The sequence below is a fragment of the Nycticebus coucang genome, chromosome 15 (genome assembly GCF_027406575.1).
Source record: "Nycticebus coucang isolate mNycCou1 chromosome 15, mNycCou1.pri, whole genome shotgun sequence".
NCBI classification, from domain to species: domain Eukaryota; kingdom Metazoa; phylum Chordata; class Mammalia; order Primates; family Lorisidae; genus Nycticebus; species Nycticebus coucang.
In genome coordinates this window covers 75,299,110-75,443,288 of record NC_069794.1, presented here as the reverse complement: position 1 = coordinate 75,443,288, position 144,179 = coordinate 75,299,110, and the positions used below count along the sequence as shown (strand labels likewise).

Genomic DNA, 144,179 nt, shown 5'->3' with positions numbered 1-144,179 from the left:
TTGTTAGGATTAACCCATAGGTATATTGTAGCCTCTTCCCCCTTTTATGATAGAAGCGAGAGAAATATTTTTTTATTAGCAATTTCACTACCTTCTTCGAATAGTTCAGTGACCTTTGATTTCTCTCATACACACAACTCATAAAGGGCTACGAGTTCTATGTATTTGAATAGTCCATTGGATGTACATGAAATTTTACGTGTTTACTGAAACAGCAGAGGAACTGCTTTGCATTTACCTGTGACTAAACTGCGAACTGAATATTAAACTCCCAGTTTTCATCTACCTAGTAATTGCTCATACTTGCAGCTTAGAAATGCCTTATCTTGGACTTAAATTGTGAAGTGTGGTTGTACTTGTGGATAAGACACATTTATGTGCTATACGATTGAGTCAGTAGATGCTGTAAAGGCCTGTGTTAATTGACTCCCATGTCAGTAAGAGGCACTTTCAGAAGGAACAAGCACAGTGTTGTTACAGGGATCCTTGATCAGCTCTGCCCCTCAGGGGAAGCACATCTGAATGCTCAGGTAGTGTGTGTAGTGTTGGAACTTTCAGGCCAGTCCTCAGGGGTGGTGAGGCTGGTCAGGGCAATCTTTGGTTAGCTTGCGTGCAGGCTGGGACGATAAGCATCCACCACAATGCCTGGCTAGTTTTTTCTATTTAGTAGAGATGAGGTCCCACTCTTGCTCAGGCTGGTCTCAAACTTCTGAGCTCAGGCAACCCTTCCGCCTTGGCAGGAGGCTCTACAACAGCTTGTAAGGAATCTTTTATAGCTGGCGTCCAATGTGTGCTCCTAGTTTCTAGGAGAAACCGCCATGGAGAAGGTCTGGAAGGCCTCCAGCTCAAGAGCTTGCTGTTGGTGGGTGAGAACTGGGCATCTGTGATTCACAATGTGGCTGTCAAGAGAGCATTTGGGTCTTCCCCAACCCCACTCCCCTGTATCCCTCCAGTGTCTCTCAAAATACCTCCAAAGTGGCCTGAATGTTAAATAAATTGAACGGCCAAAGAAAGGCTCTATAATGATAACTGTTATGCCTAACTCCCTTCCTCCTTCCTCCTTCCTCAACTTTCCACTCATCACACAAACATGTGCACAGCCCAGTCTCCCTCAGAAGTCTCTATGCCAAAACTGTTCCTTTAATTCCCAACACAATTCCTCATAATTTAACTTTTTGTGTCACCAAAGGATGTCAAGAAGAGCATCCTGATTGCCTTCCAAAATATCTGAGCTTATTTCCATACATATATTTTACTCTTTTATAGACTTGGAGAGGTCGTCGTCACGTCTCCAGTGACTCATGAAAATAATAATAGGTGAGTTGAATTGACTGAAATAATTGGTAAAAGGTTTTATGAGTATCCATGGCAATACCAGGTTTCTATCACAGTTAGAAGTTTCTCTCTGTAAATTTCATTTTTTTGGAGCAAAAGGAAAATAATAAGAACAGGTCAGTAGTTTATCCATAAACTGTTTATTCATAAACTGTTTGTAACCCTTGTACTAGTGGCCAAAATCCTGAGACGACTATCAGAATGAGTGCCTATGTATGAGCCAAAAGCCTTAAGAGCCTATCGAAATGCGTATGTGGGAGGCAAGAGAGGAGAAAATCCTATTGGGAAGATGGGATGTGGTGGCATAGACTGAAAGCAGAGAAGCCCTCGGCACAAATAAAGGGGCTGAGAGACAGTACATCTGTGGCTCACGACCTGGAGTTCTATGTAATCATATGAGGTATTTTAATCCAAACCTGCCATCATTTTGGATGCAGCTCCTACCTCACTCTTGTAGTAACTTGATCCTATATGAGTGACAGGAGGATATCTATGACTTATCAAGAGCTGAAGAGTAAAGGAGGGACCGGAAATTAGGAAATTAAATGGGAAACAGAAATGATTATCTACAAACTGAACTTGAATTTGGACAACAATGAAGCTCAAAATTCCCTTATATGTGATGATTAGGTTGAGAAATTTTTAAAATAGTATTGAAATCTTGATCCATTCAACTTTTTTTATAGGACTGACAATTTTCATTACATATATAATAAGACTTAATTCTGGGGAAAAATGAAATATCAGGCTCTAAAAAACTGGTTTACTTCAGATGTTTTTTTCAGGGATGACAAATGTGTAATTTGTAGAGTAATGTTAGGCAGTTTGATTCAAAATAATTAAGCGTATGACTTACCATTATTCCTACTTATGTACAGATTAAAACTTTACCACATATCCAAATTAATTAGCTTCAGAAGTATCTGGAGTCAACAATGAAAAGTGATGTATATATAAATATGTATGAAAGGACCAAAGGGGTGGCAAGCCTGAGATTTATGGTACTAAGTCTCAGAATTATTCTTGCGAAAACAGATTCTTGGACACTGATTCTAATATTCATCTAAAATGGTAGACCTTCCAATGAGGTAAATCATGGTTACTGTCTCTTGTAGTCTCCATGCAAGTTACTGTCAAATACATTGTTCAGAATATGCCTTCCCGTGGAAAGTCTCTAAGGATATACTTTTGTATTTCTTCATGTTTATAGTGAAACAGAACAAGTCTCCACTTTTCAGAATCTTGATGAAGATATTCAACAACTTGCTTCCAATGAGTAAGTCAGTTTGAGGTTTTGGGGAAGAAGCTATTGATGTATCCTTCAACTTTGCAAAGACAGAGTTTGTGCTGAGGCAAGAAGAAACAAGGAGAACTGTAGGAAAATATCACAACTCACGGCAGGGAGAGTACACGATAATGACTCTAACTGAATTTGCACACAGGTGACATGTTTGCAAAAAGTGTCTCCATTTGTTACCCAGCAGTGGGTTCACTGTACAATTAGCACAGTTACCAATATTATAACCCCTCTTTCGGGAAAAGAAAAAAAACTTTTCTATTGACCAACTGGCAGAAAGAGGGCATCACTCAAATCTGTCTGTCCATGGAGGTGGGAGGTCAGGTTTATTAGGGATAGAGCAGCAATGAGGAAGAGAAGAAAATGCAAGGAGGCATGATGTGAATGGGTGGTGCCAAAGTGCACCCAGGAATCCATGGCTTTTACACCCATACTGCAACACAACAGTGTACTCTGTTCCTCTTATTTTTGCCCTGTTCCCTGATCAACCACTGAGATTACACCTGTGACTTTTTCTTACCTGCTTGCTCTGGAGTCACTCGTCCAGCACACACATTGTTGATGTGTGCACTGATTGAACCTAACTTGAACTTTGCGGATGTGTTGTACTGAGAAACAACTCATCATTTCCCTACATTTTTTTTTTTTTTTTTTTACTGACAAAGTTGAACCAGACTGAACTATTGAACTGGTTCTGTGGTAACAAATGTCCACATTTTGTTCTTCATTCCCCAGTCTGGAGTGAAGTGCTGCAAAGACACTCTAACTACTCCCTAGTGATTAGGGTCATGGATATCTGGAATGTAGGAATTAAACGGTTCAGTGTTCAGATACAGGACGTTTCTACTAATACAAGGTATTTAGCTCTGATTAGTTGACACAACTGACTTCTGATAGATGACGTAGCTGAACGCACCCTGGCTGAGGTAGGTGAGCTCTGTTTCTTGGTTCAGCACACTCTTTGCAGACATGTGTTAAAATAGGCCTGAGCAATTATACTTTTTGGTGAAATATATAATAAAGTTTATTAATTAGAATATCTGCCAGTAAAGACTCATAAATGTTTTAAATTCATATTCAGAATTTACTTTCAAATATATTTGTTTGTTTTTTTGTGTCTTACCTTTAATATTTTGAAAAAAATTTTTTTTCAAAAAGTGTTATGTGGGTACAAATATGATGGGTTACATGGATCATTGTTATAATGCCTGAATCACCAGTTATCAGTGTGCCTGGCACCCCAATAGTCTTCCTTGCACCTTTCAGGTCTCTGTTACAAGAACATTTTAAATCCTGTCTGATGGTCAACAGAAAAATAACTGTTAGCATGTTTTTTATGTACTGGAAACTTTTTCATTTGTTAGGTTAACTTATAGCTATATTGTAGTCTCTTCCCCCTTTTATGATAGAAGCGAAGAGAAATATTTTTTTATTAGCAATTTCACTACCTTCTCCGAATAGTTCAGTGACCTTTGATTTCTCTCATACATACATCTCATAAAGGGCTACGAGTTCTATGTATTTGAATAGTCCATTGGATGTACATGAAATTTTATGTGTTTACTGAAACAGCAGAGGAACTGCTTTGTATTTACCTGTGACTAAACGACGAACTGAATATTAAACTTCCAGTTTTCATCTGCCTAGTAATTGCTCATACTTGCCGCTTAGAAATGCCTTATCTTGGACTTAAATTGTGAAGTGTGGTTGTACTTGTGGATAAGACACATTTATGTGGTACACGATTGAGTCAGTAGATGCTGTAAAGGCCTGTGTTAATTCACTCCCATGTCAGTAAGAGGCACTTTCAGAAGGAACAAGCACAGTGTTGTTACAGGGATCCTTGGTCAGCTCTGCCCCTCAGGGGAAGCACATCTGAATGCCCAGGTAGTGTGTGTGGTGCTGGAACTTTCAGGCCAGTCCTCATTCTCTGTCCTAGCAGAAGTGAATGGGGTGGTGAGGCTAGGCAGAGCAATCTTTGGTGAGCTTGCCCGCAGGTTGGGACTATAAGCATCCTCCACAATGCCTGGCTAGTTTTTTCTGTTTAGTAGAGATGAGGTCTCACTCTTGCTCAGGCTGGTCTCAAACTTCTGAGCTCAGGCAACCCTTCTGCCTTGGCAGGAGGCTCTACAACAGCTTGTAAGGAATCTTTTTTAGCTGGTGTCAAATGTGTGCTCCTAGTTTCTAGGAAAAACCACCATGGAGAAGGTCTGGAAGGCTTCCAGCTCAAGAGCTTGCTGGTGGGGGGTGAGAACTGGGCATCTGTGATTCACAATGTGGCTGTCAAGAGAGCATCTGGGTCGTCGCCAACCCCACTCCCCTGTATCCCTCCAGTGTCTCTCAAAATACCTCCAGAGTGGCCTGAATGTTAAATAAATTGAAAGGCCAAAGAAAGGCTCTATAATCATAACTGTTATGCCTAACTCCCTTCCTCCTTCCTCGTTCCTCACTTTTCCACTCATCACCAAACACGTGCACAGCCCAGTCTCCCTCAGAATTCTCTAAACCAAAACTGTTCCTTTAATTCCTAACACAATTCCTCATAATTTAATTTTTTGTGTCACCAAATGATGTCAAGAAGAGCATCCTGATTGCCTTCCAAAATATCTGAGCTTATTTCCATACATATATTTTACTCTTTTATAGACTTGCAGAGGTCGTCGTCACGTCTCCAGTGACTCATGAAAATAATAATAGGTGAGTTGAATTGACTGAAATAATTGGTAAAAGGTTTTATGAGTATCCATGGCAATACCAGGTTTCTATCACAGTTAGAAGTTTCTCTCTGTAAATTTCATTTTTTGGAGCAAAAGGAAAATAATAAGAACAGGTCAGTAGTTTATCCATAAACTGCTTATTCATAAACTGGTCAGAAGCTTATTATAAACTGTTTGTAACCCTTGTACTAGTGGCCAAAATCCTGAGACGACTATCAGAATGAGTGCCTGTGTATGAGCCAAAACCCTTAAGAGCCTATCCAAATGCGTATGTGGGAGGCAAGAGAGGAGAAAATCCTATTGGGAAGATGGGATGTGGTGGCATAGACTGAAAGCAGAGAAGCCCTCAGCACAAATAAAGGGACTGAGAGACAGTACGTCTGTGGCTCACGACCTAGAGTTCTATGTAATCATATGAGGTATCTTAATCCAAACCCGCCATCCCTTTGGATGGAGCTCCTACCTCACGCTTGTAGTAACTTGATCCTATATGAGTGACAGGAGGATATCTATGACTTATTAAGAGCTCAAGAGTAATGGAGGGACCAGAAATTAGGAAATTAAATGAGAAACAGAAATGATTATCTACAAACTGAACTTGAATTTGGACAATGAAGCTCAAAATTCTCTTATACGTGATGATTAGGTTGAGAAATTTTTAAAATAGTATTGAAATCTTGATCCATTCAACTTTTTTAATAGGACTGACAATTTTCATTAGATACATAATAAGACTTAATTCCAGGGAAAAATGAAATATCAGGCTCTAAAAAACTGGTTTACATCAGATGTTTTTTTCAGGGATGACAAATGTGTAATTTGTAGAGTAATGTTAGGCAGTTTGATTCAAAATAATTAAGCGTATGAATTACCATTATTCCTAATTATGTACAGATTAAAACTTTACCACATATCCAAATAAATTGGTTTCAGAAGTATCTGGAGTCAACAATGAAAAGTGATGTATATATAAATATGTATGAAAGGACCAAAGGGGTGGCAAGCCTGAGATTTATGGTACTAAGTCTCAGAATTATTCTTGCGAAAACAGATTCTTGGACACTGATTCTAATATTCATCTAAAATGGTAGACCTTCCAATGAGGTAAATCATGGTTACTGTCTCTTGTAGTCTCCAAGCAAGTTACTGTTCAAATACATTGTTCAGAATATGCCTTCCCGTGGAAAGTCTCTAAGGATATACTTTTGTATTTCTTCATGTTTATAGTGAAACAGAACAAGTCTCCACTTTTCAGAATCTTGATGAAGATATTCAACATCTTGCTTCCAAGGAGTAAGTCAGTTTGACATTTGAGGGGAGGGAGCCATTGATTTATCCTTCAACTTTGCAAAGACAGAGTTTGTGCTGAGGCAAAAAGGAACAAAGAGAATTGTAGGAAAATATCACAACACACGGCAGGGAGAGTACACGATAATGACACTAACTGAATTTGCACACAGGTGACATGTTTGCAAAAAGGGTCTCCATCTATTTGTTACCCAGAAATAGGCTCAGTGTACGATTACCACAGACAGCAATATTATGGCACCTGTTCGGTGGTGGGGGGAGCTTTTTTGCTGGCCACGTGTTTGCTCTGAAATCACTTGTCCAGCCGGCATTGTTTGTATGGGTGCACTGATTTAACCTGATTTATACTTTGAGGGTGTGTTGTATTAAAAAACAACTCATCATTTCACTACATTTTTTTACTGACAAAGTTGAACCAGACTGAACTATTGAACTGGTTCTGTGGTAACAAATGTCCACATTTTGTTCTTCATTCTCCAGTCTGGAGGGAAGTGCCCCGAAGACCACTCTACTCCCTGCTGATTAGGATCATGAATATCTAGGATATAGGAATTAAACTGTTCAGTATTCAGGTACAGGACTTTCCTACTAATACAAGATATTTAGCTCTGATTAATTACACAACTGAGTTCTGATAGGTGATATAGCTGAAAACTGATTGGCTGAGGTAGATGATCTCTGATTCTTGTTTCTGCACAATCTTTGAAGACATGGGTTAAAATAGGCCTGAGCAATTTTACTTTTTTGGGCCAGGTACAATAAGGTTTATTGATAAGTAATCCCTCCTAGTAAAGAGACCATAAAATCTTTTAAATTCACATTTTAGTTTTCCTTTCTTTCTTTCTTTCTTTTCTTTTTGCAGTTTTTGGCTGGGGCTGCATGCCACCACCGGCATATGGGGCCAGCGTCCTACTCCTTTGAGCCACAAGAGCCACCCTTTATTTTCTAATATATTTATACTGAACATTAAACCTCCAGTATATACCTGCCTAATAATTGCTTATGCTTGCAGCTTAGAAATGGCTAATCTTGGGCTTAAATTGTGAAATGTTTTCTTCTTAATATTTGACACTAGTACTTAACAATTTGATCAAAACACAAATGATGACAATCTTGTAAGGTCAAGGAAAACATAGCATTTAAAAGTACCGACTGTTTTAAATTCCAGTTCAGCAAAGTCCACAACGTGACCTTGGGCATGGCACTTAACCTGCCTGAGCTTCCATGTCCTCATCTAAAATGGGGAATTAGTAATAGTAGCTATGTCAAAGGTTATAATAAGGACAAACTGAGGTCATATGTGTGAAGCATTTGGACAATGACTGGCATTAAATAAATACCATTTAAACATTATAGGAAATATCACTTCTGTGAAATAATTTAATTTTGAGAAATTAATTTTTATATTTTAAAACAGTCTCTCTTCTCCATTTTCATTTTTCACTTCTTAGAGTTCCATAATCCAGATGTTGGATTTCTTTTTCTATCGTTCACATCACTTAGTTTTTCTTTAATAGCTTCTCTCGTTATTCTGTTCAATTAGTTTGAAAGCACCATTTTTTGATAGCCAATTTGCATTATAGGAATCTGTGGAAAATTAGTCAGCTATAGTTGTGTGATGTTATTTCTTGGCTGTCTATTATTTTCTATTGATCTATGCACCTGCTTTTATGCTAGTACTATGCTGTTTTGAATACTGTAGCTTTGTAATATATTTAGAAATAAGGTAGTGTGATGTCTCTAGCTTTGCTCTCTCTGCTGAGGATTGCCTTGGCTCTTTGAGGTATTTTGTGCTTCCATGTGAAATTCAGAATTGTTTTTTCAATTAATGTGAAAGGTGTCATTGGCTTTTGATAGGGATTGCAGTGAATTTATAGATCACTTTGGGTAGTATGGCCATTTTAATAATATTATCCTGTTTCCCCGAAAATAAGAGATCCTCCGAAAATAAGACCTACTTACAGGAAAGATAAGACGTCCCCTGAAAATAAGACCTAGCGTATCTTTGGGAGTACACCTTAAAATAAGACACTGTCTTATTTTTGGGGAAACAGGGTAATTCTTCTAACTCATGAACACTGCTACCCAAATTTTACTCTTGAACAAAACCTGGATAGTTGCTACTAATTTAAACTGAGAAAGACAATTATAAACTCTAATCCACTCCAAAGAAAAAGAAGAACAGAACTTGAAAGTATTCCTTCAGGAGATACTGGCTTGGGTCACAAGAAGTCTTGATTTTGCATACTGTACCCAGATACATTTCTAAAAGTGCATATAGATAAAAGGAAAAAAAATCATCTTAACATACAGTCTACTTTGAGTTTACAAAGTCTTTGAAACATAATTCAGATGACCTTTGCTTACCTACTTGTTTCTTTACTACTGGGTGATGACCAGGAACTAGCCCTTAATATTAAAATATTCATTGTTTCAACATTTCAACATTTTCTTTCTATTTTTTGTACCCTTTCAGAAGATACTGCCTGGACCAGCTCCCCATATTTGTACTCTCTGGTCTCACTTGTTTTCTAAAAATTGATTCCTGAGTGGCCAGAGAGTAAATAAAATAAGAAAAAAGAAAGGCATTGTAATCATGAGTGTTATGTCTAACTTCCTTCCTCCTTCCTCACCTTTCCACTCATCTCCCCTAGCACATGCACTACCAGTCTGCCTCAGAAGTCATAATGCTGAACCTGTTTCTTTCATTTCATTCCCATCACAAATCCTCCTAATTTTACTTTTTGTATCATCAAATATTACCAAGAAAATCCTGATTGCTTTCTAAAATATCTGACCTTATTTCCTGTGTATATCTCTTACTCTTTTGTAGGCTTACGAAAGTAGTTGTCACCCCTCCTGTGACTCATGAAAGTAATGATAATAGGTGAGTTGACGTGACTGAAGTAAGTGGTAAAAGGTTTTATGAGTGCCCATGGCAATACCAGGTTTCTATCATATTTATAAGTTTATCTGCGCAAATTTCTTTCTTCTTGGACCAAAGCGGAAAATAAGACCAGATCAGGTGAGGGACACATCTTACTCATATACTGTTTGTCACTAGTGAACCAAACCCTGATAAAATCAGAATGATTGCCTGTGTAGGAGCCAAAACCCTTAGGAACCTAACTAAACACCTATGTGGGACGCAAGAGAGGAGAAAATCCTACTAGGAAGACAGGATGTGGCAGCAGTAGACAGGGAGCAAAGAAGCCCTCAGAGCAAAGATAGGAGCTAAGAGACCCTATGTCTCTGGCTCACTACCCAGAGTTATTTCTCTGTGATCATATGAGTCTGGTATCCTAAACCCAAACCCACCATCACTTTAGATGGAACTCCTACCTCAAGCTTGCAATAACTTGATTCTATTTGAGTGGGAGGAAAGATATCTATGACTCATGAAGACCTTGAAGGTGAAAGAGGGACATGAGAATTAGGAAATTAAATGGAAAACAAATGATTATCTAAAAACTGAACTTGAATTTGGAGAACAATGAAGCTCAAAATGCTCTTATATGTTATAATTAGACATAATTAGGTTCAGAAATTTTTAAGTAATATTAAAATCATGATCTATTCAACTTTTTTACAGGACTGATATTTTTCATTACACATGTATAAAGACTTCTTTCGGGGGAAATATGAAATATCAGCTTCCAAATAACTGATTTATATAAGATGTTTTAAGGGAAAATAAATGTGTTATTTATAGATTAATGTTAGGCAGTTAGGCAGTCCAAAATAATTAAGTGTATGAATTTACATTATTCCTAATTATGTATGTATTAAAACTTTAGCATGTATCCAAATAAATTGTTATCAGAAGTATCTGATGGAATCCACAATGAAAGATGATGTATATATACACATGAATGAAAGGAGAGAAGGGGTGGCAAGACTGAGATTTATGATATTGAATCTCAGAATTATTCTTAGGAAAACAGATTCTTGGACACTGATTCTAACATTCATTTTAAAGAGGTAGAACTTCCAATGAGCTAAGTCGTACTTACTGTCTCTTTTAGCCTCCAAACAAGTTACTGTTCAAATACATTGGTCAGAATATGCCTTCCTGTGGAAAATCTCTAAGGATATACTTTGTATTTCCTCATGTTTATAGTGAAACAGAACAAGTCTCCACTTTTGAGAATCTTGATGAAGATGTTCAACATCTTGCTTCAAATGAGTAAGTCAGTTTGAAGTTTGGGGGGAGGGAGCCATTGATGCATCCTTTAACTTTGCAAAGACAGAGTTTGTACTGAGGCAAGAAGGAACAAGGAAAACTGTAGGAAAATATCACAACACATGTCAGGGAGAGTACACAATAATGACTCTAACTGAATTTGCACACAGGTGACATGTTTGCAAAAAGTGTCTCCACCTATTTGTTACCCAGCAATGGGCTCACTGTACAATTGGCACAGATGCCAATATTATGACTCCTATTTGGGGAAAAGAAAAAGCTTTATTGCTAGCTAAGTGGCAAGGAGGCAGAAAACCATGCTCAAATCTGTCTGTCCAGGCAGGTGTGAGGTCAGTTTTTGTAGGGATAGGGCAGCAATGAGAGAGAGAAGAAAATGCAAGGAGGCATGATGTGAATGGGTAATGCCAAGATGCACCCGGGGATCTTTGGCTCTTACACCCATATTGCAACTCAACAGTGTACTCTGCACATCTTAATTTTTCCCCTGTTCCCTGATCCAACCATTAACATCCACCTGTGATTCACTTTCTCTTACCTGCGTGCTCTGGAGTCACTTGTTCAGCAGGCATTGTTTATGTGTGTGTACGGATTTAACCTAACTTGTGTTTTGAGGGTGTGTAATACTTGAAAATAACTCATCATTTCCCTACATTTTTTTACTGACAAAATTGAACCAGACTGAACTATTGAACTGGTTCTGTGGTAACAAATGTCCACTTTTTGTTCTTCATTCTCTATTCTGGAGGGAAAACGCAGCAGAGACCACTGCAACTACTCCCTACTTATTAGGATCATGGATATCTGGAATGTAGGAATTAAATTGTTCAGTGTTCATGTACAGGACTTTCCTGTTAATACAAGGTATTAGCTCTGATTGATTACACAACTGACTTCTGAATGCTGATTGGCTGAGGTAGATGAGCTCTGATTCTTGGTTCAGCACAATCTTTGGAGACATGCGTTAAAACAGGCCTGAGCAATTTTACCTTTTTGGGCCAGGTACAATAAAGTTTATTAATAAGTAATCCCTCCTTGTAAAGAGCCATAAAATATTTTCGATTCATATTCTACTATTCATTTATGAATTTTTTATTTCCCTCTTCATTTAAATGCTTTTAAATTTCTATTTCTAAGTAATTATGGGGGTACAAGTATTTTGTGTTACATGGATCATTTATGTGTTGACTAAATCATTGTGTCATAAGTGTGCCTGGCACCCAGACAAGCTTCATTATATTTTTCTTGTCTTTCTGTCACAAGGACATTTTATTTATTTATTTTTCTATTTTTTTTTAATTAAATCGTAGCTGTGTACATTAATGCAATCATGGAACACCATACACTGGTGTACATTTCATATACTATTTGAAATATTTTCATCAATCTGTTTAACCTCAGGTGCTTAATGGAGGCTGGGGCGGTTCACTCAATTCCAGCCCTGCCCCGATTGATGTTGCTGACAGAACGGAACAATTTTGCAGAATTTGTATCTGTCCCAGCTATATTTCCCTGTGGTTCAGATGCTGTTTGAGTTCACAGAAACTGTGACTCAGCCCCGGTCTGTGCTGTTGCCTGGAACTGGCATGTCTGTCTCGGCTGCAGTCTGTGTTGGGGTGGAGGTGGTTAGAGCTCCCACTCAGCTTTTGGTTTCCCACCTGCCTTTGTCTCAGCTATCATCCCCTGAGGGCTAGGTGCATCTTAGGCTCACTAAAGCAGTCCTTCTGCTTATCCCCACCCTGGGAGTATGCCATCTCTGTGCACACGTCTTGTATTCTCTGTTCCCACTGCACCTCACCCAGGTACCACCTCAGGCATACCCTTTACTCATGGGGCATGTTTCCATCCCAGATATGTTCCACCAGGGGCTGCCATCAGAGAAGATGCCCATCTTCCTCTGGGTACCCAGAGAGTCAGGGGAGTATCTCTTCAAAATATCCCCAGGGGTGTGAGCCCTATTGTTCCTTCTGCTGCTGCTGTTACTTTGTGCTGCAGGGCACTGCCTCTCCTTTTCCCATAGGGTTCCCTCAGCCTCAGTTCACCATCTTCTCCTTACTCCTGTGCCGTAGAATCAGCACAGACCAGCTACAGCCCATGCTCTGTACACACCTCTTGAGAAAATGCCCAAGAATTTGGACTCCATGGGGGCAGGCTTCCAGACCTCGGGGTGAGAGTGGAGGGGATTGCTGGGAGTTCAGAATTGCAGGTAGAGAATATATACAGTTTTACACAGTGTTATACCTGGCAGAAGAGTGCCATGGCACATTTGTGAGTCCTCCCTAGGGAAGGAGTTCCAGTTTTTAGAGGGTCTCTCCCATGGGATAAAATAAGAGGGGATCTGAACTCTGCTCACTTATTTGTATAGAATACACTGTGAGCCATTCTCATGGGGGAGGGGACTCCTATCCCCTTGGCCTTGGATTTTTTACCTATTGTATGTTTCCTTGGGGTCACAGCTTGCCTCAGCAGGGTTGATGTGCATTCTTCAACCTTCTCTCTTGGCTCAGCTCCAAACTTCTGTCCTTTAAGTCTCCTTCTGGATGGGAGTCTCTTTGGAAAGCTGACTTCCATCAGCCAACTTGCCTCCATGCGCGCGTGCGTGCGCGCGCGTGTACACACACACACACACACACACACACCCCGAATCAGTTTTCATATACTTTGCAGTCTGTATTAGCTTCCTTGGGCTGCATAGCAAAACTGGGTGGCTTAAAATAGAAACTTCTTGTCTCTTTGGGTTGGAAATCTGAAATTAAGGGGTTGGCAGAGCCATGCTCCCTCAGAAACCTGCAAGGAAATTTTTCCTTGGCACTTCCTCACTTTAGCTCGTGGCTTACAATCCTTGGCCTTCCACAACTTGTAGCTACATCACTCCTGTCTCTGTTTCCCTCATCACAGGTGTTCTCTCTGTGTCTCTGTGCACTGTGTGTCACACATGTCCGTCTGCTCTCCCTAATATTTTTCTTTAGTCTTCTCACTAGCATCTTCAACTGGTTGAGTGGTCTTTGATTTGTCTCATGCAAACATCTTTATAAACTGCTAAGAGTTTTAAGTATTTTGAACAGTCTTTTAGGTGCACATGTAATTTTATATTTTTACTAAAATCACTGAGGAGCTGTTTTTCACCTACCTATGAGAACCTAAAGACTGAATATTAAACTTCCAGTATATACCTGCCTAATAATTCCTTATACTTGTAGCTTAGAAATAGCCAGTCTTGGATGTGAATTGAGAAATGTTTTCTTCTTTAGCATTTTGCAGTAGTATTTAACAATTTGATTGAAGAGGAAATGAAGACATTTCCATAAGGTCAAGGAACAGCATAGTGGTTAAGAGTGCAGGCTGCTTCAAATTCCACTTTAGAATCAATGCAGTGTGACTTTGAACCAGGCACTTAACCTGCGTGTGCTTCAAAGTCCTCATCGTAACACAAGGAATTAATAACAGTGACTACCTCAAGGGTTGTAATGAGGACCAACTAAAGTCATATATGCGAAGTATTGCGATGTTTACTGGCACTAAGTAAATCTCATTTAAATGTTACAAGAAATATCAGTTCTATGAAATTCTTTAATTCTGAGAAATTAATCTTTATACATTAAAACAGATTTTGTCTTCCCCATTTTCACTTTTCATTTCTTATATTTTCATAACCTAGATGTTAGAGTTCTATTTCTAACCTTTGTATCACTAGGTATTTCTTTTTTTTTTCATTTTTTCTGCTTTTATTGATATGAAAGATGTTTTTATGCACATTCCTATACATGTCTTCTGATGCACACAAATTTAATAGTATACACATAAGAGTATCAGGTTCACAGAATATATGCATATATAAATTTACTGTGTAATGTCAAAGTATTTTCCAAAGCGATTATACCAACATAATTTCTCCACTTTTTAAAATTTATTTATTATTAAATCATAGTTGTGTACATTAATGCAATCACTAGGTATTTCTTTGATATGTACTCACTCTTTACAAATTTCAAGTATTTGGGGGGGTACAATTTATTGAAGACCCTGTCATTTCCCAATGTGTGTTTTTGACATCTCTGTGGATAATCAGTTGACTATAGGTATGCAACTTTATTTCGTGGTTGTGTATTGTTTTCCATTGATCTATGTGCCTCTTCTATGCTGGTACTATGCTGTTTTGATTACTATAGATTTGCAGTATATTGAGAAATCAGGTAGTGTTGTGTCTCCAGCTTTGCTCTCTCTGCTGATGACTGCCTTGGCTATTTAAGGTCTTTTGTGTTTCCATGTGAAATTTAAAATTGTTTTTTCTATTTCTGTGAAGGATGTCATTGGCTTTTGATAGGCATGGCAATGAATCTGTAGATTCACCCTGGGTATTATGGTCATTTTAATATTAATTCTTCTTGAAAACTGCTACTCCAATTTTACTCTAACAACACCTGACTAATTGCCACTAATTTAAACTGAGAGATGCAGTGATGGGCCCCAGTCCACTCCAGAGAAAAGGAATAACAGAACTCCTATCCCCCAGGAGATAGTGGTTTGGGTCACAGGAAGTCTTGATTTTGCACACTATACACAGATATCTTTCTAAAAGTAAATACAAATAAAACAAAAAAATTTTTCTTAATATATCATTTACTTTGAGTTTACAGAATCTTTGAAACTTCATTCAGACCACCCTTGCTTACCTACTTGTTTCTTTTCTACTGGTGATGACCAGAAACTAGCCCTTAATATTAAAATATTTATTGTTTTGACATTTCTTTATATTTTTTATACCCTTTCAGAAGCTACTACCTGGACCAACTCCCATACTTCTACTCTCAGGCCTTGCTTGTTTTCTCCAAATTGATTCCAGAGTGGCCAGAGAATAAATAAAAAGAGAAAAAAGAAAGGTGTTGTAATCATGAGTGTTATGCCTAACTTCCCTCTTCCTTCCTCACCTTTTCACTGATCACACAAACACATGCACAGCCAAGTCTCCCTCAGAAGTCTCTATGCCGAAACTGTTTCTTTAATTTCTTTAATTCCCAACACAATTCCTCATAATTTAACTTTTTGTGTCACCAAATGATGTCAAGAGGAGGATCCTTATTGCCTTCCAAAATATCTGAGCTTATTTCCATACATATTGTTTACTCTTTTGTAGACCTGCACAAGTCCTTATCACGTCTCCAGTGACTCATGAAAATAATGACAATAGGTGAGTTGACTGAAATAAGTGGTAAAAGGTTTTATGAGAATCCATGGCAATACCAGGTTTCTATCACAGTTATAAGTTTGTCTCTGTAAATTTCATTTTTTATGGAGCAAAAGGGAAATAATAAGAACAGATCAGAAGAACAATATGTCTTATTCATAAATTGTTTATAACCCTAAGACAGCTGTCAGAATGATTGCTGCTGCAGGAACCAAAACTCTTAGGAACCTGTCCGAATGCCTATGTGAGTGGCAAGAGAGGAAAACATCCTACTGGGCAGACAGGATTTAGTGGCACTGGACAGGGAGCAGAGAAACCCTCAGAGCAAAGACAGGAGCTGAGAGAACCTATATCTGTGGCTCAAAACCCAGAGTTCTGTGCGATCATATGAGGCTGGTACCCTAAACGCAAACCCACCATCACTTTGGATGGAGCCCCTATCTCAAGCTTGCAGTAACTTGATCCTTTATGAGTGGGAGGAAACATACCCATAACTCGTGGAGAGCTGGAAGGTAAAAGAGAGGCTTGAGATTTAGGAAATTAAATGGGAAACAGAAATGATTATCTACAAACTGAACTTGAATTTGGAGAACAATTAAGCTCAAAATTCTCTTATATGTGATGATTAGGTTCAGAAATTTTTAAAATAGTATTGAAATCTTGATCCATTCAACTTTTTTACGGGACTGACAATTTTCATTACACACATAATAAGACTTAATTCCGGGGAAAAATGAAATATCAGGCTCTAAAAAACTGGTTTACATCAGATTTTTTTTCAGGGATGACAAATGTGTAATTTGTAGAGTAATGTTAGGCAGTTTGATTCAAAATAATTAAGCGTATGAATTACCATTATTCCTAATTATGTACAGATTAAAACTTTACCACATATCCAAATTAATTGGCTTCAGAAGTATCTGAAGGAGTCAACAATGAAAAGTGATGTATATATAAATATGTATGAAAGGACCAAAGGGGTGGCAAGCCTGAGATTTATGGTACTAAGTCTCAGAATTATTCTTGCGAAAACAGATTCTTGGACACTGATTCTAATATTCATCTAAAATGGTAGACCTTCCAATGAGGTAAATCATGGTTACTGTCTCTTGTAGTCTCCAAGCAAGTTACTGTTCAAATACATTGGTCAGAATATGCCTTCCCGTGGAAAGTCTCTAAGGATGTACTTTTGTATTTCTTCATGTTTATAGTGAAACAGAACAAGTCTCCACTATTCAGAATCTTGATGAAAACATTCAACATCTTGCTTCAAATGAGTAAGTCAGTTTGAAATTTAAGGGGAGGGAGTCATTGATGTATCCTTCAACTTTGCAAAGACAGAGTTTGTGCTGAGGCAAGAAGGAACAAGGAGAACTGTAGGAAAATATCACAACGCACGGCAGGGAGAGTACACGATAATGACTCTAACTGAATTTGCACACAGGTGACATGTTTGCAAAAAGTGTCTCCATTTGTTACCCAGCAGTGGGTTCACTGTACAATTAGCACAGTTACCAATATTATCACCCCTCTTTGGGGAAAAGTAAAAACTTTTCCACTGACCAACTGGCAGAAAGAGGGCATCACTCAAATCTGTCTGTGCATGGAGGTGGGAAGTCAGGTTTATTAGGGATAGAGCAGCAATGGGGAAGAGAAGAAAATGCAAGGAGGCATGATGTGAATGGGTGCTGCCAAAGTGCACCGAGGAATCCTTGGCCTTTAGACCCATACTGCAACACAACAGTGTACTCTGCGCATCTTATTTTTGCCCTGTTCCCTGATCAACCACTGAGATTACACCTGTGACTGACTTTTTCTTACCTACTTGCTCTGGAGTCACTCGTCCAGCACACACATTGCTGATGTTTGTGCACTGATTGAACCTAACTTGAACTTTGCGGATGTGTTGTACTGAGAAACAACTCATCGTTTCACTACATTTTTCCTTACTGACAAAGTTGAACCAGACTGAACTATTGAACTGGTTCTGTGGTAACAAATGTCCACATTTTGTTCTTCATTCCCCAGTCTGGAGGTAAGTGCTGCAAAGACCACTCTAACTACTCCCTAGTGATTAGGGTCATGGATATCTGGAATGTAGGAATTAAACTGTTCAGTGTTCAGGTACAGGACTTTCCTAGTAATACAAGGTATTTAGCTCTGATTAGTTGACACAACTGACTTCTGATAGATGACGTAGCTGAACGCACCCCGGCTGAGGTAGGGGAGCTCTGTTTCTTGGTTCAGCACACTCTTTGCAGACATGTGTTAAAATAGGCCTGAGCAATTTTACTTTTTGGTGAAATGTACAATAAAGTTTATTAATTAGAATACCTGCCTGTAAAGACTGGTAAATCTTTTAAATTCATATTCAACTTTTAATTTCTCATATATTTGTTTCTTTTGTGTGTCTTACCATCAATATTTTAAAAAATAATTTTCAAAAAGTGTTGTGCGGGTACAAAAATGTTGGGTTACATAGATCGTTGTTATCATACCTGAATCACAGTTATCAGTGTGCCTGGCACCCCAATAGTCTTCCTTGCACCTTTCAGGTGTCTGTTACAAGAACATTTTAAATCCTGTCTGATGGTCAACAGAAAAATAACTGTTAGAGTGCTTTTTTATGTACTGGAAACTTTTTCATTTGTTAGTATTAACCCATAGCTATATTGTAGCCTCTTCCCCCTTTTATGATAGAAGCGAGAGAAATATTTTTTTATTAGCAATTTCACTACCTTCTTTGAATAGTTCAGTGACCTTTGATTTCTCTCATGCATACATCTCATAAAGGGCTACGAGTTCTATGTATTTGAATAGTCCATTGGATGTACATGAAATTTTATCTGTTTACTTAAACAGCTGAGGAACTGCTTTGTATTTACCTGTGACTAAACTACGAACTGAATATTAAACTTCCAGTTTTCATCTACCTAGTAATTGCTCATACTTGCAGCTTAGAAATGCCTTATCTTGGACTTAAATTGTGAAGTGTGGTTGTACTTGTGGATAAGACACATTTATGTGCTACAGGATTGAGTCAATAGATGCTGTAAAGGCCTGTGTTAATTGACTCCCACGTCAGTAAGAGGCACTTTCAGAAGGAACAAGCACAATGTTGTTACAGGGATCCTTGGTCAGCTCTGCCCCTCAGGGGAAGCACATCTGAATGCCCAGGTAGTGTGTGTGGTGCTGGAACTTTCAGGCCAGTCCTCATTCTCTGTCCTAGCAGAGGTGAATGGGGTGGTGAGGCTGGGCAGGGCAATCTTTGGTGAGCTTGCCTGCAGGCTGGGACTATAAGCATCCACCACAATGCCTGGCTAGTTTTTTCTATTTTTAGTAGAGATGAGGTCTCACTCTTGCTCAGGCTGGTTTCAAACTTCTGAGCTCAGGCAACCCTTCTGCCTTGGCAGGAAGCTCTACAACAGCTTGTAAGGAATCTTTTTTAGCTGGTGTCAAATGTGTGCTCCTAGTTTCTAGGAAAAACCGCCATGGAGAAGGTCTGGAAGGCTTCCAGCTCAAGAGCTTGCTGTTGGTGGGTGAGAACTGGGCATCTGTGATTCACAATGTGGCTGTCAAGAGAGCATCTGGGTTTTCCCAACCCCATTCCCCTGTCTCTGTCCAGTGTCTCTCAGCAGGCAGGACCTCAAATAGACTGAGCTCCCCCACAATGGTCTTGTGGGATGAGTGTTTTCCTGTCCAAGTTCCCTTCCTGACTACGCATGGCCTTCCTGTGGAGGGAGAAGTGCTGTACGAGTGTCTTGTGGCCAGAAATCACACTGCACTCTTTTCCATTCAACACATGTGTGTTCCTTCATTTCCTGAGAGCAGTTCACCATTCTCACCTCAGTGCCCCGAAGCAACACTATCCAGTACCCGAGTGATGGGGTCTGGCCTGTGGGCCTGTCCCCAGGTCCCTGAAAATCAGTTCCTGACCTTGCCTGGGAGAAACATGCTGGTCCCACATGGGCCATGGGCTGGTCCCAAGCAGGCGTAAGGTTCCTCCACTCAGGGTGTGTCCTGCTCTGAATGAGCAGCTGGATAACAGTGCTGGGAGGGCTGGTGAACAGGGAGCTCACACTCCAAGCACCCCTGACTTCTCTACAGAACTTTAGGAGGAAGGTTTGAGCCCCCCCACCCCGGAAGTCCTAGAGTGGGGTGTGCCCCAGCAGAGGAGAAGCTGCCGCTCCGAGGGCTCTGGCTCAGTTGCCTCTCTTGGCAGCCCTGGGAAGGATAGACAGAGGAAAGAGAAAGAGTCTGAATAGGGGAAATCTAGCACTCTGGTCATCTCTGTCCTTTTCTTCAGAAGGCAGCCTGCCCAGAAGTCCAGGCTCTTGGGTCATGCAGATCCCCCCAAGCTTATGAGCCCCCTGTGGCTCCCACAGTCTGGGCTGGAGTCAGGAAATAATTATGTGAGAATGAGCAAGATGAAGACTGAAAACTGAGCTGAGGAAGCCTGTGGAGGGTGGAGACAAAGGTACACAGTGGGTGGACAGCCAATGGTGTCTGTCATCTAAACCAGAGTCTGTGGGAAGGAGGAGCATCCTGAGGGGAGCTGGCAGGCTGGTACTTTGTCCTCAAGCATCTCTCAGGTCACTCATCGCAGCAGCTGTTTGGTCATGAGGGTAGAAAGAATGGCAGAGAACACTGGAGGGAAGGACCTTCATCATCGTTACTGCTTCTCCCTTGCTTCCTTCCTTTTATTTCTAGGGAACACATTCAACCACACTCACATACACATGCACATGTGCTCACACACACACACAAACACATGCACACACACACAGAGACACATGCATTCCCCAGACGCTGGCTTACAAGTGTCACTACACTAACCTGCAGCTGTTCTTTAGCTCCCGTCATATCCTCTCAGGATTTGACATTTGTGACTTACATTTTGTGCCTTGAAATTCCTATCGGGAAAGATGATTTTGTCTACATTGTCTGACCGTATTCTTTGTGTATATTTTGTTTGTTGACAGAAATAAAAATGATTCATTAAACTTACCATCATCCTAGGAGGTCAACAATAGGGGAGTTGATTTTCTATCAACCGAGTTGAGAAACCATTTTGGCGTGATCATGACAATACAGACTAACACAACAGCCTGGAATCCTCTGTATGTCTCCTATTTCAGCTTTGGATGCAGATGGGAAAAGGAGAAACAGGTCAAAAAACACTTATTCCTCATGGTCTGTTTGTGTACGTTAGAGACCAGCAGCAACTGCCTGTAGGAAATTATCAAAGTACATGTGCATGAGACTCAGAGTGGGCCAAGGAGGGAGAGAGTCCTATGTGGAAGTAAACAGGTCATGACAGTGAGCAGGGAGTAGATGAGCCCTCAGCAGAAAGAAAGGAGTATCTGTATCTGTCCTGTATCTGTCCCTCACTCCGCAGAGCTCATGTGAGCCTTGTGCCCCAAAGCGAAACCCACCATCACACTGGAAGGAGCACTCACTTGTAGCCTTCAGCTGCTTCAAGCTGTCTGGAAGGCAAGAAGGACAACCATGATGTGTGAATGTAAAGAGGTGACGGAGGGACTTATAAAGCAGGAAACCAGATGGGAAAACAGGGCTGGTCTGGCAAAAACATACTCAAATTCAACATGCTTTTTCTATTCTCTCAACAACAATCATGTCAGGAGACTTGTGTAAGCAAATCCATAGATGTTTCTCCCCACAAACCAAGCTAATAGTCACTTCTGCAGTGGACACCAGTACACATTCTCCAGTTCAATTCTGACACTACCTGGACATGGTGTCCAGATCTCACAGGGTGAGGGCTCAATTCCACAAGACTGTCTTCCAACCAGCTATAAGTTGGGTCTCCAGAAGTTCTGACTCAGCAGCTTCAAGTTGGGATTGCCATGATTCCAGTTTAGGTTTGGTAATTTACTAGAGTAGCTCACAGAACTCAGGTAACCACTTATTGTGCTTATCAATTTATTTTAAAGATATTCTTACAAAGGATACAGATGAAGAGATGTATAGGATGAGGTATGAGGAAAGGGACAGGATCTTGCATGAGTGCCATGCAGATGCCTCCCTGCAGGAACCTGCACAGCTTCAGCTACCCAGAAGCTCTCCAAACCACGTGCTCTGATGCCTTTTATAGAGATTTCATGGGATCGGCAATAGTGAAGCATAGACAACCACGCCAAAATGTGATTGGATAAAAAAGACATCTCCTAATGTACTGAGTGGGAAACCAGTAGGGCCTGTCCATTCAGATTCTTCCTGGTCTCTCTGTGCTGCATTCTTTTGTCCAGGGTGTGGAGCAGGACCCTCTATGCAATGAGCCTCCTGTGACCCACAATCAGATTAGAGTCCTGGATTGGGCAGGTGAAAGGAGGGCAGGAGAAGATCAGAAAGTGAGAGAGAGGTATTCTGATTGCCAAGGCCTGATTCTGAGACCTGAAGGACCCCAGTATAACAGAAGCTTATAAGAAGGGCAGTGGGACTTATGTTTATGTGAACACATATGTCATATATATGTACTTATGGTATATATACACATGTATTTATATGTCATAATATCACAGATGGGTACCTACAAACTGAGGTGAATTAGAAATAAACTTCACCACAAAAGGCTGTTACACATTCAGGTTAGATTTAGTGGCAGAAATGTTCTTAAATCACGATTCATTTAGATTTTCTTTATAGGCCTGAGAAATTCATTTTTACAAAGAAGGTCATTTTGACAAAGTCTCATTTCTTTCTTTTTTCTTTTTTTTATTATTAAATCTTAGCTGTGTACATTAATGCGATCATCGGGGACCATACACTGGTTTTATAGACCATTTGACACATTTTCATCACACTGGTGAACATAGCCTTCCTGGCATTTTCTTACTTATTGTGTTAAGACATATACATTCTACATTTACTAAGTTTCACATATACCCTTGTAAGATGCACTGCAGGTGTAATCCCACCAATCACCCTCCATACACCCACCTCCCCCCACTCTCCCTCCCTTTCCCCCTTCCTCCTATTCTTAGGTTATAACTGGGTTATAGCTTTCATGTGAAAGCCATAAATTAGTTTCATACTAAGGGTGAGTACATTGGATACTTTTTCTTCCATTCTTGAGATACTTTACTAAGAAGAATATGTTCCAACTCCATCCATGTAAACATGAAAGAGGTAAAGTCTCCATCTTTCCTTAAGGCTGCATAATATTCCATGGTGTACGTATACCGCAGTTCATTAATCCATTCGTGGATCGATGGGCACTTGGGCTTTTTCCATGACTTAGCAATTATGAATTGGGCTGCAATAAACATTCTGGTACAAATATCTTTGTTATGATGTGACTTTTGGTCTTCTGGGTATATGCCTAGTAGAGGAATTATAGGATTCAATGGCAGATTTATTTTTAGATCTCTAAGTGTTCTCCAAACATCTTTCCAAAAAAAAAAAGTATTAATTTGCATTCCCACTAGCAGTGTAGAAGTGTTCTCTTTTCCATGCCAACATCTCTGGTCTTGGGATTTTGTGATATGGGCTAATCTTACTGGAGTTAGATGATATCTCAAAGTAGTTTTGATTTGCATTTCTCTGATGATTAAAGATGATGAGCATTTTTTCATATGTCTGAAGGCCGTGCGCCTGTCTTCTTCAGAGAAGTTTCTCTTCAAGTCCCTTGCCCATGCGATGGGATCCCTTGTTCTTTTCTTGCTTATATGTTTGAGTTCTCTATGGATTCTGGTTATAAAACCTTTGTCAGAGACATAACCTGCAAATATCTTCTCCCATTCTGAGGGCTGTCTGCTTGATTTACTTACTGTGTTCTTGGCTATGCAGAAGATTTCTAGTTTGATCAGGTCCCAGTAGTGTATTTTTGAAACTCCTTCAATTGCCCAGGGGGTCCGCCTCATAAAATACTTGCCCAGACTGATTTCTTCAGGGTTTTCAATGCACTCTCTTCTAGTATTTTATGGTTTCATGTCTTACATTTAAATCTTTAATCCAGTGAGAGTCTATCTTAGTTAATGGTGAAAGGTATGGGTCCAGTTTCACTCTTCTACAGGTTGCCAGCCAGTTCACCCAGCACCATTTGTTAAATAGGGAATCTTTTCCCCATAAATGTTTTTAGTTGACTTGTCAAAGATCAAATAATGGTAAGTACCTGGGTTCATCTCTTGGTTCTCTATTCTGTTCCAGACATCTACTTCTCTGTTTTTGTGCCAGTACCATGCTGTTTTGATCACTATCAATTTATAGTATACTCTGAGGTCTGGTACCATGATTCCTCCTGCTTTGTTTTTATTTCTGAGTAATGTCTTGGCTATTCGAGGTTTTCTCTGATTCCATATAAAACGAAGTATTAATTTTTCAAGATCTTTAAAGTATGACAGTGGAGCTTTAATAGGGATTGCATTAAAATTGTACATTGCTTTGGGTAGTATGGACATTTTAACAATGTTGATTCTTCCCAGCCATGAGCATGGTATGTTTTTCCACTTGTTAACATTTTCAGCTATTTCTTTTCTCAGAGTTTCATAGTTCTCTTTATAGAGATCTTTCACATCCTTTGTTAGATAAACTCCCAAATATTTCACGTTCTTTGGCACTACTGTGAATGGAATGGAGTCCTTAACTTTTTTTTCAGCTTGACTATTGTTGGTATATATAAAGGCTACCGATTTATGAATGTTGATTTTGTAACCTGAGACACTGCTATATTCCTTGATCACTTCTAAGAGTTTTGTAGTAGAAACCCTGGTGTTTTCCAGATATACAATCATATCATCTGTGAAGAGCGAAAGTTTGATCTCTTCTGACCCTATATGGATACCCTTGATCGTCTTTTCTTCCCTAATTGTGGTGGCTAAAATTTCCATTACAATGTTAAAGAGCAATGGAGACAATGGGCAGCCCTGTCTGGTTCCTGATCTGAGTGGAAATGATTTCAATTTAATTCCATTCAACATGATATTGGCTGTGGGTTTGCTATAGATGGCCTCTATCAGTTTAAGAACTGTCCCTTCTATACCAATTTTCTTAAGTGTTCTGATCATGAAGGGATGCTGGATATTATCAAAAGTGTTTTCTGCATCAATTGAGAGAATCATATCGTCTCTGGTTTCTAATTTGTTTATGTGCTGAATTATACTTATAGATTTACATATATTGAACCAGCCTTGAGACCTTGGGATAAAATGAACTTGGTCATGATGTACGGTGGTATGGCCTGAGAAACTGGGGGCCAGTTTGGTGTGGTGAGGCTAAGTGGTTCTGTCTTGTTTTCAGCTGGTCTCTGTTGGACCCTAGTGAAACTGTTACTCTTGATTGAAGTCTCAGCTATGGAGAAATACCAGCAATTAAGTCACCCAGCCCACCACAGGCAACAATTGGAAAAGGAAAATCAAACCTTCCTACAACCACACACCAGGGCACCACCTGAATAGTCCTTGGGCGATTGGCACAGTTAAAAAGGTCCAAATCAATTCTCAGTCAGCACCTGTCTCAGGTGGGAGAGTTTTAAAGGTCTGGCAACTGGATCACAGGGGTCTGGTGACTACTCAGATATGGCTTGCTCTGGTGCTCCGTGGAGTCAGGAGGACCCACCCAGCAAATAGATCAGTCTGGGAAGGTTGATGCCTTTTTCCCCACCTTGCACCTCTGTCACACCCAGTTGCTGATAGCCCCGCAGGGCTGTGACCCTGTTGCCTGTAGTGAATAGATACTCCAGGGGTTTGCACCTGCCTGATTCACAAGGAAATCTATTCCTGCTCAGCCAGGCCATGGCACTCTGCCTCTATCTAGCAGGAGGAGGTGAGGCCTGACAACCTCGGGTGCTTGATGGAGGCTGGGGGGTGTTCACTCAGTTCCAGCCCCACCCCTGATTGATGTTACTGACAGGACAGGACAGAACAGAACAATTTTGCAGGAATTTGTTTCTGTCCCTGCTAAATTCCCCTGCAGAAGAGAAGCTGTTTTGAGTTCCCAGAGCCTGCACCTCAGGCCCTGTCTTTGCTCCTGCAGGTTTGTATTCGGTTACCTGTCAGTTCTAGCCTCCTGAATTCCTTTTCTATAGACTGACAATCCCCTGAGGGCCGGATGTATCTTAGGCTCAGTAAAGCAGTCCTCAGGGTCAGCCCCACCCTGGGAACTTCCTGGCTCTGCACGTGTGTTTCTAGTCCCCACACTCCACCCAGGCCAGTACCGCCTCAGGGAAACCCTTTACTCACGGGGCCTGCGTTTTCATCCCAGGTCTGTTCCGTGGTGGTTGCCACCTGAGTTGATGCCCGGCCTCCTCTGGTTGCCAAGGAGACAGGGGGTGTGTCTTCGGAATATCCGGGTGTGAGCCCTATTGTTGCCAAAAGACAGCTGCTGATCTGCACCTCGGGGCACCGCCGCTCTGGTGTGGTTCCCTCTCAGCCGATGTCCTCTCTTCACTCCCGTCCTGCAGAGTGAGAACTGACCAGTTGCAGTTTAGGCCCTGTCCACACCCCTCGAGAAATCACTCAAGAATCTGGACTCCAGGGGGACAGGCCTCCATACCTCAGAGTGCAAGTGAAGGGGAGTGCTGGGAGCTCAGAGTTGCAGGTAGAGAATATATACAGTTTTATGCCTGGCAGGAGAATGCCGTGGCACGATAGTAGGGGAGGTAGGTCCAGTTTTTAGAGGGTCTCTCCCATGGAGTGTAGTGGGAGGAACTTTGAACTCTGCTCATTTGTTTGTGTGGCACTTTGAGCCGTTCTCATTGGGGAGGGGACTCCTCTCCGCTTGGTGATGGATTTTGTACCTTTTGTTTGTATCCTTGGGGCCACAGCTCGCCTCAGCAGAGTTGATGTGCATTCTTCAACCTTCTCTCTTGTTGCAGCTCTAATCCACCAGGTTACTTGCTAAATTTCTGTCCTTTAACTCTCCTTCTGGATGGGAGCCTCTGTGGAAAGCTGGCTTCAGTCAGCCATCTTGTCCAAAGTCTCATTTCTAAGCAAAAAGTGAACTACCTGTTTTCAAATATCTAAATTACATGTGAAAGTTTTTTAGGATTCATCTACTCTATAAATTTCAGGGGTAATGTAGCTAATTTGAATGAAAAAGTCTGTGAATCAGAAAGTGTTTGACTATATACAATTTACTTCTTCAGGGATGAACAAATTAATATCACCCACCTATGATGGAAATACAGGCTTTAAATCCACCAGTTAATGCCTAGAGTAACTAACTATGTATCCAAAAGAAGTAAATTTAGAATATTTAGAATTATGTCTCTTTTCTGACTGTATTCTTTTAGAATCTCTTGGTGAACATTACAATGATTTATAGAAAGTAATATCAGAAACATCCACAAAGGAAAGGTGAGATATATAGATCAATATGTACACATACACACACACTTATATAAATACAGTATATAAATATCTATACACCTTTATAAATATAAGTATATATGTAAATATATAATGATATGTACATATTAGAATAGCCTTTCTTGGGGACTCTTTCTAAAGTATTGGCAACATAAACTTCTGAATGTGACATCCTTTCCTTTGTGGATCTAATTGATTAAAAGAGGTACAACAGTTCTGATGAAGCAGACCATTTTGTCCTATGCAAGTGACAAGTAGCCAAAACTTTTAGAAAACTGTCAGATTTCCTCTTCATGTGGCTCACCTTGACGGGGCTGTAATGATTTCTAGGGCTGCTGTAACAAAGTGTCTCAAAGTGAGTGGCTTTAACACCAGAAATTTATGATCTCACAGCCCTCAAAGCAGGAAGCCTGAAATCAAAGTATCATCAGGGCTGGCTTTTTATGAGGGCTGTAGGGAAGAGCTGGTCCATGCTAGCTTTCACTGGTTGCTGGCAATCTTTGGTATTCCGTGGCATGTTGACATATAACTCTGCCTCCTTCTTACCATGACATTTTCCTAGGTGTGCCTCTGTGTTTACATTTTCCCTTTCTATGAGAATACTAATCATATTGGATTAGAGGCGCACACTTGACCAGTGTGACCTCAATCTCAACTACACATTTACACTTACTCTATTTCAGAATAAGGTCACATCATGAGTAACTGGGATTAGAACTTCAATAATTGAATTTGGGGGAACTGTATTCAATCTTTAATAAGGACTAAGTGAGGAGAAATCCTATTTGGAATTAAGAAAGCCTCAGATGGCTGAAGCAACATGAACATTGTAATCAACTTGCCCAAAGTCCAAATGAAGGCAAAAATTCACAAGCATTAATCATAAGCAGAAGCTCTCCTATGAGGATTTTCGGGTGACAATGGAGCTTTCAGTGAAGACACTACAAGCCAGAAGAGAATGGGCATCCATATTTAATCTCAAACAAAACAACTGCTAGTGGAGGATTCTGTATCTATCACTTTCATTGATTTAAGACAATTTTGGGCTTCTTTTACCACTTTTTCCTCAATTCTATTCTTCTTATTTGCCATCCATATTCTGAATTCCATTTCTGACATTTCAGTAACTTAATGGGTGGAACTTTCTTCTGTAGCTTCACCTTGGGGGAGTTGATCTGCACTGATTTTTTATGTTGCCATGGTTTTCTTTTTTGCTGGTTCCACCTCATGTGTATTTTCTATTTATTTTCTTACTCTAAACTATAGTGTTAGGGTATCCCTAAATTGTTGTCAAGAGATATTCTGGTTGGGTTTGATTAGCCATTTCCCAAGAGGCAATGGAGGGCAGAGTCTGGGCCAAGCAAATGACACTCTGTTCTGTTTGATTTGGTGACATTCAGCAGGGTCTAGGGCCATTTGGATGCTCCATCAAGTGGGACGGGATGCTGTGGCACCAGCTTCTCCAGAATGCAGAGCTCTTTACACCCTTTCTAGGAGCTGCCAAAGTGAAGTGTCACCTTCTTGTTCCACCTGCTGCCCAGCAGAAGTTCAGGCTTCTTAACAGCCAGATCCATTAGGTTGATGTTGGTTTCAGAGGCCCCAGAGACACCAGAGTCCACCATGCCCCTTCCCCACCTGAAAATGCAAAGTAGAAGTTCCCTGTTCTCTCGGCCCATCCAATGGGCTTTAGGACCAGCCAGATGCCAGTCCCATGGGCCAGTGTTAGTTGTACAGGTCCTGAGGACACAGAGTTCACCAGCCCCTTTCTAGACCTGCCAAGAACAAAGCAGTACTTCACTGCTCTGCCAGCTGCCAGTGGTCTTCAGGATCCTTCTGCTGCCAAGGCTGGTGGGCTGGTGTCAGTTTCAGAGGTCCACTTCATCTTTGGCAGTGTTTCTAGTCTGCTCACTGTAGCAGCTGTAGTTGACTTTTCACCTTTTACATTCTGTTGGATGTAAGAGAAATAGATTATAGATGAATGCTTCCTCTTATTAGTGTGCTTCCACCCTTAGTTACTAGCAGAAAATACTTAGCAAACACAGATTTTCTGTGTGCAAGACTCTACTATCATGGAACAGGAAAGACAGAATCCTATTTGGAGCAATGAAGAGGCAGCAGTAGAGTCCTCAGCAGGGAAAAATGGAGCCAATAGCCCTGAAAGTGCCCCTAACCCCCAGAGTTCTGCCACCATGAGAGGCTGGTGCCCTAAACCCAAACTCTTATCACTTTTGATGGAGCCCCTGCCTCAGGCCTGCTGTTACTTGACTATACGTAAAAGCAGGGAAGACATTTACAATTATGAAAGTAAGGAGTTGATGGAGAGACTTGAGAATCCAGAAACTAGATTGAGTAAAAGGAAATTGTGCCCAGAAACTGCAGTTGAATTTAAAATAAATCCCAAATTGTGTTCACATTGTGGTTACCTTCAATAGTAAAAACCTGATATTAAATATTTAGTCATTAAATGTTTTCACAGGCTTAAGACATTCATTACAAACATGCAAAGATGCATTGCTATGGAGAAGGACATGTAAGTTTCCAGATAACTGATTGCATGTGAATTAAGGATAAACCATTTTATAAGTTGCATGGTAATTTAAGCTACTATGAACAGTAAAGTTATGTCTAGGGAGTAATATGTTGTCTTCCTGTGGCCCTTTTAATTCTTTAGAGCTATTCAAAGTAAATTGAAAGGCATATCCACTAAAACAAGGTAAGATATTTGAAAATAAGCATATAATGTATATACACATCTATAAACCCATGCATTCATTCACACATGAATGCATACACATATACACCACAGAGAAATTTTGATGGGGTGATATTCCCTCTGAGCAGTATTCATGGGAATACAGAGTTCCCTCAGTGAGTGTTTCTTACGTTCTCTCATGGTAAGCTTCTGTATGGAGTATTATTTGTCTTTTAAATAGAGGTAGGAAAAGGAAGTCAAGGAAAAGGAAAACAAGTCATAGAGGAGGAAGTCTTTTATACCTAGTGTGTGTCACCCTAGGTTACTGTGTATGAGACTATACCAATGTGGGCCGCAGAAAGAGAATCCTATCTGAAGGAAAGAAGAGCCAGCAGTGGACAATGAGCAAAGGGGCTTTCAGCAGACAAGAAAGGAGCTAGCAGACCCTAGAATTGTCCCTCGCACTCCAGAGCTCTGCAGCCATGTGAGGCTGGTGCCCTAAAATCACACCCGCATCACCTTGGATGGAACTCTGTGTCAGGCCTGCAGTTACCTGACCATATGTGAAAGCAGGGAACGCCTTTACATTGTGACACTGAGGAGTTGATGAGGGACTAGAGCAGGGGTTCTCAACCTGTGGGTCGCCACCCACAGGAACTGTATTAAAGGGTTGTGGCATTAGGAAGGTTGAGAACCCCTAGACTAGAGAATCAGGTAAAAAAGGATTTGTACCTACAAAATGCAGCTGAATTTGAAATAAATTAAAACGCAAATGTGTTGGCATTGTGTTAGCTTCAATAGTCAAAACCTGAACTTACATCATGAGTACTTAAACACTTTTTTTACAGACTTAAGATATTCATTACAAACATGTAAAGATACATTTCTTGGGCAAAGACATACCAGTTTCTTAATAACAGATTCCATGTAAATTAAGGGTTAACTACTTTGTAACTTACACGGAAGTTTTAGCTGATTTGAGCCAAAAACTTAAGTGTGGGGAGTAACATGCTATCTTATTCTGTATCATTTTCATTCTTTAGTACTGTCTCAAATGAATTAAAAACAATATCCTGGGGTGGATTCACCAATGTAACACAGGATATGGATAAACATACAAAATATATAACAAGTAAGGAGTTGATGGAAGGACTTGAGAATCAGGAATTTATTTAGATATACTTGTTAATACTTGTACTGTATAATATTTAATATATAACAAGTAAGGAGTTGATGGAAGGACTTGAGAATCAGGAATTTATTTAGATATACTTGTTAATACTTGTACTGTATAATATTTAATATATAACAAGTAAGGAGATGATGGAAGGACTTGAGAATCAGGAGTTTATTTAGATAAGCTAAAAAGGGTCTGTACCTATCAATTACATTTGAATTTGAAATTCATTTACCAAATCCTTTCATATGTGATTAGGTTAAATAAAAACTGAATTTAAATCTTCAGTCTTTAAATCAATCACAGGCCCAGGATTTTCATTACAAACATAGAATCATTTCTGTGGATAAATTTTATAAAAGTTTCCCAAAAGCTTTGAGCGCCTGTGGCTCAAAGGAGTAGGGTGCCGGCCCCATATACTGGAGGTGGTGGGTTCAAACCCAGCCCCGGCCAAAAACTGCAAAAAAAAAAAAAAAGAAAAAGTTCCCCAAAACTAACTTACATATTATTAAAGATCAACCAGTTTAGAAGATGTTAAATAATTATACGTAATTTGAGGCAGAAAGTTAAATCTAGAAAGTAACATGTTGCTGATCTTTATTCTTAATTCCTATAGCTCTGCCTCCCATGAATACACACCAGCACCCCTTGAGGAATCTATTTTGTCAGAGAACTATGAGATACTATTAAACCAATATAGATATATTAGTAGATTATATAGGCATCTATATCAATAGGTATACTATTTTATAGATGTGTTCACACTCATATGTGAATCAACTTGTGCACACACACAATTAAACACAGAGAAAGAAAAAGATTGAGATTTAGAAGTTCATCATCAGGAGTATCCATGGCAATGCAGACTGTCTTTAACGCTCTTTCTTTGGTGTGACACTGTAGAATGTATAACTGCCTTTCTATTTTTCATGGATCTCTTTTGTAAAAGAGAACCAGATAATTAGAGGAATGCTTCCTCCTCTTAGTATGTGTTGGACACCCTGAGTAACCAGCAGCCAAAATCCTTGGGAAATTTTCAGAATACCTGTATATGAGACTTTACTAGAGTGAGCGGAGGCAGGAGATAATTCTATCTGAAGCAAGGAGGAGGAAGCAGGAGGCAGAGAATAGGTGAGACGTCAGCAGAATTTAACATAGCTAACAGAGATTGGATATGTCCCACACCTCGCAGATCTCTGCCACCATGGAAGTTGTTGCCCCAAACCCAAAAGCAACATCGTATTGGAGGGAGCACTGATGTAGACCTACAGCTACTTGACCCTATCTGAGGGACAGGAAAGACAACCATGTTGGACAAAAGAAAAGAGAATATGGAGAGACTTAATAAAGAAGAAGCTGGATGGAATAAGAGGAATGGGTTCCTATGAGCTGAAGTTAGATTTAAAATAAATTTCACCATAAAAGCCTTTCGTGCATTGGTTCAGGTTCATTACTAAGAAACTATTTCAAATCTTGAGTCATTAACTCCTTGGAGAGGTATAAAATAGTTTGTACAAACATATGAATTATCATTTCTTGGGACTATGACATAGACTGACTTACATGTGAAACTTTTAAGAGTCAGTATACAAGATGAACAATAACTAAAACTAATTTGAATTAAAACAGGAAGTCATGTGATGTCTCATTATATATCTTCTTAATCCTTTAGTAACCTCTCTTATGAAATAACGTCAGAGAGCTCGAGTGAAATCACCACTATAAGGTAAGATATAAATGAACTAATACATGTGTATGTCTTCTTTTTTTTTTTTGACAATTTAGCTCAATTTTAATAAAAATGTTTCCCAAGCATTATTTTGACCAGATACCCAGGTTTAAGTTAACATTGACAGTGTCCATTTATATAACCACACTTGAAGTTGTTAAGTACTTAACCATTTTCTAATATTAGCCTATTTTCTATACTGCTTATTCACATACATGCCCATTGACAAGTGGAATGTCTGTTTACATTTATTGGTTTGTGAGTGTTTCTGGAAAACTGCAGTATGTGTGAAGACCAATTTCCATGCTGGCATTGCATGCGTCCAAATATTAATAATGCACAGAGGCACAGAATTAGAGCAACAAGAGGGCATATTCAAACACTAGCACTCCCCATTCCCCTTTTTATTGCTTGTTTTGCTTAGTACTTTTTAAAACAAAAGAATCCCAAATTCAACGTTCAACTGCCAAAGGAAGAGTAACAGCAGGGCACATACTTAGGGCTGGAATGAAATTGTAAGCACTAGCTGGCGCAAAACAGTAGACATTGGTTTATATATATATTTATATATGTATGTATATTATGATCTTAACTCTTCTCAACCAGGGACTTTCAAACAAATTGATAACTCACATCAACATGATTTAGATTGAAATACACACAAGAAAAACAATGTGTTCTTTGGGAATTTAAGAACTCAAGAATACCCAAATTTGAATTCAGGTCTTTAAGTGAGAAGCTTATACTAAGCAACTATGCTACATTTCTGCTGCAGTAATTTATTTTAAACGATTATACCTGGACTATTCTTGGTTTCTTCCAGCAAAATGTATAGGGTACAAACCGGAAGCATGCCAGCCAGTTAAGGGTATTATTAATAATGCATGACTTTTATACTCTGAGTGCATGTATTAAAAAAATCGAACCAAGGAAAATAAGATATTAAGGGCTTCTTGTGCTTTTAAATTAAAGAAAAAAAGGTACCCACTAATTTCCTGAGATATAGCAGGCTTAGTGGTCCTCTATTATGTAAGATTTTTAACACTGGAGAGAGAAGGGAAAAATTATCCACTACTCCTTTCCAGAATTTAAATAGATGGCAGCAGACATTCTTTAACCCCAAAACTATGGCAGCAGTTCAAATGTGACCAAGGTGAGTGTAGAATGAAGATGTTCTAAACACAGCTAGGGCTCAGCAATTCTAACACACTAAAATCATGATTACATTTTGGAAGAAAATGCACAAAAACCAAATAGGAATTTTGAGATTTTCATTTGATGGTAATCTTAACGCTATTAAATTCACAAATACGCTAATTTAAATACCCAATCCTATTTATCTAAAACACACATTGCAAACATACAAATATCTGTTCTCTCCACATGTCAGCGCCCATTCATATGGTTTGGAAACGGGGAGAATAGGTTCCCCTTAAGTTGCAAGTCAGCAGGTGTTTCTTTACAGTTAACTTTAGCAAAATTCATACAAAATAGTAATTAACAATGATCTTCTTAACTCACAAGGAAACACCTTCAAAACTGCATTTTGTTAAAGTTTCTGTACTAAAATGTAGAAAAACTGAACTACACAAATATTGAAAAGTTAAAAATTCCTTAATTTTTTATTCCTGGTACCACTACCACAATTTACAGGGCAATATACCTGATGTAATGAAAAGAAAAAGAAAAAGACAAAGCTACAACAGATAAAAGACCTCAGGAATGTATCTAATTGACACTACATTGCATTAATCAATAGCTGCACTTTTTGCAAACTGTGGCTATGACAGTCCTGAACAAGAAGGGTTTCCTGTTTAAGCTGCAGTAATTTTTCTGACTATGGATCATCGTTCCTTCTGTGGCAGATTTTTACAGTTCCTCTAATGCATTTGGGACGACTGTCTCAAAGTAACCTGCAGCTTTCCTGACAACTCCTTGCTCTCTCTGCTGCTAAGAACTGTAGCCCTTTTATGTTGTTTTTAGAACCTTCTGCTACCATAGCCACCACTTCCACCACCAGATCCATAACCACCACCATATGGACTGCCCGAGCTTCTTCCACCAAAACTGCCCCCTTTCATGGGTCCATATTTGATTGCTGTTGTCCACTATAATTTCCAAAATCATTATAGTTCCCACCACCACCATAGTTACCACCTCCAAAATCTCCTCCTTCATTGTAACCATCATATCCTCCTCTACCACCATATCCACCACCTTGGTTTCCATATCCTGGTCCACCACCACCATAGCCCCCTCTCCTATTGTAACCAGGACCACCGCCATAGTTCGCACCGTCACCTCCAAATCCATTGTATCCACCATCACCTCCTCCATAACTACCTCTGCTGCCACCACCTCCACCACCATATCTTCCTCTTCCACCAAGTTTCCACCACGGCCAAAATTACCTCCACCACCTCCAAAGTTTCCTCCCCGACCCATAAAGTTGCCAGATCCACCTCCACGACCTCTTTGCCATCCAGCAGACTGCATCTCTTGTTTAGAAAGGGCCTTTTGCACTTCACAATTATGCCCATTAATAGTGTGGTATTTCTGAACAACAATTTTATCGACAGTATCATGATCATCAAAAGTTACAAAAGCAAATCCTCTCTTTTTTCCACTCTGCCTGTCTTCCATAACTTCTATGGTTTCAATCTTGCCATACTTTTCAAAGTAGTCTCTCAAATTATATTCTTCTGTATCTTCTTTAATACCACCAACAAAAATTTTCTTCACTGTGAGATGGGCACCAGGCTTTACAGAATCCTCTCTAGAAACAGGTGTCTTTGGTTCCACAACAGCCCATCAACCTTGTGTGGTCGAGCACGCATTGCTGCATCCACCTCTTCCACACAAGAGTAAGTCACAAAACCAAGGCCCCCGGGACGTTTTGTTTGGGGATCTCTCATTACCACACAATCTGTGAGTCTGCCCCATTTCTCAAAATGTTCACTTAAACGATCGTCTGTAGTTTCAAAGCTCAGACCACCAATAAACAGTTTTCTCAACTGCTCTGGTTCCTTTGGATCATGGCCCTCCTCCCCGGCGGCGGCGGCGACGGCCGGAGTCGGGCTGGGCGCGACCGGGCGGCGGTTTTACCTTCATTTTGAGACCGGACTCGCCTCTTCCAACTCGAGTTCAATATGGGACGGAGAGGAAGAGCACATGTGTATGTCTTCTATATGCCCATATATCCTTGCGTTCATACACACACAACCTACAAGAGATTGAGATTTGGGATGTTCACTGTTAGAAACATTGAAATACAGTGTTTCTTGCTAGCTGTTTCTAGTGTCCTGTCACGGTAAACTTCTGTGTCTTTCAAATCTTGATATGAAGATTCTCTGTCTTTTGAATCTTGGTCTAAAGAAGAATAAGCAGTCAAAGAGGGAGCCTTCTTACTCCTAGTCTTCATCCTCAGTTACCAGCAACCAAAACCCTTAGAAAAGTATCAGAATGTCAGTGTATGACACCCTAGGAGAGCTAAGGGTGGGGAGAAATCCATTTGGAGAAGAGAAGAAGGTTCAAGTACATAGGGGACAGGGAGAGTCCTAAGAAGCAAAGATTGAAGCTAATAGACCCTGGATGCATCCACCACTCAGTAAAGCTCTTGCTGGTGACCCCAACCCAAGCCCACTAGCACACTGGATGGAACCCTTATCTCAGGTGTGTAGTTACTTCGCCCTCCCTGAAGGGTAGGAAAGACATCCATGGTTTGTGAAGATGTAGATATGGTGGATCCCCTGGAGACATGAAATGAGATGGCTCAGGAGAAATGAGTATCTACAGACTGAAGTTCAGTTGTGAAATACTGTTACACATTGAGATTAGATTAGATTGTGTCGTAAAGGAGTGTACCTGAAGTATGAGTCATTAACTTTTAGATAAGTCTAAATTTTTCAGTGAATTCTTAAAAATTTAGTTAGTCCACTAGTTTATTAGTTAAAGAGTAATCGTAGTTGATTTGAACCAAGAATTATATCTGGGAAATCATGTGACGTGTATATACCATTTAATTATGTTAGCATTGCCTTCAATGAAATGACCCCAATAACTTAACAAAACCATTTGGGAAAGAGGACATGTAAATAAACAAATACAGATACAGTGAAACATCCCTAGTTGAGCACTTACCTACATTGACCACCTCCTTAAGGTGACCTAATTTTCATAGACCAGACATGCACCACATGTACATATCAGTACAGAAGGCCACGTTTCTTATGTTGGCCGCATCCATGTATTGAAGAGTTGGTTATAGTCCCTGGGGTAGTCAACTTACAGAGGTTCTACTGTATGTATAAACACATGTATCCATGTAAATGCACATATAGACACACACGAAGTCTTCATGAAGAAAAAAGAGATTCATATTTGTGAAATTCATTGCCAGGAACATCCATAACAATACACAGTGTCTTAGAAAATGTTTCCTAACATCAACTTACATCAGAGAATAGTATAAACATAATTTTTATATATACAGGGACCAAAACAATTGTGTGACTTGCTTTATTGTGATGTTAGCTTCACTGTGGTGGTCTGGATCCAAACCCACAACATCTATAAGGGTTTCCAATATTTTCTCATAGCAGCCGAATTAACTGAAGAGAAATCACCTTTCTTTTTCTTTTCCTTTTCAAGTATAGTGTAAATACAATTATTTCAAGGTCTGCCTCCTGATTTATACATTATTTTTAAATTTTAATTCATTGTTTAGGCAAAGCGCCATCCGTAACCTATAACAATTCTATGTCTTAAAAGATTTAGAAATTTTCTAATAACTCATTTATATATAAATTTAGGATCACCAGTTAGAAATGGTAGAATAATTTGAACCTGAAAGTTAAGCCTAGGAAGCCACATTGTGTGTGATTGCATTTATTCCCAAGTCCTGTAGCACTGTCATGTATGAAAGTCACATTGTGTTTAACTATATTTTTTTGATTTAAATCCTATAGCACTTTCACATATGACACCATATCAACAATGTATGATGGAACAACCAGTGAAACGTGAGCTATATTTTATTAAATAATTATAGATGTATGAATAAATAGATTATATAGGTAGATAACTCAATAGATGTACTAGGTATAAACATATTTACACTCTTATCAACACATGCACATGTACATTTAAACACAGACAAAGAGGAACATTGAGATGAAACAGTTGTCTGGAGCCTCCATGGCAATACAGAGTGTCTTTGACACTGTTTCTTAGGTGTCACCCTGTAGAATGTATAACTGCCTTTCTATATTCCACGGATGGATTTGGTAAAAGAGGACCCAATAACAAAAGGAGTGCTTCTTCCTAGTGTGTGCTTGATAAACTGAGTAACCACCAGCCAAAATCCTTGGGAAATTTTCAGAATGGTTGTATACGAGACTTTACTAGATTGGGTCAAGGGCAGAGATAATCCTATTTGGGGCTTAGTGGAAGTAGCAGAAGACAGAGTATAGTTGAGACTTCAGCAGAACTTAACATAGCTTATAGAGCCTGGATGTGTCCCACAACCCCCAGATCTCTGCCACGAGGGAAGCTGTTGCCCCAAACCCAAAATGAAAATCATTTTGGAGAGTACCCAGACACCCTACAGCTTCTTGACTATAGCTGAGTGGCAGGAAAGACAACTGTGGTAGGAAAAGAAAAGAGATGACGGAGGGAGTTAGGAAAAAAGAAACTGGATGGAAGAAGAGTTATGGGGTCCTATGAGCTGAAGTTAAATTTAAAATGAATTTCACCATAAAATCCTTTCATACTTTGGCTCAGGTTCCTTACTAAAAACTATATTTAAATCTTTAGTCATTAAATTAACACTTTGGAGAGGTTATTACTTATTATAAACATGTGAAGTATCATTTCTGGGGAATACGACATAGTAGATTCCAAATACCTGACTTACATATGAAGCTTTTAAGGATTGTGGAAATCAGGAAATCATGGGATGTCTTACTGTATACCTTTTTAATTCTTCAGCACTGGTGATTGTCAGTGGAAATCAGATCCAAGCAAATTCATCGAAGCAAGGTAAGATATCAGTGAATTAATACATGTATATTTGTTCTATATACCCACACACACATGCATTCATACACCCAATTTAAGAGATTGACATTTGGGATGTTGACTTGGATGAAGCATTGAGGATACAAAGTGTTTTTATCTGTTTCTAATGGTAGCTTTTTTTGGTGTAATATTCTTTGTCTTTTGAACCTTGGTATAAAGAAAAAGAAGAGGTCAAAGAGGAAGTCTGCTTACTCCTGGTCTTCATCTTTTAGTTGCCAGCAACCAAAACCCTTTGGAAAGTGTCAGAATGTCTGTTTATGACACTCTAGCAGAGCAAGCCACGGGCAGTGGAGAAAATCCATTAGGTTGAGTAAGAAACAACTATACTGACATCGGAAAACTTTGATAAGTTTTTTGATAACTCTAAAGTTTTAGATTAAATTCCTTTTTTGTTAAAGCCTCTTTCTCTTGCCCAGACTGGAGCTCAGTGGTACAATCATAGCTCATAGTAACCTCAAACTCCTGGGCTTAAGCAAATGCTCCTGTTTCAGTCTCTCAGGTAGCTGGGGCTAGAGGTACATGCTACCACATCTAGCCATTTCCTTTTTTAAAATTTTTTAGAGCCAGGGTCTTGCTATAAAAGCCAGAATGGTCTTGAACTCCTGGTCTCAAGTCATCCTTCTATTGTAGCCTTCCAAGAAGCTAGGATTCCAGCCAAGAGCCACTGTGCCCTACTTTTATACATTGAATTTTTAAAGGCCAGTTTATAAGTTAAAGAGTGATTGTAGCTGGTTTGAACCAAAATCTAATGTAGGAAATCATGCAATACACACACACACACACATATATATATATTTTACTTCATTAGCACTGCCTTCAGTGAAATGACATTAGCAAATCAAAGGAAACACCTATGAAATGTGAGATCTAAATAAAAAAGTATAAACAGATATATCCATGTAAATAAACACACACACAAAGCATACATATACACACAGAAAAGAGAGATCAAGATTTGGGGAATTCATTGTCAGGAGCAGCCACAACAACACAGAGTATCTTAGACCCTGTTTTTTAAAGTCTTCTTTTGTGCTATACTATCTATAAATATCTTTCTATCTTTTTTGGATATAGTCGGATAAAAAAGATACAGGTTATAAGAAGGATGCTTCTCATTCATAATTTGTTGGTCACCATTAGTCACCAGTAGCCAGGAACCTTGGGAAAGTATGAGAATGATGCCCTGAGAGAGGGGGGCCAAGACAGAGGAGAGTCCTGTGTGTAGCAAGGAGAAACAAGCAGTAGACAGGGAGCATAGGAGACCTCTGCAGAAAGGAAAGGGAATAGTAGACCCTGGAACTGTCTCTCTGCCACCATGTGAGGCTGCTGCCCCAAAGGCAAAACCACCGTTACATTCTATGGAGCCCCTGTCTCAGGTCTGCAGTTACTGGGCTCTGTCGGAGGGACAGGGAAGATGCCCACCACAGGTGAGGGACTGATTAATGGTAGGTGGTGTTGGGATTTGGGAAGGCACAGGGCAGGCAAGATGTGTTCCCACAAACTGAAGTTGAATTAGGTATAAATATTATCACAAATGGTGTTACAATTGGGGTTAGGGTAAAGAGTAAAGACATGTATGTCAACTTGAATCACAAAGATTTTCACAAGCCTGAGATTTTATCAGTCATATAAAGCTTCATTTCTGGAAAAAAAAAATACCAAGTTTCAAAAACTAATATTAATTTTAAGGCAACTAAATTATAAATTATATGATGGTTATAGCTACTTTGTATTAGAAAAATAAGTCTAAGAAGACATGTGGAAGTCATTTTGTAACCTGTTAGCTATGACCCAATTGAATTATAAAAGAGTAATCTGCGGTAGAGTCATCAGTGATGGGTGAATATCAATATATTTATAGAGGGAGAGGAAGGGAAGATAATGAGATTTATAAAATTTATTTACAAATGACATACTAATTAACCACAGTAATAAAGAATTGAAATTCAATTTTTATTTTTATTCACTAGGCTCTTTTGCAAGTCCTGAGATAATCTTTGCATAATACATATGAGGGTTAATGTTAATTTGGAAACCAGTATATCATAAAAATTATGTAATTAATTGACATACATATTTAGAATTCAGCCACTTTTTAGAGAAGTAGGTCTTTGAAAGTGCTTGGCTCTGACATGTTTTTAAGTTTGTTTTGGGTTTGTTTGTTTTTGTTTGTTTGTTTGTTTGTTTGAGACGGAGTCTTGCTCTGTTGCCTGGGCTAGAGTGCACTGGTGTCACCATAGGTCATAGCAACCTCAAACTCCTGGTTGCCTGGGCTAGAATGCACTGGTGTCACCATAGGTCATAGCAACCTCAAACTCCTGGTTCAAGCAATCCTTCTGCCTCAGCTTCCTGAGTTGGTATAAGCATGGACCACCATGCTCAGCTAATTTTATTCTTCCTTTTTTTGTTTAGAGACTGGGTCTCACTATGTTATTCGAGCTGGTATGGAACTCTTGCCCTCAGGTGACCTTTCTGTGTTGGCTTCGCAATGTGCTAGGATTACAGTCCATGAGCCACCATGCCCAGCCTCACATGTACCTTTCTTTTTTTTTTTTCATTTCCTTCTCAAGGGAGGTGATGACATGTATATTTTTGAATCTGTATAAACAAATAAGGCATTTCAAAAGAACACAAAATTATTAAAGCTGTAAGTAGAGCAATAAAACTATATTTTAATTGGTTGAAGCACAGTAAAATATAAAGAAAATGAAAGAAATAAAAAACAGACTCTAAGTGATCTTTGGTCACTCAGCAATCAACCTGTCTCATATTTGTGCACTTGGGAGTTCTTATGCAAAAGGAGTGTATGGAAATAGAAAAAAGTAATGAAATAATGGGCTGAAAATATTCGTCATTTGATTAAAGTTATAAATGTATGAGTGAAAATAAGGGGTTCGCTCAGTGCCCACAGCACAGCGGTTACAGCGCCAGCCATATGCACAGAGGCTGGAGGGTTCGAGCTGGGCACCTAGGCCAGATAACCAACAATGACAACTGCAACCAAAAAAATAGCTGGGCATTGTGGTGGATGCCTGTAGTCCCAGCTAATTTGGAGGCTGAAGCAAGAGAGTCACTTAAGTCCAAGAGTTTGAGGTTGCTGTGAGCTGTGACACTACAGCACTCTATTGAGGGCAACATAGTGAGACTCTGTCTCAAAAAAATAAATAAATAAGGGGTTGATAAACCCCAAGCTGCATAAGTCAAACATCAAACAAATAAAAACACATCAGGGTATAGTATACTCAAATTACTTAAAACAGCTCATAAAGAGAAACTTAAAAGCAACCAGAGTGGGAAAAGGCATATGACATAAAAATATAAGCAGGCATGAGATTTCCCTTTAGAATCTATGAAATGCAGAAGATAGTGATGAAACACCTTTAAGGTGCTGAAAGAAAAAAAGGGTTAACCTAGAAATCTTTTATACATGAAGCTCAAATGAAACTTTATTTTTTAGATGAAGCAAAGAGAAAATTTGTCACTGGGAAGCCTGCATTGTAAAAAATATATATAAAAGGAAAGTTTTATTTTTAAGTTCACATTGATATGAGAGTACAAATAATAGGTGCCTAATTTGTATTTCTTAGGTCAAGTTCACGTTGTATTTGAGCTCTTCACCCAGGGGGTGTGCTGTAATACCATTACATTGTGCACCGTAGGTGACAGCCTACCAATCCACCTCTCTCCTCCCCTTTCACTTTACTATTGAATACACTGGAAACCTGCTTTTCCCTTCTTGTGATACCTTACTAAGACAAATGTACTTCAACTCCACGTAGATAATTACAAAAGATGTAAAATCTCCATCTTTTTATGACTAAATAATATTTCATGGTATACATATACCAGTTTATCAATCTGTTCATGGGTTGATGGGCAGTTGGCTTGATTCCACATCTTAGTGATTATGAATTGAGCTGCAATAGACATTCTAAATGTTTATCTATAAATGTCCTTTTGATTAAATGATTTTTTTTCTTCTGGGTGGTTACCAGTAATGGATTGATCCTGCAATCCCATTACTAAGGATCAGGCGTCCTCAGACTTTTTAAACAGGGGGTCAATTCACTGTCCCTCAGACCGTTGGAGGGCCGGACTACAGTTTAAAAAAAAAAAAAAAAAACCATGAACAAATTCCTACGCACACTGCACATATCTTATTTTGAAGTAAAAAACAAAATGGGAACAAATACAATTCACACCGCTTCATGTGGCCCACGGGCCACAGTTTGAGAACCCCTGATCTAGATATACTTTTAGCTCTTTGAGGATTCTACATACTTCTTTCCATGCAGGTATATTAGTTTGCAATCCTACCAGCAGGGTAAAAGTGTTCCATTCTCTCCACACCAGCATCTGCAGCTTTTGGATTTGTGTCATGGGCTATTTTCACTGGAGTTAGGTGATATTTCAGAGTGGCATTGATTTGCATTTCTCTAATGATTAGGGGCAATGTTTTTCATGTGTTTTATTGTGCTGGTTAGCCACATATAGAAGACTGAAACTGGACCTGGACCTCTCACCACTTACACAAATTGACTCTCACTGGATAAAAGATTTAAATGTAATACATGAAACAATAAAAATTCTAGAAGAAAGTGTGGGACAAACTCTTGACAAAATAAGCCTGGAAAAAGATTTTGTGAAGACCCCCTTGGCAATTGCAGCAATACCAAAAATAAATAAATAGGATATGATTAAGCTAAAAAGCTTCTACACAGCCAATGGTACAAGAAGTAAAGCAAACAGACAGCCTTCAGAATGGGAGAATATATTTTCATGCTAGTAATCTGACAAAGATCTAATAACCAGAATCTACAGAAAACTCAAACTAATCAACAAGAAAAAAGCAAACAATCCCATTTAGAAGTTGGCAAGAGACATGTACATTTTTAATCCTACCACTGACTTGAATAAAATGACATCAGTGGTGCAACTACTTTGATATATCTTTGATCTATCTCACCTTTAAGTGATAGTGTTATAAAGGACTAGTGATGTCATTTACTTGGGTCAGTGCTAAAGGATGACTATTCATGATATATAAAAAGATAGATAGATAATAGACAGATAACAATATACAGAGTATATGTACAGGCAATCCTTGCTTTGTTTGCTCTTTCACTTTGCAGATCTTATGTTTTCTATAGATAGGCTTTTTGGCAATCCTGTATTGAACAAATCCCTTAGTGCCATTTTTCCAACAGCGTGTACTCACTTGGGGTCCCTGTGTCACTTTCTGGTAATTCTCATACTATTTTAATCTTTATCATTTTTATGTCTATTATGGTGATCTGTGTTAAGTGATTTTTATAATTGTTTCTATTGTAATTGTTTTGGAGCACCGTGAACCATGCCAGGATAAGATGGTGAACTTAATCGATCCATGTTGTGTGGGTTCTGACTGTTCCACTGACCAGCTGTCCCCTTGTATCTCCAATTCTCCTTGGAACTCTGTATTTGAACATTGTAATTAGGCCATGTAATAAGCCTATGATGTCCTGTAGGTTTTCAAGGGAAAACAGTCACACGTCTCTGACTTTAAGCCAAAAGCAATAAGTGATTGTGACGAAGGCATGTCAAAAGCCAAGATAGGCCAAAATCTAGACCTCTTGTGCCAGTCAGCTAATTTGTGTATACAAAAGAAAAGTCCTTTAAGGAAATTAAAAGTGTTACTCCAGTGAATATATAAATGATAATAAAGCAAAATGGCCTTATTGCTGATATGAGGAAAGTTTTAGCAGTGTGGAGAGATGATCCAATGAGCCATAAGGTTTCCTGAAGCCAAAGCTTGATCCAGGACAAAATCCTAACTCTAATTTTATTAAGGCTGAAAGTGGTGAGGAAACTTCAGAAGAAAAGCTTGGAGCTAGCAAAGGTTGGTTCATGAGGTTTAAGGGGAGAAGCTCTCTCCCATAGCATAAAAGTATGAAGTGAAGTGAAACAACTAGCACTGGTGGAGAGGTAGCAGTAAGTAATCCAGAAAATATAGTGAAGATAATTGATGAAGGTGGCTACATAAAACAACAGATTTTCAATGTAACTGAAATGACCTTCTACTGAAAGAGGACTACATCTTTCCTGGCCAGAGAGGAGACGTTAATGTCAGGCTTCAAAACTTCAAAAAATATGCTGACACTTTTTGTTAGGGTCTAATGTAGCTGGTGACATTAAGTGGAAGCCAATGCTTTTTGACCATTCAGAAAACCCTAGTACCCTTAAGAATTATGCCCAAACTCTTCTGTTTCAGCTCTTTAATGGAAAATCAAATACTTAAAATGGTTTACTGAACATTTTAAGCCCACTATTGAAACTTACTGCTCACAAAAAAAGTTTCCTTTCAAAATGTCAAAATATCACTGTTCATTGCATCTTGTCCCCAGCGGCCCTCAGGGAGATGTACAAGGAGATTAATGTTGATTTCGTGGCTATTAATACAATATCCACTGTGTAGCCTATGGATCAAAAAGTGGTTTTGACTTTTGTGAAATACATTTTCTAAGGCTGTAACTGTCAAGGTAATGATTCCTCTGATTGATCAGGGCAAAATTTAAAAATTTACTATGAAGATTTTATTTAAAAATTTACTGTGAAGATTTTCAAATTTATTCTATTTGAATATTGAAAATCTGTTGTACAGTTTACCATGGTAGATGCCATTAAGAACATTGGTGATCCATAGGAGGAGGTCAAAATATCAACATTAAGAGGAGTTCAGAAGAAATTGATTGCAGTCCTCATGTAGAACTCCAGAGGATTCGAGATTTCAGTAGGGGAAATCACTGCAAATGTGGTAGAAGTAACAGAACATGATTAGAAGTGGAGCCTGAAGATGTGACTTAATGGCTGCATTGTCCTGATAAAACTTGAGCAGAGGCAGAGAAATGAAACCAGTGCTGGTGGAGAGGTAGCAGTTGCTCTTGCTGCTTCTGGATGAGCAAAGAAAGTGTTTTCTTGAGATGGAATCTACTCTTGGTGAAGATGCTGTGAACGGTTTTGAAATGACAACAAAGACTGTAGGATATTTCATAAACTGTGCTGATAACGCAGCAGCAGGGCTTGAGAGGACTAACTCCAATTTGGATAGAGGTTCTACTGTGGACAAAATGCTACCAAACAGCATCACATCACATACTACAGAGAAATCTTTTATGATGTGAAGAGTCAATCAGTGAAGCATACTTTATTGTTTGTCTTCAGCAAATACCACCCTGATCAGTTAATAACCAACCAGTAACATCAAATCAGTGCTCTCCACCAGCTAAAAGATTATGGCTCACTAAATTGTCAAATGATCCTTAGCCGTTTTTTAGCAATAAATTACTTTTTGTTGTTGCAGTTCCACTGGGGCCGAGTTTGAACCCACCACCCTCGGTATATGGGGCCAGCGCCCTGCTCACGGAGCCACAGGTGCTGCCCTGAATTCCTTTTTTTTGAGACAGAGTCTCACTCTGTTGCCCCAGGATAGAGTGCTGTGGTATCATAACTCACAGCAACCTCAAACTCTTGGCCTCAAGCAATCCTCTTGCCTCAGCCTCTCTGGGTAGGTGGGACTGAAGGGGTGTGCCACCACATCCAGCTACTTTTTCTATTTTTAGTAGAGACAGGGTCTTGCTCTTGCTCAGACTGGTATCAAACTCCTGAGCTCAAGCAATACACCCTCCTTGGCCTCCCAGAGTGCTAGGATTACAGGCATGAGCCACTGTGCCCAGCCTATAAAATCCTTTAAATTAAAGTATATACATTATTTCCTTAGACGTAATCCTGTTGTACTCTTAATAAACTGTTGTATTGCTTAAATTTAACTTTTGTATGCACGGGTAAAAAAAAATTTTGTGGGACTCTCTTAATGTGATATTTATCTGTGTTCTGTAATTGAACCTCCAGTATCTTGAGATATGCCCGCATATGCATTCTTTATATATTCCTTATATATAATTTTACATTATATTCTCTCTCTCTCACACACACAGAAGGAGAGATTAAGAAGAAGAGAGAAATATAAAAATTCAGTGTTGAAATTATCCATGAGGAAAGAGTTTTCTGGTTAATAATTCTAAAATTCTCTCTTAAAAAAATAGATTTTCTAGGGAGCTAAGTTATGTATTTTATATTTTTTAGATTCAGGGAGTTCCTGTTGCTCAAATAAATTGATCACATCACTATTTCAGGTAGCAAACATCTAATGATATATTTTTGCATTTGTTTGTGGTTAAAGTATATCAGAGGGACTCACCGGACCCGATGAGAATGAAGCTGATAGCCAAGACAAGGCAGATGAGTAAGTCAATTTGAAATTTGCAAACAGAGAACCTTTGATAGATCTCTTTGGGATGCCAGGACTCATATTAAGACAAGAAGGAAAAAAGACTATGGAAAGATATCAAAATTTATGGGAGGGTGGGCACACAATATTTACTTCAATTGAATTTTCAGACAATTGCTATGTTGAAAAAAATGTTCCATCATTTCAGAAGTCAATGTTCTACTTGAAAATTTGAAAAAGGTCCATAAAATAGAGTAATTTTATTGAACGTTTCTTTCTTAACAGATGAATGTAGAATGCTACTTACTCTTAATTCATACTGGTCTTTTCTCATTTTCCCTGGATAGCCTCTGATTCCCTGTAGATTTGTAGATTTTGCTATGAGCACATGAGACTCAGAGAAAAGGTGAAAATGTTTAGCTAACTAAAAGCCTCTTCATGCTCATTGGGAATTTGTTAATGTTGATTGGTTTCTAAGTATTCTTACCTGAAGTAATTCCTGCTGCACTGTTCTGAAGGCATTTTAGCATAGATTCATTATAGTGAAACAATTCATTCTTAAAATCACTTGCATCTGAACTGCACAAATATTCAGGAGATTTTTCTTCTCCCTCTCTCTTGTCCCATTCCATAACCATTCATCAGCTTTGCCAATGTTGGAGAGAGAGAGCACTACCAAAGGGGAAATTAACTGGAACACTGTTGCAATTTGTTGGTGTCTACACAAAGATGACATAGGAAACAAAGGGGGGCAACTTAGTGAATACAAACAGTTCTTCAAATGACCCTGAATTTCCATTTTCTAGAACATTTTCATCATGAATAATCAATGAATAGTTCATTCTGCTACTTAATTAAATTTTATGACTGAATATTAGCTGAATAGTTCTGTAACAGAGCTGCCCGGGGATAGGACAAAATTTAGACAGATTGAGAAAGGGAACAATTACTTTCCTCTTCCTCTACTCCAAAAAAAAAATAAAATAGGTTTTCTTATGTTTTATTTCCTATTCAAATTACAAAACTTCATTGCATGGATCTAGGACACATTTGCAGTAGTCCCCATGAGAAATGTTGGTGTTTCAGCCCAGGGGGATGATCTTGGCTTTGGCATCTGATCGTCTCTTGACACTCCGCAAGTCAAGTTTAAACCTCTTTAAACTTCAGATGATTCAACTGTAAACTGGCGATAATTCTAGCTATGATGTCCGTTTGCTGGGTGTTGTTTTGTAACAAATTCATAAGACAAGTAAAATTAACATCTGTATAAAATATAATAACAAAGCATAAAGTGCTTTGAAAATCATCTAAAACTTAGTGTTTTATTCACATATATTCTAGATAGAAAAGTGAAAAGAACCTTATGAAACAAAAAGGTAAAAATAATAGTTATTGGTGAAAAGTATTTTTAAATACACTTTTGAAGAATTTTTTGTTAAAATTATATTGACGAAGACCTTAGTGTTCTGTATTCCTATATGTGTTAGAGGAAATCTGTGATGAATTTTATTTTTATTTCTTTTTGCAGGGGGAAGATGAAGAAACTCTTGCGATTAATTATGTCATCTTACGCATTTGGGTATGTGAGACTCTAGAAAAGGACATATGTTAAACACATAGGGCATTTAATGTCAGTATTATTAGTGAGAAAGGATTTGAAAACAATAAAGCCGAAAGCATTTCCTCTGGTAGTATGTTGCCAAATGACCCATGTGCCCCGTTTAAGGTAATTTCATTTATCTTGGAATTTTGTTTTAAGTGGGACATTAAGACTTGCAAAGATATGGCATTTGCCTAAGACTAATAGTCACATATTAATGTGGGGTTTTTTTGCCTCTTAAAGTAAAACTAATGAAGCAATCGGGGTTCAAATTCTGTAAGTGTTTTATTAAATATTCACCTGGAATCACTTAAATTCTAGAAACATTGTATTCAAACTTCTTCTCAACATGAGAGTAAGATTTCATGCCACGCTGCAGATTTGCACAGTATAATCACTTTCTTTTGAATTCATAATATTTTTTATTAAATCATAGCTGTGTACAATAATGCAATCATGAGGTACAATGTGATAATTTTATATACAGTTTGAAATATTTTTATCGACTGGTTAACATAGCCTTCATGGCTTTTTCTTAAATATTGTGTTCAGACTTTTATATTCTACATTTAGTAAATTTCACCTTTACCCTTCTGAGATTCACCATAGGTGTGGACCCATTAATTACCCTTCATCCACCCATCCTCCCCTCTCCCCTCGCCTCCCTTGCCCCTTTCCCCATATTCTTGTGCTGAGATTGGGTTATAGTTTTCATATGAAAGCCATAAATTAGTTTCATATTAAGGCTGAGTACATTGGGTACTTTTTCTTCCATTCTTGAGATACCTTGCTAAGAAGAATATTTTCCAGCTCCATCCATGTAAACATGAAAGTGGTATAGTCCCCATCTTTCTTTACGGCTACGTAATATTCCATGGTGTACATATACCACAGTTTATTAATCCATTCATGAATAGATGGGCACTTGGGCTTTTTCCATGACTTAGCAATTATGAATTGGGCTGCAATAAAACATTCTAATACAAATATCTTTGTTATACTTTGATTTTTGGTCTTCTGGATATATACCTAGTAGAGGAATTATAGGATCAAATGGCAGGTCTATTTTTAGATCTCTAAGTATTCTCCAAATCTCTTTCCAAAAGGAACGTATGAGTTTGTATTCCCACCAGCAATGTAGAAGTGTTCCCTTTTCTCCACATCTATGCTAACATCTCTGGTTTGGGGATTTTGTGATATGGGCTAATCTTACTGCAGTTAGATGATATCTCAAAGTAGTTTTGATTTGCATTTCTCTGATGATTAAGGATGATGAGCATTTTTTCATATGTCTGTAGGCCCTGCGCCTGTCTTCAGAGAAGTTTCTCTTCAAGTTCCTTGCCCAGCCTGAGATGGGATCACTTGCTCTATTCTTGCTAATACGTTTGAGTTCTCTGTGGATTCTGTTTATTAAAGCTTTGTCGGAGACATATCCTGCAAATATCGTCTCCCATTCTGAGGCCTGTCTGCTTGCTTTACTTACTGTGTTCTTGGCTGTGCAGAAGCTTTTTAGTTTGATCAGGTCCCAGTAGTATATTTTTGATGCTGCTTCAATTGCATGGGGGTCCTCCTCATGAAATATTTGGCAGATCACTTCAAGATTTTTCCCTGAACTTTATTCTGGTATTTTGAGAGTTTCATGTCTTAAGTTGAAATCTTTGATCCAGTGAGAGTCTATCACAGTTAATGATGGAAGGTGTGGGTCCAGTGTCAGTCTTCTACAGGTTGCCCGCCAGTTCACCCAACACCATTTGTTAAATAGGGAATCTTTTCCCCATTGAATGTTTTTAACTGGCTTGTCAAAGATCAGATAACGGTAAGTAGCTGGGTTTATTTCTTGGTTCTCTATTCTGTTCCATACGTCTACCTCTCTGTTTTTGTGCCAATACCATGCTGTTTTGATCACTATCAAATTATAGTATACTGTGAGGTCTGGTAGCGTGATTCCTCCTGCTTTGTTTTTATTTCTGAGTAATGTCCTGGCTATTCGAGGTTTTTTTCTGACTCCATATAAAACAATGTATTATTTTTTTGAGATCTTTAAAGTATGACAAAGGATATTCCATAGGGATTGCATTAAAGTTGTATATTGCTTTGGGTAGTATAGACATTTTGATAATGTAGATTGTTCCCTGCTATGAGCATGGTATGTTTTCCCATTTCTTAACATCTTCAGCTATCTCTTTTCTTTGATTTTCATAGTTGTCTTTATAGAGATCTTTCACGTCCTTTGTCAGGTAAACTTCCAAATATTTCATCTTTGGTGCTACTGTGAATGGAATAGAGTCCTTGACTGTTTTTTTTGTTTGTTCGTTTTTGTTTTTGTAGAGACAGAGTCTCACTTTATGGCCCTCGGTAGAATGCCGTGGCCTCACACAGCTCACAGCAACCTCCAACTCCTGGGCTTAAGCGATTCTCTTGCCTCAGCCTCCCGAGTAGCTGGGACTACAGGCGCTCGCCACAATGCCCGGCTATTTTTTGGTTACAGTTTGACCAGGGCCGGGCTTGAACCTGCAACCTTCAGTATATGGGGCCGGCGCCCTACCGACCGAGCCACAGGCGCTGCCCCCTTGACTGTTTTTTCAGGTTGGCTATTGTTGCTATATATAAAGGCTACAGATTTTTGAGTGTTGATTTTGTAACCTGAGACATTGCTGTATTCCTTGATCACTTCTAAGAGTTTTGTAGTAGAATCCCTGGTATATTCCAGATATACAATCATATCATCTGCGAAGAGTGAAAGTTTGATCTCTTCTGACCCTATATGGATACCCTTGATTGCCTTTTCTTCCCTAATTGCAATGGCTAAAACTTCCATCATAATGTTAAAGAGCAGTGAAGACAATGGACAACATTGCCTGGGTCCTGATCTGAATGGAAATTATTTCAGTTTAACTCCATTCAATACCATATTAGCTGTGGGTTTGCTGTAGATGGCCTCTATCAACTTAAGAAATGTCCCTTCTATACCAATTTTCTTAAGAGTTCTGATCATGAAGGGATGCTGGATATTATCAAAAGCTTTTTCTGCATCAATTGAGAGAATCGTATGGTCATTGCTTTTTGTTTATGTGCTGAATTATATTTATAGATTTACGTATATTGAACCAGCCTTGAGACTGTGGGATAAAACCCACTTGGTCATGGTGTATTATTTGTTTCACTCTGGATTCTGTTTGCTAGGATCTTGTTGAATATTTTGCATCAATATTCATTAGTGATATTGGTCTATAATTTTCTTTTCTTGTTGGGTCTTTTCCTGGTTTAGGGATCAAGGTGATGTTTGCTTCATAGAATGTGTTGGGTAGTATTCCTTCTTTTTCTGTATTTTGGAAAAGTTTGAGCAATATAGGTACTAGTTCCTCTTTAAAGGTTTGGTAGAATTCTGATGTGAAGCCATCTGGTCCCGGGCTCCTCTTTATAGGGAGATTTTGTATGGTTGATGCTATTTCAGAACTTGATATAGATCTGTTCAACATTTCCACTTTATTCTGGCTAAGTGTTGGGAGGTGGCATGCTTCCAGTTATTCATTGATTTCCTTTAGATTTTCTTATTTCTGAGAACAAAATTTCTTGTAGTATTCATTAGGGATTTTTTGAATTTCTGAGGAGTCTGTTGTTATTTTGTCTTTACCATTTGTGATTGATGAAATTAGAGATTTTACTCTTTTTTTTTTTCCTGGTTAGGTTAGCCAAAGGTTTATCTATTTTATTGACCTTTTCAAAAAACCAACTTTTTGATTTATTGATCTGTTGTATAATTCTTATGTTTTCAATTTTATTTAATTCTGCTCTGATTTTGGTCATTTCTTTTCTTGTACTGGGTTTGGGATTGGCATGTTCTTCCTTTTCATTTGCTTGAGATGTCCCATTAAGTTGTTAACTTCCTCTCTTTCCATTCTCTTAAGGAAGGCTTGCAGTACTATAAATTTCCCTCTTAGGACTGCCTTTGTGGTATCCCAGAGGTTCTGATAATTCATGTCTTCATTGTCGTTTTCTTCCAAAAATTTGTTAATTTCATTCTTAATCTCATCTATGACCTAGCTATCATTCAGCATGAGGTTATTTAGTTTCCATGTTTTTGTATGAGTATACAGATTCTTCTTGTTTCTGAGTTCCACTTTTATTCCATGATGGTCCAAGAAGATGTAAGGAATAATTTCTACTCTTTTAAATTTGCTGAGGTTAGATTTGTGACCTAAAATGTGATTGATTTTGGAGTATGTTCCATAGGCTGATGAGAAGAATGTGTATTCAGTTTTGTTAGGATGAATTATTCTGTAGATGTCTGTTAAATCCAAACATTGAATAGTTAAATTTAGATCTAAAATTTCTTTGCTTAGCTTCTTATTGGAGGATCTATCCAAAACCACTAAAGGGGTTTTAAAATCTCTGACTACTATGGAGCTTATAGGGATGGAGCTGGATGGAAATCAACTTGCTCATGTCCGTTAGAGTTTCTCTTATAAATTGAGGTGCATTTTGGTCGGGTGGATAAATATTAATAATTGAAATCTCATCATATTGAGTATTGCCCTTAACAAATATGTAGTGACTCTCCTTATCTTTCCTTACTTTTGTTGGTTTAAAGACTATTGTATCTGCAAATACAATTGCAACACCTGCCTTTTTCTGTTTTCCATCTGCCTGGAATATAGATGACCATCCCTTCACCCTGAGTCTATATTTATCTTTTAAGATAAGAGGAGATTCTTGTATGCAGCAGATATCTGGTCTGAGTTAATGTATCCAGTCAGCCAACCTGTGCCTCTTTAGAGGACAATTTAAGCCATTCACATTAATTGAGAGTATCGATAGGCCTGGTAGAATTTTGGGTATCAAGTTTTTCGAAAGACCAGTGGACATTTTTAATCCTTTTGCCACTGTGCAAGTTGGAATTTGATCAGAAGTTTCAGAGTGAGTTTACTTTTATGGTGGAGAATGGTGCTGGTCATTATGGAGGATATGTCTGAAGATATCCTGGAGAGCTGGTTTAGTTATGGCAAATTGCTTCAACATGTGAATGTCACTAAAATATTTAATTTCTCCATCGTAAATGAAACTCAGTTTAGCTGGATTCAGGATCCTGAGTTTGTTTTAGGAGATTAAAATTTGATGACCACCCTCTTCTAGCTTGAAAGGTTTCAGCAGAGAGATCTGCAGTCATTCTAATATTCTTCCCCTTGTAGGTTATTGTACTTTTATGTCTGGCTGCCTTCAGGATTTTCTCCTTCCTATTAACTTTAGTGAAGTTAATTATGCTGTGCCTGGGGGATGTCTTATTCGGGTAGAGTCATGCTGGGTTCTGAAACTGCCTGCTATCTGGATTTCAGGATCTCTTGGCATGTCTGGAAAGTTCTCTTTCATAATCTCCTGAGGAAGAGCCTCTGTGCTTTGTGAAGCTACTTCATCACCTTCAGGGATCCCTATAAGGCAAATATTAGTTGTCTTTGAATTATCCCAGAGCTCTCTGAGAGAATGATCTGTTTTTGCTGTCCACTTCTCTTCCTCTTTGAGCATTTGGGATTGTTCAAAAGCTTTGTGTTCAATGTTGGAAATCCTTTCTTCTGCCTGTTCCATTCTGTTCCTGAGGGATTCTACCATATTTCTCATATCATGTAAGGCTGCAACTTCTTTTCTCAATGTGTCTAAATCTTTGATAATTTTGTCTTTGAATTCATTGAATTCTTGAGACATCTTCTGAATTAATCCTACAATTTCTAAATCCATATTTACTTCCATTCTGTTGATCTTATTTGCAATCCAAATTCTAAATTTGATTTTGGACATCTCAGCCATTTGTTTGTGAGTGGGATCCTCTGGTTTGGCTGGTTTGTCATTCCTAGGGGGAGTTGAACTGTTCTGGTTATTCATGTTGCCAGAGGTTTTTTGCTGATTCTGCCGCATGATTGTTTTTCAGTGTTTACCTAGATAAGCAGGTAAGGTGAAATTGGATTGGAGACTTCTGGGGTGGTGGTTGACCAGCCCTTCACCAAGGAACTGGGACTGTTCACTGCAGCTTTTCCTCTATAACTTTGCAAAAGGCTTGTACAGTACTACAGTCTGTGACTTTAGAGGCCTGCTTTGTGTGGTGGGGGTAGGTGGTTCTGTCTTGTATTCAGCCGATCTCTGTCCAGTCCTAGTGAATAAATGACTCTGGATTGCAGTCTCAGATTTGGAGAAACACAAGCAACTAGGTCATCACTTCCCCCACCAGTAATACCTGGAAGAGGACAATAAAACCTTCCCACTACAGAAAAACTGGGTACCACCTTGGCGGGTCCTCAGGTGATTTGTCCAGTTCAAGAATTCCAAACCAATTGTCCCAAACAGCACCCACTCTCTAGCTGGAGAGTTCAAAGATCTCCAGCAACTAGACATTAGGTGAGTACTGGTAGCTCAAGTGTGGTTTGAGTGCCTCTGGTGCTCCAAGGAGTCAGAAAGGTCCGTCCAGTAGGAGATTTGGAGCAAGGGGGTTGATGCCTCTTTCCCCACCTTGCTCACCCTTCACCACCAGACTCTGGTCACCCCAGTCTCTGGTAGCCCCACCAGTAGTCTCTGTTAACCCAGTTTTGATGGCCCAGTTTTGTCCAAAAAGCAAATGTGCCAAGGCTATGTGCCTGCCAGAGTCAAAATAAGGACACTGCCTCCTCCTTCTCATGGATACCACAGTCTGTCACCATACAGCAGGGGAAACTGAGGTCTGCCTGCCTCAGATGCTCAATGGCAGCTGAAGAAAGTTCCACCTGAGCTCAATCTAAACTTGAGGATATCCAGACAGCAAAAGAATTTCTCCCTCAGCAAGTGCATCTTTGTTGCCACTGTTCTGCAGCTCTGGTATCCCTACAGGGTGAAGTCTGGTTCCCTCTGGCAGGCAATAGAGTTGGGGAGATGACTTTCCAGAATTATACCCCAGCAGGATCACTCTATTAATGCTGATGTTGGGTGGGAGGTGTCTACTCTTGGGTTCATGCACCTCAGGAGTTTCCGAGCCTCCACCGGCAGTGCAGAAACCCAAGCCTCTGTCTGCTGCTGAGATACACTTTACCTGGGCCAAGTCAGTCACCTTTCCCTCTATGTCTTTCTGTACAGTTACTGGATTCACAGATGCAGCACAGCTGTACTGCTTCTGTCTATGCAATGCCCGATCCTAGCCAAGAAGTGCAGACAATCTGTTTTCTGCAGGGGTTGGACTTCTAGACTGCCAGGCCAGTGGGGAGGGGTAGGCAGGAAGTTCAAGGTGGCAGGGAAAATATTTGTTCAAACTTCCTACCAGACAAGGGAATTTCTGGGCTTACAGCAGGGGCTCGCTGGACAAGGAGTCCCAACTTCCAGCAATTCCCTCCTGTGGGGTGAGGAAGTAGAGCCTCAGTTCATCGCTCATTAGCAGAAATCACACAGCAAGCAAGCAACTCTCTTAGGTGACGGGATAGCCACACAACCTCTTTGGGATAAGATCTGTACCCGAAATTAGTTTCTTTGGAGTTGAGACTTGCCCCAGCAGGGAAGATGAGCAATTATCTATCTCATCTCTCAGCTTGGCTCCCTTCCTTCAGCTTTGTTGGGTTCTTTCTGGCAGTTATCTCTCCCTCTGGACTGGAGCTTCTGTTGAGAGATGGCTCCAGCCAGCCATCACCCCCATTCTCCCTTGTTCTTATTGAATGTGAAAATTGGAGTTAGGGAAAGTAGCTGACCTGAAGATTTAGCAAAACCCAAAACACACTGAAACCAAATGAGCAAATAAACAGATAAAAAGGCTACCATACACACAAGCCCACAGATGCATGAACAATCAGAAACACAAACATACAGACAAAAACTACAACAAAAATAATGATATAAAATAATTGGAAAAAAACTCTAAAAATCTGATCTAGCACTCTAAGCAACTATTAGAAGATAAGAATAGGAAGAGAGAAAGGAAAGAAATAGTATTAATAAAAAATTTTAAAAAGAGGAAAAAAATTAACAATAATTCCTCCAATAAAAGGATGAAAAAAAGAGAGAAAAAAAAAGAAATAAAAAGGCACCAACTAAAAAAATATTATTCTTGTGTGTATATATATGTATGGTGTAGGGGTCAAGTTTAGTAGGAATGTATTTATATTGCAATATATTTTCTGGACATCAGGTAGTGCGGTGAGTGGTTCCCAGGCTTATACCTGATTCATAGTTTACATTGTTACCACGGTAACCACCATACCTGGCCTGTAGCCATTTTTTAAGTTTCAATATATGTCTGTTTCCTAACTGTTGCCTAACTTCAGCTGTTCTGTTCCAGATGGCCCCCCATCTGACCTCAAAACTCTGTGCAGGATTCCATGCTTCACAAATCTTTCCACTCAGCTCCCAGATTCTCCAGGAACTGGGAACTGGTATTGTCTGTGTGGGAGGGGCTGTTTGCTTCAGTGGCGCTAGTGCTGAGACCTTTCAGTATGTTTCCGTGGCTCAGAATCTCATTTTTGAGTCCAGCAACCCGCCAGTTCACTGCACACCCCGAACTGCTAATCCACACCAATATTCCCTGCCTGGAATGGTCCGGTCTATTCAATCACACCTGTTGTTCCTAGAAAAGGTGTCCGCCATTTCTGACATTCAAAATGTATGTTTCCTGTGGGATCCTTTCCCCTTAATTTTCTATCAGGCTCCCTAGCCCCTGCAGCTCTGAACGGCTCCCCTTTCTGGTCACCAAACTCCGCTCAGAAATCCACACTGCATTGAAATTTTCATCAAATACCTAGGTTTCCCCACGAAATGGGAACTGCAGACCTCTGTGGGAGAGGGGCTGGCTGCCACCACCAGCCGCTGGCACAGTAGGGGAAATTTCTACAGCAGAGTCCATGGCCTTGGATTAGACCTCAAAAACAGCAATCCACCAATTCGCTGCACAACTCTAGCTGCCTATCCGCATGAATATTCCACAAGGGTAAAATATCTAGAGCCGCCTCGCTCTCACCTGATGATTTGAGAGAGATAGGCTAAGCATCCATCCTGTCTGCCATCATGCTCTGTCTCCGATTCACAATATTTTAATTTCAGTTGCAATTATAAAAAAGTACTTGGAAGACTGATACATCTTTATAGATTATGCAAAGAGATAAGCAATTTATGAAGAATGTGTTTAGACTATGTAAGAGAAAGCCTCAGGAGGCACTTTAGAGTTTAATAATGTAACTATTTAAGACACTGAGGTCTTTCTCATGTGCCCATGACTTTGCCAGACACACCTATGAATTTGCTCACATACTTGTTGAAAATCTCACTCATGAAAAGATCTTACTGATCAAAGTGGTCTTTTAAGGGCTTATGTTAGTCATGCCCTCTTTTCTTTCTTATTATTAAATTGTTAAGAATTATCCAGATTAATGAGGTTTTCTTTGTTATGAGAAATTGGTATAAACTCCTCCTGAAATTCTCAAATCTTAAGAAGCATTTACAAACAGGCATATGAAATTCTAATTCAGATTTCCTGTTCTATCTTGGAGTGTTAGTCAGATGTGACTACTATTAAAGAGTATGATAACGTATTTGGAAGTGGTTTGATGGGACTTTGATTTGCTAACAACTGCTGCTTCTGTTGGGTGAAAACTGAATGATTTTTCTGTGATTCTAAGGCAATACAGTTTTTTCCAGCCACTGAAAAGTTTAATGCTAAATGACATTTTGGTAGCTGCTCATTGGCCTAAATATATTCTAACAATAGGGGCAAAAGCACCTTTATCTTTATTCTCACTCTTTATTTATTGCAGACTATTTGGAGCTCTGCTTATCTTATTGGATGTGGCTCTCGTACTTACAGACCTAATGTTTAAGAATCAAGTTTCCATCCCTATGGAATGTCGCTTTGTTTCTATGGGCATTGCTGTATTTTTTTTTGTCGACTTATTAGCTCGAACATTCGTAGAAGGGTAAGTTTGAATACTTTCCAACACACAAAGACATTTTGTACTGTTATAAAAAGCATCTCAAAATGACCTGCTAATTGCAGGTCAACCCAGCCAAATGTGTCCCTCTATCAAAATAATTTTCTGTGGTTGGGCACAGTGGCTCATGCCTGTAATCCCAGCACTCTGGGAGGCCGAGGCAGGTGAATTGCCTGAGCTTATGAGCTTGAGACCAGATCTAAGCTAGAGCAAGACCTTGTCTCTAAAAGTAGCTGGGCCTTGTGGTGGGCACCTGTAGTCCCAGTTACTCGGGTGGCTGAAGCAAGAGAATCACTTGAGCCCAAGAGTCTGAGGTTGCTGTGAACTATGACACCATGACACTCGACCAGGGGCAACAAAGTGAAACTCTGTCTCAAAATAAATAAATGTTCCTCAAAAGTGTGGTCCACGGTAAGCAATAATTCAAATCCCAATTTTTCCTAGACTGGGCTTTCATAGTATAATTGTTGCAAATGTCCCTCAAGTCTCTAACAGTGTATGTGTATTCTTGGTGGTTCCTCTGATACATAAAGTTTCAAGATTTCACAAAGAGGCCAGGATGCCGATGTGTCTACATGCACATCATGATGAGGAACATGCATGAATTAATTACTTGATGAATTAATACGTTCACTAAGAATAATCATCCCCTCCTCAGTGCAAATTGAAACTTGCATTAAGGAGCAGACATCTGAGGCAAGCTCACACCATCAGTGAGACTTGACAAGGAGGCAGCAGCTGATTTCCTCTGCTTGCCAACTTTCTGAGAAAGTGGGGGGTGGCAAACCCTGGGGCTGGACAGCTGTGGGAGTCAGGAGCTAGGTTCCCCAGCCTCACTTCCTCCAAGGCACCTCAGAAGGCAGTTTGTTTCCTTTCCTACTGATTTTCTGTCCTCTTGCCATGAGCCAAGGACAGTTACCCACTGTCAGCTCACAGCCTGAAAGGGGTTGCTCTAGACTTGGAAGCAGCATTTCCTGAAGGCCTAGTGCCTATATCTAAAGGAGCCAGTGTTGGAGGAGGGCATGGTGGATAAAAGTCCACCTCTGCCCAGGGAAGGCTATATCAAACTATCAGAATTCCATTATGGGTACAAAGCCAAACCGTGAATTTGCTGGCCAAAATAGTGGTCCTTTCTCCCTCTCATAAACTCCCTTAAACAATGCTCTGCTCCAGCTGCTGTAGGGCTGTGACATAGTTGGCTTCCATTACCCAGTAGTACTGCCCAACATCCCATCTACATGAGGACAAGATCTGCCTCTTGCTCAGTGGTTTGGCTGTATGTCTTACTATAATTTCTAGATGGATGCTTTTGTCATTAACTATATGTATCAAATGATGAATACAAATTTACTATTTGAAAACTTTCTGTTAATGTTACATTATTTCTTTTAGCTTAATCTGGAAAATGCATTTTTAATTATTCATTAAAGTAGAATTCTTACTGGAGATGAGTCGAGTAATTAATGGTCTTAAAAATATTTCTATTTCTTCTTGGGGGGGATGAACTTATATTTACTTTTTATGTTACAGAAAACAGCGTTATTTTACTGACCTCTTTAAAATCTTGGATGGTTTCATTATAGTCACGATTCTCGTAATTGACATCTTTTACATTGCTCAGGACACCAAATCCATCAGATACATCCCCAGGTATGAAACATGTAACTTAACTCTCCACGTTTTTCTCTTTTTTGCATTTGCCATGGCTTTTATTCTACAGAATATTTTTAATCGAATATTCTCATTCTGATTCTATACCAGATAGGCTACTTTTTCATGGCTTTTATTCTATAGAATCTTTTTGGTTGAATATTCCAATTATGTACCAAATAGGCTACTTAAAAACAAAATGTTTGGATCAATTTCCACATACTTTGAAACTAAAAGACTGTGGTGTTTAAGGGGCAGTGGGGAATTTATATAAAAGTTATGGTTAGTTGGATAGAAAATGAAGTATACAAAGAAGTATACAAAGGGGCACTTCACCTCTTCTACTAACTTATACAAAATTTCCATTGGTGATTCAATCACAAATTCCTTACACATGAAGTTCTATCTGAGTGTTTCCTGTAGCCAAGAGAGTATTAATTTGAGCATATACAAAATTTCAGTGATTCAATCATGATTTTCAAAAACATACCAAATAGAAAACCAGGTGGTGACATGGATATCAATGTAGCAGTAGAGTTTTACAGTCTACTTGTGGTAAAATTGAAGAAAGTCAAGGCAAAGTTAGAACTCTTAGGGATCAGGAAACTAAAAGGTGTAGGAGAGAGTGATGGCATTCTCTCCCTCTCTTATTCTTTTTTACTATGAAAATGAGGAAAACTGAAGACAAAACCAAAACTGGGATATAAATGTTGGGTGGCTCATTGACCTTATTCATGAGTCAAATAGCTGGATTCTCTGTACCTTCATTTCCCAGGACCACAATTCAGGTCCTCAACTAAACATTTTAGGTAATAAGTTTGGGGGGTTGTTTGAAAATAACTTAAGCCAATATAGTATGCTGACCAGCAACCTCAGCATTACTTGAAAGTTTTCTAAAAATGTAACAAGAAAAATACCCCAGGTTCAACCCCAGACCCACTGAATCAATATCTCTGAGACCTAGCAATCTAGAGTGTATTAACCTTTTCCAGATGACTCTTATTTTGGCATGCTGAAGTTAGAGAAGCACTAGTCCAGTCCATCAGTTCTCTGCTGTGGAATATCTGATGGTAGGACAGACACCAGCTAGCCCACTTGGGAAGTATCTCAATCTGCTGCCTACCTGAAATGCATTAGCAGCTGTAGTGACCCTGTTACTAATCATTGTAAAGCTGAACAAGGACCTTCCATTTATTTTGATGGGGACAAATTACAAATGCTGGTCTTACACCAGAAAAGGCAGATTTATACATTCCAAGTGTCTATTGTATTACTATTTCTCTAGACTAGAACTTTTCAATTTTAGCATTATTGACATTTTAGGCCAGATAATTCTTTCTTATGAAGTTGTGTGGAAGAGGACTATTCATTGTATGTTGTTTAGCAGCATTCCTGGCTACTGTCCTCTAGATGTAAATAGCACCACCCTCCTCATACACCCAGACAGCAGTTGTGATAACCAACATGCCTCTGGATGTTGCCATATATCCCCTAGTCAGAAGAAGCAGGGATCATTGCCCCTGGTTAGCAACCACTGCTTTAGATTTAGTCCATATTGAAAAAAATCTCATTTCTCAAGCAAAAACAGATCTCTTAAATTTTCTGTTAGGTGGCCAGTTCTATTACGACCACTGTGGATTGTAGTTATGATACGAGCATTTTATCAAACTTGGAAAAAGAAACGTGAAGAGAAGGTGGTCAAAAGGACAGTAAGTAGTCAAAATATGTTTATAGTTCAGAAAAATGTTTTATGTTTTGTAACATACTGTCAAGTGTTGATATATATGCCAAATATTTTTTTTTATTTTTATCTTGATTTATGTTTTACAAATAAATGTTTTTAACTGTCAGATATCAGGAAACAAAACTCAACATACAAAAGAAGAATTCGACCTCGATCTGACTTATATTACTGGTATGTGAAGCTAAATACTCATTTACTTATATCAACTTCATTTTTTACTTGTAATTATATTTTGACTTCATTTTTTAACTTGTATAAGCAATGTTCTTTCAAGGTATGTTTTATGCCAGAAGATATATATATGTATAGATATATAGATATAGATATAGATATAGAAATATACCACTATGGCAGTGAGACATATTTTAGCTTAACTGTTGCAATGGAAAATCTTCATGTCATCTCAAATCAGGGGTACTTGGTCTTAGCACCGGAAGTAGAATGGATTTTTGGCTGATCATTTGAGTTCAGAAAGTATTACCTTCTTCCAGTACTGATCCTGCATCACAAGGATATCGGAGAGATCTCTTCTCTTATTACAAGCCCAGAGAATGAGGTTACTACTTTGCAGATTGCAGATTCCCTGAGTCAGGGGTCCTGTGTTGAGTCAGAGTGCTGAGAAGCACCCTGGATGTGCCCACCATCATTTGTGCTTAAAACTCTCAGATGCTCTTTGGCATTTAAGATATGAAATAAAGGGCGGCGCTTGTGGCTGAAAGGAGTAGGGTGCTGGCCCCATATGCTAGAGGTGGTGGGTTCAAACCCAACACTGGCCAAAAATTGTAAAAAAAAAAAAAAAAGAAAAGAAAAAGATATGAAATAAATTACAACCACAGGAGATATTTATACTGATGCCAACCTTATACTGATGCCAACCCAATTATGTGGCACATGGCTGCAAACAATTGAGTCTTTAAAACATCATAATGAGGGTGGGCAGAGGCAAGATGGCCAACTAGAGCCAGTTTTCCACAGAGGCTCCCATCCAGAAAGAGAATTAAAGGACAGATGTTTAGCAAGTAAGCTGATGGTTTGGAGCTGAGCCAAGAGAGAAGGTTGAAGAATGCACATCGACCCTGCTGAGGCAAGCTGCAACCCCAAGGATACAACCAATACAAAATCTATCTCCAAGTGACGGGTGTCCCTTCCCCTGAGAACAGCTCACAGTATACTTTCTACAAACAAACAAGCAGCAAACATCCTCCCATTTTATCCCATGGGAGAGACCCTCTAAAAACTGGACCTCCCTCTCCGACTAGGGTGCCATGGCCCTCTCCTTCCAGGCATAAAACTATATAAAACCGTACATATTCTCTATCTGCAATTCTGAACTCTCAGTACTCCCCTCCACTCTCACCCGGAGGTCTGGAAGCCTGTCCCCAATGGAGTCTGGAATTTTGGGAATTTTCTCCAGAGGTGTGGACAGGGCATAGGCTGTTGCAGGTGTGTGCTGATTCTGTGGGATGGGTTGAGGAGAAGATGGTGGACTGAAGGAACTGTGTGGGACAGGAAGAGGTGGTGCCCCATGGCACAGAGCAGCAGCAGCAGGAACAATAGGGCTCACAACCCTGGTGATATTTTGGAGAAACACTCCCTGTCTCTCTGGGCAACCAGAGAAAGCCAAGCATCTTCTTTGGTGGCAGACACTGGTGAAATAGATCTAGTATGGTAATGCAGGCCCCATGAGTAAAGGGTATGCCTGAGGCAGTACCGGCCTGGGTGGGGTATGGTGGGGACAGAGAATAGAAGATGTGTGCGCAGAGATGGCATACTCCCAGGTTGGGGCTGAGCCAAGACTGTTTAAGTGAGCCTAAGAAGGACCTGGCCCTCAGGGGATCAGAGATGAGACAAAGGGAGGTGGGCAGAAGCTGGAACTCAGAGCTGAGTGTGAGCTCTAACTGCACCAGCCCCAACACAGACTGAAGCAGAGACAGACACACCAGCTCCAGGGACTGGCACACACTGGGGCTAAGTTGCAGTTTCAGTGAACTCAAACAGCACCTGGTCCACAGGGGAATATAGCCAGGACAGAATCATAAATTTGGCAAAAATATAAGTTTCAGCAACATCATTCAGAAGTGGGGCTGGAACTGAGTGAAGTGCCCCAGCTTCCATTAACCACCTGAGGTCGTCAGGCCTCCGTTCCCCCTGTCAGATGGTGGCAGAGTGTGGAGGCCTGGCCAAGAAGACATAGATCTCCCTGTAACTCAGCGGGTGTAAACGCCTGGAGCATCTGCTCTTTGGAAGGAACTGGGTCACAGCCATGCAGGGCTACCAGTGACTGGGTGTGACAGAGCTGCAAGGTGGGAAAAGAGGCATTAAACTTCCCAGACTAATACACTTGCCATGGGTCCTTCTGACTCCATGGAGCACCATAATGAATCATGCTTGAGCTGCCAGCAGATGCCTGCTATCTAGCTGCCGGAGACATTTTGAACTCTCCCACTTGAGACAGAGTGCTGACTGGACCAATCACCCAAGAACTATGCAAAGTTGTACCCTGGGTGTGTGGTTGTGGGAAGGTTTGATTTTCCTTTTCCAGTTGTTGCCCATGGGAGGCAGGATGACTTAATTGCTGATATTTCTCCACAGTTGAGACTTCAACCCAGAGTAACTGATTCACTAGGGTAGTACAGAGACCAGCTGAAAAAAAGACAGAGCCACTTAGCCCCACCATACCAAATTATGTCCCCAGTGTCTCAGGCCATAGCACTGTATGGGTCTTTTGCAAAGTTCTAGGGAAAGATGTACAGACACCAGTCCTAGCTCTGGGGAAAATGGCTGGTTAATCACTACTCCAGGAGCCCATCAACCCAACATCACCTTATCTGCTCATCTAGCCAAATGGTGTAAAATAATCATGGGGTGGAATCAGCAGAAAAACTCCAGTAACATGAATAGCCAGGGTAGATCAACACCCCCAAGAAATTATACAACTGAAGATCCCATTCATAAACAAATGGCTGAGATGTCAGAAATCAAATTCAGAATCTGGGTTGCAAATAAGATTACTAGAATGGAGGTAAAGTTGGAATTAGAAATTCAAGGAACATTTCAAAAGTTGTCTCAAGAATTCAATGAATTCAAGGACAAAATCACCAAAGATTTTGCACATTGAGACAAGAATTTGCAGCATGGAAGAAAAAATACCCAATGTACACTGCTCTACTATGAAACTAATTTGGAACTCTCACATGAAAGCTATAACCCAGCTACAACTTAACAATAGGGGGAAGTGGGAAAGGGGGTGGGTGGATAGAGGGAGGGGAATCGGTGGGATCACACCTGTGGTGCATGTTACAGGGGTATTTACGAAACTTGGTAAATGTAGAATGTAAATGTTTTGGCACAGTAACTGAGATAATGCTGGAAAGGCTATGTTAACCACTGTGATAAAAATGTGTCAAATGGTTTATGAAGTGAGTGTATGATGCCCCATAATCATATCATTGTATACAGTTATGATTTAATAAAAAAAAAAGAAATTAATAAAAAAAAAAAAGAATTTGCAGCCCTCAAAGATCTGAGAAATACAGTGGAATCCCTCAGAAACAGAATGGAGCAAGCAAAAGAAAGGATTTCTGACACTGAAGACAAAGCTTCTGAACACTCCGGATCATCCTCTCAGAGAGCTCTGGGATGATTTGAAGAAAACTAATATTCACCTTATAGAAATCCCCGAAGGTGACTAAGTTGCTTCATAAGGCACAGAGGCTCTTCTTTATGAGATTATGAAGGAGAACTTTCCAGATAGGCCAAGAGATTCTGAAATTCAGATAGCAGACTGTTTCAGAATACTGGCACAATTCAACTGAAATAAGACACCATCCAGGCACATCATAATTAACTTCACTAAAGTTAACATGAAGGAGAAAATTCTGAAAACAGCAAGATGTAAGAAGACCATTAACTACAAGGGGAAGAATACTAGAATGACTGCAGATCTCTCTGCTGAAACCTTTTCAAGCTAGAAGAGGGTGGTCATCAACTTTTAATCTCCCTAAAACAAAAAAACACTTTCAACCCAGGATCCTGTACCCTGAAAAACTGAGTCATTTATGATGGAGAAATTACTTTAATGAAATTCACATGTTGAAGAAATTTGACATGACTAAACCAGCTCTCCAGGATATTCTCAGACCTATACTCCATAATAACCAGCACAATCTTCCACCACAAAAGTAAACTCACTCAGAAATTTTTGATCAAATTTCAACTTCCACAATGGCAAAAGGATTAAAAATGTCCACTGGACTTTCAAAAAACTCGATACCCCAAATTCTACCAGGCTTATCAATATTCTCAATTAATATGAATGGCTTAAATTGCCTTCTAAGAGGCACAGGTTGGCTGACTGAATACACAAATAGGCCAGATATCTGCTGCATACAAGAATCTCCTCTTATCTTAAAAGATAAATATAGACTTAGGGTGAAGGGATGGTCATCTATATTTCAGGCAAATGTAAAGCAGGAAAAAGCAGTGTTGCAATTTTCTTTGCAGATACAAGAGGCTTTAAACCAACAAAAGTAAGGAAAGATAAGGATGGTCACTTCCTATTTGATAAGGGTAGAACTTAACATGATGAGACTTCAATTATTAACATTTATGCACCCAAACAAGATGTGTCTCAATTTATAAGACTCTAACAAACATGAACAACTTGATTTTCCCCATCATCATAATAGTCAGAGATTTTAACAATTCCTTGGCAGTGTTGGAAAGAGCCTCCAAAACGAAGCTAAGCAAAGAAATTTTGTACTTAAACTTAACCGTTCAAAATTTGGATTTAACAGACATCTACAGAACATTTCATCCTAATAAAACTGAGTACACATTCTTCTAATCAGCCCACAGAATGTACTCCAAAATTGATCACATCTTAGGTCACAAATCTAACCTCAGCAAATTTAAAGGAATACAAATTATTCCTAGTATCATTTCAGACCATCATGGAACAAAAGTTGAACTAAATAACAAAAGGAATCAGCATACTCATACAAAAATATGGAAGCTAAATAACCTTATGCTGAATGATAGCTTGGTTGTAGATGAGAATAAGAAGGAAATTACCAAAATTTTGGAAGAAAAACGATAATGAATACATAAATTATCAGAACCTCACGGGTACTGCAAAGGCAGTCCTAAGAGGGAAATTTATATTACTGCAAGCCTTCCTCAAGAGAATGGACAGAGAGGAGGTTAACAACTTAATGGGACATCTCAGGCAACTGGAAAAGGAAGAATATTCCAATCCCAAACACAGCAGAAGAAAAGAAATCACCAAAATTAGAGGAGAATTAAATGAAATTGAAAACAAAAGGATTATACAACAGATCAATAAATTGAAAAGTTGGTTTTTTGAAAAGGTCAATAAAATAGATAAACCTTTGGCTAACCTCACCAGGAAAAAAGTGTAAAATCTCTAATTTCATCAATCACAAATGGTAAAGACGAAATAACAACAGACTCCTGAGAAATTCAAAAAATCCTTAATATTACAAAAAGCTCTATTTTCAGAAATACAAAAATCTGAATGAAAGAGACAAATACTTGGAAGCATGCCTAGACTTAGCCAGAATGAAGTGGAAATGTTGAACAGGCCTATATCAAGTTCTGAAATAGCATCGACCATACAAAATCTCCCTAAAAAGAGGAGCCCGGGACCACATGGCTTCACATCAGAATTCTACCAAACCTTTAAAGAGGAATTAGTACCTATATTACACAACCTTTTCCAAAATATGGAAAAATAAGGAATATTACCCAACACATTCTATGAAGCAAACATCACCTTGATCCCCAAACCAGGAAAAGACCCAACAAGAAAAGAAAATCACAAACCAATATCACTAAAGAATATTGATGCGAAAATATTCAACAAGATCCTAGCAAACAGAATCCAGAGTGAAACAAATAATGCACCATGACCAAGTGAGTTTTATTTCACAGTCTCAAGGCTGGTTCAATATACGTAAATCTATAAATATAATTCAGCACATAAACAAAAAGCAATGACCATATGATTCTCTCAATTGATGCAGAAAAAGCTTTTGATAACATCCAGCATCCTTTCATGATCAGAACACTTGAGAAAATTGGTATAGAAGGGACATTTCTTAAACTGATAGAGGCCATCTACAGCAAACCCATAGCCAATATCATATTGAATTGAGTTAAATTGAAATAATTTCCACTCAGATCAGGAACCAGGCAAGGTTGCCCATTGTCTCCACTGCTTTTTAACATATATGGAATATATATGGTATATATTTTAACATATAATGGAAGTCTTAGCCATCACAATTAGGCGAGAAAATGTGATCAAGGGTATTCATATAGGGTCACTCTTTGCAGATGATATGATTGTATATCTGGAAAACACCAGGAATTCTACTATAAAACTCGTAGAAGTGATTAACGAATATAGCAGTGTCTCAAGTTACAAAATCAACACTCATAAATATGTAGCCTTTATTATATGCCAACAATAGTCAAGCTGAAAAAACAGTCAAAGACTCTATTCCATTCACAGAAGTGCCAAAGAAGATGAAATATTTGGGAGTTTCTATAACGAAGAATGTGAAAGATTTTTATAAGGAGAACTATGAAACTCTATGAAATGAAATAGCTAAAGATGTTAACAAATGGGAAAACATACCATGCCCATGACTGGGAAGAATTAACATTGTTAAAATGTTCATATTACTCAAAGCAATATACAATTTTAATGCAATCCCTATTAAGGGTCCACTGTCATACTTTAAAGATATTGAAAAAATAATACTTCATTTTATATGAAATCAGAAAAAAAAACCTCAAATAACCAAGATAGTACTCAGAAACAAAAACAAAGCAAGAGGAATTATGGTACCAGAATTCAGACTATACTATAAATCGATAGTGATCGAAACAGCATGGTATTGGCACAAAAACAGAAAGGGAGATGTATGAAATAGAATAGAGAACCAAGAGATGAACCCAGCTGCTTACCATTATTTGATCTTTGACAAGCCAATTAAAAACATTCAGTGGAGAAAAGATTCCCTATTTAACAAATGGTGCTGGGTGAACTGGCTGGCAACCTGTAGAAGACTGAAACTGGACCCACACATTTCACCATTGACTAAGATAGACTCTGACTGGATTAAAGATTTAAACTTAAGACATAAAACTATAAAAATACTAGAAGAAAGTGCAGGGGAAACCCTTGAAGAAATCAGTCTGGGCAAATATTTTCTGAGGAGGACTCTACCCCCCACCCCCGCCAACCCGGCAATTGAAGCAGCATTAAAAATGCACTACTGGGATCTGATCAAACTAAAATGCTTATGCACAGCCAAGAACACAGTAAGTAAAGCAGGCAGACAGCTCTCAGAATGGGAGAAGATATTTGTAGGTTATGTCTCTGACAAAGGTTTAATAACCAGAATCCACAGAGAACTCAAACATATTATCAAAAAAAGAACAAGTGATCCCATCTCAGGCTGGGCAAGGGACTTGAAGGGAAACTTCTCTGAAGACAGGCGCAGGGCCTACAGACATGAAAAAATGCTCATCATCCTTAATCATCAGACAAATGCAAATCAAAACTACTTTGAGATATCTTCTCACTCCACTAAGGTTAGCCCACATCACAAAATCCCAAAACCAGAGATGTAGGCATGGATTTGGAGAAAAGGGAACACTTCTGCATTGCTGGTGGAAATGCAAACTAATCTGTTCCTTTTGGAAAGATGTTTGGAAAACACTTAGGGATCTTAAAATAACCTGCCATTCAACCCTACAATTCCTCTACTAGGTATATATCCAGAAGACCAGAAATCATATTATAACAAAGATATTTGTACCAGAATGTTTATTATAGCCCAGTTCATAATTGCTAAGTCATGGAAGAAGCCCAAGTGCCTATCAACTCATGAATGGATTAATAAATTTTGGTATATGTACACCATGGAATATTATGCCACCTTAAAGAAAGATGGAGACTTTACCTCTTATATGTTTACATGGATGGAGCTGGAACCTAGTCTTCTTAGCAAAGTGTCTCAAGAATGGAAGAAAAAGTATCCAATGTATTCCACCCTACTATGAATCTAATTTATAAGCACCCATACTTCCATATGAAAGCTATAACCCAACTACAGCCCAAGATGAAGGGGAAAGAGGAAGAGCAATGAAGGGGAGGAGTGAGGATGGGTGGAGACAGGGTAATTGGTGAGACCACATCTACGATGCATCTTACAGTGGTACATGTGCAATTTACTAGGTGTAGAATATAAATGTCTTAATACAATAACTAAGAAAATGCCGTGAAGGCTATGTTTAACCAGTTTGATGAAAATATTTCAAATTGTATATAAAAACCAGCACATTCTACCCCATGATTGCATTAATGTACACAGCTATAATTTAATATAATTAATTCATTAAATATTTTTAAAAACAACATGCAAGGTTTCTGGTCAAATATTAAACAACTTAATATTTGATCTTGATTATCCTGAATGTGTATTAACTGTGTTTCTGTCAACTTCAATTTTTAAAGTTCTTTTCTATGAAAAAAGAGATTGATTATATATCAATTTTATGTTTCTATATTGTTTTACCTCTAATGACATTTGTGACAGTGTTAGCTTTGACTTTCAGATCATATTATTGCCATGTCGTACCCAGCCGCAGGAAAGCATTCTTTATACAGGAATAAAATGACGGTAAGGATATTTATTTCTAAGTGAATGCACACTATTTAGTTTAAGGTGTTTTTTGTTTTAGCCAGAATCTTGTTCTGTTGACCAGGTTTGAGGGTACTGAGGTTGTTATAGCTCACTGCAACCTCAAACTCCTGAGCTCAGGTGATTATCTTGCATAAGCACTGAAGGCCAGACTGCCTGGCACCCACTTCTGCCTTTGATCCCATACATTAACCAGCAAAGTTGCCACTTGCCACACATACTTCTGCGGATCTGAAGACCAGCCTACCTGGTTCTCACTTAGCCAGTGACGCTACCCCCATGACTAGTGGAGACACCACACTCAGTATATGACCCCAGCCTGAAATCCAGCTGACATGGTATCTGTGGCCCTCAGCTAAGCCACACCACTGCCTCCATGAACATCCACAGTTTAGGACACTGATACTTATAGAAACTGATAATGTTAATTACAACTGAAGAAATCACATGAACACTGTACGCACCTACAGCCAAGGCAAAGGCACCCTACCCATATAGGACAAAACTGAAGGCAAAAAAATCCTCATCTATGAAAACTAATTGATAAAATTGGAGGAGGCAACTGTTTCACCAGATGTGCGAAATTAATGGGGATACAGGGAACATGAAATGCAATGAAATATTACACCTCCAAAGAAACACAATACTTCCCCTATAATAGATTCATAGTAACAAACTAAATTGCCTGAGAAGGAATTTTTAAAAGTGACTTTAAGGAAACTCACTGACATACAGGAGAATACAGATAGATAATATATTACAAAATTAGGGAAACAATTCATGATCTGAATAACAAATTCAACAAAGATATAGATATTATTGAAAAAGAACCAAACAAATGTTGGCACTGAATAATTCAAGGAATTAAATAAAAAAAACAAAATTAACATCAAGAGCTTCAAAATCAGCTATACCAAGCAGCAGGAAGAAGTTCAAAACATCAAGACATGTCTTTAAAATAACCTAGGTATCACAAAAACAGAAAAGAATAAGAAAGAATGAAGAAAGCCAATGGGAATTATGGTACACTATTAGTCAAACAAATATTTGCCTTTGGGGGAATTCAGAAGGACAAGAAATGAGAAAAGAGATAGAAAATTCTCTCCAATAAAATAATAACCAAAATATCCCAAGTCTTGGGAGACATATTGACATCCAGATTCAGGAAGCACAAAGTTTCCCAAATAGATGCAACCCCACAAGTTCCTTTCTGAGGCACACAATAGTCAAATAGTCAAAATCAAAGACAAAGATTTCTAAAAAAAAAAAAAAAGCAAGACAAAAGCTTCAAGTTGGGCGGCACCTGTGGCTCAGTGAGTACGGTGCCGGCCCCATATGCCGAAGGTGGCGGGTTCAAACCCAGCCCCAGTCAAACTGCAGCAAAAAAATAGCCGGTTGTTGTGGCAGGCGCCTGTAGTCCCAGCTGCTCGGGAGGCTGAGGCAAGAGAATCGCGTAAGCCCAAGAGTTAGAGGTTGCTGTGAGCCATGTGACGCCACGGCACTCTACCAAGGGCGGTACAGTGAGACTCTGTCTCTACAAAAAAAAAAGAAAAAAGAAAAAAAAAAGCGTCAAGTCATATATAAGGGAATATCTATTGGACCAACAGTAGATGAATCACAGGAAACCTTACAGGCCAGGAGAAAATAGAATAATGCAAAGTACTGACAGAAAAAAACATCTAGCCATAATCCAGAAAATACTATTTCCAGGAAAGCCATCCTTCAGTAATGAAGAAAGAAAGTATTTTCCAGAGAAGGAAAAACTGAGGGAACTTATCACCATTGGACTATTTAATGGTGTCCTACATCTGGAAACAAAAGAATGATTACCATCATGAAAACATGTAAAAGTATAAAACTCACTGAGCAGATATACAAATGAGAAAAAGAAAGGAATCAAACTTTATCACTACAGAAACCCACTAAACTGCAAAGATAAATGATAGTAATTGAAGAAAGAAATAAAGGATATACAATACAACCACAAAGCCACGGAATGACAGGAGTAAGTCTTTACCTATCAGTAATAACTGTTTTTTTTTTTTTATTGTTGGGGATTCATTGAGGGTACAATAAGCCAGGTTACACTGAGTGCAATTGTTAGGTAAAGTCCCTCTTGCAATCATGTCTTGCCTCCATAAAGTGTGACACACACCAAGGCCCCACCCCCCATCCCTCTTTCTGCTTCCCCCCCATAAACTTAATTGTTATTAATTGTCCTCACATCAAAATTGAGTACATAGGATTCATGCTTCTCCATTCTCGTGATGCTTTACTAAGAATAATGTCTTCCACTTCCATCCAGGTTAATACGAAGGATGTAAAGTCTCCATTTTTTTTTAATGGCTGAATAGTATTCCATGGTATACATATACCACAGCTTGTTAATCCATTCCTGGGTTGGTGGGCATTTAGGCTGTTTCCACATTTTGGCGATTGTAAATTGAGCTGCAATAAACAGTCTAGTACAAGTGTCCTTAAGATAAAAGGATTTTTTTCCTTCTGGGTAGATCCCCAGTAATGGGATTGCAGGATCAAATGGGAGGTCTAGCTTGAGTGCTTTGAGGTTTCTCCATACTTCCTTCCAGAAAGGTTGTACTAGTTTGCAGTCCCACCAGCAGTGTAAAAGTGTACCCTTCTCTCCACATCCACGCCAGCATCTGCAGTTTTGAGATTTTGTGATGTGGGCCATTCTCACTGGGGTTAGATGATATCTCAGGGTTGTTTTGATTTGCATTTCTCTAATATATAGAGATGATGAACATTTTTTCATGTGTTTGTTAGCCATTCGTCTGTCATCTTTAGAGAAAGTTCTATTCATGTCTCTTGCCCATTTATATATGGGATTGTTGGCTTTTTTCATGTGGATTAATTTGAGTTCTCTATAGATCCTAGTTATCAAGCTTTTGTCTGATTGAAAATATGCAAATATCCTTTCCCATTGTGTAGGTTGTCTCTTTGCTTTGGTTATTGTCTCCTTAGCTGTACAGAAGCTTTTCAGTTTAATGAAGTCCCATTTGTTTATTTTTGTTGTTGTTGCAATTGCCATGGCAGTCTTCTTCATAAAGTTTTCCCCAGGCCAATATCTTCCAGTATTTTTCCTATGCTTTCTTTGAGGACTTTTATTGTTTCACACCTTAAATTTAAGTCATTTATCCATCTTGGATCAATTTTTGTGAGTGGGGAAAGATGTGGGTCCAGTTTCAGTCTTTTACATGTAGACATCCAGTTCTCCCAACACCATTTGTTGAATAGGGAGTCTTTCCCCCAAGGTATGTTCTTGTTTGGTTTATCGAAGATTAGGTGGTTATAAGATGTTAGTTTCATTTCTTGGTATTCAATTCGATTCTAAGTGTCTATGTCTCTGTTTTTGTGCCTGTACCATGCTGTCTTGACCACAATGGCTGTGTAGTACAGACTAAAATCTGGTATGCTGATGCCTCCAGCTTTATTTTTATTCCTATGAACTGCCTTAGCTAACCGGTTTTTTCCGGTTCCATACAAAACGCAGAATCATTTTTTCCAAATCTTGAAAGTGCAATGTTGGTATTTTGATAGGAATGGCATTGAATAGGTAGATTGCTTTGGGAAGTATAGACATTTTAACAATGATGATTCTTCCCATCCATGAGCATGGTATGCTCTTCCATTTGTTAATATCCTCTGCTATTTCCTTTCTGAGGATTTCATAGTTTTCTTTATAGAGGTCCTTCACCTCCTTCGTTAGGTATATTCCTAGGTATTTAATTTTCTTTGAAACTATGGTTAAGGGAGTTGTGTCCTTAATTAGCTTCTCATCTTGACTGTTATTTGTGTATACAAAGGCTACTGACTTGCGGACATTGATTTTATATCCTGAAACATTACTGTATTTTTTGATGACTTCCAGGAGTCTTGTGGTTGAGTCTTTGGGGTTCTCTAAGTATAAGATCATGTTGTCAGCAAAGAGGGAGAGTTTGACCTCCTCTGCTCCCATTTGGATTCCCTTTATTTCCTTGTCTTGCCTATTTGTATTGGCTAGAACTTCCAGCACTATGTTGAATAGTAAAGGAGTAATCACTTTTAATGGAAGCAGACTAAATTCCCAATTAGAAGATCTAGGCTTGGCTGAAAGTATTTTTTTCAATGACCCAACTATATGTTGCCTACAAGAAACTCATCTGATATGTAAAGACAAACATAGATGGAAAAAGATATTCCAAGCAAACATGAAGCAAAAGTAAGCAGTAGCAGCCATACTTACATAAGATAAAATAGATTCTAAGTCAAAAACTGTAAAACGTGACAAAGAAGGTTATTGTATAACGTTAAGGGGAAAACTTAGCAAGAAAATATACTAATTGTGAATACTGGGTGGTGCCTGTGGCTCAAAGGAGTAGGGCACTGGCCCCATATGTTGGAGGTGGCAGGTTCAAACCCAGCCCCAGCCAAAACTGAAAAAAGTAAATAAATAAAATAAAATAAAATAATTGTGAATACTATGTATATATGGCTCCAACACTAGAGTAGCCAGATATATAATAAAACAAACATTATTAGATGAAGAGGAAAGAGATATTTCATTCAAGAGTAGTTGAGGCTTTTAACACTCATTCTCAGCATTGGGAAGATGATCTAGGCAGAAAATCAACAGAGACACAACAGATTTATTTACAGTGTAGACCAAATGGACCTAACAGACATACAGAACATTTCATCCAATAGCTACAGAGTGCATGTTCTTCTCATCAGCATACGGAACATTCTCCAAGATAAACCATGTGTTAGGTAATAAGACAAGTATCAACAATTTTTTACAAATTTGATTCATATCAGTTATCTTTCCTGACCATGATGAAATAAAACCACATGTAGAAATAATAATGAAAGGAACTTTGGAAGTTATACAGATACATGAAAATTAAGCAATATGCTCCTGAATAACCAATAGGTGAATGAAGAAATGAAGAAAGAAATTTAAAAACTCAAATTAATCAACAAAAAAGAGCAAAAAATCACATTTATAAGTGGACAAGAGGCTTGAAAAGAAATTTCTCTAAAGAAGACAGGAAAATAGCCAAAAAACAAATGAAAAAATTGCTCCTCATCCCTAATCATCAGAGAAATGCAAATCAAAACCACTCTGAGATGTTACCTAACCCCAGTGAGAATAGCCCTGATCACAAAATCCCAAAGCTGGGTGGTGCCCATGGCTCAGTGGGTAAGGCACCAGCCCCATATACCGAGGGTAACGGATTCAAACCCAGCCCCAGCCGAACTGCAACAAAAAAAATTGCTGGGCATTGTCGCAGGCACCTGTAGTCCCAGCTACTTGGGAGGCTGAGGTAAGAGAATTGCCTAAACCCAGAAGTTGGAGGTTGTTGTGAGCTGTGTGGTGCCATGGCACTCTACTGAGGGCAATAAAATGAGACTCTGTCTCTACAAAAAAACAAACAAACAAAAAAATCCCAAAGCTGCAGATGCTAGCATAGATATGGAGAGAAGTGAACACTTTAACACTGCCGGTGGGATCACAAACTAATACAACCTCTATGGAAAGAAGTATGGGCAATCCTCAAAGAGCTTAAAAGTAGACCTTCTATTTGATCCCACAATACCATTACTAAGTATCTACCCAGAAGAAAAAATATCATTTCCTACAAGGACATTTGCACCAGAGTGTTACTGCAGTTCAATTCACAGTTGCTAAGACATAGAAGAAACCCATGTGCCCATCAACCCGTGAATGGATTAATAAACTGAGCTATACATATACCATGAAATATTATCCAGCCATAAAAAGATAGTTACTCTAAATCTTTTGTATTAACCTTGATAGAGTTGGAGCACATCCTTCTTAGTAAAGTATCACAAGAATAGAAAAGCAAGTATCCAGTGTACTAACTCCTAATATTAAACCAAAAGAAAAATAACTACACACCCATACAAGAGAAAAACACAAGTATATTCATGTGTGGGGAAGGAGGGAAGAGGAAAAGGGGAAAGGAGAGGAGAGCGGGGATGGGTAAGATCTCACCTAATGTGCAAAATGTGAGGGACTACAGCATACCCCCTGGATAAAGGGTTTAATTACAACTTGAACTTTTCCCTGGAAATGCTAACAATGGACCCTAATTATTTGCACCCTCATATTAATCTGAAACAAACAAACGAAAAATAAATAAAAATAGAAACTCATGGGCGGCGCCTGTGGCTCAGTGGGTAGGGCGCCGGCCCCATATGCCGAGGGTGGCGGGTTCAAACCCAGCCCCGGCCAAAGTGCAGCAAAGAAAATAGCTGGACGTTGTGGTGGGCGCCTGTAGTCCCAGCTGCTCGGGAGGCTGAGGCAGGAGAATCACCTAAACCCAAGAGTTAGAGGTTGCTGTGAGCCGTGTGACGCCACAGCACTCTAACCGAGGGCAGTACAGTGAGACTCTGTCTCTAAAAAAAAAAAAAAAAAATAGAAACTCATGATGCCGTGGAATGCAGCAAAAGCTGTACTAAGAGGTGTTTTTTTTTTTTTTTTTTTTTGTAGAGACTGAGTCTCACTTTATGGCCCTCGGTAGAGTGCCATGGCATCACACAGCTCACAGCAACCTCCAACTCCTGGGCTTAGGCGATTCTCTTGCCTCAGTCTCCCGAGTAGCTGGGACTACAGGCGCCTGCCACAACGCCCAGCTATTTTTTGGTTGCAGTTCAGCTGGGGCCGGGTTTGAACCCGCCACCCTCGGTATATGGGGCCAGCGCCTTACCGACTGAGCTACAGGCGCCGCCCCTAAGAGGTGTTTATAGCACTAAACACCTACACCAAAAAAGTAGAAAAATTAAATAAACAACCTTACAATGCACTTCGTGGAACTAGAAAACAAGAACAAACAAAACTAAAATTAATGGAGAAAAGAAATAGGAAAGATTAGAGCAAAAATAAGTGAAATTGAGATTAAAACAATACAAAAGATGAACAAAATGAAAAATTTGTTTCTTGAAAAGTTAAACAACATAGATAAACCAATGTTTAGACTAAGAAGGAAAAAAAAGATAAGACCCAAATCAATAAAATCAGAAATGAAAAATGAGGTCTTTCAGCTGATAATACAGAAATATAAAGGATCAGGCCAGGCACAGTGGCTCATGCCTATAATCCCAGCACTCTGGGAGGCCAAAGTAGGTGGATTGCCTGAGATCACGGGTTCAAGACCAGCCTGAGCAAGAGCGAGACCCTGTCTCTAAAAATAGCCAGGCACTGTGGCAGGTGCCTGTAGTCCCAGCTACTCAGGAGGCTGATGACAAGAGAATCACTTTAGCCCAGGATTTTGAGGTTGCTATTAACTATGATGCAATGGCACTCTACCAAGGGTAATAAAGTGAGACTATCTCTCTCTCTCTCTATATATATATATATATACACATATATGTACTCTATATATATATATTTAGAGTACATATGTGTATGTTTATCCACATATATACACATATACATACACACACATATATAAAGAATTATTAAAGACTATTATAAACAACTACAGGAAAACAAATTGGACAACCTAGAGGAAATGGATAAATTTCCTACCAAGACTGAACCAAGCAAAAAGAGAATATCTGAACAGGCCAATAATGAGTAACAAGATTGAATCAGTAATAAAATCTTTTATAAGCAAAGAGGAGCCCAGGACTAGATGGCTTCACCACTAAATTCTGCCAAACTTTTAAAGAAGAACTAACACTGATTCTTTTCAAACTAACCGCCCCCCCCAAAAAAAAAAAGTCAAAGGGCAGGTAATTCTTCCAAACTCAAATCTACAAGTTTACCATTAATCTGATTCCACAACCAATGAAAAACACAACAAAAAAAGAGAGACTAGAGGTCAGTATCACTGATGAACATGGATGCAGTAATTCTCAATAAAATACTAAGAAACCAAATCCAACAGCACATCAAAAAGCATGATTAAATGTTATTTATCCCAAGGATGCAAGGGTGATATGATATATTCAAATCAATAAATGTGATACACTGCATCATCAGAATGAAGGACAAACACCACATGATCACCTCCATAGATGCAGAAATGGCACTAGGTAAAATTCAGTATCCATTCATGATAAAAGCCATCAACAAATTAGGTATAGAAGGAACATACTTTGATTGATACAGTAAAAGCCTTATATGCAAACCCACCAGTAGCATCACACTGAATGGAGAAAAGCTGAAAGCTTTTCATCTAAGAACTGGAACAAGACAGGACGGGCACTTCCTCCAATTTTTTTTTTTTTTCAATGTAGTACTGAAAGTTCTACCAGAGAAATCAGGCAACAGAAATAAATAAAGAACATCCAAGTTGGAGGTAAAATAGTCTCTGTTTGCAGATGATATAATCCTCTGCATAGTAAAACCTGAAGATGCCACCAAAACAAAACAAATGATCAACTTAAAATGTTTACGCACATCTAAGGATGCAATCAACAAAGCAAAGAGACAAACTTCAGAATAGGAGAAGATATCTGCAGCATGTTACAACTCCCAGAAATCACTAACAAGCAGAATCTCAAATCATTAATTTATCAGATACTTTTTCTGCATCTATGAAGAATATCAAAATGTTTTTCTCCGGCTACCCTGGCTGTGTTTCAAGGCTATGGCAAAAGGCAAAGTCTAGAATAGAATCTCACAGGTGTTTTTGCAACCTCTGCTTTGTGTCATCCCATTGAACAATTCAACTCACATGCTGGAGCTCAAAATGAGAGAGGGAAAAATAAGGTGAAGAGCAAGGGCTTGGGTGTAGGGAAAAGTGAAGAACTGAAACTATTGATGGAATCATTCTCCCTTATTCTCAGGAAGGGACATATTTCTATTCATGAAACGACTTTACAAACTATAACTAATATACAGAGACTCAGGAGTTGAGCAGCTGTATAAAAATCCATTTGCAATTTGACTGAGGTCCATTAGATGGATCATTCTACTTCAGGGCAGCCATCCCCAAATTTCCAGAATCCATCTTTTATGAGTTAAGCATTTTTTGATTGCTAATATTGGTTTTTAGTAGACTGAGATGTCAGTTAATGACAGCTTATCTAAATTGAGCGAATTTTCTTTGGTTAGGTTTTGTGGTGACAATTATCAATTTAGCAACAACACTTGATACTAGATGGGATGTTTTGTTAAAAGCCAAAAAATGTCATGTGTACGTAAATCAAAATGAAGACATTTGTCTTGGCTTCTGGGGTGAGGGAGTACTACTTAAGTTGTTGCTAATGAGTTATTTTGTTTCTTATACTATCCATAGTTCTTATTTAGTTAACTTTACTGACAATTATTTTCCCCTTTTGGTCAATTGTTGAGGCATTTTATAAACAGAAATTTCAAATTTTTAGGAAGTCAAATCCAAACCTATTGTCTGTATCTTGATTCAACACTTCTTCCTCATCTAAAAGCTTCAGTCACGTTCACTTAACTTTCTTAGAGATATTTATAGTTCTAATACTTGATTTTTAAATACATATGAATGCTGTGTAAGAGATTCCATGAATTTTTGAATTGTATAAGACTTTTTATCCTTTCCCCACTCCACATGCTATGTACAGGCAGTGTTCATCTTTTTTACTTTCCTCGTGATAGGGATAACCACTTTAACAAATTGATCACTTTAATACCTTAAATTTTTCTCAATAGTAAGCCAGTAATCATTGCTGTGATGGTACTATACTAATCAGTTTTTAAATTTTGTAAGTCACTTTTGTGGTTGTACTGAGGTATATATGTATGTGTGCGTATTTCATATGGATAAATTTTCTGAAAATATTGTTGGATGAGTATGGCGATACTTACTGTATTTTAAATAATAATCACTATTTCTCATTTTGAAGAGATATAAAGAGATATATCTTTGCATATATGTTCTTTGCACAGATATATGTGTATACATATACAGAGACAGGTATACATTCATTTTAGAAAATGAGAAAACACAGATGAGCCAAAAGACTCTCCATATTGTTAACACTTATCTAAAATTTGATGTTTATCTTTTTCTATCATGCATACACGCACACATAATCATACCAATATTTTTTGCATTTATGTATTTGCATAATGTTTAGATATACCGTAATATCCAGATTGTTACATAAAAGACATATCTGTGCAGACTTAGATTTAAGTAAGAACCATATCTTACTGTGAATTAATAATTCCAAACAAATTTACTTAAATTTGCTAGTTGACCACCCAATTTCCTTCTCTGGTAACGTTAAAACAGTGCATCTTGAGAGTACAGGCTAATCTAAGTAGCCAAGCACACTTTGTGGTCTGAAAAACACTGTGGGTTAGGTATGACTTGGAAATAACATAACTTCATAGTCCTTGAATCTCCTCTAGAAGATGCCAATGAGAGACAAATGAGTAGAAAGTAATAATCATTTTAGATTATTCCTAGGAAATGTCTTCTGTTGGTGCCATGTGGATATGTAAGATATGCATCCATCTTTTTTAGGAAGTTGTGCGGTTCCTGGACATGAAGCATCCAAATCACTATCAAGTCTACAATCTGTGTAGTATGTACCTGACTTGATGTTTTGCCACTGTAGATAGAAAACAGGTTGCTGCCTGTAAGAAGATATTATTTTTCCATTGCTTTTAATCATAAGTATTTGGTGCTGTTGGCAAGTGAGTTCAAATATTCCCATCTTGCACAAGCCCCATTTAGAAGGAAGAGTTGGCCCAATAGCACCAAGTACCCTATGAGGGAGGGAGGCCTTGTGGGACCAAAGAGTCTGAAGGGGAGGTGAACCATTTTAGGGAAGATCTACTCTAGTGATATTAGGCTTAGGAAAATCTTGCTGTTGTTCCCGTCAGATTTCTTTATGAGGACATAGAGAATTTAACAAATGTGTACCCTAACCCAGTAGAAGTGGACTGTGATGAGAGACTCTGGATGGCAGAAAAATACGAAAAAACAAAAAGCCCAGTAGAAAACAGATTGCCTCCTAGTTTACCACTCTGTCTCTCATGATTTTTTCCCTCTACCTGTATATTATTACTACATAGACATTTTCAGGGTGGTGGGGGTGGGGCAGCAATTTTGGTCAGCTATCCTGGCTTCTTTCCTTGGTTTCTAATTACCTGTGGAGTGAGTAGTATGCTGGAAAATTAAAAGTAAGTCCTATTAAGAAAACAAGTTGGACTTAGGTAACCTGAGACAAACTACTACTATTCTTATGTTTTTGAGGTCTTTGTATTTGTTTTAGAGCAGCAGAAACCACTCAGAAATTTCCTTTCAAGGTAGATAAGAAATTTCTAATAAAAAAATTTTAAGTATTCGTAACTTCTTCATTTACTATTTTATTAGGTATGGAGATACAACATAACATATGTATTATTTATTTTAGGTGAACGAGGTTATAACCCTAAACACTTCCATCATAGGGTTTGTAGACTCATGATCGACGACCATAATGTCCCCACTCTGCGGTAAGTGCTAAGTCAAATTGACTATCAGAAGAGGGCTAAATACACTGGGCTTGACTTTGTGGAAATATTTTAACTTACCTAAAAATCTTCTATTTGAAATCAGTGAGATGTTGGTGTTCTCCCAGGAAGTTGAGAAGTGGTTGGCCCAAGATGAAGAAAATGTTATCGTGCTCCATAGTAAAAAAGGCAAAGGTAATATTTTTTTTCATCTCTGTCTTTCTAAAGACATTAAAGAGCTATATTAAAGTACAAAAATGAGGAACATATTACTATTAATAAGTGTTAATAGTTTTAGCATTTGAAAATATTAGTGTCATTATGAAAGGAAGGGAAAGAGAAAGGAAAGGAAAGAGAGAGAAGGGACGGGAGGAGGAAAGGAGGAAGAAAAGAACAGTGTGAGGAAGGGAAGATGGTAGAAAAGGATAAAAGGAACCAAAGAAAGTTTAGCATATTTTCTCTTGTTGATCAACTATTTGGGTTTCCTATTTATTGATTTTCAAGTTCATATCACTAAAAATACAAATTGTATTTAAGTGTCAATGCAGATTATTTTAGTTAAGGTTCTTTGATTTTTCATTAATAAAATTGTATGTATTTATAGCATACAACATGGTGTGTTGATGCATGTATACATTGTGGAATGGCTAAGAAAGCTAATTTACATACACTGATTATTTTTTTGTGGTGAAAACATTTAAAGCAAATTTTTTCTTAAAAGTTTTCAAGTATATAATACATCAACTATGGTTACCCTATCGTACCATCAATTTACGGAATATATATGCTTCTTGTCTAGCTGAAAATTTGTATCCTTTAACCAATATCTCCATAATTCTCCATTTTACCCCCAGCTACTAGTAATCACCATTCTTTTTTGTGCTTCTATAAATTAGGTTTTTTAGATTCCACACACAAGTGAGAGCATGCAGCATTTGTCTTTCTGTGCCTAGCTTAGTTCACTCAGCATAATGTCCTTCAGGTTGATCTGTGTTGTCTCAAATGACAGAATTTCCTCCCCTAAGATTGAATAATATTTTCTTGTATATATGCACCTCATTTTCTTCATCCATTCACCCATTGATGGACACTTAGGCTGATTCCATATCTAGCTATGGTGACTAATTCTGCAGTGAACATGGGAGTGCAGATGTCTCTTCAACATGCTGATTTCATTTCCTTTGGATATATACCCAGAAGTGGAATTTCTGAATTGTATAGTTGCAGGCAGAACGGAGACCAAAGACTCCATTTTTGGCAAGGGAAAACACCCCCAGAAAAAGGCAAAAAAAGAGAAATAAGCTGAGCAAGGAGGAATAAAAACAGGTCTGCTAAACCAGCTGCTAAATTCTGAGCAATTTCCTGCTTTTCCTAGAAGCCTGGCCTATAGGGGGATACAGCTTGCAAACACTCCTCCTGAATCTGTGAACACTCTAAAGAAACGATGGCCACAGAGGAAGCTGCATGCAAGTCCTGGCAAGAAACATTCACCAGGCCATCTTCTGCCCAGTCAGTAGCCAAACCAAATACACATTGTAGGGATTTGATCTCTGCCAGGCAGAGATCAAGGGAACAGCTTGAGCCCTGAAATATGGGTAGGAGAGCTTATATTCCTTGTCACAGAGGAAGATGCCTCTGGGTGAAGAACAAAAAAATTCTCCTGTCCCATGGATTCTTCAGAGGAGACAGATGCCACTGGTGGCGTTTTACTTCACAGTGAACTAGTAGGGATTACCCCCCACCCCCCAAGGAATCTGTGTGTGTGACCACAGACAGGAGGCTGCCCCCACACAAAGGCTCAGGTTTCGGATGTCTCAAGTCTGCTCAGACCCTTAAAGTTAATGTTTGTAGAAACAATAGGAGCTGATGTATTTATTCAGAGAAAATGCTGCTGTTTTTGTTCTCTTCCTCAGTTTACCTTCTGGGCTAATGAGGAAATAGCCTTCTATAAAAGCTGAGAGAAGCAAACACTGAAGACCATTTGCTGCAACCCCACTAACAGGCGATCCCCCCGCCGTGTCTCCCACCTTTAAAAATTCTATTTTGTATGGCCTGTCTTTGTCTCTTGCTGCAAACATCCACTTATGTACAACTTGCAATAATGAGTGGAGGCTATTACAGACAATAGAAAAATATACCTATTCTGACTTACATACAAATTCAACTTAAGAGCAAACCTACAAGACCTATCTTGTAAATAACCTGGGGACTGACTGCATAAGTGTTCCTTTTTCTCTGCATCTATTGTTTTTTGGACTTTTCAATAAAAGCCATTCTAACTGGCATAAGGTGATAACACATTTTGATTTGCATTTGCATTTCCCTGATGATTACTGATTGAACATTGGACATTTTCCATATGTTTATTTGCCACATGTCTATCTTCTTTTGAAAAGCTTCTATTCATGTCTTCATGCACTTTTTAAAGGGATTGTTTTTTTCCTTGCTGATTAGCTTGAATTTTTTGTAGATCCTGGTTATTAGCCCTTGATTTGATGTATAGATTCCAAATACTTTTTCCCATTCTGTAGGTGGTCTACTTGTTTGGTTGATTATTTCCTTGGCTGTGCAGAGGCTTTTCTTTTCTCTCCCACCCACCCCTGCCCCCAGTGGTAAGAATTACATTTGACAGAAAGGAGTACAGAAGGAGTGAAAAGTACCAGAGCTTCTGGCAAAGGGGAAGACCCAAGTCAGAAGTCTTCCATGCAGAAACTTTTTAATTTAATGAAGTCTCATTGGATTGCTTTTGTTGTTGCTGTGATTGCCTTTGGGGCCTTCTTCATAAATTCTTTGCCTAGGCTAATATTTAGAAGAGTATTTCCAATATTTTCTTCTAGAATTCTTGTGGTTTCATGCCTCACATTTTATTTATCCTGAATTAATCTTTGTGAGTGGTGAGAGATATGGATCCTGTTTCATTATTCTGCAGTGGCTATCCAATTTTCCCAGAACCATTTATTGAATAGAGTTTCTTTTCCCCAGCTGCCTTGTTATCTGCCCTGTTAAAGATGTTGCAGTATGTAAATGGTTTCACATCTTGGTTCTCTGTTCTGTTCCACTGGTCTATGTCTCTGTTTTGTACTAATTCCATGGTGTTTTGGTTAGACCCTTAAAGTTAATGTTTGTAGAACAGTTTGAAACCTGGTCATGTGATGCCTCCAGATTTGGTCTTTTTGCATAAGATTGCTTTGGCTCTTCGGGCTCTTTTGGGCTCTTTTGGGCTCTTTTCTATTTCCAAAATCACAATGTTGACATTTTGATGGGAATTGCAGTGAATTTGTAAATTATTTGGGGTAGTGTGGACATTTTCACAATTTTGATTCTACCAATTCTTGAGCATGATATGTTTTTCCATTTGTTTGTGTGATATCCAATTGTTTTCTTTGGTGTTTTAGAATTGTCTTTGTAGAGAACTTCATTTCCTTGGTTAAGTAGATTCTTAGGTATTTTATTTCCTTTGTGACTATGATGAATAGTATTGAGTCTTTGATTTGATTCTCAGCATGACTGTTATTGGTGTATAGAAGTACTAATGATTTATATATACTAACTTTGTAAGCTGAGACTTTGCTGAATTTATCAATTTCGGAGCCTCTTATTGGAGTAAGATCTTATTGACCATAAGATCATATGGTCAGCTGTTCTTTGCAATTCATTATTTTTTTATCCACCCTAGCACTAGCTAGAAACTTTGATATGGTGCAGAATTAGAAATGGCAATAGCAGGCATGTATACTCATGCTGTTCTGTTCTCCAAGGAAAAGCTATCATTGTCTCTCCAGCTGTTTTAGGTTGTGCTTGTCTGCACACACATGCTACCCTTTTCTTTCAGTGTGCTGCGGTTTTTTAATTACAAGTAAGTGTTGACTGCTATAAGAAGATTTTTCTAAATCTTTGTGATAAAACAATTTTTCTTCTTTTTTCTATTGATACAGTTAATTTCATTGATTGACAATTAAGGGGTAAGCCAACTTACATTCCTGGAATGAATGCAGTTTATTATTTACTTATTTACTAGAATTAGTAAATACTGAACTCTTATTTATTTTAGTATTAATTGTTATATATTTGTTATATTTTCCTTTTAATAAATGGCTGGATTCTGTTAATATTTTGGTTAGGATTTTTTATTTATGACATCAGTGTGATTGGCTATGATTTTCATTCCTCATAATTTTAAATTTTGGCTTCCTAAAATGAGTTATATTATTTCCTCACTTTTAATTCTCTGGCTGAGTTAGCATATGTTGATTTTTCTTTCTAGTCTCATTTGTTTGTTTATTTATTTATTTTTATTAAATCATAGCTGTGTACATTAATACGATCATGGGGCACCATACACTGGTTTTATATACCATTTGACATATTTTCATCACACTGGTTAACATAGCCTTCCTGGCATTTTCTTAGTTATTGTGTTAAGACATTTATATTCTACATTTACTAAGTTTCACATGTACTCTTGTAAGATGGACTGCAGGTGTAGCCCCACCAATCACTCACCCTCGGCCTATCCTCCCTCTTCCCCATATTCTTAGGTTATAATGGGGTTATAGCTTTCATATGAAAGCCATAAATTAGTTTCATAGTAGGTCTGAGTACATTGGATGCTTTTTCCTCCATTCTTGAGATGCTTCACTTAGAAGAATATGTTCCAGCTCCATCCATGTAAACATGAAAGAGGTAAAGTCTGTATCTTTCTTTAAGGCTGCATAATATTCCATGGTGTACATATATCACAATTTATCATTCCATTTGTGGGCACTTGGGCTTTTTCCATGACTTAGCAATTATGAATTGGGCTGCAATAAACATTCCGGTACAAATATCTTTGGTATAATGTGATTTTTGTTCTTCTAAAACATTCAGTGGGAAAAAGATTCCCTATTTAACAAATGGTGCTGGGTGAACTAGCTGGCAACCTGTAGAAGACTGAAACCGGACCCACACCTTTCACCATTAACAAAGATAGACTCTCCCTGGATTAAAGATTTAAACTTAAGACATGAAACTATAAAAATACTAGAAGAAAGTACAGGGAAAACTCTTGAAGAAATTGGTCTGGGTGAATATTTTATGAGGAGGATATCCCGGGCAATTGGTCTGGGTGAATATTTTATGAGGAGGATATCCCGGGCAATTGAAACAGCTTCAAAAATACACTACTGGGACGTGATCAAACTAAAAAACTTCTGCACAGCCAACAGCACAGTAAGTAAAGCAAGCAGATGGCCCTCAGAATGGGAGAAGATATTTTCAGGTTATGTCTGTGACAAAAGTTTAATAACCAGAATCCACAGAGAACTCAAACATATAAGCAAGATAAGAATAAGTGATCCCATCGCAGGCTGGGCAAGGTACTCGAAGAGAAACTTCTCTGAAAAAGACAGGCGCACGGCCTACAGACATATGAGAAAATGCTCATCATCCTTAATCATCAGAGAAATGCGAATCAAAACTACTTTGAGATATCCTCTAACTCCAGTAAGATTAGCCCGTATCACAAAATCCCAAGACCAGAGATGTTGGTGTGGATGTGGAGAAAAGGGAACACTTCTGCACTGCTGGTAGGAACACTTCTGCACTGCTGGTGGGAATGCAAATGAATACATTCCTTTGAAAAGTTGTTTGGAGAACACTTAGACATCTAAAAATAGACCTGCCATTCAATCCTATAATTCTTCTCATTTGTTTATTTTTATTTGGTCACCTCTGTCTCTGAGGTTTTATTCATAAAGTCTTTTCCCAGACCAATATCCAGAAACATCACTCCTATTGTTTTTTTCAAGGAATTTTATAGTTTCAAGTCTTTGATCAGTTTGATTTGATTTTTGTGCAGGGTGAGAGGTGTGGGTCTAGTTTCATTCCTCTGTACGTGGATATTCCATTTTCCCAGCATCATTTATTAAAGATACTGTCTTTCCCCCAGTAAGCATTTTGGCACTGTGTCAAACATCAGCTGGCTGTAGATCTATGGACTTATTTCTGAGTCACTTATTCTGTTCCATTGGTCTGTGTCTGTCTTTATGCCAGTGCCACACTGTTTTATTCAATATTACGTTGTTATGTATTTTGAAGTCTGTATCTTAGTCTATTTCTGTTACTGTAAAGAAATACTTGAGGCTGGGTAATTTATAAAGAAAAGATGTTTACTCGACTCGTGGTTCTGCAGAGTATACTAGAAGTATAGTGCTGGCATTTGTATCTGGTGAGGGCCACAGCTGCTTCCACTTATGCCAGAATGAGAAGGGAAACCAGCATAGCCAAACATCATGTGAGAATGGGGGGCAAGAGCCAGGGGAAGCTTTCAGGCTCCTTAATAGCCAGATCTCTGGGAAACCCTTGTGGGAACTAACAAAATGTGAAATGTGATCTAACTCAGTTCCTCCTACCTGCCAGGAGGCTATTAAACTAGTCATGAGGGATCCACCCTTACGATGCAAATACCTCCCATTATGGCAAACTTCCAACACTGGGGGAAAATTTTCAGTATAAAATTTGGAGAGGATGAATAAACCAAACTATAGAGGTCTGGTCATGTGATGCCTCCAGCTTTGTTCTTTTTTGTTCAGGACTGCTGTAGCTATTGAGGGTCTTTTGTGGTTCCATACAAATTTTAAGATTTTTTTATTTCTATGAAGAATATCATGGAATTTTGATAAGGATTGCAGTAGTGTATCTGTAGATTTCTTTGAGAAGTTTGTAAATGTAATTTTAATTCAATTTTCTGGACTTATTAAAGCTTTCTCTTTAATCTTTTTTATCTTTTTTAATTTAATATTTTCCATTTAAGTTTTTGTAAATGATTGACTACAGTTATTGTCACCTTGTTTTAAAATGTCTACTATTTTGGTCATTTTCTCCCCCTTTTTATTCTGAATATTTGTGCTTCTCCTTTTAAAAGTCAATATTAAGCTTTTACACAGTGAGTACAACAAAGGGACCCAGAAGTAGCAAAGGTGATGCCATTGGCAATGTTTAAGCAAGGCTGTTCTGTCCAGCACACATGGAGATATATCAAGAAGTGAAGTGAAAAAGAGTGAAAGGAGTGGTTCTAGGACTGGACATCATGAAGGATTGAAAGGGCAGATATATTCCTTCATTCATGCATTGATCACCAGATACGGTCTAGTTCCAAGAGTTGTAACACTATGCAGAGAAGTTTACTTCCCACATGAAAAACACAGTTTATTGCTTACGAAGAAAAAATAATGCATATTTTGGGTGTATACACATACACACCCACACACACATATAGTGTATGTGTATCTTTCTAAAAAATAAGACAGTAAGGAGACCATACAGTCAGAAGGGGGTTGCTAATTAATCTGTAAATGGTTAAGGAAGGTATCAGCAGTAAAGTGACATTTGCACTGAGATATAATACAAAAATTATAATGAGAATGTATGTGTATTGAGACTAGAGAAAATAAAGGGTATTATAAGTACCAAAGAATCACCATACCAAAGAAATACAGGAAAGAATCTACCATGAAATAGAAAATTCATGTTGGACCTGAATGATTATGCTTCTTCATCTGTGTGCACGTGACCAATCTTTTTAATTATATCTCTGTTGTATTTTCTCCTTTAATTAACCCCCAGGGTAGTGGCTTATAGTTGGGGGCATCTACCACTTCCTAACTTTCAGAGTGAGAAATTACATTATTTCTAGGCTATCAGAACCTCTCATGTTCTCCACCAAGGGGAATAGCCAATGACATTGAGTTATCCTTTTTAGAATTTTGTCCTGCTAGGGATTGTAAATTGGGGGGACTATAAGAGGAATCTTAAAAAAAGAAACATTGAATGTTAATTCCACTAAGTTGAGAAGCAAATGCCTTGAGCATCCCAAATAGTGTTCTTGACATTGGTTCTTCACCAGTCCAGTTTTGCTTTGACTGGATCACTTACACCCTTTGGTAGCCATATCTTTGATTGCAATTTGTCTTCAATATTGCAGTGGTAGAGTTATGCCTCATCTCATTTTATAATTCTTTTTTAAAAATGCTTCAATGCCTTTATTCCACTTGTTCAAAATTTCTTCTGAAAGGTTTGCTCTTCTCTGCAGCTGCTAAGGGTGCAATAATATTGGTACCCACTGAGCAACAAGCTTGCTCAATATTAGTATTTTTGTCAGACTCATGAATCTAGAGTATACGTTCTGAATTGTGGATGAGTTATGGACACAGCTTGATTAATAGAGTACTTTAAAATTGTTCATATAACCCGGTATAGGAGAGGTGAAATTTTACCTTTACCCTTTTAGAGATTTTGGGTGAGCTTGAGAATTAAATTCACATAAGACAAATCAATAGCAGAAAACCACATTCGGCAGTGGCTACCCCACCTCTGACAGAGCACCTGTAACAATAAGGCTGCCTAAATCTCTTTCTGACAGGGGGCGATTTCAAAGGGGACCATTAGGCCAGGGCACCTAGGAGCAGCTGCCCTGCCTTAGACAGAGAATCTACCCCACCCAGGCTTCCATGGAGCATAGGGACTCACTTCCTTTCTACTAAAACAACCAAGTAAGAAAGATCCTCAAGAACAAAAGCTACTTCTGCCCTGATAGAAGGTGAAACTAGCAGTCATCTCTCCAAGCTGCAAGCTGCCTGTCAATTCTTATAGAAACCTACTTTCCATGGAGGGAACACCCTGACAAAATCATACCTCCCCTACTATAGCCAGTCATCCACAGCCCACACCAGTCTGGTGGCTCAACATACAGCAGATTTCACTGCCTCCACCACATCTGCTGCAGCTAGGACAGGGTGGAATCTAAAAATTTAGTTTATTTTATACTCCTGAAGTACAGAGACAAATGCCATTGCCAAGCAAGGGAAGAGTGAGCAGCTCATATGTCCCACAGCTGCCCACCTATGTTAAACTCATCAAGAAAACCCAATCCCTACTATCACATGCTCATAGAACATCTGCTCTTATCCTTCCTGAGCATTCTTCTGGAGCAGGAGAGCACCCCACCTCACACCATCACAGCCAACACATGAACACAGAGAGGCTTAAAAGCAAGTATTCTAGCTTGGTCTCAGTCTGGTGTCCCTAGTTCTCAAACACACCATTCGGAGGACTGGAAACTGGGAATTTCCTAGCCTTATTCACCACTACTGGGGCTCTCACAGGGTCTGAGGTGCAACTAACTCAAACTGCAAGAAATACCATAGTGGACACCTACCTGCAGGCACTGAAAGGCAGCATACCTCTATCTGTCTACACTGCACAGCAGAGTTCCTAGGAAAACAGACTAGTTGAACTGCAAAGGTGTCTCTTTTGAGCTAAGGGTAGAGATTCCAGATGAGAAGAAACCAGCATAACTCTGGAAATATGAAAACAGCAGGCTATTTCATCACTCCAAAAGTTTCATACCAACTTTCTAGCAATGGACTCCACCCCCCCCCCAAATGATTTAAATTTGAATGCGTAATTCAAAATATGGATTGCAAGTAAGATCAATGAGATAGATGAGAAAGTTGAAAACCAACACAAACTGAAGAGACATAGATAGTTTAAGAAAAACCTAATAGACTTCTGGAAATTAAAGAATCATTTAGGGAAGTGCAAAATCCCAGGGAAAGTTTTAACAATAGAACAGACCAGGGACAAGAAAGAATTTTAGAGCTTGAAAAGAAGACATATGAATTAACCCAGTCAGTGAAAGATGAAGAAAAAAGTCAGGAAGACTGAACAAAGTCTTCAAGAATTATGAGACTGTGTAAGACACCCAAACATAGCAATTATAGGTGTCCCCAAGGGAGAAGAGGAAAAAAAAATGCACAAAAAACCTATTTAAGGGAATAAGAAGGAAAACATCCTTGGACTTCCCAGAGATTTAGACATCCAAATATAAGTAGGCCATCAAACTCCTGGAAGATTCACTGTGAACAGGAATTCTATAAAGCACCGAGTCATCAGACTGGCAAAAGTCATAGCAAGGAGAAAATGCTACAAGCTTTCAGGTGAAAGCATTAACTAACTTGAAAGGAAAACCCATCAGAACAAAAAAAGATTTCTCAGAAGAAATCTTACAAGCAAAAAGGGCATTGGGTTCTATTTTCAGTTTCCTCTAACAGAATAGTTGTTAGCCAATAATTTTGTATCCTGCAAAACAACAACAACAAAGCTTCATAAATGAAGGAAAAATAATGTCTTTCCCAGACAAACAAAGACTATGGGATTTGTTACCACTAGACTTAACCTACAAGTGACCCTTAAAAATGCCCTGTTCATCAACCAGAACCATCAATATCCCCCAGTGTAAAAACAACCCAAAGCAAAAATGCACAGCTGTTATAAAACAGTAACACAAAGGAGAAAACAAAGAAATTAGGTACTAATCAACATAAATAGTACAGTATGTCACATATTAATGTTAACATTGGCTGTAAATGGTTTAGATGTCCTAATTAATAAATAATGATTGGCAGAATGGATAAAAAACATGTCTTAAATATATCATGTCTCCAAGAAACCCACTTATATTCTGTTCATTCACATACATGCAAAATAAAAGGGCAAAAGAATATTCCATGCAAATGAAACAAAACAAGCACTAAAAGTTATTCTTATATCTGATAAAATAGATTTAAATCAACAAAAGTAAAAAAAAAAAAGACAAATATAGCCAATATATAATGATAAAGGTAGCAATTCAACAAGAAGATGTAACAATCCTAAAAATACGCACACCTAACCTGGGAGCTCCCAGATTCATAAAACAAAAGCTGCTAGACTTAGGGAAAAAAAGAAACAGCAGCATCCTAATATCTGGGCACTATAACACAACATTGATGGAACTAGAAAGATGATGGAGACAGAAAATCAACAAAGAAACACTGGAGTTAAACGGGACCCGATGACAAATGGATATAACAGACGTTTATAGAACATTCTAACAAAAAACATAGAATATACATTCTGCTTATCAGGACCTGGGACATATCCCAAGATAGATCGTATGTTAGTCTCAGCAAATGTTAAAAAATCTAAATCATACTATGCATCATTAAAGACCACAGCAGAATGACATTAGAAATCCCTCAAGAGGAATTCCCAAAATGACACAAACACATGGAAATGAAACAACTTGTTGCTGAACAATCCTTGGATCGGTGACAAAATAAAGATTGATAGCAAAAGTTTTTGAATCAAAGGATGAAAGTGACACATATGAACAAAATCTCTGGGATACAAAAAAATAGTGCTAAGCAGGAAGATCATAGCATTAAATGCCTACACCAAAAGATGGAAGGATCACAGATTAACACCCTAATTTTAGTTATCAAGGAACTAGAAAAAGAACAAACCCAACTTAAAGTTAGAAAAGAAAGAGAAGTAACAAAACTCAGAGGAGAACCAAATGAAACTGAAACTAAAATAGCAAGACAAAGGGTCACTAAAACAAAAAGTTGCTTTTTGAAAAGATAAAAAAGATAAAATAGGTTCAGCACTAGGTAGATTAACCAGGAAAAGAAGAGAAAGTATTCAAATATGATTAGTTAGAAATGAAGGAGTCGTCATAACTACTGATACCACAGAAATACAAAGCACTATCCAAGACCACTATGAAAAGCTCTATGCCTACAAACTAGAAAATCTGTAGGAAATTGATGAATTTTTAGAAACGTGTACAATCTCTAAAGCTTGAATCAGGATGAAAAATAGAAATCCTGAACAGATACATATCAAGTAGGAGCTGAAATAGTAATAGAAAATCTCCCAACATAAAAAAGCACATGACTAGTCTAATTCACAGCTGAATTCTATGAGACCTACAAAGAAGAATTGCTACCCATCTACTGAAACTATTCCATAACATTGAGAAGGAGGGCGTCCTCCCTAACTCATTCTAAGAAGCCACTATCACCTGTAACCAAAGCCAGAAAAGATCACATACAAAAAAGAAAACTATGGACCAAAAACATTCATGAATGCAGAAGGAAAAATCAACAAAATGCTAGCCAATCAAATCCAACAGCACTCCCAAAACATAATTCACAACAATCAAGTGGGTTTCAACCCAGGGATGCAAGGATTGCTTGTTGACATAGCAAATTCATAAATGTGATTCACAATAAGAACTGAATTAAAAACAAAAACCTGGGGATCATCTCAATTGATGTAGAAAAAGCATTTGATAAAATCCACCACTTCTTTCTGATAAAAATCCAGAAGAAACTACACATGGGAGGAATATTACTCAAAATATCAAAAGCCATATATGATGCATCAACAGCCAACATCACAGTGAATGCAGAAAAGTCAAAAGCATCTCTCCTAAGAACTGGAACAAGACAACGATGCCCACTGTCACCACTATCATTGAAGTCCTAGCCAGAGCAATTAGGCAAGAGAAAGAAACAGGGTCCATATTGGAAAAGAGGAGGTCAAATTATCTGTTTGCCTCTGACATGATCTTATATCTAGAAAATCCTAAAGATCACTTTGAAATAATCCTAGAACTGATAAATAAATCCAGCAAACCCTCACATTATACAATTAATGTACAGAAATCAGTGGCATTGATATATACTAATAACAGTCTTTGGTACTCAAAGAACTCAGTACCATTAACAATTGCTTCAAGAAATGAAATGAAATGCCTAAGGATATACTTCACTAAGGAGGCCAAAAAATCTCTGCAATGAAAACTATGAAACACTGATGAAAGGAATTATTGACGACATAAACAAATGAAAGAACATCTCATATTTATGGATTAGAAGAATCAGTATTAAAATTTCATGGGGGAGGGGCAAGATGGTCAACTGGAGCCAGCCTCTGACAGAAGCTCCCATCCAGAGAGAAGGATAATGTCCAGAAAGTACCCAAGTAAGCTAAAGACTAGGAGCTGAGCTGAGAGAGAAGAGTTATAACTGTAGGTCACCTCTGCTGAGGCAAGCCGTGACTCCAAGAAAGCAAACTTCAGGCACAAAATTCATCCCAAAGGAAAAGTGGCCATCCCCTCTCACAAGAAAGCTGTGTGGTTGGTTTGTTTGTTTTTCTTTTACTCTTTGTTTTTTCCTGTAGGTTTTCTACAGGTGAGCAGTGAACTGAGGACCTCTTCTCTCACCCCACATGTGAGAGCTGTAGGAAGTGGGGTCTACTTCCCCAGACAGAGCATGTTGTGACCCTGAGCACTCTCTTGCCAGGCAGCAAAATTAAACTAATATTTTCCCTGCCATTCTGAAATTCCAGTCCACCTTCCCCCCTTGTCTGATGAACCAGAAGCCTAACCCCTGCAGATTGCGGGAGGAGGCACATGAGGAGTGGCCCCCGCCCTGCTAGACCAAGTAACCTGCCCCCACCTGGCCAGAGCCCCCCTCCAGCCCTGCTAGATCTGTGTATCCTGTGCCCCGCCCCCCCCACCCTTTATGAGCCTCCTGGCCACATCCCGCCTGGCCAGAGTCATGAGCCGAGCACTCTCCTTGCCAAAGTCACCAGGAGCCAGGCACTGCCAGAACTGTGTGCAGCATCCCCTGCCCTGCTACTGGATCTGTGTGTCCCATGCTCCCAGAGCTGTCCCTACAACCAGAAATCCCTGGCTGTGGCAGTTGCCTGGGAGCTGTGCAGGGTCACTTACCACAAAGATCCAGCAACAATAGAGTGATTCTGCTGGGGTCTAATCTTGGAGTGACACCTCCCCAACTCTGAGGACTACCAGAGGAAACCAGAACTCGCTCTATAGGGATACTGGTGCTGCAGAGTGGCAGGGGCAAAGGCGTGGTGGCTGAAGGAGAAAAGCATTTGCTGACTTGTTACACTCAAGATTAGACTGAGTACAAGTGGAACACATGCCAGTGGCTATTGAGTACCCGAGACAGGTAGGCCTCAGATTCCCCAGCCGGCTGGTGGCAGAGATAGTGGCCAGGCCATGGAGGCATTGACCTTCCTTTGACTCTGACAGGCAAAGCCCTGGCACATCTGCTTAGTAGAGGGAGCAGGACCTCAGCCCTGTGGGGTCACCAGTGACTGGGCATGAAAAAGGAGCAAAGTGGAGAAAGAGATACAGCCCCCTGGTCCAACTCTGCTACTGGGCAGGCTTTTCTGACTCCACAGAGCACCGGAGTGAGCCAAATTTGAGCAGCTAGTAGACCTTCGCTATCTAGTTGATGGAGACCTTTTGAACTCTCCCACCTGAGAGTTTGTACTGACTGGGTCAATTGGTTTGGAACTCCTAAGCTGGGCCAATCACCCAAAGACCCTCTTAGGTGTTACTCTGTGTGGTAATGAGAAGGGTTGATTTTCCTCTTCCAGTTGTTGTCCATGGACAGTGGGTTGTCTTAGTTGCTTGTATTTCTCCACAGTTAAGATTTCATCAGAGTCACTGATCCACTAGGGTCAGACAAGAACCAGCTGAATGCAAGACAGAGCCACCTGGGTGGCGCCTGTGGCTCAGTGAGTAGGGCGCCGGCCCCATATACAAAGGGTGGTGGGTTCAAACCAAGCCCCAGCCAATCTGCAACCAAAAAATAGCCAGGTGTTGTGGCGGGTGCCTGTAGTCCCAGCTACTCGGGGGTGCTGAGGCAAGAGAATCACATAAGCCCAATAGCTGGAGGTTGCTGTGAGCCGTGTGATGCCACGGCACTCTACCGAGGGCAGTAAAGTGAGACTCTGTCTCTACAAAAAAAAAAAAAAAAAAGACAGAGCCACCTAACCCCACCACACCAAGCAGGTTTCCTCCGTCTCAGGCTGTAATACTGTACGGGTCCTTTGCAAAGCTATAGGGGAAAAAGCTGCTGCAGTCATCAGTCCAAGATACTTGACAAAGGTCTGGTTAACCACAACTCTGGGAACTCCCAATCCAATTTCACCTTACCTACCCATCTAGCCAACCGTGAAAAACAATCATGAGGAAGAATCAGAGGAAAAACTCTGCCAATGTGAATAATCAGAGTAGATCAACTCCCTAGGAACCATGTGGCAGACACACCACAAGATCCCATTCATAAAGGGCTGAGATGTCAGAAATTGAGTTCAGAATTTGGATAGCAAATAAGATCAACAGAATGGAGATAAAGATGGAATTACAATTTCAAGGAGTAATTCAAAAGATGTCTGAAGAATTCAATGAATTCACAGACAAAATCAACAAAGATTTTGACACATTGAGGCAAAAGCTTTCAGCCTCTAAGTACTGAGAAATACAGTAAAATCCCTCAGTAACAGAATGGAGCAGGCAGAAGAAAGGATCTTGAAATTGAAGACAAAGCTTTTGAATGCTCCCAAATGCTCAAAGAAGAAAAAAAGTGGAGAACAAAAACGGATCATTCTCTCAGTGAGCTCTAGGATAATTCAAAGAGATCTAATATTCGGCTCATGGGAATACTTGAAGGTGATAAGGTTGCTGTGAAGGATACAGATGCTTTACTTTGTGAAATAATCAAAGATAATTTTCCAGACATGCTAAGAGATTCTGAAATTCAGATAGCAGACAGTTTCAGAACACCAGCATGACTCAATCCAAATAAAAATTCTCATAGACACATTATAACTAGCTTCACCAAAGTTAATATGAAGGAGAAAGTTCTGCAAGCAGCCAGATGTAAGAAAACCATAACCTACAAGGGGAAGAACATTGGAATGACTGCAGATCTCTCTGCTGAAATCTTTCAAGCTAGAAGAATATGGTCATCAATCTTTAATCACCGTAAACAAAATAACTTTCAACCCAGGATCCTGTATCCGGCTAAACTGAGTTTCATCTATGATGGAGAAATTAATACTTTAATGACATTCACATGTTGAAGAAATTTGCCATAACTAAACCAGCTCTCCAGGATATTCACAGGCCTATCCTTCATTATAACCAGCACAATCCTCCACCACAAAAGTAAACTCATTCAGAAACTTTTGATCAAATTCCAACTTACACAGTGGTGAAAGAATTAAAAATGACCACTGGACTTTAAAAAATCTCAGTACCCAAAATACTATCTGGCTTATCAATACTCCCAATTAATGTGAATGGCTTAAATTGCCTTCTAAAGAGGCACAGGTTGGATGACTGGATACAAAAACTCAGGCCAGACCTTTGCTGCATTCAAGAATCTCACCTTACCTTAAAAGATAAACATAGACTCAGGGGTGAAGGGATGGTCATCTATATTTCAGGCAAATAGAAATCAGAAAAAAAGCAGGTGATGCAATTTTATTGGCAGATACAATAGGTTTTAAACCAACAAAAGTAAGGAAAGATAAAAATGATCGCTTCATATTCATTAATGGAAACACTCAACATGATGAGATTTCAATTATTAACATTTATACACCCAAGCAAAATGTGCCTCAATTTATAAGAGAGACTCTAACAGACATCAGATTGATTGATTTCTGCTTGATTTCTTCCAGCACCATAATAGTTGGAGATTTTAACACTCCTTTGGCAGTGTTGGATAGATCCTCCAAAAAGAAGCTAAGCAAATGAATTTTAGACTTAAACTTAACCATTCGACATTTGGATTTAACACACATCTACGGAACATTTCATCCTAACAAACCTGAGTACACATTCTTTTCATCAGCCCTGGATCATCCTCCAAAATTGATCATATCTTAGGTCATAAGTCTAACCTCAGCAAATTTAAAAGAATAGAAATCATTCATTGTATTTTCTTGGACCATCATGGAATAAAAGTTGAAATCAGTAACAACAGGAATCTGCATACCCATACAAAAACGGACACTAAATAACCTCATGCTGAATGATAGCTGGGTCATAGATGAGATTAAGAAGAAAATTACCAAATTTTTGGGACAAAAGGATAATGAAGACATGAACTAGCAGAACCTCTGGGATACCAAAAAGGCAGTCTTAAGAGGAAAATTTATAGTGTTGCAAGATGAAACCCGCACATTGTGCCCCTTGATTTCACTATGTACACAGCTATGACTTACCAATAAAAAAAAAAAAAAAAAGAATGGAAAGAGAGGAAGTCAACAACTTACTGGGACATGTCAAGCAACTGGAAAAGGAAGAACATTCCAACCCTAAACTCAGCAGAAGAAAAGAAATAACTAAAATTAAGCAGAACTATATGAAATTGAAAACAAAAGGATCATCAACAGATCAACCAATCAAAAAGCTGTTTTTTTGAAAAGGTCAATAATATATAAACCTTTGGTTAACCTAACCAGAAGTAGAAGAGTAAAATCCCTAATTTCATTAATCGGAAATGATAAAGGCCAAATAACAGACTCCTCATAAATTCAACAAATCCTTAATGAATATTACATAAAATTCTATTCTCAGAAGTATGAAAATCTGAAGGAAACAGATCAATACTTGGAAACATACCACCCTCCTAGACGTATCCAGAAAGAAGTGGAAGTGTTGTACAAGCCTATAACATGTTCTGAAATAGCATCAACTATAAGAAATCTCCCCAAAAAGAAAAGCCCAGGACCAGATGGCTTCACATCAGAATTCTACCAAACCTTTAAAGAGGAACTAATACCTATATTACTTAACGTTTTCCAAAACATAGAAAAAGAAGGAATATTTCCCAACACGTTCTATGAAGCAAATATCATTCTCATACCCAAAGCAGGAAAAGACCCAACTGGAAAAGAAAATTATAGATCAATATCTCTAATGAATATTGATGTAAAAATATTCAATAAGATCCTAGCAAACAGAATCCAACAACACATCAAACAAATTATACATGACAACCAGGTGGGTTTCATCCCAGGGTCCCAAGGACAGTTCAATATACATAAATCCATAAATATAATACATCACATAAACAAATTAAAAAAACAAACCATATGATTCTCTCAATAGATGCAGAAAAAGCATTTGATAATATCCAGCATCCTTTCTTGATCAGAATGCTTAAGAAAATAGGTATAGATGGCACATTTCTTAAACTGATAGAGGGCATCTACAGCAAACCCATCTACAGCAAATCCATTAAATATCGTATTTAATGGAATAAATGTGAAATCATTTCCACTCAGATCAGGAACCAGGCATGGATGCCCACTGTCTCCGCTGCTTTTTAACATTATAATGGAAGTGTTAGACACCACAATCAGGCAAGAGAAGGCAATCAAGAGGATTCAAATAGGACCAGAGGAGATCGAACTTTCACTCTTCACAGACGATATGATTATATATCTAGAAAACCCCAGAGAATCAACTGCAAAACTCCTAGAAGTTATCAAGGAATACAGCAACATCCCCGGATACAAAATTAACACTCACAAATCTGTAGCCTTTATATATACAAACAATATTCAAGGGGAGAAAACAATCAAGGACTCTATTCCCTTTACAATAGTGCAAAAGAAGATGAAATATCTGGGAGTGGCCCACATCACAAAATCTCAAAACTGCAGATGCTGGCGTGGATGTGGAGAGAAGGGAACACTTTTACACTGCTGGTGGGACTGCAAACTAGTACAACCTTTCTGGAAGGAAGTATGGAGAAACCTCAAAGCACTCAACCTAGACCTCCCATTCGATCCTGCAATCCCATTACTGGGCATCTACCCAGAAGGAAAAAAATCCTTTTATCATAAGGACACTTGTACTAGACTGTTTATGGCAGCTCAATTTACCATTGCCAAAATGTGGAAACAGCCTAAATGCCCACCAACCCAGGAATGGATTAACAAGCTGTGGTATATGTATACCATGGAATACTATTCAGCTATTAAAAAAAATGGAGACTTTACGTCCTTCGTATTAACCTGGATGGAAGTGGAAGACATTATTCTTAGTAAAGCATCACAAAAATGGAGAAGCATGAATCCTATGTACTCAATCTTGATATGAGGACAATTAATGACAATTAAGTTTATGGGGGGGGAAGCAGAAAGAGGGATGGAGGGAGGAGGGTGGGGCCTTAGTGTGTGTCACACTTTATGGGGTCAAGACATGATTGCAAGAGGGACTTTACCTAACAATTGCAATCAGTGTAACTGGCTTATTGTACCCTCAATGAATCCCCAACAATAATAAAAAAAAAAAAAAGAAATATCTGGGAGTGTACCTAATTAAAAATGTGAAAGATCTCTATAAAGAGAACTATGAAACTCTGAGGAAAGAAATAGCTGAAGATGTTAACAAATGGAAAAATATACCATGCTCATGGCTGGGAAGAATCAACATTGTTAAAATGTCTATACTACCTAAAGCAATCTACAGAGTTAAGGCAATCCCTATTAAAGTACCTCTGTCATACTTTAAAGACCTGGAAAAATTAGTACTTCATTTATATGGAAACAGAAAAAAACCTCAAATAGCCAAGACATTACTCAGAAATAAAAACAAATTGGGAGGAATCATGTTTCCAGACTTCAGACTATACTACAAATCGATAGTGATCAAAATAGCATGGTACTGGCACAAAAATAGAGAGGTAGATGTATGGAACAGAATTGAAGACCAAGAGGTGAACCCACTCACTTATCATCACTTGATTTTTGATAAGTCTATGAAAAATATAAATTTGGGGAAAGATTTCCTATTTAATAAATGGTGCTGGGTGAATTGGCTGGCAACTTGTAGAAGACTGAACCTGGACCCACACCTTTCTCCTCTAACAAAAATGAACTCTCACTGGTTAAAGGACTTAAACTTAAGACATGAAGCTATAAAATTTCTTATAGAGAGTGCAGGGGAAACACTTGAAAAAATTGGCCTGAGAGAATACTCTATGAGGAGGACACTCCAGGCAATTGAAGCAACATCAAAAATACATTACTGGGATCTGATCAAATTAAAAAGCTTCTGCACTGCCAAGAACCCACTAAGTAAAGCAAATAGACAGCCCTGAGAATGGGAGAGGAGTTTTGCAAGTTGTATTTCTGACAAAGGTCTAATAACCAATATCCACAGAGAACTCAAAGTAAAAAAAAAACAAGTGATCCCATTTTATTGTGGGCAAGAGACATGAACAGAAGCATGCATGGTCTATAGACACATGAAAAAATGCTCATCATCTTTAATCATCAGAGAAATGCAAACCAAAACCACTCTGAGATACCATCTAACTCCAGTAAGAGTAGCCCACATCACAAAATCCCAAAACTACAGATGCTGGCATGGATGAGGAGAAAAGGGAACACTTCTGCCCTGCTGGTGGGAACTCAAACTAGTGCATTCCTTTTGTAAGGAAATTTGGAGAACACTCAGGGATCTAAATGAAGACCTGCCATTTGATCCTGCAATTCCCCTTCTAGGTGTATATCCAAAGGACCAAAAATCATTTGGCAATAAAGATATTTGCATCAGATTATTCATTGCAGCTCAATTCATAATTGCCAAGGCATGGAAGAAGCCCAAGTGCCCATTGACCCATAAATGGATTAATAAATTGTGGTATATGTATACCATGCAGCATTAAAAAAAAAAAAATGGAGACTTTGCCTCTATTTTATTTCATTTTTTTTTTTTTTTTTTTTTTTTTTTTTTTTGGCTGGGGCTGAACCCACCACCTCCAGCATATGGGGCTGGCGCCTTACTCCTTTGAGCCACAGGGCCGCCTGAGACTTTACCTCTTTTGTGTTTACATGTATGGAGCTGGAAAATATTCTTCTTAGTAAAGTATCTCAGGAATGGAAAAATATATATCCAATGTACTCAGTAAAAATATGAAACCAATTTATAATCACTCATACTTGCATATGAAAAATGAAACACAACTACAGCCTAGGATGAAGGAGGGAAGGGGAGGATAAGGGGAATGGAGGGGGATAGGTTGATAAAGGGAGGGTTAGTAGGGGGACCACACCCATGGAGCATATTGCAAGTACAAGTTGGATCTATCAGGTATAGAACACAAAGTCTTAATGCTGTAATTGGGTAAATGAGGTGAAGGCTATGTTGATTAGTAGGATGTAAGCACTCCAATTTTTACAGATAATCAACACATTGAATCCCATAATAACATAAATGTATTCATGATCTATGTACAAATGACTTAATAAAAATAAATAAAATAATCCTACCAAAAAATAATTTCATACTGCTCTAAGTGACTTATACATCCAACATAATTCCATCATAATACCAATGTCATTTGTCACAAAACTAGACAAAGAAATTCTACATTTCATTTGGAATGAGAAAAGAGCCCAAATATTGCATGTAATGAATCTGACAAAGGGTTCATAACCAGAATCTACATAGAACTCAAATTAATCAATAGAACCTTCCCTGAAGAAGACAGATGGATGGCTAAACAAGCATATTAAAAAATGCTCATCATCCCCATGCATCAGAGAAATGCAAATCAAAGCCAACCTAACTCCAGAAGAATAGACCATATCACAAGGTCCCAAAGCTGCAGATGTTTCTGTGCATGTGGAGACAAGGGAACATTCTTCTACTATTGGTGAGAGTGCAGACTAATATAACCTCTATGGAAGTATGGAGAATCCTCAAAGAACCAAAAACAGACCTTTCATTTGATCCTGCAATCCCATTCATAGGCATCTATTCCAGAAGAAAAAGAATCATTTTATCATTAGGACATTTGTACGAGATTATTTATTGCAGCTAAATTTACAATTGCCAAGATGTGGAATCAGCCCATGTGTCCATTGACCCATGAATGGATTGGCAAACTGTGGTATATGTATACCATGGGATACTATTCAGCCATAAAAAGAATGGAAACTTTACCTGGATAGAGTTGGAGAACACTCTGTTTAGTAAAGTATCACAAGAATGAAAAAGCAAGTATCCAATGTATGCAATACTAATATAAAGGCAGCAGACAAACTAATACTTACCCACATGATAAAAACTCAATTTTATTCAAGTCGATGGGTGCAGCGAGGAGGAAAGGGGCAGAGGGGAGGTTGGAGGGGGATTGGTGTTCTCCCAACTACTGGACACAATGTAAGGGTATATGGCGCACCTCCTGGACACAACTATAACAGGGACCTTACCTGACAAATGCAAACATTGTCACTTCATCATTTGTTGGTTCCTCATAGTATTCTAGAAAAGCAATTGGGTACTTAAAATTTTTAAAAGAGCCCAAATAGCCCAAGCAGTCCTAATCAGAAGAAGCAATCCGAAGACATCACATGACACAACTTCAAATCATACTAAAATACCATAGTGACTAAAGCATACGGCACAGACATAAAGATAAACATAGAGATCAGTGAAACACACTAGAGACCCAAAAAGAACCATATAGCTACAACCATCTGATTTTTAATAATACAGACAACAACACGCTTGGAGGACGGGTTGGCCCAGTCAGTAAATGGTGCAGAGAATATTAGGGATCCACATACAGAAGAATGAAACTTGATCCCTATTTCTCACCATACACAAAAATTAACTCAAAGCAGATTAAAGACTTAATGTAAGAACTGACACACAAAAATTCCAGAGGAGAACACAGGAAGAACTCTCCTGGACATTGGCTGAGGCAAGGAATGTATAAGGTAAATCCCAAAAGCAAGAATAGCAACAACAAAAATAAATAAATGGACTTAATTAAATTAACAAAGTTTGTGCATGGCAAAGAAATGATCAACAGAGTAAATACACAACCTGGAGAATGAGAGAAAATATTTGCAAAGTATCCATCCAACAAAGGATTAATATTCAGAATCTACAAAAAGTCAAATCAGCAACAAAATATAAACAACCCATCCAAATGTGGGCAAAAAACATGAATAGAATGTCGTCAAAAGCAAATACATAAATGGCCAGCAAACATGAAAAAATGCTCCACATTCCTAATCATCGGGAAAAGACAAATCAAAACCAACTACAATGAGATACCACCTTTCCCCTGGCAGTGCCCATTATTGATGTCGAAAAACAACAGACTTGGTGCAGATGCCGTGAAAAGGCAACACTTACATGCTGTTAGTGAGAACGTAAACTATTACAAGCTCTATGGAAAAGTGTTTGTTAATGAACCCACAAAGGGGGTTTTGCTAGGCTCAATTGCTCATGAAACAGAAAGCCAATAACTAAGACAAGAAAGATTGTCAAGAAGGAAGAAAGGAAATTTATTGTGGAGGAGTGGGAGGTTGGGGGAGTGGACTGCCTCAAATCCTCCCCAACTGACAGGGTCAGGGTTTTTTTCTAGAGGTGAAATGAATAATGCATGAAGTGAATGAGCATCAGTACATGTTGGTGGCAGTGTGCAGTTTACCCCAGTGCAGTGAAAAATCATACTGGCACATGTTATATCCCATGGTCAAAAAATGGCAGAAAAGTCCCTCCCTGGGTGGAGATTTTAGTAATCTGATGAGCTAGGGGTTACTAATAGTCATTCTTGTGTGCAGATGGGATGGGGCTAGGTTGCTCAGCACATCCTTGGACAAGATTTGGGGTGGGCTGTTGCTTCTCTTGTCTTGTCTGGACAAATAAGTAGTGTAACACCTTCTAGTTGTCATGTGGCTGCAAGGAGGTATTACCATTTCTAGAAAATGAGAACTCAAAGGGGATGGATTTGGGAAAGGGCAAGTTACAAAGTTCTTATCAGTAAATCACTGGCCTGGCAACTGGAAACATAAGAGAACTGCAACAATCATGGATCTGGTTCTATATGTAGCCTCCTCAAATAACTAAACACAGACCTACTATTCAATCCAGCAGTCCCACTACTGGGTCTCTCCCATGATTCAAAAAGACACCTACATCTGAGTATTCATCACAGCACAATTCACAGTTGCAAAGATAAGGAATCAACCTAAGTGCCCATCAACTGATGAGTGAAGAAAGAACAAGTGGTATATAGATACCAGGGAGTACTACCCAGACATAAACAGGATTGAAATAATGTCTTGCAGCAATTTGGATGGAATTAGAGAACTGGAGACCAGCAACCTAAATGAAGTGTCTCAGGAATGGAAAAACAAATACCACATGTTCTCACTTAGAAGCGGCAGCTAAACAATGGGTACATACATTCGTAAAGTGTGTAATAGACACTGGAAACTAAAGGGAGGGTGGGAGTCGGGGGGAGCAATAAACAATTACCCATCAGGCACCACGTACACTATCCTGGTGCTGGGTATGCTAAAAGCCCTGACTTCAGCATCGTGCAATTCATCTGTGTAACAAAAAACAATTTGTACCCCTTACATCAATTGAAATAAAAAGTAAATAACAGTTTATAAAAAGAGAAAGAAAAGCATTCAAATATATTTGATACAAGTTTTATGTAACGTGGAAGTTCTTATAAGGAAATGAAGACCAAAGACACAGTTAGAGATGAACATTTATATACTAAAGTAGAAAAGTTTTGTGAATTATGGAAATGTGACAAGTGAAAGGGGCTTGGGCTAAAGTAGTTAATTAGGTGAAGCAGAAGCCAGGAGAACAAGGTTTTATTTGGCCTTGACTGTCTGTCCTTGATGGTAAGAATGGTACTTTCCTTCTAGTATGGGTTGCCTTTCTCACAGGAACTGCATCTCCTGCTTGTAAGAAAGCGGATGAGAAAGGTCAGAGCAATCTTGAACCTGATGTTTTTCATGTGCCTTTAACTTAAAATAATCAGTATGCTAGAGTGGCATGTTTTTACCTTCTTCACTGGCATTAAGATATCTCGCTGTATTTTAACTATGTGAAAATCTATGAAATTCACTGAAGCTCAGTTTCCTCTTCCTTACATAGTTAATCTCCTCACAGAGTTGTTGTAAAGATTATTTTAGACCCAGAAAGCATTACCCAAATATCAATTATTATCATTATGAAGGCTAAGAATTCAATTGTATTTAGAGATGTAAGATAGACTTAACTAGAATCATTTAATATCTAATGTTCTCCATTTCCTTTATAAACACAGTGTCCATGGCATGTTGAAAATTGGTAGCTAGTATACTTCTCTGCAGTATGCCTATGTATTTCTGCTTCCACCTCTCTTTCTGTTCTCTTGTTATTAAAATATATCATATAATAAAATATTTTCTAAATCTGTCACATGTTAAAGTGAATAAAAAGTTATAATTTCATGAAGAATAAATTAAAAGTATCAGGAAGATTCAATGAAGTTGAGTGGCTACAACCAAATTGCAGCTAAAGTAAGTGCAAACAAGACTATTATAAAATACTGAGAGAAAACTCTAGAGAAAAATCTAGAAAGAATATGCACCTAGATTTCAATAAAGAAAATGAGAGATCATAGGTGATGCAATGATTTATGAAATTGGTAAGGATTTTTCAAAAAAGAACTCCATTTGGGGGAATATAAACATAAAAAGTCAAAGCCTTTGTTGAATGTCTGAAGGTTAGAGAATGAATGTTTACGTTTGATGTTACAATAAAATATTTAAGGTGTGTGTATATAATTTTTACGATTCCCTGCTTGAAAGGATGAGAAGGCTTCTACTATGTCAACAGTACAATTATCCCACAGCCACAAGAATCTACTCATGATATGCCCTTAATTGATAAAGAAACTTTTCAGAAGTTTCTTCCAACTGGGAAAAGAGACTCAGAGATGTCCTCCAAAATCCAAATGTTAACAGTAAATGGATCACTTGAACCCAGGAGGGTGAAGTTCCTGTGATTGAGGCTAATGCCATGGTACATGAGCCTGGGCAGCAGAGTGAGACACTATCTGGAAAAAAAAAAAAAGTAGCTTTTCTATATTACAGCGAGGGATGGTACAAACTCCTTTCTGCAGTTCATTAAAGATTTTTAAAAGGATAGAACATAAAATTTTTTGTACATCTGGTAAAAAGTGTAAGTTTGGAATTATATAAAATGATTAAGTCCATTGTGTACTGGCTAAGACAAAACCTACAGATCATTGTAGAAATAAAAACGACAATGTTATTTATTCTTCTTTATTGTTGGGGATTCATTGAGGGTACAATAAACCAGGTTACACTGATTGCATTTGTTAGGCAAAGTCCCTCTTGCAATCTTGTCTTGCCCCCAAAAGGTGTGGCACGCACCAAGGTCCCACCCCCCACCCTCCTTCCCTCTCTCTATTTTTCCTTTCTCCACCCCTCCCTCCTTCTTTCTCTCTCTGCTCTTCCCTTCCCCCATCCCCACCATGATCTTAATTGTCATTAATTGTTCTCTTATCAAAATTGAGTACATAGGATTCATGCTTCTCCATTCTTGTGGAGAATTCTAAGAATAATGTGTTCCACTTCCATCCAGGTTAATACAAAAGATGTAAAGTCTCCATTTTTTTTTAATGGTTAATAGTAGTCCATGGTGTACATATACCACAGCTTGTTAATCCATTCCTGGGTTGGTGGGCATTTAGGCCATTTCCACATTTTGGCGATTGTAAATTGAGCTGCAATAAACAGTGTAGTGTAAGGGTCCTTATGATAAAAGGAATTTTTTCCTTCTGGGTATATGCCCAGTAATGGGATTGCAGGATAAAATGGGAGGTCTAGCTTGAGTGCTTTGAGGTTACCCCATACTTCCTTCCAAAATGGTTGTGCTAGTTTCTAGTCCCACCAGCAGTGCAAAAGTGTTCCCTTGCCTCCACATCCACACCAGCATCTGTAGTTTTGAGATTTTGTGATGTGGGCCATTCTTGCTAGGGATAGATGATATTTCAGGGTGGTTTTGATTTGAATTTCTCTGATAGGGATGATGAACATTTTTTCATATGTTTGTTAGCCATTCATCTGTCTTCTTTAGAGAAGGTTCTATTCATGTCTCTTGCCCATTGATATATGGGATTGTTGGCTTTTTTCATGTGGAGTTATTTGAGTTCTCTATAGATCCTAGTTATCAAGCTTTTGTCTGATTCAAAATATGCAAATATCCTTTCCCACTGTGTAGGTTGTCTATTTTCGTTGGTTGTTGTCTCCTTAGCTATACAGAAGCTTTTCAATTTAATTAAGTCCCATTTGTTTATTTTTTTTGTTGTTGCAATTGCCATGGCAGTCTTCTTCATGAAGTCTTTCCCCAGGCCAGTATCTTCCAGTGTTTTTCCTATGCTTTCTTTGAGGATTTTTATTGTTTCATGCCTTAATTTAAGTCTTTTATCCATCTTGAATCAATTTTTGTGAGTGGAGAAAAGTGTGGGTCCAGTTTCAGTCTTTTACATATGGATATCCAGTTCTCCCAACATCATTTATTGAATAGGGAGTCTTTCCCCCAAGCTATGTTCTTGTTTGGTTTAACAAAGATAAGCTGGTTGTAAGTTACTGGTTTCATTTCCTGGTTTTCCATTTGATTCCAAGTGTCTATGTCTCTATTTTTGTGCCAGTTACCATGCTGTCTTGACCACTATGGCTTTGTAGTACAGCCTAAAATCTGGTATGGTGATGCCCCAGCTTTATTTTTATTACTAAGAACTGCCTTAGCTATACAGGGTTTTTTTCTGGTTCCATACAGAACGCAGAATCATTTTTTCCAAGTCTTGAAAGTACGATGTTGGTATTTTAATAGGAATGGCATTGAATAGGTAGATTGCTTTGGGAAGTATAGACATTTTAACAATGTTGATTCCTCCCAGACATGAGCATGGGATGTTCTTCCATTTGTTAATATCCTCTGCTATTTCCTTTCTGAGGATTTCATAATTTTCTTTTCTTTTTTCTTTTTTTTTTTGTAGAGACATAGTTTCACTTTATGGCCCTAGGTAGAGTGCCATGGCATCACATAGCTCACAGCAACCTCCAACTCTTGAGCTTGAGCGATTCTCTTGCCTCAGACTCCCAAGTAGCTGGGACTACAGGTGCCCGCCACAACACCCGCCTACATAATTTTCTTTATAGAGGTCCTTCACCTCCTTTGTTAGGTATATTCCTAGGTATTTCATTTTCCTTGAAACTATGGTGAAGGGAGTTGTGTCCTTAATTAGCTTCTCATCTTGACTGTTATTGGCATATACAAAGGCTACTGACTTGTGGACATTGATTTTATATCCTGAAACATTACTGTATTTTTTGATGACTTCCAGGATTCTTATAGTTGAGTCTTTGGGATTCTCTAAGTGTAAGATCATGTTGTCAGCAAAGAGGGAGAGTTTGACCTCCTTTGCTCCCATTTGGATTACCTTTGTTTCCTTGTCTTGCCTAATTGTATTGGCTAGAACTTCCAGCACTATGTTGAATAGTAAAGGTGACAGAGGACAACCTTGTCTGGTTCCAGTTCTAAGAAGAAAAGCTTTCAGTTTTACTCCATTCAGTAAAATATTAGCTGTAGGTTTGTCATAGATAGCTTTGGCCAGCTTAAGAAATATGCCACCTATGCCTATACTCTTCAGTGTTCTAATTAGAAAAGGATGCTGGATTTTATTGAATGCTTTTTCTGCATCTGTTGAGAGGATCATGTGGTCTTTATTTTTGCTCTGTTAATATGGTGGATAACATTTATGGACTTGTGTATGTGAAACCAGTCTTGCATCCCTGGGATGAAACCTACTTGATCATGATGTATGACTTTTTTGGTGATAAGCTGTAATCTATTGGCTAGGATTTTGTTGATAATTTTGTGTCTATATTCATGAGTGAAATTGGTCTGAAATTCTCCTTTTTAGTTGGGTCTTTTCCTGGTTTTGGTATCAGTGTGATGTTTGCTTTGTAGAATGTGTTAGGGAAGATTCCTTCCTCCTCAATTTTTTGGAATAATTTCTGCAGTACAGAAATAATCTCTTCCTTGAAGGTTTGATAGAATTCTGGTGTGAAGCCATCTGGACCAGGGCATTTTTTGATCGGAAGCTTTTTTATTGTTTCTTTAATCTCAGTGCTTAAAATTGGTCTGTTCAGGAGCTCTATTTCTTCCCAGCTAAGTCTAGGGAGAGGGTGTGATTCCAAATATTGATCCATTTTCTTCACATTGTCAAATTTCTGGGCATAGAGTTTCTGATAGTATTCAGAGATGATCTCTTGTATCTCTGTAGGATCAGTTGTTATTTCCCCTTTATCATTTCTGACTGAGGTTACTAGAGATTTTACTTTTCTATTTCTAGTTAGTCTGGCCAAAGGTTTATCTATTTTATTTATTTTTTCAAAGAAACCAACTCCTTGTTTCATTAATTTTCTGAATGATTCTTTTGCTTTCAATGTCATTGATCTCTGATTTAATTTTGGATATTTCTTTTCTTCTACTGGTTTAGGCTTAGATTGTTCTTCTTTTTCCAATTCCATCAGATGGCTTGTGAGTTTGTCGAGGTGCTCTCTTTCTGTTTTTTGAATGTAGGCAACTAAAGTGATAAATTTTCCTCTCAAAACTGCTTTTGCAGTATCCCACAGGTTTTGGTAGCTTGTGCCTTGATTGTTGTTGTGGAAATGTTATTTTTCAAAAACTCAAATTTTGTAATGCAGGACAAAAGATGAATTATATTTGAGGATGGAATGACATGAAGCAGGAAATCAAGGGTTTGCTTTCAAACACTACAATGGAAAAGAAAGAAAGAGAGAGAGTGCAAAGAAAGGAGCGAAAAGAAGAGAGAAATTCAATACATAAAGCACAATCCTGATAATTATAGACTCTGAGGAATAGATATATGAGAATTAATATATTGTTCTCTACTTTCATATGTTTGGAAACTTTTGTAACACAATTAAAAACTCAGAAGTGGGAGGAATGAGGGTTATTGAAAATCCGAGATGGTGTTTGGAGCTCCAATCCTGTGTTATCTTCCATAGGTACTACTTTTATTTCTATTATTTAGAAAAATAGGGTGTATAATTAGTGTTTAATAAGTAGTGATTTAGCTATACAGTCCTAGAACAAAGCTGATTGCGTTTTCCCATTATTGTAATCTTTAGCAATAGAGAATCAAGAGAAATGCAACAAAGTGAAACTCTGTCTCAAAAAAGAAAGAAAGAAAGATACACACATGCACACATATATCATGCCAATAGTTAAAACACCAGATTCCACAAATGACCACAAAGTAGTGAATCTTGGGCATTTCTGAATTGAAATATTTTGGACTAGTACTTTCAAGGTGAAAGAATATGGATCTAAAATGCACTCATTGAATATGTCTGAGTGTATTTTTATACCAAGTAGTATCATGAACAATGGTTCCTTGACCCAACTTCTTTGTTTTCTAGGAAGAACTGGAATTATGGCTTGTGCCTACCTCATTGCAAGAGGAATATGTGTAAATGAAGAGGTATGAAGGATGTTACTGCACTCTGTGCCTTATGCTGTTTGAATTTGTCAGTTCTGAAACATCACTGGTAGGATGTTAAGATGTTTTCTTTAAGTCACGGTGCTTAAGTGAAATAGTAGCTGGGAAAGCAGTTTTGGAAAAGTCTGCTTTTGATACTTCCCTGTTAGCATGCACTAGTTCTCAATAGTAACTCTCTTGCTTTGGGCCAGGACTAAGGTGTGATTGGTGAGGCAGAACATTAAAGGGAATGTCAAAATTCGTAACAATTAAGATAAATAATATTTTAGTGTAATATTGTAAATATAAAAATTAATGCCAAAAACCCCTCTTATGTCTACAGTGTTAACACTTTAAATAAGGACAGCTCTCAGTAGGGCAGGATTATGGTGAAATGAAGAAAGCCACGTTATGCAAGTAAAAAAAAAAAAAAAAACGCATCTTGGTAGTCAAGATGCTTCACTTGCCTCACCCTAGTCCTAGTCTGCTCTTACTGCCAGTAAATTGACTTTTTCTTCCTCCTGAGAATAACACCAAGATCATTAGAACAAAGTCTCTCCTGAATTAGCTTTGCATAGTCAACATACATGGGATCTGTGATCTTTGGAAATTTCTGAAAGGACAAGGTGGGCTATTTCTTCTTCTTAAATCAGGGTTTCAGTCCTCTTTCTGCCATTAGCTTGCTGAGAAGTTACCACTTCCAGGACACACCACTAGCAGCTCTGTTCAAGTTGCTTGACCTCAGTTATGGAGATGAGGAGAAGATTTGGTGTGATGCCCAGCACTCTAATTGCACCTCCTTCAGCTCTTCTAATCAGAGACACAGGGGCCTTTAAATTGGGTGTTTTTCAAACTATTGATCATGATCTATCAGAGAGTTGTAAAATTAACTCACTAGGTTGCAGCTACCATATTTTAAGTAAAATGGAATAGAGAAGAATATGAAATATTAAAAAGTACATGTGGATGTGTGTGTGTTCTAGGTTATTTATCTTTTAGAACTGCAGCTGAAAAAAAACACAAAGAGTTCCAAAGCCACTGATCCAGAACCCTAGCTCCCTCTAACGGCTGTGCCGTCTTCACGACAAGCTGCTTGGTTATCATTAGGTCTCAGTCTTCGTGTCCATAAGATGGAAAGATGGGAAGAAGGGTTGGAGCAGATGATCTCTAAAGTTTTTAGAGATCTCCAAGTACCATGTTTTATGCCTGTTTGAATGAGAGAATCCCTGGATGTAATTTTGCTTTGTTATTTTGGGCAGCCTCTGCCCAGAGACCACTATTTAAGGAAATCATGTGCCCTTAGAAACTTTAAGAATGCCTAATATAGAGGAAAAAAGAGTCACGATGAACCATGGTTGAATTGTCCCCTTTTATTACAGGACAGCCTTCGTTTTTTTCAAGAACGACGAACAAGTGCATCAAACACCAGTAAATCTGGGAGCTTCGAAACCCCTTCACAGGTAAGGTTTCTTTTTAAAAATGTAGGTTTTGTTAAGGGCATGGACTAAGAATTGCACCTGTTACTTGGTTTTGTTTTGGACTCTTCTCCTGTGGTGATCAGCAGTAGCTCTTAGGCCTCCATCTGTCCCGGGTGCCAAGACCTGCACCTCAGGTGCTGCCCAAGCCTTGCACTCTGGGTTCTCAGAGCGTCCCATTTATTATTTTTTACTGATGATTGTTTACAGAGTTCAGGAGTTGATTCCCTTCCCAAAGAAGGAAGGCCCAATACCTAAGGCTCCAGACCCCTCAGGATTATCTAAAGTCACCAGCCCTGGGTTTCTCTGTAAAGAGGAATTGCGGCTTTCACAAACCCTTCCAGGGCAAGTCATCCTTGGAGAGCATCACAAGGACTGTTTGGGGATGCTTCCCTTGTGTGTTTGTGTATGTGTTGGAGAGAGGTTGCATTTTTGAAAGAGAATGAAAAAGAGAAACAAGCACTTTTCAAAAACTCTATTATACCTTCTGAACATGTTTTTTAAAAATCTATTATACCAGATAATGTTGTACTTTATAAATACTTCATTTAATATTCATAACAGCTTTGTAAAATATATGCTGTTCCCCTAAGTTTTCTTATTGAAATATTTTATTGTGAAGTTTAAAAACATATGCAATGGTCAAGAGAATCATTAATAAACTCCTTGAAGTCATCACACCTCTTGAACAATCAGTCTGGCCTGCAACCAGCCACATTTCATCCATTCCTGTCCCACTCCACTCACACCCCCTAACCTTACCCTCCACGCTTTCATTCCTTAAACCTGGATTATTTTGAAATAATTTCCATCATCAGATCACTTTATCCCAAAAGTATTTTACTGTGACATTTAACATACATATAAATACTCTTAAAAAACCCCAAACTTTAATAAATAGTATACCTGAAAAATATTTTAGTAATAGCAAATTTCTGGTCCATGATTTTCTGACATGAAAATTTAACTTGTTATGTCTTGAAGTCTTTTGAAATGTAGTTTGTTTCAATCAGGATCAAAACAAGGTCCACATATTTCACCTGGTTGCTATGTCTTGTATCTCTTCTAGTTTATGGATTTCCTACCTCTGTTTCATTCCTTGTGATTTTTTTATTGAGGAAACCAGGACATTTATCCTATAGACTCTACCACATTGTAGACTTTGTCAAATCATTCTCGGGGTTATTTTATTTATTATCTCATTTAGATTCTCAGTAACTCTGTAAGTACTCCACTATGATTTACATTTACAAACTGGGAAACTGAGGTTCATAGAAATTAATTTCTTGAACTAAGCACTCAAATCCAAATCTGTCAGACTCTGAAGCCCTTGATTTCCCATGCTGTTCTCAGCTTCTCCTCTGTACTGCACCTGAAATCAAAATGAGAACTGGTTGGGAATTCTTAAGTAGATTTGGAAATAGCTGTGAATGAGTTTTTCTTGAAGTGAAGTGTTGGGAGATAAATAAGCCCCTTAGCCCTGTTAGAATAACACTGTAATTACTTGCCATAGACCTTTAAAAATAAGTCCACTTTTCTCCCCCACCCACGACAAAAGTAACACAAAGATAGCTGTAGACCCTAAGCTAAAAGTATCACATGAAGTTACAAAAGCATAGCTTGGATAGTGCCATTTCCATGCTCCAAATCCATAATGTCTCCCAACTACCAATGGCAACTAAATATCTCAACCTGGCTCTGAACATCTTCTACAGTGTGATGATTCCAACCTTTCTTCCACTTTGTGCATTGACGTTTCCCACACTCTGACATGTCTAGACTGTTTGCTGTTTACTAGCCTCTGGACACTTTGCACCCTGATGCCGTTGCTCACATGGGCCTTTCTCCTGGATTCTCTTTCCCTTCCCAGTCTGAAATAGTCTCTTGCTATTTTTTTTCTTTAGTTCCTATAGCCCTTCATGTTTCTTTTAGGGACTAAGTCACTTTACCCTCTTTTGTAGATATTTGCTGTGGTGACTTCTGTATCCCCTTTAAAATCCAGGCCCCATATCTATCCCCTTTTCCACTTGCATCCCAAAGTGCCTTGCCACTGTTCATAATATTGTTTGTAGTGAGTGCTTACTATCTGTCAATTGTATTAATTTTTGTTAAGAGCCCTTGTTGTCTTGAGCTATAAGAGAAAGCAGTGTGGGAGCTAAAGCAGCTGGAGGTCCTCGGGGCATCTGGTGGCCACCACGGGCGTGTTAGATGTAGCTCACCCAGCACTTCTCCCTTTCTCTGTTTTTATGCAGTTGTGCACACTTTCCATAACTTTAGGCCAGAACTGGAACACCATCGGCTGCAATTGAATCTCTTCTGACCCACTGAGTTAGTATTGCAAGGACTGCATTGCTGCAGGTTGGAGAGCTATGTTAGCAGGGCCCAGGACACAGTGCCCTCTGTGGCAGGGGGTGATTCTCAGCTGTCACCACATTCAGACCCTGCATTGTGTGTGTCCTACTGATTACTGTTTATCCATCTCTAAGTTAAGAACTTACATGAGTCTTCCTCTGGACTGGCCCTTGCTAGGGGAAACTATGGCAGTTAATTTTATTAACACTTCTCAGTGGGTAGGGAAGACTCTGAGAACTTCTGAGCCCAGTCAATTCAGTACCAGGACTCTTCAACTCCTTTAAGAAAGATTCAAAGGCAGCCATTGTCAACATTCAGCCACGGGAAAAAGCCAAGGCTAAAAGAACTCCAGGGCTTCCTTGTGAAAACAGAATTGAGGAAATGGCAAGTGAAGAAAGTCTAGCTAGCATGAACAAAAGGAGAATGACCTGAGAATGCTGAGTTTTCACATGTATCATTCTCCCAGGCCCAGAGAGCTACTCTCCACAGAACCACAGACCTTCTCTATCTTGACACAGCTAAGCTCCTACCCCATACGGGTAATGCTGTGGCTGAATTCTTGCTGACTCTGATCAGTTGCCCTTTCAGTCATGAGCAGCCTGTAAGCCAAACGTGGCTCCGTCATTGTTACTTCCGCACAGTACTGACCTTTTTGGGTTTTAGCCCCCAAGTTCCATCATCACTCATGAGGCAGCCTCCATAAAAATCCTGACTTCTATAATGGTACCCAGTAAATGTTTCCTTAACTACTTACTGCCTTTACAAAAAGAAAAAAGTTAGGAATGGTGACTTCAGACTTTTCATCTACACTGACACTGAGGCCTCTTTTTCTTTGCAGCGTAGATACATTGCATATTTTGCACAACTGAAAAATATTTACCAACTTAATCTGCCACCACAAAAAACGCTACGTATTAAAAAAATCATCATTTATTCCATTCATGGTAAGTGCTTTTATGCATAATTGAAGAATTGAGTGGGAGGGCCAATGTTTCCACTACCTGGAGGGTTTTGCTCATAGTTGTATATACAGATGATCCTCAGTCACAGGTGTTTTTTGGTATATCTTCACACGGCAATCCTTGCCCATATTGCTAACTCTTAGATGTCCTTTGTCTTCCTTTTTCCATCACCAAATTTGGGGGCTTGATTTCTGTTCTGTCTTCATTGCTCAGGCCAGGCTGGACCTTTCAGGGTGTAGCCTCTGATGGAGGAGAGGGGAAGGGCCTAGGTGCCCTTGAGACTCCTTGTTTCTCATAACCACCTCCAGGTCAGGGTTCCTCTTGGTGGAGGTGTCCCCTATCATTTTCTTACCCACTCCTTTCATCACCCTGGGCTTCCTCTTCCCTCTCTCCTCCATCTGTAACCCTCCCACACACCCCCACCACCAACTCCATCAAGATGTGTTGAATGCCCAAATAGCAAATTAACTTTATTCTATTTGTTGCCACATAAACCATTTTATTCTATTGTTTGCCTCATACAAATGCTTGCTTTGGGCCAGGGCCTGTGCTGGTCTTTCCCTGCAGAGAGGAGAACTAGGGACATAGATAAAAACCCATGGCAGCAAGCTGGGATCCACAGTGCTGGGATCAAGGAAAGCCTCCTAAGAGGCAGCACTTAGTTTCTCTGAGCCTGACTCTACACAAATGGAAAGACTCTACACCCCCTTCCGCGCTCACCAGGCCCAGCAAAAAGAGGGAGGAGGGGGCTCTATGGAGGTGTCTCTCAGCCTCCTAGTGGTTACCAAGTTTTACCAGTAGTAACATTTTCAGTAAACTTCTAAAGAGCTAACTATTCGCCTGCTTCCAGTCAGGAGGCAAGAAACTTAGTCAAGTTATTTAACCCTGGGCCTTGGGTGAGCAGAGAGAGGGACTGTCCCTCCAGCCCCACATCTACTTCCCCTTCACCTGCCTCACTGACCCTGCACATCCACTCTCTGGGGAGGTGAGAAAGCAGGGACGTCTCCGTCCGTGTGGAGAGGATGGGGCTTCGCCACTCTCAATGCCAGCAAGGGACTAAGGGGGCTATACTTTTGAACCCTTCAAAGCAAACTTCTTGGAACAGCCGGACTGTGGACAATGAAGAAGTACCAGGACACTGGAGTCCACCCAGACAGCCCAGTACTTTTAGCCTTCTATGAGGGCTAAAATGTGTAGTAAGATCCACACATATTTTCTTAACATTTTGTCCAACTATTCAGAAATAAAAGAAGTTTTTGTTTTTTGTTTTTTGAAGTTTTTGGCCAGGGCTGAGTTTGAACCTGCCACCTCCGGCATATGGGGCCGGCGCCCTACCCCTTTCAGCCACAGGTGCCACCCCTGAATAAAAGAAGCTTTTAAAAGATAAATTAAAACTTCTTTGTCAAAAAAACGCACTTGTTCATTAAAATGTAAAATGCTTTCAAAAATAATTAAATATGTTTATTTTCCCCACACAACTGCCATGACTTCTGGATGTAGTGAGGAATTTTATTGGATTCCACAAACAGATTGCATCGGTTTCTGACTTCTAAGATCAACTTCACCCAGTAGCATTGTTTCTGTGGGATATTTTGGTCTGGAACTCCCAAGCGGCATTGTGCAGGAAGACCCTTGAAAATCAGCCTGCTCTGGCAGGAGACTGCCTGGGTATATAAATGAGCAGCTATTCTTGAAAAGGTTTTGCAGACTGGAACGTCCTGTGCAAAGTCCATTAGGACAGCTTTATGGGAAATGGATGGATTCTGATGTATAGGGTCATAGTAGAGCCTAGTGGCTGACCTCACTGGGAATCCCAACTGTTGTTGGACCTCCCAAGGGTAGAGGTGCCGGACTTATGCAACAGGTGGTAGAAAGTGGGGACAGCAGAACTTGCACCCCTCCCCTTCCACACCCTTCTGCAGTGTGAGTGGCAACACAGTCTGCTGTTGGAGCAGCTTCTCCCATGAAGAAACTGTAACCCAACTATAAAGCCAACTTGGAGGCATGACATCCTGTATGTACCTGACTATATACTCTGCCTCTTTCCTCTTGGTTAATGATAGGAGTGACAGTATCTAAACAAACCTTTGTGAATATTAAACTATTCTATGCAGGCAAAAAGGCATTTAAACTAGAGAAGTTTTAATGCCTTTCTCTAATATGAACAATGAGAATAGAATTAGTGTTTCAAAATTTCAACCTTAAAAATGTGCTTAATGAGTTCTACAATTATATACGTTGTCTCAGTTTGATATTATATCCTAAGACTGTGATGTTTCTCTTAATGGTATTGTGAATTTTATTTAAATCCTGTAGAGACATTGTTCATTCAAAAACACTAAGGTGCAGACCTGAAGAACAGAGGAACTAACCCAAATTTACAAGTAGTCCAGATGAAATCCAGTAGAGGGTTGCACGGACTTGATTTCTCAGCCTCGGGCTAATGTAAAATAGAAGATTGTAATAGTCCAATCTGACATTCCTCAGGAAAACTTCCAGACAGAACATTGAGCTTGTGGCCTTAGCTGTTCAGTACTGTGCAGGTCTTGTCTTACAGAGACTTCATAAGGCATATACAGCAAGTTAAAATTCCTCGTGCACCCATACAGATAATCAGGCCAAACCTAATGAGACTAGTCTTACTTGGAAATAAAAATACTCTTCCTTTGACATTGTCATCACAACTCAGAGAGAACGTGAAGACCACCAGGCAAAAGTGTGAAGGACTCGGAAGTAGGTGGTATCTCGTTTAGTGCAGCCTTCCAGGTTGGTCCCCGGTTTCCACCTTTAATTGTCTTTGAGCTGTGTAATAATTCTGGAAGTTGTAGGAAATTGATATATGATAGTCCTTCCACATCTGATGTTTTGCTTTCTGGGGCTTCAGTTACTCATGGTCAAGTACAATCCCAAAATAGATGAGTACACACAACACTAAGATATTTTTTGAGAGAGATCACATTCATATAACTTTTATATCATTATAATTTTGCTTTTCTATTGAATATTGTTCCTAATTTCTAAATGTACCTTATTTATACATTAAGCTTTATCATGGACATGTCTACATAAGAAAAAATATAGCATACAGAGGATTCAATACTGTCTATGGTTTTAGGTATTCACAGGGGATCATAAAATGTATTCCCTGTAGATAAAGGAGGCTTCCATAATTTTCATTAGTAGAAATACCAATTATATATGTCCAGTGGAATACAATTGATTATAGACCCATTTTTAGCACATGCTTTAAAAATGCAAGCTACAAGGCAATGCTATGGCATGCAACTATGTCTATAAAACAAAAGGGGAATTATATGTATTTATTGTGTTTTTACAGATGTAAACCTCTTGGAGGATATATATACATATTTGATTACACACATAAATACAAAGAGAAAATCGGCTATATATTCAGAGCTGAGGAACTAAACAGGTGGAAAGCTAGGGAGATGGAGCCTTTTTGCTTCATGGTTTTTAGTTTTTTAGTTTTAAATCATGTAAATATATTTAAATGATTTTAAAATGCTGACATGTGTAGAAATTTAAGCTTATAAATCAAAGCTCTTTTCCTGTCATGTGGTAAGTGTTCAGGTAGGTGAGATCTGCATCTCACTGCTCTCATGTAGAGCTCGGCAGTAAATAGCTGTGCACCTGGAGTGGGACAGAGGGAACTGAGGAGGCAGGAGACTGTGATTCCCAATAGTGAATTAATAACATAGCATTAGAGAAAACAAAATGAAATAAAAAGAAAATGAGCAGGACATGAGACTCACAACCAAGATTGATCAATATACTATGTTATTAGAATATTTTTTAAAAGCCTTAGTTTTGTGAATTAAGTGAAATGTACAGAGTTGAAAGGAAAGCAATAAAAATTCATTGGAGGCTTGAGAGATCAGTTCATCGAGGAAATGCTAAAGGATCATTTGAATTGAAAAAAAGGACAACAGACCATTTTTCTGGAAATACAGACTGACCACCACAAAAATACTTGGAGATAACAATTCCATATTTGGGTAGAGATTGCATTAGGATCCAAACATAAAGTAGGGCAAGAAGAATTTAGACCACTGCATTTATTATTAAGAATCATCATGGTTAGGCCAGATGTAGTGGCTCGCTCCTATAATCCTAACTGTCTCGGAGGCTGAGGTGGGAGGATCACTGTTGGGCCCTGCCATATGCCTGAGGCCTAGTGCAACTTCCTGATCTTGTCTAGAAGTAGATCCATCCAGCTACTTCCGCATAGCAATGACTCAGCAAGGCCCAGCCTGAAACTGCCTCTACCTAGATACAGCCAACGTGGCATCATGCCATTGGTCCAACCCTGTTACCACCCATCACACAACCTCAGTCCCCGCCTCCTTTCCCCGCCCCTTCCACATGCCCTATATAAGCAGCTGCTTGTCGCAATAAAGTTGAGTTCCTGTTTCGACAGAGTCCCGGCTCTGTGTGTTCCTGTTCCGGCCGTCCTGGCTCACCATCCCGCTCAGCCCCGGGGACTAGATTGGGCTGGCCCCGATCTTCCCTCAACTGCGACTGCCGGAGGATCCGGCAGATCACTTGAACTCAAGAGTTGGAGACCAGCCGCATCAAGAGTAAGACCACATCTTGACAAGAACAAAAAATAGGACAACAAATAAGCCGGGTTTGGTGGTACACACCCGTAGTCCCCGCTACTCAGGAAGCTGAGCCAAGAGATTTGCGTGGACCCTGGAGTTTCAGGTCTTGAAGAGCTAAGATGATGCTACTGCACTCTAGCCTGGGTGACAGAAAGAGATTCTGACTCAAAAACAAAGAAACAAAAAAAAATGAAGAATCATCATGACTAAAAATCTTAAGAAAGTAGCATATTAGCAAGAAAGATTGCAAGTCACCTTCTCTCTATTTTTTTTTTCTAGAAGGGTGAAGGGATGCCATTTTTTTTCTTCTCTCTCTAGTCTTATCAATTCACCTTTAGGAGACAGGATTGATTTTTGAAGTCTGTGTCTTAAAGAGAAAAATCTACAGAAGATCAAATGATTAAATATTAACATACTAATAGCTGTGATAATGTTTCTCTCTTTATTTCATAATGTTAGTTGTTGAGATGTTTTGATCTTTTCTCTAACCAGCCTAACTGTGAATTCATTTAGGTGTTGGACAAGGCAATGGCAATGATTTAAAATTGCAAATACTAATGCAGAGGAAGATCGTCTTAGCATCAAAAAACTATAAGGTAAGAGAAAACATGAGCTAAAAATTCTGGTGTTTGTTTTAAAGCTCTTTGCCAAATCAGTATTTTGACCTCCACACCCCATTACTCATCATAATGAGATGCCCTGTTGCTTCCTGGTTACCATCAACTTAGTGTCACTGGGGTTTGTATGCAAACCAGAGATATATCAACCTCATTGCTCAAAACAGTTTTGTCGGTATTTTCCAAAAGTATGTTTCAGGTCAGACTTTCGCTTTGCCTTTTACTTTCTTACAAATGCTGAGCGTGTTCCCAGGAGTCCATCAAGGTTTTAAATTCACACGTCTGGCCACTTATAGGCATATTCTCTTCTGGGTCATTTTATATTTTTTTATATATAGCACGCACTCTAAAATTCCACTGTGCGTGACCACCACTTAGGAGCTTGTAAAGATGCACATCCCTAGGTCGTACCACCAAAGTGTGATTCAGAAAACTAGAATGGGGCCCCGCGACCTGTAGACTTAGAAATGTCCCAGGTGATTCTGACTCAGGTTCTCTGGGACGGCACTATGAGAAACAATGCGGGGTGGGGTGGGGGGTGCGGGGGAGGGTCTCTTTATTCAAAGCAATGTTTTGCTAAAATGAACAAATGCCTAAAACTACAGATGTTTTCTGAAACAAAAAGAAAGCTTCCTTCTTAGGTCTAAGAAGCACAGACATTTATAATTTCTTTCTAGGCTTTTTGCCTCAAATTCTCCCCTGACCAACCCTATTCTCTCCCCTTCCTTTCTTGGCCTCTGCATATTGAAAGCATTCACCCAGGCCAGATCCTGCGTTTTCTTTTCTTATTGTAGCAAACACTCCATTCTTGCCTATTCTCACCCATCTCACTCGTCTAAATTATTTGCTCTCTCATTTTCTGAGCAGACATTTATGAATACCCACTGAGTTGTAGATGCAGGAGCTACATGGACAGTGTCCATTCCAACAATTTAGACACATTACATGATCCAAATGTATCAAATGAGCCTTTCCTCTGATTCTGTAAATGGCACCAGCATTCCTTCAATGGGGTCTTAAAATTTTTTGGTACCTTTGATTCTCTCTTTGGCCCCTAATATGTAGTTAGTCACCAATTCTTGTTGAATATATTTTTGAAATTTTTCTTCACTCTCCCTACCTTTCTGTTCCCACTGCCACTACCTAGCCCAAGACCTCATTTTCTCAGGCCTAGTTTTCTTTGAAACATGCATCCTGAAATGTTGCTTACATTGTGAAAAGCTGTAGGTAGAGCAAAAGACACACTGTGTGCTGTGGTCAAAGAACCAGCACATCTCAAGAGTTATGAGAATAAATTAGATAATATGTATGAATTTGCTTTATGAACTATCAATCCATAAATAAACATTGTATGTGATAAACATCAGGCCACTTTGTCACATAAGAAATGCCCCAGTATGTTCTTCACCAACTTCACTCTTACTTCCCTGGCTTTCGAGCTCTCCAGATATAATAGCCCTATGATTCTTCTGATTATTTTCATCAGTAACTTGACCTGCAGACTCCATTCCAAATGGACTGGCTCATCCTGAGTGTTGGAACGCTCTTTAATTTTCTTTGGGCTTCTTTGTTTGTTTGTTTTGGTCTTTTCCTCTCTTTTAACTAGAGTCTATTTTCAGGGCTCCTCTTTCATGCCCAACTCAACTTCTATCTCCCTGATGAAGCTTTCAGATTGAACACTTCCTATTAATCACACACACACACACACACACACACCACTACATAACAGCACACCCAGTCTTGAACATATAACTTGCCAATTGTACGCCACTCTACTATTGTTCCTTATGTGCACAGCTCCCTGAAGGGACCAACTAACTAAGTCTGCACCTTCTTATATGTTTTTCACAGGGCCTAGCATGGACCTTCCTCACTGTAGGTGCCATTATTATTTAATCAATATTTTCCCAAATTAGGCCTCAACATACAAAAAGTAGGTGACATTTATAATAACAGCACTAAGCCATAATATTTAATTGGCTAAACTCTAGTAGAATATTAAATACTTAACTTTTCAAAAGATTCTTCAGATTATTTTCATCAGTAACCATTAAACATGTTGGCCTTTACAAATTATGAACAATAGTATTTCAACTTTATAGAAAAGATTATTAATAATTATTTATACATGTAGTAAATGGGCTGTGAGATCAAAAGTACTTGATAAGTATAGGTAAATGATAAGTGAAAATGGACTTCACTGATACCATCAGTAGGTTTATACTTCTGAATTCTATGGTTTTATTCACAGATACTTTATGACATGGAATCCAACAGAGTAGTAATACATTTATTCCACTGTCCACCTCTCTCTGATGATGTTAAAGTTCAGTTTTTCTCCTCTTCTGTGAGTAATCAAGAAACAGCCTTTGCCTTTGTTGTTGTCTGATGTTTTGACTGATTTGGGTTTGGGATTTCCTTTGCTACAGTTTCCAAAAAGGGAAATAACAGATGTCAACCCCTTGCCAGGGAGGGGTAGTAAAAAAACAAATTAGATCCAGAACAAAATTTTTATAAAGAAGAATGTATTTAATTAGAAAAATCAATTTATGTGTGTTAATATCCAAAAAGAAAAAATACAAAATTCATCTTTATAACAACTTGCTACCCATAATTTATAAACTACTTTAAAGTAAGAGAGATTTGACTATCCTCTTAGTTGATATGACAGTGTTGTAAGTAGTATTAATTAATGCCATTTTTACTCTATGAAAAATGAGAATGTCTTTGATTGTCATTACTCTGAATATAATTGTATAATATATACTCACCAGTCATAAAATTTATACCTGAACATTCTTCTGTATATAACAGATTTCTAAGCCTTAAGAGTTTAATTTCTTTGCTATCTGTATTAAAATGTCAGCCAGAACTGCCAACAGGTAACTATGTTGATCAATTTAAAATGGATTTCCTATGCCTTCCTTCATCCTCTGCATGGTGGCTGCTGAAGGATAATCTATCATGTATGAAGTGGTCAGCATAGTGAAGCAAGTGACCTGGATGGTTCCCACATCACACGTTTCCCTTGAAGATTGCAGTCACTGAATTCTTGCTTGAACAGTGGCCTCTTAGCAAAAGCAATGGCGTAAAGGTCACTGGCCCCGAGGACCTTGGTCATATTCAGGCTTTGTGATTATCAAGGGCTGTGAGGTGAAAGCACTTTAAAATTTTTTTAGGTGTTTCTGTCATCACCAATAATGTTGGTTAATTATTAGGTGTAACGGCTCCTTGTAGAAATAGATGATAAGTATTGTGTGTTCTTCTAATTTGGTCATGAGGTCTCTCTCTGGACAATGACTCTACGATCTTGCCCTGTTCAATGTGGCTCCTGGTCAGGTAGTCGTGGGTGTTCACAGTGTGCTTTTCATGGGATACATTTTATCCTGGCGGGAGGTTCACTGCCTAAGTGTCTGGCCCTTAACCACGTGTCCCTCTCACAGAAATTTGTTTATGAAAGCCACCCTGCGGCTCTCGGTCTGGCTCATGTTCAGTTTAGTCCTACCAAGACAGCCACTGACTAGGAGGAGAGTTGGGTGTAGTTGTGTGGGTCAGATGAAACAGCAGGCAGCACAACAAAAGACGTGAACTAACAGAAGCGGTTTTTATTACTTACAGACCCCAGAGAGAAGAAGGCTGCACACCTTCCAGGGCCAACTAGCAGGGTGGAGCCATCCGGGACAGCTGAGCTTGGCTAGTGCACAGGGGGCAATGGAGAGAGAGGGACCTGAGTGGTGAAGCCTTTATTGGGGTCTAAGATGTTACCTGAGCGGGTTTCCTGTGTGGAAGGGTCTAATTGGTGGGTTTAAGGCAGGCAGGCCCAATTACGTGGAGTCACACTGTGACTGAGAGGGGCTCACTGTGACACATCCACATAGCCCATGTGGAGTCTTGGGGGTCTGTGGTGTAGGGCAAGTAGGTTGTACTAGTTCTCCCACAGGGAGGTGATCACCAGGACGTGGATGTATAAGGCAAATATCTTGATAAATCCCATTGAGGAAATGGGATAAGGTAGAGATCAAGGGCAACTGACCCTGGCTTCTACTATGAGAAACTTGGATAGATTTAAAATAGATGCTGAGGCAACAAAAATCAGAAGAATTTGAAACAATTATGTTGTGGCATATAGAGAGAGACATATTGTAGATTCTGTTTAGCACTATCTGAACCAGATTAAAAGATGAATGTCTAGATGTATAAATATCTATCATAGAAAACTACATTTCCTTGAAAATGTTGATAAAAAAAGAGAAATCAACCGCTTGTCTTAAAGCTATATTTGTGACTTGATTGTATTGTTATAAGCTGCAGAGTGTTCCATATATAATTGCTATAATTGTTTGACAAATTTATGAAGGAATAAAGAATGTAATTTTAATCCTTTTAGAATGGTTAGTTCTCAGTATTGATGTTCTTATGAAAATAACCTTTCTTAATCACATCTTTCTAGAATCTTCCTAAATGCTACGACAATTGTGCATTCTTCTTTTGGTTCCACACATCTTTCATAAAAAAGAACAGGTATGGATATAATATAATTCAGTAGACACAATCTCATCTTGAATATCTGTGTATAAGGCATAAGGGCATGTCTTTGGCTGGTGGTCATAAGCTCAATTCATAGAAAAGGTAAAATCCTTGAGTTCCCACTCTCCATTGCCTTACTCCTCTTACTCCAGTTATTTTAAAATACAATTGTTCTGACTGAGGCAAGAGAATCGCTTAAGCCCAAGAGTTGGAGGTTGCTGTGAGCCGTGTGAAGTCATGGCACTCTACCGAAGGCGGTAAAGTGAGACTCTGTCTCTACAAAAAAAAAATATATATATACAATTGTTCTGAAACCAAGATAGGCTGCATTGTCCTCAGGGTCCATAGCATAGTATTATAATCAGGCTGGGCATGGTGGCTCATGCCTATAATCCCAGCTCTCTGTGGAGCCAAGGCAGGAGGATCACTGGAGCTCAGGAGTTCCACACCAGCCTGAGCAAGAGCAAGAGCCGGTAAAGTGAAAACAGAAAAATTAGTCAGGAGGGGCAGTGCTTGCCTGTAGTTTCAGCTACTGGGAAGGGAGAGGTAAGAGGATCGTTTGAGCCCAGAGTTTGTGGTTATTTGAGCTTTAGCCTGAGCAAGAGAGTGAGAGACTGTCCTAAAAAAATAAATAAAATAAAAATATATATATGTAAAAAACATATATGTTTATATATGTTAATAAATATATGTAATATATAACATATGTTTATATGTGTGTTAATAAATATATATAATATTAAACATATGTTTATGTATGTTAATAAATATATATACACGCATACATACATATGCACACACACACATATATATAATAATCAGATCTCAAGTGTGATAAATTCTTCCCATGAAAGTTTAATATGAGTCTGCTTAGTACCTTGAATGTGGCAGGCCCCCAGTAGGTGTTGAGTTACTGATGACTGACCACCACCAAACTCTATGCTGAAGTAAAGCAGGATCTAGGGAGACTTCAGCTTCCTTAAAAGCTCATCTGAGGCAGAAGTTACAAGACACAATAGGCATTTAGGATGACAGCTGAAAAAATCATTAAGTGATGGTCTCCCACTTAAACATGATTTTCTAATAATTACATTATGAAACCTTTATTTTTTTTTTAAGTACTCACTAGGAGCAGTGGCTCCTGCCTATATTCTTAGCACTTTTGGAGGCTGAAGTAAGAGGACTGCTTGAGGCTAGGAGTTCGAGATGACAATATAGTAAGACCCTATTTGTACAAAATGTAGAAAACTTGGCTAAGCATGATGGTGTGTGCCTGTAGTCCCAACTACTTAGGAGGCTGAGGTGGGAAGATTGCCTGAGCCCAGCTGTTGGAGGTTGCATGACTGTGCCAGTGGTCTGGGTAGAAGCGCAACACCCTCTCTCTAAAACGAACAAACAAAAACTAATTATTAATTGTATTTGAAGAGTTTTATTCCAGAGGACCTTCTGCCACATTTGGAAACTCATTCCTAAGTCTGCAAGTTCTCTACTTTAAAGAGCATTCGTACTGTGATGGTGAAAATTGAGATTTTTGGCATCACCACACAATCTGATGCAAAAGGAAAAAAATTAAAGTTTAAAAATTATTTACTTGAAGAAGTGGCTGTGATTGTATGTGGCATGAATTAATGGTTGTTGTTACATCCAAACCTGGTTTTTTTCTTCAAGTCTGATTTTGATTTAATAACCTCCTGCATCAATTGAGGCAACAGTAAATTACATCTGGGCTCCCTACATGAAAATCACATACACTTAATGGACTTTTATAGAGTAACTTTTGTATTTCATGACAAATTTTGACTAATTTTGTTCCTGGATGCATGTAACAATAAACTTTGACTTATAACATGAGCAAAGCTCAGCAAATCCAGAGTGAGAGTAGATTTGTTGCTGCACTTTAAAAGTGGTCCTTACTAAAGTATACTTTTTTTTTTTCCTTTAAAATTCTATGGTCATGATTATGGATGTAGAGGCTCACCCCTTTAATCCCACAACTTTGGGAGGCTGAGGCAGAAAGATCACTTGATCCAAGGAATTTGAGGATGCAGTGAGCTATGATGAGGTCACTGTGCTCTAGCCTGGGCAAGAGTGAGATTCTGTCTCAAAGCAAACAAAAAAATAAAACACCATGTCCCTGGCTCAGCGCCTGCAGCATGGTAGTTATAGCACCAGCCGGTGCCACATACACTGAGGGTGGCAGATTCGAACCCAGCCTGGGTCAGCTAAACAACTGCAACCAAAAAATAGTTGGGCGTTGTGGCAGCACCTATAGTCCCAGCTACCTGGGAGGCTGAGACAAGAGAATCGCTTAAGCCCAAGAGTTGGGGGTTGCTGTGAGCTGTGACGCCATGGTGTTTAACCAGGGTGACATAGTGAGATTCTATCTCAAAAAGAAAAAAACATGTTCCTATTGGGGAAGCAACAAGTTAGATCATTTTTATATGAGTTTCTAAATTTATATTCTACTTGGTAAAACTGTATTTGTTAGTCATGAGATTGTTGTTTAACCAAAACTGCCAACTTCCATCATTTAAAAGTGATACAGTATTTTATTCCTGGGTTTTAATACACATCTACTTTCTGAATGACTTCTGTCACATATAGAAATTTAGATATTTTATTAAACCAAAATGTCCTTAATTTCATAAAAGACAATGTTAAAAGAATCCATAACATGTGTTACTGACCATAAGATACTGTGCATCTCACCAGAAAGGTGGAAGGCGCCAACTGGGACACCAAAAAAAAGGGGCTGCGGCTCTCTGGTCATGGCGAACAAGTCCTTTTTTTAAAGCTGTAACAAGGGTGTCCCACTGCATGGCTTTTCAGTTAGCCTAAAATAGAATGTGTAATTTCTTTTTTCTATCCATAGGCTTTATCTACCAAGAGAGCAACTGGATAACCCACACAAACCAAGAACATGGAGTGTTTACCAGCCGAACTTTGCGGTTGAAGTATATTTTGAGGACGTCTGATGCAAAGTTATATTCTATGGATTATATTTTAGTTAAATATTCTAAACAAATTTCTATAAATTCTTAGGCCAATTTTTCCTGATGTTTACAATAGAATATATACATTAAATAATTTCTCTTCCCTTCTAGAAATTGTTATACTGGTCTTTTCATAAATCTTTTTGTTTATAATTATGTTTACTTCGATCAGTGGTTTGGGAAAGAATTCTTAATAATTTTACATGTAGGAAGGTTACAAAGATAGAAAAAAAATCACTGAGTTCATATTTTCACACCATTGCAAGATTAATGTGATTATGTTCAGAGAATTCTAAGGGAGTGAGGTTGCATGTTTATTAATGGTTATGCGAAAGAGGGGCTACAAAAATGCAAAGCTACAACAGTGACATTAGAAATCACTGAAATATGAACATTCAAGCAAGGGATAGGCATTTCCATTGCTTTCCAAGCCTCAGAGGCAGTAGTACTTTTGCTGCTAGGCTGCCAGATATAATGGGTGCATCTGTGCTGGAGCCAGGCCTTGCTGTGCCATCCTCTCTCTGTCTTCTGTTGCCTAAGGTAGATTACTCTTGGAAAGTAAGATAGCCTGTGTGTCTCAGTTTTCTCATGGGTAAGGTGGGGATTATGACGTTGTGACTGAAGTAGGTTAAGGCACATAAAAGTGTGGAACAGCATAGGACACACAGTAAGCATTCACTGGGCGTTGGCTGTTGCTATTTTGATGATAGTTATGTTGCTAGAATTAGACTGGAGAAAAAAATATATAATAGCAACTAATTGTCTCCATCCACCAGGTAAGTGCCTGATATAATAAGAAAAGTTCTAGATGAAGAACAAGGACATCTGGGATCCAGTCCACATTTGACTTTTATTAGACTTGTGACCTTACTGTGTATCCTGAAATTTGGTTTCCTGTCACTAAAACAAGGGGCTGTACAGGAAGCTCCCTGCCCCCATTCACTTTTCAGTCTATGGTCTTGCCCGAGTGGCTCACAAATCCCTAATAGCCTAGTTTTTGTTTTGTTTTGTTTTAATGCAATACTATAGTATTACATTACCTAGTTTTTGTTTTGTTTTGTTTTTTTGATGCTTTATAGGAAACTATTTTTTGAAAAAGCCATTTTCCTACCCCAAGACACACTGGATGTGTTTTCCCTGATTCTAACAGGACAAGGAATGTAGCTGAGAGATTGGGTGGACTGGGCTCGGGCGCCCTCTTCCCTGCCCAGGCCACCCTCTCCTCGTTCCCATAGCACCTTGTCTGCCTGACTGCCCGCCCACTTGCCCACCCACAAGCATTTTGCAGCCCACTCTGGCCTCCACCTAGGGGCTGAGACCACCTTCTTCCTGCCTTAAGAACGCCTTTTTAGTATCATCATCCCAGTCTGAGGGTGTGCTGGAGTGGGGAAGGGAGTCTTACCCCACAGAACATGGAAGACTCTGAGAGATCATCTAGTGCAGCCTCCTGATGTTACAGAGCAGAAGACAGATGCCCAAAGAGGGACTTGCTCAAAGTCATACACCCAAAGAGGGGACTTGTCTGAGGTCATACAGCTGCGGCAAAACTGGGACTGCAGCCCTGTCCTCAGCATGCCTCACTGCCACTCGCAGGGCAGGGGGCCCCATAAAAACACAGGTCATATCTTATGTGTGCATCTGGCTCCCTGACCAGCAATCACCTTTGGGGGCCACCATGTAGGAGGAGAACTTCTGCCTGACTCCATGCCTTAGGACGACAAACACCCTGCCCACACACAATGGCCCCATTCAAGGATGGAGGTCCTTTACTGGCCCCTGACCCCTTCCTGGCCTGGGAGCCTGGGAAAAGGGGTGGCCTTGGGAGGAGCTATAAGAGCATCACCTCTTTCTGCTGCTTCCCCCCACCTCTTTTTAATGTATTACCTTTTTTAATGTAATACTATAGTATTACATGTTAATACAATACCAAAAAGAAAAAAGTCATCTAGAATCCAACTAAAGTGAAAGCTGGAAGTTTTCTAAAAGAATTCTTTCAGAGATACTTCACAAGGATTTTCTTAGGCAAAATTCTGATCAACAAAAAGCTGGGAAAATATGACTACATTTACCAAGCTAAAGAAAAGAACTGCAAGAGAATAGTGATATCAGCTCTTCTAATGTTTGGCTTTGCTTCTAGGAATTATTAGATGAAAAACAGGGCAAAGGAGGGAGGAGGAGGCAGTGGAAGGGGACAAGACAAAAAAAGTACAACTTGTATGTTATGTGTGGTTGTTATTAAAATAAAAGGAAATTTAATCACCAGCTTTATTGAAGGAATAATCCAACAAATACCCAGAAGAAATCTGCTCCAAGATTTTTTTTTATTTCCAATATAGACTTAATCAAAATAATCATGTTGTATCAAAAAAGTTTCCAGTGAGATGGCTGCCTCTATATCCTCCACTGTTAATGTTAGATATTAGCCCCTCTGATCTGCACGGTCCCCTGGCCTGGTAATGTTAACTAAATATTAATACTGTACACTTTTCCCTTGAGAAAATGAAAGGGAGAGAGCACATAAGAAAAGATGTCACAAGTGTTTGTCAGCCCTACTGTAAATATTTTATGAATGAATCAGAGAAATTGAAGATGAAAGATGATCCAGTTTGCCAGTACCCTGATGTCTACTGCTATATACCTTCGAGCGGTTTATCTAGTCTAGTATTTCATGACTCATATTGTAAGGAATTTATCACTTCTGTCAAAGCTACTTTCCTGATGGAGACTCTTAGCTGCTAGGAAAATTTGTCAAATTCCTCTTGCTTCGTTTAATTTTCTCATTGGTCTCACTTGATTTCACTTATTTAATTGCTTATCTTTACTGTCTTTTGATATTTTATTGATTTACTGTCTTCAGATTCTTCATTGATTTCTACGTGTCTTTCCTATTTTTTTCTGTTCAACCAGCTCTTCTTTCTTTAGTTGTTGCTGGGAAGAAAACAAAAAACAAACAAAAAACTCCACCAATTTTGACTCATGGATAGGTAAGAAGTGACCATTTGTTTTGACCAAATTAACAACGGCAGCAGCAACAAAGGCATGAAGTGAACACTTACTCTGTCAGGTGTTGTGCTGAGTACTTTCCATTATCTCATGTAGTAAGCACCTACTGTTTGCCAGACAGTGGAGATACAAGTTAAATATGATCCTGCAGTTGGTGTCAAGGAGCTTACAATGGACTGGGAGAGATAATGTCAACACAGCATACCTCACACAGAGAGCCGTCTTCAGAGTCGTACCAGAGTGTGAAGGATGGGGGTCCACCCCAGCAGTGAATAGAAAGGGCAGGGAAGTGGTCATTGGCAGGGAGGGTGATACCCCCAATGAGATGACCTCTAGGCTGAATCCTATAAGAGTTAACAAGGTTAAAAGGAGTGTAGAGCTGGACGGATGGTTACTCAGGAAACTACATAAAGTCTAGTATTTCTAAGTTGAAAATTATGAGAATTGTTGGGAGATGAGGTAGACAGGACAGAAACTGGAAAGTTTGACATTACCTGGTAGAAAACTGGAAATTTGTTCTGGATTTTAAGCAGTGGATAACAAGATTGCTGTGTGGAGAGCACATGGGAGTGGGGACAGAGAGACTGTGATGTCTTACCTGCGGAGAGGATTAGTGATGGAATTCCAGGATCACATTACCTCTTCTTGGCTGCAATATCTTTAAGGCCATCTGTCTCCTGTGGTCCTAAGTTATTAGGAAATTACTCACAAACTATCTTCTGAATCTCTGAGTAGATTTTCCAGTTACCTTGATACAAAAGTGGGTAGCAAGGAATGTAGGTTTGCTGCAGCCCAGTGGTGTTATATTCAGTGATGGAAGTGATGGTTACTTATTGACAACTACTACATTTGGGGGCAAGGCTTATATGCTCCTAACTGCATATGTGGGAGAGAAATAAGAACTACCGTTTACTGAACCTCCACCCTGTGCAAATCCCAGGGCATTAACGTTCATTGTATCTACAAGATGGCAGCAGAGAGTCGACCTTCTGTGACTTAGGCAATACCAATGTCCCAATCAACATCCAACAGCAAATAACCACTTGCAGAAGTGATCCTATCTGAGAAAAGAATTATTTATATTTTCCCACCCAACCTAAAAGTAATACAAAATAAAAGAGGGTTAAACCTGAGGTCAGTTCTGGCTCAGGTCTATCAGGTGGTGATTGTCACCTGAAGTCTCAACTGAGTCAGGAGGCCCCATTGCTGGTGAGGCTCACTCACAACAGCCGGTATGTTGGTCTGGCCATTGGTCCTTCGCTGTGGGCCTCTGCACGGCCCCTCAGAGCCCTGTGACACTGAGAGCACTTGCCATGTAATGCCTGACTTCCTCAGGAGAGTGCAATCCAAGAGAAAACCAGGAGCGGGGCAATGTCTTTTACCCTCCTAGGAAGCACATGGTAGCACTTTCACCCCACTTCGTTCATTAGAATTGAGTCTCTAAGTCTGATTCAAATTAAGGGAATAGGGAAAGTTTACTCACTTTTTGAAGAGAGGAGTTTCCAAAAATTTTGCATGAAAATTTAAATCAGTGGTTCTCAATCTTCCTAAATGCCTTTAATATAGTTCCTCATGTTGTGGTGACCCCCCAACCATAAAATTATTTTCATTGCTTTCATAACTGTAGTTTTGCTACTGTTATGAATCATAATGTAAATATATGATACGCAGGATGTATTTTCATTGGTTGCAACCCACAGGGTGAGAACTGCTGCTTTAAATCATCATACCATGAACTGGAGCAACTTATTTAAAGTCCTTGTGATCCAGGTTCTTCATCAATAAAATAGAAATCTTATTAGTATGTGCCTAATAGAATAAGATGAATTTAACATAGAGACCTTAAAATAGTGCAGGGTATATGGTATGTGCTTAAAAAATATTAGCAATCATGATGCTGATTAATACTGTACTGTATTTTGCTGTATAAAATGTGCTCCCAATTATAATGTGCACCCATGTTGTTGATGTAAACTTTAGGAAAACTTTCCTCAAGAAAGGAGCCAGCTCTCACCTGGGAGAGACACATCTGAGGAGGGCTGTTATTAGTTTACATTTCAGTTGCCCAAACTAGACTCTGTGATTCTTAAGATCCAAGACTATGTCTTAGTTTTCTTTCATTCTCAGCATCAACCCTAGTGCTGGGCATATAGAAAGCATTCAATAAATAGTATCTTAACCTGTGCAGGCCACTCTAACAAAATACCATAGACTGATGCTTAATAAACAGAAATTTATCTCCTCATTATTCCAGAGGCTAGAAGTCTAATATCAAGGTACCTGCATGGTCAGTTTGTAGTGAGGACTCCCTTCCTGGTTTGTAGGTGGCCACCTTACTGCTATATCTTCACAGGGCAGATGGGGGTGGAGGCCTTGAAGAGAGAGCAGCTCTGTGGTGTTTCTTCTCATCAGGGTGCTAATCCCATCATGAGAGCACCACCTCATTGTCTAATCTAACACTAATTACCTTCCACAGGTCCCATTCCCAAATTCTGTCACACTGGAGGTTAGGGAATCAACATGTCAATTTGGGGAGGACATAAAAAATTAGTCCATAACAAATGGGTATTGAATACAGGAAAAACACTGTATGTGTCTAGAGGCAAAACATACAATAACTAAATTGAAATATTCACTAGAGAGATTTGACAGTGGACTCAAACAGGCAGAAGAAGAAATCAACAAACATGAAGACAAATCATTTGAAATTATTGAGTTTGAGGAGCAAAAAGAAAAAAAAGAATGAAGAAAAATGAACAGAGCCAGAGAGACTAAGGGGTACCATGAAATAAGTCAATATATGCATTATAAGAATTGCAGAAGGAGAAAGAGAGAGAAAGGGCCAGAGAGATTATTCACAGAAGTAATGGCTGAAAACTTCTCAAATTAGAAGAAAGGTATGAATATATTATACAAATCCAAGAAGCTCAGTGTACACTAAGTGGGATAAACAAATAGAACCACATTGAAACACATCATAATCAAATCGTCAAAAGCCAAATACAGAGTACCTTGAAAGCATCAAGAGAAAAGTGACTCATCCTATGCAAGAAAGCCTCAATAAGTAGATTTCCTAGCCACAAGGAAGGAGGTGATATATTTAAAGTGAAAGAAAGAAAGAAAGAAAGAAAGAAAGAAAGAAAGAAAGAAAGAAAGAAAGAAAGAAAGAAAGAAAACTATCAAACAGCAAATTTTTATATGACAAAACTGTCTTTTGAAATGGAAAAATCAACAGATTCCTAAACAAAAACTGAGGGAGTTCATTACCATAGAATTTTGCAACAAGAAAAGCTAATATGAGCTCTTTAAGTTGAAGTGAAAACACACTAGACAGAAACTCTAAGCCATTTATAAATATAAAGTTACCTAATAAATAAATATACGGATAAATACAAAAAACATATTAAAATTTTGATTTGTAACTCCCCTTTTAATTTTTACAGAATTCAAAAGACATACACATACTAAGTCGTTATAAATCTGTTAATCAGCAAAGAGTATTATTATAAAAATGGAATTTGTGCTATCAAGTAACAAAGTGAGAGGTAGAGCTATAAATTAGTAGAGTTTTTGTGTGTGGTTAAATTTATATCAGTTAGCATTCTCCAGAGAAACAGAACCAAGAGAAGATTATAGATTAGATAGGTAGATGATAGAGATAAATATTTTAAAAGGAGATGTATTATGAGGAATTGGCTCTCATGATAATAGAGGCTGAGAAGTACCACAACCTGCCATCTGAAAACTTGTGGTATAATACTGGCCCGTGTCCAAAGGCCTGAGAATCAGGGGAGTTGATGGTGTAAACCTCAGTCTGAGCTCAAAAGAAGACTGATGTCCAAACTCAAGCAAGCAGACAGGAAGAAAAGGGAGCAAATTCAACCTTCCTCCACCTTTTGTGCTATTCAAGTCCTCAACAGATGAGATGATGCCCACCCACACTAAGGAAGGCAGTCTACTTTGCTGAGTTTACCAATTCAAGTGTTGATCTTACCCAGAAATATCCGCACAGACACACCCAGAGATAATGGTGTTGGTCTCCTTGGGACTTCCCCTGTTTGCTTTTCTGGGTCTGCTCTTTCTCATTTTCCTCCCACCCTTAGGAAAAGACACAGGTAGGAAGGAAGACCTTAAAGAGTAATTTCCTGCATACCCATACAAAAACATGGAAGCTAAACAACCTTATGCTGAAGGATACATGGGTTATAGATGAGATTAAGAAGGAAATCACCATATTTTTGGAACAAAACAACAATCAAGACATGAAAAAAAAAAAAAAACAATCAAGACATGAACTATCAGAACCTCTGGGATACTGCAAAGGCAGTCCTAAGAGGGAAATTTATAGCAATGCAAGCCTTCTTCAAGAAAACGGAAAGAGAGGAAGTCAATAACTTAATGGAACATCTCAAGCAACTGGAGAAAGAAGAACACTTCAACCCCAAACGCAGCAGAAGAAAAGAAATAACCAAAATCAGAGCAGAATTAAATGAAATTGAAAACAAAAGAACTATACAACAGATCAATAAATCCAAAAGCTGGTTTTTTGAAAAGATCAATAACATAGATAAACCTTTGGCCAACCTAACCAGGAAAAAAAGAGTAAAATCTCTAATTTCATCAATCAGAAATGGTAATGATGAAATAACAACAGACCCCTCAGAAATTCAAAAAATCCTTAAAGAATACTACAAGAAACTCTACTCTCACAAATATGAAAATCTGAAAGAAATCGACCAATACCTGGAAGCACACCACTTACCAAGACTTAGCCAGAACGAAGTGGAAATGTTGAACAGTCCTATATCAAGTTCTGAAATAGCATCAACTATACAAAATCTCCCTAAAAAGAAAAGCCTGGGACCAGATGGCTTTACGTCAGAATTCTACCAAACATTTAAAAAAGAACTAGTACCCATACTACTAAACCTCTTCCAAAATATAGAAAAAGAAGGAATATTACCCAGCACATTCTATGAAGCAAACATCACCTTGATCCCCAAACCAGGGAAACACCCAACAAGAGAAGAAAAATATAGACCAATATCACTAATGAATATAGATGCTAAAATACTCAATAAGGTCCTAACAAACAGAATCCAACAACACATCAAAAAAATTATACACCATGACCAAGTCGGACTTTTCCTGGGTCTCAAGGCTGGTTCAATATACATAAATCTATAAATGTAATTCAACACATAAACAAACTTAAAAATAAAGACCATATGATTCTTTCAATTGATACCGAAAAAGCTTTTGATAATATCCAGCATCCCTTCATGATCAGAACACTTAAGAAAATTGGTATAGAAGGGACATTTCTTAAACTAATAGAGGCCATCTACACCAAACCCACAGCCAATATCGTATTGAATGGAGTTCAACTGAAATCATTTCCACTCAGATCAGGAACCAGGCAAGGTTGCCCATTGTCTCCATTGCTCTTTAACATTGTAATGGAAGTTTTAGCCATTGCAATTAGGGAAGAAAAGGCAATCAAGGGGATCCACATAGGGTCAGAAGAGATCAAACTTTCACTCTTCGCAGATGATATGATCGTATATCTGGAAAACACTAGGGATTCTACTACAAAACTCTTAGAAGTGATCAAGGAATATAGCAATGTCTCAGGCTACAAAATCAACACCAATAAATCTGTAGCCTTTATATATACCAAGAATAACCAAGCCGAACAAACAGTCAAGGACTTTATTCCTTTCACAGTAGTGCCAAAGAAGATGAAATATTTGGGAGTGTACCTAACAAAGGACGTGAAAGATCTCTACAAAGAGAACTATGAAACTCTAAGAAAAGAAATAGCCGAAGACGTTAACAGATGAAAAAACATACCATGCTCATGGCTGGGAAGAATCAACATTGTTAAAATGGCCATACTGCCCAAAGCAATATATAACTTCAATGCAATTTCTATTAAAGCTCCATTGTCATACTTTAAAGATCTTGAAAAAACACTTCATTTTATATGGAATCAGAAAAAACCTCGAATAGCCAAAACATTACTGAGCAATAAAAACAAAGCAGGAGGAATCATGCTACCAGACCTGAGACTGTACTATAAATCCATAGTGATCAAAACAGCATGGTACTGGCACAAAAGCAGAGAAGTAGATGTCTGGAACAGAAGAGAGAACCAAGAGATGGATCCAGCTACTTACCGTTATTTGATCTTTGATAAGCCAATTAAAAACATTCAGTGGGGAAATGATTCCCTATTTAACAAATGGTGCTGGGTAAACTGGCTGGCAACCTGTAGAAGATTGAAACTGGACCCACACTTTTCACCATTAACTAAGATAGACTCTCACTGGATTAAAGATTTAAACATAAGACATGAAACTATAAAAATACTTGAAGAAAGTGCAGGGAAAACTCTTGAAGGAATCGGCCTGGGTGAATATTTTATGAGGAGGACTCCCCAGGCAATTGAAGCAGTATCAAAAATACACTACTGGGACCTGATCAAACTAAAAAGCTTCTGCACAGCCAAGAACATAGTGAGTAAAGCAAGCAGACAGCCCTCAGAATGGGAGAAAATATTTGCAGGTTATACCTCTGAGAAAGGTCTAATAACCAGAATCCACAGAGAACTCAAACATATTAACAAGAAAAGAACACGTGACCCCATCTCAGGGTGGGCAAGGGACTTCAAGAGAAACTTCTCTAAAGAAGACCGACGCAAGATCTACAAACACATGAAGAAAAGCTCATCATCCTTAATCATCAGAGAAATGCAAATCAAAACTACTCTGAGATATCACCTAACCCCAGTAAGAGTAGCCCACATAACAAAATCCCCAAACCAGAAATGTTGGCATGGATGTGGAGGAAAGGGCACACTTCTACACTGCTGGTGGGAATGCCCACTAATACATTCCTTCTGGAAGGATGTTTGGAGAATACTTAGAGACCTAAAAATAGACCTGCCGTTCGATCCTATAATTCCTTTACTAGGTTTATACCCAGAAGACCAAAAGTCACAATATAACAAAGACATCTGTACCAGAATGTTTACTGCAGCCCTATTCATAATTGCTAAGTCATGGAAGAAGCCCAAGTGCCCATCGACCCATGAATGGACTAGCAAATTGTGGTACATGTATACCATGGAATATTATGCAGCCTTAAAGAAAGATGGAGACTTTACCTCTTTCATGTTTACATGGATGGAGCTGGAATACATTCTTCTTAGCAAAGTATCTCAGGAATGGATGAAAAAGTATCCAATGTACTCAGCCCTACTCTGAAGCTAAATTATAGCTTTCACATGAAGACTATAACCCAACTATAGCACAAGAGTATGGGGAAAGGGCCAAGGAAGGGGAAGGGAGGGTGGAGGTTTCGGTGGAGGGAGGGTAATGGGTGGGGCCACATCTATGGTGCATCTTAGAATTGGTACAGGCGATTGTACTAATGTACACAGCTATGATTTAACAATAAAAAAAAAAAGAAAAAGAAAAGAGTAGTTTAAGAGACCCTGTTGGGCTTTGAAGAAGCTCTTGACAAGTGGTCAAATAAATGGGGCAGACTCACCAACCCAGGAATTGATTAACAAGCTGTAGTATATGTATACCATGGAATACTATTCAGCCATTAAAAAAAATGGAGACTTTACATCCTTCGTATTAACCTGGATGGACGTGGAAGCCATTATTCTTAGTAAAGCATCACAAGAATGGAGAAGCATGAATCCTATGTACTCAATTTTGATATGAGGACAATTAATGACAATTAAGGTTATGGAGGGGGAGGAAAAGCAGAAAGAGGGACAGAGGAAGGGGGGTGGGGCCTTGGGGTGTGTCACACTTTATGGGAGCAAGACATGATGGCAAGAGGGACTTTGCCTAACAATTGCAATCAGTGTAACCTGGCTTATTGTACCCTCAATGAATCCCCAACGATAAAAAATAAATAAATAAAAAATAAATGGGGCAGACTGCAAAACTGATGGCAAGGAGGGATGGAAAGAAAAGAAGGGAGGCAGCAGCCAGAGAAAAGAAAAGAGAGAGAGAGGAGGGAAGGAGGCAGGGGAAGAGCAAGATCGAGGCAGAGAGAGAGACCTTGAAAAAGGTTTCCAAAGAAGGCGTCTCTATTTGATGTCTTTTCTGAGAAAAAACTGGTTTTGATTTTGCCTCTGGAGTTGATGTCTTTTTTTTTTCTGACTTTAGCACTAGTCCCTTTGGCAGTTTAGAGCTGGATTCCGTACATGGTTGCGGGAGTATCAACTGAAGGCACTATTTTAAGAGGCAGGCCGTCTGGGAATAACAGTTTTTGAAGTAAGATGCTTTCCCAGATACAGATTTTGTAGTGTGCATTTTTAGAGTAGCTGAAAGTAATAAATGGGTAGGTACATATTTTACACTAAATTTTCAAATTGCGCATTTTAATGAGTCACGTGATGGCTTACCATTTTTTGCACAACCTTAGCTGGAGATGTTTTTCCATTATCAATCTGAAAGACATTTAGGGATTTGTTCTAACTCTCTGAGATCATAGACCTTTTCAAGAATATAATAAAATTGACGCGCCTACCAGGAAAAATAAATGCACAGACATCCTGTGTACCAGGCATTATCACAGTGGTTCTCAAGGAGAAGAGAGAATATGCCCCCAGGAGACATTTGGCAAGGTCTGGAGATACTTTTCACTATCATAACCCATGACTGGGAGACATTACTGGCATCTAGTGAGGACACATCAGGGATCCTGCTGAACACAGTGCACAGGACCATCCCCAGAATGATCTGGCCCCAAATATCAAGAGTGCCAAGGTCAAGAAAATCTGTTTCAATGAAATGACAGGTGGTTTTCTATATCCCGAAGCCCATTCATAAATCTCACATTCAGAATCCCCAATTTAAAAGTTTTTTTGTTTTTTAACTTCAGTTGTTTTAGTTTTTCTTGTATAAATCACTGGTTATTGGGCTCCATGGAAGCAATAATGACTGGTCTGACTTCCATTTAGATGCCACACCCTTAGTGCCACACAAACCCATCATATCTTTATAATGTGACAGTAGAAGATATCATATAAAGACAAAATGATAGTAGTGTGATTTAACCTCACTTCCACACATCCGACTCTGGACATTGGTCTAGAACACTTTCTCAAGTTTAGAGGAGCTGTAAGCACTAGAGAAAGATGACTGGAGAGACATTAATGACCAACATGGGTACCACAGAGAGAACCCTTGCTGTGTACTAGGACACAGAAGTTTCTAAATAGATTACCTATATAGTCTCAAAAAAGGAAAAAGAAAGCTATGAAGAAGATACAGTTATTATTTTACAGAGAGATTAAGTAGTTCTCCGAAGAATTTAGCTCTTGTATTATCTTCAGATTTTCTCCTGGACTAAGACTGATAACCCTTCCCTGTGTAAGTCACTGTAATTACCTGCCAAACTATTCCTACTAAGTATTCTTTTGCCATCAAGGAGTGAGACCCACAGCAAAACAGATCTCAGAGACCTTATGCAGAGCTGAGGGGAATCCATTCTCAAGTAGACTGTGGATGTGCAGGCTTGCATTGTCTAAACGGTGTATTATAGAAGATGGACCATCCTTCAGTGTGGCAATAGAGACAGGAAGACCTACGAAAATAGATTATGAAAACTCTCTTCTTAAAGCGTTTTGTTAGTTTTGCTTTAGAGACAAGGTCTTACTCTGTTGCACAGGCTAGAGGACAGTGGTGCAAATATAGCTCACTGCAACCTCCAACTGCTGGACTTAAGTGATCCTTCTGTCTTGGCCTCCCTGATCTTTGGAATTACAGGTGTGAGCCATGCACTGAGTCTTCTTTTTTAAAGTCTAAACTTTGAGCAATTCAAAGAGACAGAAATTCTCAGTATTATAAAATGGACTGGTAGAAAAACATTCCCCTTCTATGTACAAACCAGTAAGAGTGATATAAAAAGGTGGGAAATAACAGCAGAGAACTAGTAGACAACAAAAGCAGACTCTAAACGGGGCCAGGGAAGAGATATTTCCCTTAACTTCTGGCTGTGGAACTCATCAGTCCTTTATCAAGGAAAGAATATATCATTTGTTCCTTTAAAAAATGCTGTGGGGTGGCACCCGTGGCTCAGTGGGTGGGGTGCTGGCCCCATATACCAAGGTGGATTCAAACCCGGCCCGGGCCAAGCTGCAACAAAAAAATAGCTGGGTGTTGTGGGGGGTGCCTGTAGTTCCAGCTACTAGAGAGACTGAGGCAAGAGAATCGCCTAAGCCCAGGAATTGGAGGTTGCTGTGAGCTGTGTGATGCCACGGCACTCTACCAAGAGTGTTAAAGTGAGACTCTGTCTCTACAAAAAAAAAAAAAAATGCTTTGAAAATCTCAAGAAATGCTTGACCAGCTGAAAAGCTATAATCACAGTTTTCGATATAGATGCAGTGGTAAAGGTTTAAAATAAGTAGTTGGAGAGTTGCAGCTCATGGTAAATTCCTCTTTATTGGCCATTTTCTTCCTTCCTTCATTCCTAAACTCCCCTTTCCCTTCACAAATCCTATCCTAAAACTACTTTAAAAAGACATTGCTCTGATATTTTACTGTGTTGTGTGCATTTTATACATAAGTAAAAAATAAATCTCTGGGGACAAATGATCTCTCAGGAGTCCCAGTCTTCATTTCAAGTAGTCTAAAAAAAATGTCGTCTTGCCAAAGGGATTTGGATATGTGTCTTTTTCAAGGATTCACTGGCTCAAACTTCAGTCTGCTCTTTAAAAATATAAAATGAGACCGGCACGATGGCTCATGCCAATAATCCTAGCTCTCTGGGAGACTGATGCAAAGGATCCCCTCAGGAGTTTGAGCCCAGCCTAAGCAAGAGCAAGACCCCATCTAAACTAACAATAGAAAAACTAGCCAGGTGTTGTGAAAGGTGCCTGTGGCCCCAGTTACTCAGGAGGCTGAGGCAGGAGGATCACTTGAACCCGGGAGTCTGAGGTTGTTGTAAGCTAGGCTGACATCATGACACCGTAACCCAGGCAACGACAAGAGTCTGTCTCACAAAACAACAAATAAACTAACGAACCATAAAATAGATATTTAAAATATATTATTTGACTATGTTCCAAAGAAATCTTCTTTACAAACAGCAATTTTTCACCTTTTTAGCATGAGTTCTATATCATGAAGAGAACTTGGAGCTAA

At 38.8% G+C, this 144,179-nt stretch overlaps 1 protein-coding gene and 1 pseudogene across 2 annotated transcripts; one reads left to right on the top strand and one right to left on the bottom strand.

Annotated features, from left to right (window-relative positions):
- Positions 1–34,700: 34,700 nt before the first annotated feature.
- Positions 34,701–36,105, bottom strand: LOC128566401 (heterogeneous nuclear ribonucleoprotein A3-like; annotated as a pseudogene). The gene has a single exon (XR_008374569.1). The product of XR_008374569.1 is annotated as a heterogeneous nuclear ribonucleoprotein A3-like (transcript).
- A 1,858-nt stretch (positions 36,106–37,963) lies between these two features.
- On the top strand, positions 37,964–129,987 carry LOC128566487 (phosphatidylinositol 3,4,5-trisphosphate 3-phosphatase TPTE2-like). Its single transcript, XM_053563331.1, has 19 exons — positions 37,964–37,989; positions 38,957–39,007; positions 47,265–47,327; positions 48,841–48,891; positions 58,662–58,820; positions 60,366–60,485; positions 62,095–62,194; positions 62,337–62,400; positions 70,879–70,943; positions 81,440–81,500; positions 82,335–82,416; positions 82,520–82,608; positions 112,399–112,460; positions 113,837–113,917; positions 117,123–117,228; positions 122,382–122,464; positions 124,737–124,832; positions 126,936–127,006; positions 129,885–129,987. The coding sequence occupies exons 1-19, from the start codon at positions 37,964–37,966 to the stop codon at positions 129,985–129,987; spliced, it is 1,533 nt and encodes a 510-aa protein (XP_053419306.1).
- The last annotated feature ends 14,192 nt before the right edge of the window (positions 129,988–144,179 follow it).

Excerpts from the sequence above, each read along its gene's own strand:
- LOC128566487 (XM_053563331.1), top strand. The coding sequence starts at position 37,964 with ATGTATGATGGAACAACCAGTGAAAC. Across the intron at positions 39,008-47,264 it reads AGCAAATTCATCGAAGCAAG|TATATCAGAGGGACTCACCG; the intron begins GTAAGATATCAG and ends TTGTGGTTAAAG. Across the intron at positions 62,195-62,336 it reads AGAAGGTGGTCAAAAGGACA|ATATCAGGAAACAAAACTCA; the intron begins GTAAGTAGTCAA and ends TTTAACTGTCAG.